At 37.1% G+C, this 144179-nt stretch overlaps 7 protein-coding genes, 3 long non-coding RNA genes and 1 pseudogene across 10 annotated transcripts; 4 read left to right on the forward strand and 7 right to left on the reverse strand.

Annotated features, from left to right (window-relative positions):
* Positions 1-4573: 4573 nt before the first annotated feature.
* LOC141590178 (uncharacterized) lies at positions 4574-6558 on the reverse strand. The gene is made up of 4 exons (XM_074410784.1): positions 6457-6558; positions 6126-6361; positions 4958-5031; positions 4574-4596 (listed from the first exon to the last, which is right to left on the reverse strand). The coding sequence occupies exons 1-4, from the start codon at positions 6541-6543 to the stop codon at positions 4574-4576; spliced, it is 420 nt and encodes a 139-aa protein (XP_074266885.1). The 5' UTR covers positions 6544-6558.
* Positions 6559-8609: 2051 nt separating this feature from the next.
* On the forward strand, positions 8610-14167 carry LOC141592268 (uncharacterized). The gene is made up of 4 exons (XM_074412868.1): positions 8610-8998; positions 10684-10798; positions 12379-12497; positions 13817-14167. The coding sequence occupies exons 1-4, from the start codon at positions 8775-8777 to the stop codon at positions 13866-13868; spliced, it is 510 nt and encodes a 169-aa protein (XP_074268969.1). The 5' UTR covers positions 8610-8774; the 3' UTR covers positions 13869-14167.
* An 11008-nt stretch (positions 14168-25175) lies between these two features.
* Positions 25176-30339, forward strand: LOC141592270 (uncharacterized). Its single transcript, XM_074412869.1, has 4 exons — positions 25176-25190; positions 26874-26988; positions 28567-28685; positions 30002-30339. Exons 1-4 carry the CDS (start codon positions 25177-25179, stop codon positions 30051-30053), a joined length of 300 nt encoding a protein of 99 aa, XP_074268970.1. The 5' UTR covers position 25176; the 3' UTR covers positions 30054-30339.
* Positions 30340-31310: 971 nt separating this feature from the next.
* On the reverse strand, positions 31311-32045 carry LOC141592273 (uncharacterized). The gene is made up of 3 exons (XR_012521099.1): positions 31923-32045; positions 31677-31761; positions 31311-31517 (listed from the first exon to the last, which is right to left on the reverse strand). It is a non-coding gene; the product is annotated as an uncharacterized LOC141592273 (long non-coding RNA).
* Positions 32046-33626: 1581 nt separating this feature from the next.
* On the reverse strand, positions 33627-36705 carry LOC141592274 (uncharacterized). The gene is made up of 3 exons (XR_012521100.1): positions 36661-36705; positions 35005-35098; positions 33627-33684 (listed from the first exon to the last, which is right to left on the reverse strand). It is a non-coding gene; the product is annotated as an uncharacterized LOC141592274 (long non-coding RNA).
* A 790-nt stretch (positions 36706-37495) lies between these two features.
* Positions 37496-39038, reverse strand: LOC141592272 (uncharacterized). The gene is made up of 3 exons (XR_012521098.1): positions 38991-39038; positions 38660-38895; positions 37496-37565 (listed from the first exon to the last, which is right to left on the reverse strand). It is a non-coding gene; the product is annotated as an uncharacterized LOC141592272 (long non-coding RNA).
* A 2070-nt stretch (positions 39039-41108) lies between these two features.
* LOC141592269 (uncharacterized) lies at positions 41109-46473 on the forward strand (annotated as a pseudogene).
* An 842-nt stretch (positions 46474-47315) lies between these two features.
* Positions 47316-58226, reverse strand: LOC141590179 (uncharacterized). The gene is made up of 12 exons (XM_074410785.1): positions 58143-58226; positions 57771-58045; positions 56431-56560; positions 56185-56295; positions 56037-56097; positions 54386-54479; positions 52980-53082; positions 52552-52647; positions 52427-52459; positions 48055-48151; positions 47809-47893; positions 47316-47649 (listed from the first exon to the last, which is right to left on the reverse strand). Exons 1-12 carry the CDS (start codon positions 58224-58226, stop codon positions 47520-47522), a joined length of 1299 nt encoding a protein of 432 aa, XP_074266886.1. The 3' UTR covers positions 47316-47519.
* Positions 58227-66175: 7949 nt separating this feature from the next.
* Positions 66176-68283, forward strand: LOC141590180 (homeobox-leucine zipper protein ATHB-4-like). The gene is made up of 3 exons (XM_074410786.1): positions 66176-66611; positions 67776-67855; positions 67965-68283. Exons 1-3 carry the CDS (start codon positions 66306-66308, stop codon positions 68281-68283), a joined length of 705 nt encoding a protein of 234 aa, XP_074266887.1. The 5' UTR covers positions 66176-66305.
* A 350-nt stretch (positions 68284-68633) lies between these two features.
* LOC141592275 (actin-related protein 2/3 complex subunit 5A-like) lies at positions 68634-72091 on the reverse strand. Its single transcript, XM_074412870.1, has 4 exons — positions 71909-72091; positions 71734-71806; positions 71425-71525; positions 68634-69124 (listed from the first exon to the last, which is right to left on the reverse strand). Exons 1-4 carry the CDS (start codon positions 72004-72006, stop codon positions 68989-68991), a joined length of 408 nt encoding a protein of 135 aa, XP_074268971.1. The 5' UTR covers positions 72007-72091; the 3' UTR covers positions 68634-68988.
* A 7080-nt stretch (positions 72092-79171) lies between these two features.
* Positions 79172-84824, reverse strand: LOC141592276 (cationic amino acid transporter 9, chloroplastic-like). The gene is made up of 8 exons (XM_074412872.1): positions 84297-84824; positions 82773-83182; positions 82405-82581; positions 82062-82286; positions 81799-81975; positions 81235-81471; positions 79829-79924; positions 79172-79709 (listed from the first exon to the last, which is right to left on the reverse strand). Exons 1-8 carry the CDS (start codon positions 84550-84552, stop codon positions 79560-79562), a joined length of 1728 nt encoding a protein of 575 aa, XP_074268973.1. The 5' UTR covers positions 84553-84824; the 3' UTR covers positions 79172-79559.
* Between the last annotated feature and the right edge of the window lie 59355 nt (positions 84825-144179).

Below are 144179 nucleotides of genomic sequence, written 5' to 3' on the forward strand. Positions count from 1 at the left end.
TAAACGGAGATAATGTTCTTTCTTTGGTTAGCAAAATAGATTGTTGAGGGTTGGAGGGGAGGGAAAATAGATCCATCCCTTTTCCATCCTACCAGGCAAATGCTTCCAAAGGAGGAAATATTTGGAGGGAAACTCACACCTTCCACCCCCTCCCTTTCCCTTCCATACCCCTCCTTTTTTGTACCTAAACACCCCCCAAATCACTTCCCCAAGTCTCTTACTACTTGATACATGCATTGACATATTCTAATAAAGAGGTTTATGCAAATACCAAGAAGTCGATGGCCAAAAAACTCTTGCAACTTAATTGGTGAGACCCTTTAACTTGGACTGTACATTCAGTTTAAGGACATGCAAAGACCTTTGCCCTAACAACGGCCAAGAGAGAAATTACAATAAAAAAAAAATAGTCTTTGTGAAAAAACAGTGTACCTCCTCGGTGGTGTTGTCAACTCTTTGTGCGACTGCGAGACAAAGAACACTAATCGATCCCAAAGGATGCAAATTCGTTTTTGAAGATTGATGATATTTAGGAGAAATAAAGTGAAAACTTACAGAGCCAAATACATCGGCAGTCTCTCTTCTCATTTGCATGCCCCTAATCATTTTACTTGGATCCCTCATGTATGTTTCCACTTGGTCACTTATATTCTACAAAGGAAGTTTCAAAAAGAAATTAGAGAAAACGCAATCCAAATTGAACTGTTTCTATTTCCATTTCAGCTGAAGCCAATGATTCACTTTCTTCGTAATAGGAACAAATATAATAGTTGGGCCTCAACCATCACCTTAAGGTTTTGGTTGAGATGGTTCATCTATCACTTCGGCTTTGGAATCTCATGGAATAAGCAAACTGACTTATTGATATGTTTGCCCTTCTTATATTGTGAAGTAATATATATGTGTGATGCAAAGTCTCTCTGTGTTCAAGCAAAGGGGTAAGGTGCACATCCAAACCTCTTTCCCTCTCCATATGGGGCACTGGGGTAATGATGTTGCAATTGGATATCAAATCACTTTCACTGTCAAAATGCAGACATGCAGTACCTGGTTAAACGCCAGTAATTTTGCTTTCTTTGCAGCAGCACCACTGTGCACATCAGCTTTTCTCTGCCATTTATCAACCGACTTGTTTCTGAAGGATGCTAACTGCAATGTAAAGCGCGAAAAAGCACTACATAAATTTCATGACTAACTTAGATTATGAAAATAAATCAATGCTTGCAAAAGCAAGCTGCACACACACATACCACATAGCCCCAAGAGTTCAGCAAAATCTATCAAATGAAAAGATAACCGATCACCTACGTTGCTCGGACTTGATTAGAAGTATCCGACAAGGGTCGGATTTGGCTATTTTATGGAAAAAAAATCATTTTTGGTCTAAAATGAAATGTCCGCGTGTCCGACATAGGTACACAAGGGAATGATAGGGTTTAGGGAATGAGAGTCCAGGCCACAGTGCTGATCACTAGTAAGGGAATGATAGGGTAGCAGCAGGTAAGAGATTGTAGAGGAGGCTGGATAATGGGTCATGGCTTCATGGGGGCACTCTTTGCTTCCATGTGGAGGTAACTCGTTACCCTAGGGAGGAGATAGGCACCTTTGACCCTCTTTTCCTCATTTCACCCTTCATTAGCAACACTTTCCTCCATTGTCTTCTTGGTTTTGAAATTATTATCTCATAACGATCACAACAATGCAAAAGCCTTAAACATGAAACTTCTCACGGGTACTCTAGGAGGAATGTTTTTTATGCGGTTCTAGCCGTCAAATATGTGACTAGATATCATGCGTTGAGGTTCGAATAAGAGATGTGGACTTCCAACTTGATGAAAGGGGTGTGGAGACAATTCACCATTATGCTAGAATTTTCCAAAAGAACCAGCTTCAGTTCGTCTCAAACCTCCTATTTTGCAAACAGCAGGTGAAAATTAAGCTAAAATAAAGACGAAATCCAAAGGCTATTAGCTGGCACGCACGTCATCTCATCCAAACAGAATCCCAAGTGTAACTTAAATCCTTCTCAAATGCATAGGCAAGATCACGATATCAAATTTGCCATGACAACGTATTGGAACCGCTTTGTAAAGGGTTTCAAGGTCACCACGATTGCATTTTAAGGGCATTATCAGCCACGTTTTTGTAACAAAGATTGAGTTAAGAATGTAAAGAGTATCTGAGGTGTTTGTGATCATTAAGAACACAAGTAAAAAACAAAATGACTATCTGAGGGGTTTGAGATCAGCACCAACCAGTCACCTTGTGCACAACACGTCAAAAATCAAGTCTGCAACTACAATCCACAGATTGCACACATGCAGATCTAATACCAACCCAGTTATTTTCTGTGTGAAATTGAATGACGATTTCCGTAACAAACAACTACTACATATAATTATGCGAAAGAAATTTATAAATGACAACCAAAAGCAAACAGATAAAACTCTTTGATGGGACTCGTATATCACCTTGATTGAATTTGGGAAATTTGTAACCACTCCTGATCAACATCGATTTTCTCTAACTCGCCGTTAGAAACGAGAGATGACTGAGGGCCACCTTCTAAAAACATTCATTCAAAACAGAAAAATGAACAAAAGTTCGAGATTTAAAAGAATCCAGGAACATTATCTAAAAAGCTAGAACAATGTATTAAACTGTTAATATGTAAGACTGTATATATTCGTAGAAACTAGAAAGTAAAGCATACACCGCCCAGCATGGCAAGAACAATATTACATAATGGGCAACAGCTAGATCTTTATAGGTCTTGCGTTCATTATCCCAAATCTACTCAAGCAGAGATGAACTATGACAGAGAGAATTCCGCTATCAAAACTACAAGAAAAAGAAAAAAAGGAAACTCAATGATGCACCCCCCAAGTTTTCCGGTTTTCTACGTTGTACCCCTACTTTTTATTAAACATACCATATTCCCCTGAACTCGCTTTCTTAGTCCCCAAGTTAACTAAACCGTGAAATCGGTCTGCTAATTTACTTTGACCCATAAAAAAAAAGTAAAGTATCCATTACCCCACTCAATCACCCTTGAAAACCACCTACTAAGTGACGTAACACCAGTTTCCATTGGTCAATGGAGGAGCAAGATGGGTCGTCATCCTCACATGACTATCATCTTCCTTCCCCTGTCAAACTCCTTCACTTTTCTGGCCAAGCACCAACCTAAATACCACCATGAGCACATGTCCATAAACAGGTAACAACTGCTCCTCTCATATCCACCACAACGCCAAGCCCCTCGTCCTCTACTCATCTCCCCCAATTTGCAGGGGTTTTTGGTTCTAGGCAGATCTTGTGGTGGATGATATAGGCTGTTTGGTTGTTAAGAGTGGTTTCTAATGGCTCTTATGGAGGATGGTGAGGTATTGTTGGTGGTTAAGAATATAGGTTAAAGAAAGGTTGTGGAAAATGATGGACTTAATGGAAACATTAACGAAATTAATCATTAAGGTTACATTCCAGACTAAGTATGAGAGTATAGGGGTACCACCTAAATTTTAGAAAAAACAGGGGTACAAGGTAGAAAACCGAAAAACTCAATGATATACTGTAGAATTTCCCTAAAAAATAAAATCAATATCACCGCACTAGCCAAAGGGAACATGGCACAGCACAACCATCCACCTTCTAATCTACCATCATGAGGACGATGGTTGAAAGAGCTAATATGTAATACAAAATTGAAAGAACCAGGAAGAGGGTGCAATGACACATATACATCAACGCGGCTAAAGATTAAATCAATAGAAACAAGGAAATCGCATGCTCTCCTGAAAGATAGAATGTAAAGAATCGCATGCTATGGAACAACTCCTGACACCCTATATGAATCATTTATAGATAAGATAGCACTTGATAAGCGTATACGGATCATTACATCTATACTATTCCATGCATTTCAGCAACTGACTACTTCAAAGTGAACCACAGAAAACAAATGCTAAGCATGCAGTCATGCACTATCACCAAATTTTCCTTGCTTCCTCGGTAGTGTAACAGTTCGTCAGAGTCTACATGTGACTACTAACTACAGAATAAAGGGATAAGTGTTGTCATTAAATGGGTATTATCACAAAAAAACACAAGCAATCTGAAACTCACCTTCAAAGGCTCGAGCAATTGAGGGATTATTGTCAAGCGAGCCTCGCATTGTAGATATGGCCAACTATCAATATACAACACCAATTTGACAGCTCAAGAGTAAAGAAGTTAAAATTTAATAACAAAACAATAAGATGTTTCAATAACATGCCTCTTGCAATTGCACTAGTGAATCTATCGCGTTCTTCGAAGATGCAATTAGATCCGAATATCCACGGAAACCGCTTTGTCGGACTCAAGAACAATGATCTAATTGGTTCCTAGGATGAACAATGACAGGTTTAAACAAAACCATCTAAAGCCGGATATCAATTAGAAAAGGAAGTGTTTTTCAAGGACAGACATGGGCAGAGAAAACTGGAAGGCGCGAGAATTATAAAGAAACAAACAATCACTGTGTGGTAGTTTATTTGACTTAGTATATGGATTTTGCAATACAATTCTGATCTCAAGGGCCTTGTCCCAAAGAGCCTGAAAAGATGGGCAGAATAAAGTAAGCCTCAAACTACTAGCATGACAATAGAGCTTTGAAAAATCAGCAGAAAAAAGAATTCACATATATGCAGTGACTTGATAAGTAGTAACTTCGTCGACCGTCCAAAGTAATTACAAAAATCGATTCATTGATTCCAAACTAAACGAAAAGTTGCAAATAAGCCACAAGGGCACAAATCGGCAAGAAACGGTGACAAAGAGCACACAGATTTCGAGAGCGTCATAATAGATGAGCTCATTATGGAAATTATTCATAAGATACAAGCAAAGACGACACAAAGTATAGAGCAAAGTGCACGTTTGGGAAAATAGCTCGAGATAAATAAATGCAAACTACCTTTCGGCTCTTGATAGCTTTGTCCCTTGACAACGTCTTCATCCTTGTGCCGCTTGAGAGTATGTACCAGTTTCCTAATGATGCATTAAAATCACGAAAAGTTAAAATGGAAGACCGATAAGGATCGCAAACCCTAAGTTTCAAAAAAACTAAAAAAAGATCAAATAGCTAGCCAAAGGTTGTTGCTCATGCAAATTAGCTAACAAAGTTTGATAGCCCAAAAACCGTCAAAAACCTCTAGTTACCCCGTGGAAATGGGTAAATATCAATCTCTCTTGAATCATGCGACCAAAGTGAAATTTAGCAAAACTTCAAGATACCAAAACAGAAATTTTCCAACTTTTCATTGTGCAACCAAATAAGTCCTTTTGCTATTCATTAACTTACAGAGCACCAAATAACTTTTGCATCTCTACACACAACTTCAACCAAGTGTCATTCGACGCAAAGGCTATCTAGAATGACCCACACACATCTTCAACCAAGTGTTAGTCTACGCAAAGGCTACCTAGAACAAGTGAACAACCTTCACACAACTTCAGCCAAGTGGCATTCTACGCAAAGGCTATCTAGAACGAACCACACACATCTTCAACCAAGTGTTAGTCTACGCAAAGGCTACCTAGAACAAGTGAACAACCCTCACACAACTTCAACCAAGTGGCATTCTATGCAAAGGCTACCTAGAACGACCCACACACATCTTCAACCAAGTGGCATTCTACGCGAAGGCTACTGATACACAGCAAACTAGTCATATAAGTTAATTTGCATTTTTGTTATTTTCTTACTTTCTTATAGTACCCTTCTATCCCTAGCTTTCATTTATAAGCTTACTTGCACCATTTCATGTAGCTATCCAAAAAATATTTGGTCAATAAAAACAAAACACTTCCACCATCTTCCTTCAACACTTCTATTTCCATTTCTATTATTCTCTACTAGAATCGTAGGTGATATTCTATTATTCTCCACCCCAAATCAACTCAGTTTCTAGTCTTTTACAGTCTATCAATCTCGGGGTTGAACAATCATAACTAAAACAAACACACACGAAATAGTACGAACAATGAAATTTTTCTATCAACAATTTCCTCATATATATCTAATAATCAAAACAAATTAATTTCCACACTAAAAATCAAAACTTGAACAAAACAAAACATACTCCTCCCTATTTTGAAGATCCCGATACTCTTTCTCAAGTTCCTCCATCTCATCGTCTTTCGGTATCACAAATTCCCTACCCTCGCCATCCTCATCCTCGTCCTCGTCCCCGTCCCCATCCTCATCATCTTCTTCTTCTTCGTCTTCCCCACTACTTTCACCCTCACCGCTTTCGCTACCGCTCCCGTCCTCGTAACTACCATCATCGGCACCTAATTCCTCATCTTCTTCACTAACCTACAAAATCAAAAATCAATCAAAATATCAAATAACAACTCACTCAACCATCCAAAACTGTCATAATTACAATAATAATTCCTTAAAATTAGTACCTCATTCAAAAACTCGTTTTCTTCAGAACTCATCTCCCTATCGCTTTCGCTTTCGCTTTCGCTTACCCGAGCTCGCTTCAGTACCATATCGCAATCCTGCTAATTGTAATTAATTAAAAAAAAACCTAATTTATAGCAAACAAAAATTAATTAAAATCAAATAGAAAGTAGAATGATTACTGATTAGGGTTGAACTTAGAATATTAGGTGAGAGAAAGAAAAGAGAAAATGGCGGAAGTTGCTGCTTAAAACCTCTGATAAACCTCCTTTTAATAACAAAACAATGGATGCTACTTCGACTCTTTTGAGTTGTTAGATGTTCAGAACGTTTAATATGATGATTGTGAACTCGAAAGTGAAGCCCTTGTTTTTTTTAGGGGCCAATTTAGACCTATCAAACGGGTTAATCGGATTGGGGTTGGGTTGGGTTGGGTCGAGTCGGATTAATTTCGGTGTTACAGACTTCGGCTTGAATTCGGGGTTGGGGCAGGTTCATTTCGGATTCGGGTTATTTTTGGGTTAACTATTATCAAATTATTTATAGATAATAATCAGTGTGCAACAGTAAATATTCGAGTCAGGTTGATTTAGATTCGAGTCAATCTCGGGTCTTGAGGTCAGGTATCAGGCCGAGTTATTCAGGTCGGGTTATTTGGAGCGGGTCAATTTTTCCATGTCTACTTGCTATTATATTCTTACCTCTTTCCTCTTTCCACTTTAGAAAGTTTAATTCTTACCTCTTTCCACTCACCAAATTGTATTAGATGGTTTAGAAAGTTTTTATTAATATTATATTCTTACCTCTTTCCACTCACCAAACCCCACTATATACTTTATTAATATTTAATTCTAATTATTCATACCTCTCTCCAATAACCAAACCCCACCCATCACCTTTATTAATATTTAATCATAATTATTCATACCTCTCTCCAATTACCAAACTTCACTCATATATTTATCAATATTATACTCCCACCCTTAATCCCCGTGCCCACTTCAAAGGGGAAAAAAACCATGGATAGGAGGGAGTATAACATTAACAATATTGATTGCTCGAAAATCTTTCATTATAGATATTGATTCCGTATTAATTAATTGATGGTTCCATATCGTATTTTAATAATTACTTCCTCCATTCAACTCCACTCTACCTATTTCTATTTTTTACACTATTCACAAATGCACATTCAATCTCGATTTTCTCTCAATATATAAGTGAAAATATATTCATGTGGGATCTTGTTTGATCCGTCTTTACGAGTACATTAAAAATATCTAATTTTTATAATTTTTGCAAATACGTAGCTAACGATATTTACCGCGTAAAACACGCGTTGGCGAACGTGAAAAAGCAAAGTGGTAGAGTGGAGTTGAATGGAGGAAGTATTAATTTAGATATTATCTTTTATTTCATTGGTCGAAAGTCGTTCAGGGAACCTGGACTCTCTATAAACGATCGAAAAAAACTTCCTTTATTAATATAGATAGATAGATAGATAGATAGATAGATTAATATAGATAGATAGATTAATATAGATAGATAGATAGATAGATAGATAGATAGATAGATAGATAGATAGATAGATAGATAGATAGATAGATGATTGATGATTGATTGATTGTTAAAAATATTTGACAAATTAGTGGACATTTGATAGGTATGATACAAAGATATAATCATAATATAATATTTTTATACAACATGAACAATATCTTATCTAATCACATAGTTCGAAACTTGTGAGCTTTTCGAGTCGAGCGGGCTTTTGAGCTTTCGAGCCGATCTTGAGCAAACTGTCTCGTCTCATTATCACTCCGAGTCCTAAATATATCTTGGCAAGCCGATTGACTTGACCGTTAAGCTTTTGAGCCGATCTTGAGTTGTCGCACACGTCGAAACTGTCGGACACCTCTCGTCTCATTATCACTCCGAGTCCTAAATATATCTCTGACATTTGGACAATTTGGGGTGAATGATGTTCTTTAAGCGTGAAATGAGTTGTCGAAAGAGATTGATTAGAAAAAAAGTTATAATCAAGGGGTTAGTTTTAGCTTCACTTATTTAAATTTAATATCAAATACTTTTATAAAAAAAAATCCGTATATAATTATACCTTATTTTAGAAACTAGAAAGCTAAATTTCAAGGGATGAGAGTCTCCTAAATCCGTCCGAAATTCTAAATCATCACCTCATCTGAATTCTGATTTCGATTATAAAAACTACAAATTGGGTTATAAATAGTGATCAAAGTGCAACAATAATTTCTTGTTTTAGTTTGATTATTATTATTATTATTAGAAGTAAGGTTGAAAGATGCAGTTTTTTGGAGGAACAGAGATAAACCCATCACCACCAGCAGTAACAGCATCAGGAAACAATGCACATATGATTTATATCTTCAATAGAAATGGTGTTTGTTTGCTTTACAGGGAATGGAATCGTCATCTTCATACTTTAGATCCTCAACAAGATCACAAACTTATGTTTGGTTTGCTCTTTTCCCTCAAATCTCTTACTGCTAAGATGGACCCCACTTGGTAATAATCAACTTTTTTAACGTTTTCCTGATTTTGGATTTGTTAATTTGTTTGAGTTTATTGGTTTCGGAAACAGTCTCTTTGTGTACATCCGACTCCCCTTATCCTGTAATTTGCGGGAGCCATTGAGGTACTCGGGTAATGTTGTTGTTGTGATTGATACGATTTGTCGCAAAATGTGGCTAGAATATGGTATATGTGGTTAGAATGAATCAATTAGGCAAAGTTTTGATCTTTTAGGGCGTGTTTGGATTGAGAGATTTGAAGGGAAAAGAAAGGGAAGGAGAGTAGGGTATTTAAAATTCCTTATTTGGATAGCAAATAAGGGTGGAGGAAAATGAAGGGGAAAGATTTTAAGGGATCCATTTTCCCTCCTTCAAGGCAAATCAAAATCTCTCCATAGTAGGCAAGATTTGGAGGGAAATTGTATCCAAACACCCACTTCCCATTCCCCCTCCCCTTCTCTTCTCTCCCTTTCTCTTCTCTCTTTCCTCCTCCCCTCCCTTTCCCTCCACTTTTGCTATCCAAACACACCCTTAGGGTGTGTTTGGATAGCAAAAGTGGAGGGAAAGGGAGGGGAGGGGGAAGGAGGGAATTGAAAGGGAGAGAATGGGAGGGGAGGGGGGAATGGAATGTGGTTGTTTGGATACAATTTCCCTCAAAATCTTGCCTATTAAGAAAAGATTTTGATTAGGCTTGGAGGGGGGAAATTGGATCCCTCCAAATCTCTTCCCCTCCATTTCCCTCCACCCTCATTTGTTATCTAAACAAGGGATTTTAAATCCCCTATTCTCCCTCCCTTTCTTTTCCCTCCAAATTCCTCAATCCAAACACACCCTTATGATTTTTGTATGGTGGGTGTATGATTTGGTAGGTTGCAGGAATTCATTGGTGATTGATGGACTAATGTGATGTGTCATAAGATGTGCCTAGGATATTGTATATATGGGTTAGCACGAATCGAATAGATCAAACTTGTTGAAGTTTTGATCTTTTTGGGTTTTTGGACGGTGGGTTATTTGTTGAGCTTTTGATGGTGGAGGTGTGATTTGTTTGACTATAGAAGTGTCCAGAGCTGTATAATGGAAACTTGATGGATGAAGATGAATTCCAATTCAGAAAGTGTAATCTTCTTCTGGTGTTGTGTAGAAACTAGAAAGTGTAAATTTGATGACTAGTCTTTGATTCCACTGGAATTTGGAGAGCAGATAGTTTGTCCACATTCACTTATATTGTATCAGCTCTGACAATGCCTAAAGTTTTATTAGCATAACCTACACTGGAATTTTTGTTACCCAACCTTGGTTAGAAAGCGTCCGACTCATATTTTATAAAAACTCATATTTTTGGCTTGAAGTGAAGTGTCCAAGTATCATAACCATGTTCGTGTGTCCAGTGTTGGTTATGTGAGGTAATTTTGAAGAGATAGAGTAATATAGCTGAAACTTGGGGAAAGGATAAATCCCAGTACCAGAACCTGTGCAATTTAAAGAAACACGATCAAATTAAGCTACAAGATTGCAAATAATATGTTCTTTCTGTATTGATATTTTGACCAATTTCGTGCAACTTGAATATCATCTAGATCACCAATCCTTGACCAAATTGCATAAGTTGCATTTTGTTGAATGTAAGGTGGAATAAATAGAACATTGCTGATGTTTACATTTCTGATGTCGAGGCAGTGCGGAAAAGGTCAACCTTGGGGTGCCGCAATTGCCAGGCCAGGGGTGCTCGTTTCATAGTTTCCGCACCAATACTTATAAGCTTAGTTTCATGGAGACGCCATCTGGAATAAAGGTATGTTGCATTCACTTATATTCTAGACCTTTTGGTTCTCACAATCCAATTGCTGTTTTTGTTTGGTTGTAATTTGAGTTTCTTTTTTCTAATAATTTTGTGATTTTGTTTTGTACTTGATCAACTTTGTTCTCTAGTCATTTGTGCTCCTATGGTTGCATCCTTTCGTGTCTTAGGAGTTCAAAAGTAGTCAGATTTTTTTTCTTGCATTAGGAATCCAACTGTGAGGGATCTCTTGTTGAATGCTTTCCGTGTTTCTGAAACTAGGCTTGTAAGCTTACGACAACCATTAACCCTCAATGTTTTTCCAGCTACTTTGTTCAAGTATTTCCAAATTGCCAGCCGTAACCCTGGTATTTATGATTTTGCAACCAGTGTCTTTGGAAATCTTACATTTACTTTTAGATTAGCTTGACTCCTGATTTACTTTTAGATTACCAGATTATCTCTCACATTACCAAATCCAATGGTAAAGGAACGGACTACTCTCAATTCTAAGCCAGAGATAAGGGAAGGGGGAGAGGACAGATTCATAATGGACAACACTTAAAATAAAAAGAAGAGAAATTTGACAACTTTCCTTTTTCTTAGCGATTTTTCAAAACTCGCCACCTACTCGAATTTTTTTTTCACCACTCCCACCTTTTTCGAACATTTGTCTAAAAGTCCCACCAAAAGCCGAGTTGTTGCCAAAATAAGAGACATTTTTTTGTCCATATCAATCATAAATGTTTTTTTTTATTCTAGCAAACATTAGTTTTCGACAAAAAGATATATCGTGATGATTTTTGCTAAAAGAATGACATTTATTTGGGTGAAAATGGGTTTTTGGTATGAGTTTTAGAGGAAATGTTCGAAAAAAGGTGGGAGTTTTGAAATCCTCTTAGAAAAGGTGGAAGTTCTAACAAAATGATATAGAAAAGGTGGGAGCTATCAATTTCCTCTAAATTGAAAGGAGTTTTCCTTTCATGTATCTCCAACTTAGGATTATTGAGGGATCGATTACCCTCTTTTTTTGTTATTTTTTCTTCCGATCCCACTCCTTCCTCATTGCTACAAACGCAAAGATCTCCCATTCTCTCCTTTTTTTTTCTTTTGTCTCAAACCAAAGACTTAATGGCTGACCTTGGAGCATATTGCGAAGTAGCACATGGTGGTTTTCAAGTCTCGAAGCATTTTATTATTGATCATCCAGAAATAGCATATCGTTTCCAACACGGGGTTAGAATCTGTACACACGGCCTTCTTACCCTGACATAGGAGGTATAGTTGAGGCAATTGGACTATGTTCTTAGCTCGAGGTATAGTTGAGGCCATTGGACTATGTTCTTACCTAACTTTCCTTACCTTATCTGTCCATCTAACCAAAGGGATTATCTCTACCTCAAATTTGGACCAGCTTTTGGACAAACCTTCGTTGATCAATATCTTGTTTTTCTGTGTTTGCATGTATAACATGGACATTGTATCTTGATCTCGGGAGCTGTCTAGCATAACAATTTCGTGTAACATTTCTCTATATGCAAGCTATTTTCTTTCATCGACTCTGATATATATCCTATCTGTCTCTGTATTTGCAGCTTATTCTGGTCACTAATCCTAGAACTGGCGATCTACGTGAATCACTGAAGTATATTTACAACATGTATGTTGAATACGTAGTCAAGAATCCTCTTTACTCACCTGGAACTCCTATCCGGTAAGTGATTGACTTCACAGATTTAGTACTTTGTTACTTTGAACACCTGGATCCATACTTTTCCAAGTTTTCTACCAATCCTACAAGAAAAAGGTGTTCTTTTTTATCTTTCACGATTAACTTGGTGCGATTAGTAGGAACGATGTGATCTCTTATCTCGCCAAATGCTTAGGAATGCATATTTTGTAGCCATCCTTCTTCCTGCTAATAAAGTTGTGTTATGCCTTCTCAGAACTCTTGCTATTCTTTCCCCTGAATAAGGCCAACAATCTTGTTCTATCCTTCAATTGCTCGTGTTTCATCTATTAAATGCCCATGAACAATTAGATTCCCAAGTAATGGGATTATTTTCATATAATGCAAGACCAACCCATTTGATTAAAAACTCTACCGGAAAACAACAAAGAAAACAGCTGAGAAGGAATGACTGTCCTTAAGGGCTCGCTTGGAATGGGAGTAATTATTAAGGGAGTAATAGAGCTTAAATGAACTAGAAAATGGAGGAAAGTGATGGAGGGTGGAGATAGAAATGGAGGAAGATAGCGTGTTAGTCTATTCATTAAGGAGTAATAATTACCCACCTCCCCCCTCAAGTAATGCATTACCTCCATACGGAGGTAATAATTCCTCCCTCACCACCTCTTTCCATCCTCCACAACCACCACTAACCACCAATCTCCTTCCATCCTCTTATTTTAGCCTCTATTACTCCCTTAATAATTACTCCATTCCAAGCGAGCCCTAAATAGTTCAATCCCAAGATATAATTATCATGATACCGTCTCATATGAGATTTTGGGGACTAAGAGATACTAACATTATGCATGTGTTAACCTCATTTAGAGCTTTCTTGGATCATACTGAAAATTATGTCGAGAATTGCGCTCAAGGACTACTACGTCACAATAAAAAGAAGTATAACTAATTTAGTGAATCACTTTTCGTCATTTTCATTGTAATCTAGAGCCAAAGAATATAGAGTAAATCTTTATTACCAAAACTTCTCTCCCAAAATTATGTACCCCCACTATTTTCATAGAACAGTGTAAACCTTTGTCACAGAATCACATAATCACATGTGTAATAATTAGTAAGATTTTGCTTTAGTGCTCTCAGATTTCTGTGCAGCGAATCATACATGGAAGTTCCGACTTAGAAAAAGAAAAGCTATTTTCCCATAATATGGAGTTGATTTCTAACTCTTCTAACGCTTTCATTATCAGATATAGTTCATTTTCATTAAGAGAATCTCATTTTTAAAGTATGTATTTTGATTTTGGGTATTTACTAATTATGCAAATGTGTATGCAATCTTGTAGGACTGAGCTGTTCAACACTACCCTCGACCAATATGTTAGAGGCCTCGGGTAATTTTCGGAGATGGTGGAAGTCGTTGTCACTGCCTTGCGTGGACCCAATTGAATCATATACGTACTTGTTTGGGGGCGTCTGCTCTCTTGGCCATTGGCATTATGTTTAGCTGAAAGCGATCAAGTTATGTTGATTCAATCTTCTGTGATTCTGTATCAAAAAAATTTCAATGTAGTCGAGTTCAAGTGAAGAAATGTAATGCTCTCTGCTTATGAAGTACTGTAGCATGACCAATATTTACTAACCGATTGAATTCTTTTTCTCGGTAATTTTCAAGTTCTAACAAGTCGATATTTGCAGGAACCGTGAATCATTTAATGCCTTGCGTCATTTTTGTACTATTAGCTATGGATAAAATCATGATTTTTTTCCCCTCGAAAAAAAAAGAGCGATTTTTTCTTTTACTTTCGCTGTGTCAATACTACGAGACTCTCAGACAAATATTAAGCCGAGTTTTGAGCATTTCAAAGGCTACATTTGAAAGAAGTATTACATTACATGTATGGGATCCAATAAACTTTCGTATAATTGAATTGGCGATGCTCGGTTTGTGATCATTCCTACAAGGCAAATTAAAATTTAGCACGAACCAAAAGCATTTATTCGACTGCGATGATGATGATTTCCGAGTTCTCGGTCAAAGAAATTGAAATAACTTTGATATCCATCGATTGAGGTGCGTTAAATTGACAATCTTCTCATGAACGTTACACCTGATGCATGAAACGGAAAATATAAGATTGACACGTGGTTAGGTTGGGGTGGGAGGGATGGCATGGCTCAAGCCTGGCCCTAGATTGACTTGTGGTTAGGTTGGACCAAGCCGAAGCAAAATTTTATTTTCCTTTTTGTTTTTCTTGGCGGGTCGGGGGCGGTCGAACTTAGAAAGTGGGGCCGAACCAGCGTTGGTTTACAACCAAGATGCGTACAAGACGAGTACACTTGAACCAAAACACTAGTATACCGATGAGTTTTGAACTTTGAACTGGTCAGAACTCAAGAGCACAACATACTACCCTCAATTATTTTACCAGCTACACTAGTCATTGGTAAAATCATGATTTTTCAAGAGTTCGACACTCATTTGTGTACCTACGAGGCCGAGACGAAATCTTGAGCGAGTTTTGGGCATTTCAAAGTCAACATTTATGAAACAGAAGGTGATTATATTTTGGACCTCCAGCACAATCAAGTGTATGGTACTGTCCAACTCAAAATAAATTGAATTTCATTACATGTACGGGATCCCAAAAAAAAATTCCTATAATTGAATCGGTGATCGGTATCATTACTACAATGCAGATTAAAATTAGCGAGAACAGCATTCATTCTATGCGGTGATGACGATTTCTGAGTTCTCAGCCCAAACAAATTCTGAAATAACTTGGGGGCCATCTCAGGCATATCCACTGGTCGAGGAGCCATAAAATTGACAATCTTCTCGTGAACGTTATACCTGACACATTGAATAGAAAATGTAAGATTTCACTAAATATATAGAATTACGAGACAGTAGCATAAAGAAACTACTGAGACTGCTCTGAGTGCTCTCATATAGATCTTTGTGATACCATGTTACCATCATGAACTAGGAAAGATTGCATAAGAAATCAACCTTATCTTGCGGCTCTTGGAGGCTCGCCTATCAACAACTTTCCTTTTCTTTGGTTGTTTATTCTTCAGAGCGTAAAATGTTGCCTTTGTAGATGAAATGACGCAATGTCGGTTCATATGTGAGATCATGGAAGTTAACTATATAGACTTGTATGAATAAGTGAATTATTTATCAATTAGAGAAAGTTAACCCAGATCTCGAGAGACCAAAACGAAAAATCTATTGACTAAATGAAAAATAATTTACCGGAGGATGTGTTGTTAACCGATTCAAGAAACTCATTAAGCATTTGATGGTACAATTTAGAGTCGTCCAGGAGCTCAGGATCACCTTCAGGGTTTGCCTAAAGTTTGAAAGAAATCAAGAGCATAGTCAGTTGGAAGCACCGTTTGTATAGGAACAGTGTACCAGTTAAAGAAGTTCAGGCTAGGTGAAAGCAAGATATTCAGTATCCATATCAAACTCAGATCATATAAACAGACGAATACAAACACCAGGGGGGCAAAAAGGAGGTCTTAATTTAAAGACGTTTTTGCATAAGACAAACCTATAATCATGCATTAACATAAAACTGGCAACGGTTATAGTAGGAAATGTAGTCACGGGGAGTATCACGGACAAACAAAAGCTGTTGTGAGCCACGCCTCGACAAGAAACATAGTCTCACACAATACTCAACACTTCACCCTAGTGCGCAAAAATGACTCTTCACCAAATAGCAGACACTTTACAATGCACTAAGTGCACAGCCACACAGCCACACAGGTTCCATTGTTCCAATGTTAATTCCTTTACTATTACACATGGTCTTGAGGGTATGTTTGAATAGGAGAAGTTGGAGGGAAAGGGAAATAAACGGAGATAATGTTCTTTCTTTGGTTAGCAAAATAGATTGTTGAGGGTTGGAGGGGAGGGAAAATAGATCCATCCCTTTTCCATCCTACCAGGCAAATGCTTCCAAAGGAGGAAATATTTGGAGGGAAACTCACACCTTCCACCCCCTCCCTTTCCCTTCCATACCCCTCCTTTTTTGTACCTAAACACCCCCCAAATCACTTCCCCAAGTCTCTTACTACTTGATACATGCATTGACATATTCTAATAAAGAGGTTTATGCAAATACCAAGAAGTCGATGGCCAAAAAACTCTTGCAACTTAATTGGTGAGACCCTTTAACTTGGATTTGTACATTCGGTTTAAGGACATGCAAAGACTTTCGCCCTAACAACGGCCAAGAGAGAAATTACAATAAAAAAAAATAGTCTGCTTTGTGAAAAAAAAGCAGTGTACCTCCTCGGTGGTCTTTGTCAACTGCTTTGTGCGGCTGCCAGACAAAGAACACTAATCAGATCCCAAAGGATGCAAATTCGTTTTTGAAGATTGATGATATTTAGGAGAAATAAAGTGAAAACTTACAGAGCCAAATACATCGGCAGTCTCTCTTCTCATTTGCATGCCCCTAATCATTTTACTTGGATCCCTCATGTATGTTTCCACTTGGTCACTTATATTCTACAAAGGAAGTTTCAAAAAGAAATTAGAGAAAACGCAATCCAAATTGAACTGTTTCTATTTCCATTTCAGCTGAAGCCAATGATTCACTTTCTTCGTAATAGGAACAAATATAATAGTTGGGCCTCAACCATCACCTTAAGGTTTTGGTTGAGATGGTTCATCTATCACTTCGGCTTTGGAATCTCATGGAATAAGCAAACTGACTTATTGATATGTTTGCCCTTCTTATATTGTGAAGTAATATATATGTGTGATGCAAAGTCTCTCTGTGTTCAAGCAAAGGGGTAAGGTGCACATCCAAACCTCTTTCCCTCTCCATATGGGGCACTGGGGTAATGATGTTGCAATTGGATATCAAATCACTTTCCTTTGTCAAAATGCGGACATGCGACACGGTTAAACGCCGTAATTTTGCTTTCTTTTTGCAGCAGCACCACTTTGTGCACATCAGCTTTTCTCTGCCATTTATCAACCGACTTGTTTTTCGAAGGATGCTAATCAGAATGAGAAGGAGAAAAAGCACTACATAAATTTCATGACTAACTTAGATTATGAAAATAAATCAATGCTTGCAAAAGCAAGCTGCACACACACATACCACATAGCCCCAAGAGTTCAGCAAAATCTATCAAATGAAAAGATAACCGATCACCTACGTTGCTCGGACTTGATTAGAAGTATCCGACAAGGGTCGGATTCGGCTATTTTATGGAAAAAAAATCATTTTTGGTCTAAAATGAAATGTCCGCGTGTCCGACATAGGTACACAAGGGAATGATAGGGTTTAGGGAATGAGAGTCCAGGCCACAGTGCTGATCACTAGTAAGGGAATGATAGGGTAGCAGCAGGTAAGAGATTGTAGAGGAGGCTGGATAATGGGTCATGGCTTCATGGGGGCACTACTGCTTCCATGTGGAGGTAACTCGTTACCCTAGGGAGGAGATAGGCACCTTCGACCCTCTTTTCCTCATTTCACCCTTCATTAGCAACACTTTCCTCCATTGTCTTCTTGGTTTTGAAATTATTATCTCATAACGATCACAACAATGCAAAAGCCTTAAACATGAAACTTCTCACGGGTACTCTAGGAGGAATGTTTTTTATGCGGTTCTAGCCGTCAAATATGTGACTAGATATCATGCGTTGAGGTTCGAATAAGAGCTGTGGACTTCCAACTTGATGAAAGGGGTGTGGAGACAATTCACCATTATGCTAGAATTTTCCAAAAGAACCAGCTTCAGTTCGTCTCAAACCTCCTATTTTGCAAACAAGCGGTGAAAATTAAGCTAAAATAAAGACGAAATCCAAAGGCTATTAGCTGGCACGCACGTCATCTCATCCAAACAGAATCCCAAGTGTAACTTAAATCCTTCTCAAATGCATAGGCAAGATCACGATATCAAATTTGCCATGACAACGTATTGGAACCGCTTTGTAAAGGGTTTCAAGGTCACCACGATTGCATTTTAAGGGCATTATCAGCCACGTTTTTGTAACAAAGATTGAGTTAAGAATGTAAAGAGTATCTGAGGTGTTTGTGATCATTAAGAACACAAGTAAAAAACAAAATGACTATCTGAGGGGTTTGAGATCAGCACCAACCAGTCACCTTGTGCACAACACGTCAAAAATCAAGTCTGCAACTACAATCCACAGATTGCACACATGCAGATCTAATACCAACCCAGTTATTTTCTGTGTGAAATTGAATGACGATTTCCGTAACAAACAACTACTACATATAATTATGCGAAAGAAATTTATAAATGACAACCAAAAGCAAACAGATAAAACTCTTTGATGGGACTCGTATATCACCTTGATTGAATTTGGGAAATTTGTAACCACTCCTGATCAACATCGATTTTCTCTAACTCGCCGTTAGAAACGAGAGATGACTGAGGGCCACCTTCTAAAAACATTCATTCAAAACAGAAAAATGAACAAAAGTTCAGACGAAAAGAATCCAGGAACATTATCTAAAAAGCTAGAACAATGTATTAAACTGTTAATATGTAAGACTGTATATATTCGTAGAAACTAGAAAGTAAAGCATACACCGCCCAGCATGGCAAGAACAATATTACATAATGGGCAACAGCTAGATCTTTATAGGTCTTGCGTTCATTATCCCAAATCTACTCAAGCAGAGATGAACTATGACAGAGAGAATTCCGCTATCAAAACTACAAGAAAAAGAAAAAAAGGAAACTCAATGATGCACCCCCCAAGTTTTCCGGTTTTCTACGTTGTACCCCTACTTTTTATTAAACATACCATATTCCCCTGAACTCGCTTTCTTAGTCCCCAAGTTAACTAAACCGTGAAATCGGTCTGCTAATTTACTTTGACCCATAAAAAAAAAGTAAAGTATCCATTACCCCACTCAATCACCCTTGAAAACCACCTACTAAGTGACGTAACACCAGTTTCCATTGGTCAATGGAGGAGCAAGATGGGTCGTCATCCTCACATGACTATCATCTTCCTTCCCCTGTCAAACTCCTTCACTTTTCTGGCCAAGCACCAACCTAAATACCACCATGAGCACATGTCCATAAACAGGTAACAACTGCTCCTCTCATATCCACCACAACGCCAAGCCCCTCGTCCTCTACTCATCTCCCCCAATTTGCAGGGGTTTTTGGTTCTAGGCAGATCTTGTGGTGGATGATATAGGCTGTTTGGTTGTTAAGAGTGGTTTCTAATGGCTCTTATGGAGGATGGTGAGGTATTGTTGGTGGTTAAGAATATAGGTTAAAGAAAGGTTGTGGAAAATGATGGACTTAATGGAAACATTAACGAAATTAATCATTAAGGTTACATTCCAGACTAAGTATGAGAGTATAGGGGTACCACCTAAATTTTAGAAAAAACAGGGGTACAAGGTAGAAAACCGAAAAACTCAATGATATACTGTAGAATTTCCCTAAAAAATAAAATCAATATCACCGCACTAGCCAAAGGGAACATGGCACAGCACAACCATCCACCTTCTAATCTACCATCATGAGGACGATGGTTGAAAGAGCTAATATGTAATACAAAATTGAAAGAACCAGGAAGAGGGTGCAATGACACATATACATCAACGCGGCTAAAGATTAAATCAATAGAAACAAGGAAATCGCATGCTCTCCTGAAAGATAGAATGTAAAGAATCGCATGCTATGGAACAACTCCTGACACCCTATATGAATCATTTATAGATAAGATAGCACTTGATAAGCGTATACGGATCATTACATCTATACTATTCCATGCATTTCAGCAACTGACTACTTCAAAGTGAACCACAGAAAACAAATGCTAAGCATGCAGTCATGCACTATCACCAAATTTTCCTTGCTTCCTCGGTAGTGTAACAGTTCGTCAGAGTCTACATGTGACTACTAACTACAGAATAAAGGGATAAGTGTTGTCATTAAATGGGTATTATCACAAAAAAACACAAGCAATCTGAAACTCACCTTCAAAGGCTCGAGCAATTGAGGGATTATTGTCAAGCAGAGCCTGCATTGTAGATATGGCCAACTATCAATATACAACACCAATTTGACAGCTCAAGAGTAAAGAAGTTAAAATTTAATAACAAAACAATAAGATGTTTCAATAACATGCCTCTTGCAATTGCACTAGTGAATCTATCGCGTTCTTCGAAGATGCAATTAGATCCGAATATCCACTGGAAACTGCTTTGTCGGACTCCAAGAACAATGATCTAATTGGTTCCTAGGATGAACAATGACAGGTTTAAACAAAACCATCTAAAGCCGGATATCAATTAGAAAAGGAAGTGTTTTTCAAGGATGAGACATGGGCGGAGAGAAAACTGGAAGGCGCGAGAATTATAAAGAAACAAACAATCACCTGTGGTAGTTTATTTGACTTAGTATATGGATTTTGCAATACAATTCTGATCTCAAGGGCCTTGTCCCAAAGAGCCTGAAAAGATGGGCAGAATAAAGTAAGCCTCAAACTACTAGCATGACAATAGAGCTTTGAAAAATCAGCAGAAAAAAGAATTCACATATATGCAAAGTGACTTGATGTAAGTAGTAACTTCGTCGACCGTCCAAAGTAATTACAAAAATCGATTCATTGATTCCAAACTAAACGAAAAGTTGCAAATAAGCCACAAGGGCACAAATCAGGCAAGAACGGTGACAAAGAGCACACAGATTTCGAGAGCGTCATAATAGATGAGCTCATTATGGAAATTATTCATAAGATACAAGCAAAGACGACACAAAGTATAGAGCAGTGCACGTTTGGGAAAATAGCTCAGATAAATAAATGCAAACTACCTTCTGGCTCTTGATAGCCTGTCCCTTGACAACGTCTTCATCCTTGTGCCGCTTGAGAGTATGTACCAGTTTCCTAATGATGCATTAAAATCACGAAAAGTTAAAATGGAAGACCAGTAAGGATCGCAAACCCTAAGTTTCAAAAAAACTAAAAAAAGATCAAATAGCTAGCCAAAGGTTGTTGCTCATGCAAATTAGCTAACAAAGTTTGATAGCCTGTAAAACCGTCAAAAACCTCTAGTTACCCTGTGGAAATGGGTAAATATCAATCTCTCTTGAATCATGCGACCAAAGTGAAATTTAGCAAAACTTCAAGATACCAAAACAGAAATTTTCCAACTTTTCATTGTGCAACCAAATAAGTCCTTTTGCTATTCATTAACTTACAGAGCACCAAATAACTTTTGCATCTCTACACACAACTTCAACCAAGTGTCATTCGACGCAAAGGCTATCTAGAATGACCCACACACATCTTCAACCAAGTGTTAGTCTACGCAAAGGCTACCTAGAACAAGTGAACAACCTTCACACAACTTCAGCCAAGTGGCATTCTACGCAAAGGCTATCTAGAACGAACCACACACATCTTCAACCAAGTGTTAGTCTACGCAAAGGCTACCTAGAACAAGTGAACAGCCCTCACACAACTTCAACCAAGTGGCATTCTATGCAAAGGCTACCTAGAACGACCCACACACATCTTCAACCAAGTGGCATTCTACGCGAAGGCTACTGATACACAGCAAACTAGTCATATAAGTTAATTTGCATTTTTGTTATTTTCTTACTTTCTTATAGTACCCTTCTATCCCTAGCTTTCATTTATAAGCTTACTTGCACCATTTCATGTAGCTATCCAAAAAATATTTGGTCAATAAAAACAAAACACTTCCACCATCTTCCTTCAACACTTCTATTTCCATTTCTATTATTCTCTACTAGAATCGTAGGTGATATTCTATTATTCTCCACCCCAAATCAACTCAGTTTCTAGTCTTTTACAGTCTATCAATCTCGGGGTTGAACAATCATAACTAAAACAAACACACACGAAATAGTACGAACAATGAAATTTTTCTATCAACAATTTCCTCATATATATCTAATAATCAAAACAAATTAATTTCCACACTAAAAATCAAAACTTGAACAAAACAAAACATACTCCTCCCTATTTTGAAGATCCCGATACTCTTTCTCAAGTTCCTCCATCTCATCGTCTTTCGGTATCACAAATTCCCTACCCTCGCCATCCTCATCCTCGTCCTCGTCCCCGTCCCCATCCTCATCATCTTCTTCTTCTTCGTCTTCCCCACTACTTTCACCCTCACCGCTTTCGCTACCGCTCCCGTCCTCGTAACTACCATCATCGGCACCTAATTCCTCATCTTCTTCACTAACCTACAAAATCAAAAATCAATCAAAATATCAAATAACAACTCACTCAACCATCCAAAACTGTCATAATTACAATAATAATTCCTTAAAATTAGTACCTCATTCAAAAACTCGTTTTCTTCAGAACTCATCTCCCTATCGCTTTCGCTTTCGCTTTCGCTTACCCGAGCTCGCTTCAGTACCATATCGCAATCCTGCTAATTGTAATTAATTAAAAAAAAACCTAATTTATAGCAAACAAAAATTAATTAAAATCAAATAGAAAGTAGAATGATTGCGATTAGGGTTGAACTTAGAATATTAGGTGAGAGAAAGAAAAGAGAAAATGGCGGAATTCTTTGCTTAAAACCTCTAATAAACCTCCTTTTAATAACAAAACAATGGATGCTACTTCGACTCTTTTGAGTTGTTAGATGTTTAACGTTTAATATGATGATTGTGAACTCGAAAGTGAAGCCCTTGTTTTTTTTAGGGGCCAATTTAGACCTATCAAACGGGTTAATCGGATTGGGGTTGGGTTGGGTTGGGTCGAGTCGGATTAATTTCGGTGTTACAGACTTCGGCTTGAATTCGGGGTTGGGGCAGGTTCATTTCGGATTCGGGTTATTTTTGGGTTAACTATTATCAAATTATTTATAGATAATAATCAGTGTGCAACAGTAAATATTCGAGTCAGGTTGATTTAGATTCGAGTCAATCTCGGGTCTTGAGGTCAGGTATCAGGCCGAGTTATTGGTCGGGTTATTTGGAGCGGGTCAATTTTTCCATGTCTACTTGCTATTATATTCTTACCTCTTTCCTCTTTCCACTTTAGAAAGTTTAATTCTTACCTCTTTCCACTCACCAAATTGTATTAGATGGTTTAGAAAGTTTTTATTAATATTATATTCTTACCTCTTTCCACTCACCAAACCCCACTATATACTTTATTAATATTTAATTCTAATTATTCATACCTCTCTCCAATAACCAAACCCCACCCATCACCTTTATTAATATTTAATCATAATTATTCATACCTCTCTCCAATTACCAAACTTCACTCATATATTTATCAATATTATACTCCCACCCTTAATCCCCGTGCCCACTTCAAAGGGGAAAAAAACCATGGATAGGAGGGAGTATAACATTAACAATATTGATTGCTCGAAAATCTTTCATTATAGATATTGATTCCGTATTAATTAATTGATGGTTCCATATCGTATTTTAATAATTACTTCCTCCATTCAACTCCACTCTACCTATTTCTATTTTTTACACTATTCACAAATGCACATTCAATCTCGATTTTCTCTCAATATATAAGTGAAAATATATTCATGTGGGATCTTGTTTGATCCGTCTTTACGAGTACATTAAAAATATCTAATTTTTATAATTTTTGCAAATACGTAGCTAACGATATTTACCGCGTAAAACACGCGTTGGCGAACGTGAAAAAGCAAAGTGGTAGAGTGGAGTTGAATGGAGGAAGTATTAATTTAGATATTATCTTTTATTTCATTGGTCGAAAGTCGTTCAGGGAACCTGGACTCTCTATAAACGATCGAAAAAAACTTCCTTTATTAATATAGATAGATAGATAGATAGATAGATAGATAGATAGATTAATATAGATAGATAGATAGATAGATAGATAGATAGATAGATAGATAGATAGATAGATAGATAGATAGATAGATAGATGATTGATGATTGATTGATTGTTAAAAATATTTGACAAATTAGTGGACATTTGATAGGTATGATACAAAGATATAATCATAATATAATATTTTTATACAACATGAACAATATCTTATCTAATCACATAGTTCGAACCGCTTGCGGCTTGTGAGCTTTTCGAGTCGAGCCCGGGCTTGCTTGGCTTGACTCGTTAAGCTTTTGAGCCGATCTTGAGTTGTCGCAAACTGTCTCGTCTCATTATCACTCCGAGTCCTAAATATATCTCGAAATAATTCGACCCGAAGCCAAGCCGATTGTAGAAAAAAAAAATCTCCGACCTTATTGTAGAAACTAGAAAGCCAGTGAGAGTCTCCTAAATCCGTCCGAAATTCTAAATCATCACCTCATCTGAATTCTGATTTCGATTATAAAAACTACAAATTGGGTTATAAATAGTGATCAAAGTGCAACAATAATTTCTTGTTTTAGTTTGATTATTATTATTATTATTAGAAGTAAGGTTGAAAGATGCGCGTCCGTTTTTGGAGGAACAGAGATAAACCCATCACCACAAATTGGGTTATAAATAGTGATCAAAGCAACAATAGATTATTATCGTAAGGTTGAAAGACAGACATCAGGAAACAATGCACATATGATTTATATCTTCAATAGAAATGGTGTTTGTTTGCTTTACGAGGAATGGAATGGAATCGTCATCTTCATACTTTAGATCCTCAACAAGATCACAAACTTATGTTTGGTTTGCTCTTTTCCCTCAAATCTCTTCTTTGCTAAGATGGACCCCACTTGGTAATAATCAACTTTTTAACGTTTTCCGATTTTGGATTTGTTAATTTGTTTGAGTTTATTGGTTTGAAGCTTGATCTCTTTGTGTACATCCGACTCCCCTTATCCTGTAATTTGCGGGAGCCATTGAGGTACTCGGGTAATGTTGTTGTTGTGATTGATACGATTTGTCGCAAAATGTGGCTAGAATATGGTATATGTGGTTAGAATGAATCAATTAGGCAAAGTTTTGATCTTTTAGGGCGTGTTTGGATTGAGAGATTTGAAGGGAAAAGAAAGGGAAGGAGAGTAGGGTATTTAAAATTCCTTATTTGGATAGCAAATAAGGGTGGAGGAAAATGAAGGGGGAAAGATTTTAAGGGATCCATTTTCCCTCCTTCAAGGCAAATCAAAATCTCTCCATAGTAGGCAAGATTTGGAGGGAAATTGTATCCAAACACCCACTTCCCATTCCCCCTCCCCTTCTCTTCTCTCCCTTTCTCTTCTCTCTTTCCTCCTCCCCTCCCTTTCCCTCCACTTTTGCTATCCAAACACACCCTTAGGGTGTGTTTGGATAGCAAAAAAAGTGGAGGGAAAGGGAGGGGAGGGGGAAGGAGGGAATTGAAAGGGAGAGAATGGGAGGGGAGGGGGGAATGGAATGTGGTTGTTTGGATACAATTTCCCTCAAAATCTTGCCTATTAAGAAAAGATTTTGATTAGGCTTGGAGGGGGGAAATTGGATCCCTCCAAATCTCTTCCCCTCCATTTCCCTCCACCCTCATTTGTTATCTAAACAAGGGATTTTAAATCCCCTATTCTCCCTCCCTTTCTTTTCCCTCCAAATTCCTCAATCCAAACACACCCTTATGATTTTTGTATGGTGGGTGTATGATTTGGTAGGTTGCAGGAATTCATTGGTGATTGATGGACTAATGTGATGTGTCATAAGATGTGCCTAGGATATTGTATATATGGGTTAGCACGAATCGAATAGATCAAACTTGTTGAAGTTTTGATCTTTTTGGGTTTTTGGACGGTGGGTTATTTGTTGAGCTTTTGATGGTGGAGGTGTGATTTGTTTGACTATAGAAGTGTCCAGAGCTGTATAATGGAAACTTGATGGATGAAGATGAATTCCAATTCAGAAAGTGTAATCTTTTCGGTGTTGTGTAGAAACTAGAAAGTGTAAATTTGATGACTAGTCTTTGATTCCACTGGAATTTGGAGAGCAGATAGTTTGTCCACATTCACTTATATTGTATCGCTCGACAATGCCTAAAGTTTTATTAGCATAACCTACACTGGAATTTTTGTTACCCAACCTTGGTTAGAAAGCGTCCGACTCATATTTTATAAAAACTCATATTTTTGGCTTGAAGTGAAGTGTCCAAGTATCATAACCATGTTCGTGTGTCCAGTGTTGGTTATGTGAGGTAATTTTGAAGAGATAGAGTAATATAGCTGAAACTTGGGGAAAGGATAAATCCCAGTACCAGAACCTGTGCAATTTAAAGAAACACGATCAAATTAAGCTACAAGATTGCAAATAATATGTTCTTTCTGTATTGATATTTTGACCAATTTCGTGCAACTTGAATATCATCTAGATCACCAATCCTTGACCAAATTGCATAAGTTGCATTTTGTTGAATGTAAGGTGGAATAAATAGAACATTGCTGATGTTTACATTTCTGATGTCGAGGCAGTGCGGAAAAGGTCAACCTTGGGGTGCCGCAATTGCCAGGCCAGGGGTGCTCGTTTCATAGTTTCCGCACCAATACTTATAAGCTTAGTTTCATGGAGACGCCATCTGGAATAAAGGTATGTTGCATTCACTTATATTCTAGACCTTTTGGTTCTCACAATCCAATTGCTGTTTTTGTTTGGTTGTAATTTGAGTTTCTTTTTTCTAATAATTTTGTGATTTTGTTTTGTACTTGATCAACTTTGTTCTCTAGTCATTTGTGCTCCTATGGTTGCATCCTTTCGTGTCTTAGGAGTTCAAAAGTAGTCAGATTTTTTTTCTTGCATTAGGAATCCAACTGTGAGGGATCTCTTGTTGAATGCTTTCCGTGTTTCTGAAACTAGGCTTGTAAGCTTACGACAACCATTAACCCTCAATGTTTTTCCAGCTACTTTGTTCAAGTATTTCCAAATTGCCAGCCGTAACCCTGGTATTTATGATTTTGCAACAGTGTCTTTGGAAATCTTACATTTACTTTTAGATTAGCTTGACTCCTGATTTACTTTTAGATTACCAGATTATCTCTCACATTACCAAATCCAATGGTAAAGGAACGGACTACTCTCAATTCTAAGCCAGAGATAAGGGAAGGGGGAGAGGACAGATTCATAATGGACAACACTTAAAATAAAAAGAAGAGAAATTTGACAACTTTCCTTTTTCTTAGCGATTTTTCAAAACTCGCCACCTACTCGAATTTTTTTTTCACCACTCCCACCTTTTCTGAACATTTCGTCTAAAAGTCCCACCAAAAGCCAGTTGTTGCCAAAATAAGAGACATTTTTTTGTCCATATCAATCATAAATGTTTTTTTTTATTCTAGCAAACATTAGTTTTCGACAAAAAGATATATCGTGATGATTTTTGCTAAAAGAATGACATTTATTTGGGTGAAAATGGGTTTTTGGTATGAGTTTTAGAGGAAATGTTCAGAAAAGGTGGGAGTTTTGAAATCCTCTTAGAAAAGGTGGAAGTTCTAACAAAATGATATAGAAAAGGTGGGAGCTATCAATTTCCTCTAAATTGAAAGGAGTTTTCCTTTCATGTATCTCCAACTTAGGATTATTGAGGGATCGATTACCCTCTTTTTTTGTTATTTTTTCTTCCGATCCCACTCCTTCCTCATTGCTACAAACGCAAAGATCTCCCATTCTCTCCTTTTTTTTTCTTTTGTCTCAAACCAAAGACTTAATGGCTGACCTTGGAGCATATTGCGAAGTAGCACATGGCTGGTTCAAGTCTCGAAGCATTTTATTATTGATCATCCAGAAATAGCATATCGTTTCCAACACAGGGGTTAGAATCTGTACACACGGCCTTCTTACCCTGACATAGGAGGTATAGTTGAGGCAATTGGACTATGTTCTTAGCTCGAGGTATAGTTGAGGCCATTGGACTATGTTCTTACCTAACTTTCCTTACCTTATCTGTCCATCTAACCAAAGGGATTATCTCTACCTCAAATTTGGACCAGCTTTTGGACAAACCTTCGTTGATCAATATCTTGTTTTTCTGTGTTTGCATGTATAACATGGACATTGTATCTTGATCTCGGGAGCTGTCTAGCATAACAATTTCGTGTAACATTTCTCTATATGCAAGCTATTTTCTTTCATCGACTCTGATATATATCCTATCTGTCTCTGTATTTGCAGCTTATTCTGGTCACTAATCCTAGAACTGGCGATCTACGTGAATCACTGAAGTATATTTACAACATGTATGTTGAATACGTAGTCAAGAATCCTCTTTACTCACCTGGAACTCCTATCCGGTAAGTGATTGACTTCACAGATTTAGTACTTTGTTACTTTGAACACCTGGATCCATACTTTTCCAAGTTTTCTACCAATCCTACAAGAAAAAGGTGTTCTTTTTTATCTTTCACGATTAACTTGGTGCGATTAGTAGGAACGATGTGATCTCTTATCTCGCCAAATGCTTAGGAATGCATATTTTGTAGCCATCCTTCTTCCTGCTAATAAAGTTGTGTTATGCCTTCTCAGAACTCTTGCTATTCTTTCCCCTGAATAAGGCCAACAATCTTGTTCTATCCTTCAATTGCTCGTGTTTCATCTATTAAATGCCCATGAACAATTAGATTCCCAAGTAATGGGATTATTTTCATATAATGCAAGACCAACCCATTTGATTAAAAACTCTACCGGAAAACAACAAAGAAAACAGCTGAGAAGGAATGACTGTCCTTAAGGGCTCGCTTGGAATGGGAGTAATTATTAAGGGAGTAATAGAGCTTAAATGAACTAGAAAATGGAGGAAAGTGATGGAGGGTGGAGATAGAAATGGAGGAAGATAGCGTGTTAGTCTATTCATTAAGGAGTAATAATTACCCACCTCCCCCCTCAAGTAATGCATTACCTCCATACGGAGGTAATAATTCCTCCCTCACCACCTCTTTCCATCCTCCACAACCACCACTAACCACCAATCTCCTTCCATCCTCTTATTTTAGCCTCTATTACTCCCTTAATAATTACTCCATTCCAAGCGAGCCCTAAATAGTTCAATCCCAAGATATAATTATCATGATACCGTCTCATATGAGATTTTGGGGACTAAGAGATACTAACATTATGCATGTGTTAACCTCATTTAGAGCTTTCTTGGATCATACTGAAAATTATGTCGAGAATTGCGCTCAAGGACTACTACGTCACAATAAAAAGAAGTATAACTAATTTAGTGAATCACTTTTCGTCATTTTCATTGTAATCTAGAGCCAAAGAATATAGAGTAAATCTTTATTACCAAAACTTCTCTCCCAAAATTATGTACCCCCACTATTTTCATAGAACAGTGTAAACCTTTGTCACAGAATCACATAATCACATGTGTAATAATTAGTAAGATTTTGCTTTAGTGCTCTCAGATTTTACGTGGCGAATCATACATGGAAGTTCCGACTTAGAAAAAGAAAAGCTATTTTCCCATAATATGGAGTTGATTTCTAACTCTTCTAACGCTTTCATTATCAGATATAGTTCATTTTCATTAAGAGAATCTCATTTTCAGTATGTATTTTGATTTTGGGTATTTACTAATTATGCAAATGTGTATGCAATCTTGTAGGACTGAGCTGTTCAACACTACCCTCGACCAATATGTTAGAGGCCTCGGGTAATTTTCGGAGATGGTGGAAGTCGTTGTCACTGCCTTGCGTGGACCCAATTGAATCATATACGTACTTGTTTGGGGGCGTCTGCTCTCTTGGCCATTGGCATTATGTTTAGCTGAAAGCGATCAAGTTATGTTGATTCAATCTTCTGTGATTCTGTATCAAAAAAATTTCAATGTAGTCGAGTTCAAGTGAAGAAATGTAATGCTCTCTGCTTATGAAGTACTGTAGCATGACCAATATTTACTAACCGATTGAATTCTTTTTCTCGGTAATTTTCAAGTTCTAACAAGTCGATATTTGCAGGAACCGTGAATCATTTAATGCCTTGCGTCATTTTTGTACTATTAGCTATGGATAAAATCATGATTTTTTTCCCCTCGAAAAAAAAAGAGCGATTTTTTCTTTTACTTTCGCTGTGTCAATACTACGAGACTCTCAGACAAATATTAAGCCGAGTTTTGAGCATTTCAAAGGCTACATTTGAAAGAAGTATTACATTACATGTATGGGATCCAATAAACTTTCGTATAATTGAATTGGCGATGCTCGGTTTGTGATCATTCCTACAAGGCAAATTAAAATTTAGCACGAACCAAAAGCATTTATTCGACGCTGCTGATGATGATGATTTCCGAGTTCTCAGTCCAAAGAAATTCTAAAATAACTTTGATATCCATCGATTGAGGTGCGTTAAATTGACAATCTTCTCATGAACGTTACACCTGATGCATGAAACGGAAAATATAAGATTGACACGTGGTTAGGTTGGGGTGGGAGGGATGGCATGGCTCAAGCCTGGCCCTAGATTGACTTGTGGTTAGGTTGGACCAAGCCGAAGCAAAATTTTATTTTCCTTTTTGTTTTTCTTGGCGGGTCAGGGCAGGTCGAACTTAGAAAGTGGGACGCTGAACCAGCGTTGGTTTACAACCAAGATGCGTACAAGACGAGTACACTTGAACCAAAACACTAGTATACCGATGAGTTTTGAACTTTGAACTGGTCAGAACTCAAGAGCACAACATACTACCCTCAATTATTTTACCAGCTACACTAGTCATTGGTAAAATCATGATTTTTCAAGAGTTCGACACTCGCTGTGTACCTACGAGGCCGAGACGAAATCTTGAGCGAGTTTTGGGCATTTCAAAGTCAACATTTATGAAACAGAAGGTGATTATATTTTGGACCTCCAGCACAATCAAGTGTATGGTACTGTCCAACTCAAAATAAATTGAATTTCATTACATGTACGGGATCCCAAAAAAAAATTCCTATAATTGAATCGGTGATCGGTATCATTACTACAATGCAAATTAAAATTAGCAGGAACAGCATTCATTCTATGCGGCTGATGACGATTTCTGAGTTCTCAGCCCAAACAAATTCTGAAATAACTTGGGGGCCATCTCAGGCATATCCACTGGTCGAGGAGCCATAAAATTGACAATCTTCTCGTGAACGTTATACCTGACACATTGAATAGAAAATGTAAGATTTCACTAAATATATAGAATTACGAGACAGTAGCATAAAGAAACTACTGAGACTGCTCTGAGTGCTCTCATATAGATCTTTGTGATACCATGTTACCATCATGAACTAGGAAAGATTGCATAAGAAATCAACCTTATCTTGCGGCTCTTGGAGGCTCGCCTATCAACAACTTTCCTTTTCTTTGGTTGTTTATTCTTCAGAGCGTAAAATGTTGCCTCTGTAGATGAAATGACGCAATGTCGGTTCATATGTGAGATCATGGAAGTTAACTATATAGACTTGTATGAATAAGTGAATTATTTATCAATTAGAGAAAGTTAACCCAGATCTCGAGAGACCAAAACGAAAAATCTATTGACTAAATGAAAAATAATTTACCGGAGGATGTGTTGTTAACCGATTCAAGAAACTCATTAAGCATTTGATGGTACAATTTAGAGTCGTCCAGGAGCTCAGGATCACCTTCAGGGTTTGCCTAAAGTTTGAAAGAAATCAAGAGCATAGTCAGTTGGAAGCACCGTTTGTATAGGAACAGTGTACCAGTTAAAGAAGTTCGAGCTAGGTGAAAGCAAGATATTCAAGTATCCATATCAAACTCGGATCATATAAACAGACGAATACAAACACCAGGGGGCAAAAAGGAGGTCTTAATTTAAAGACGTTTTTGCATAAGACAAACCTATAATCATGCATTAACATAAAACTGGCAACGGTTATAGTAGGAAATGTAGTCACGGGGAGTATCACGGACAAACAAAAGCTGTTGTGAGCCACGCCTCGACAAGAAACATAGTCTCACACAATACTCAACACTTCACCCTAGTGCGCAAAAATGACTCTTCACCAAATAGCAGACACTTTACAATGCACTAAGTGCACAGCCACACAGCCACACAGGTTCCATTGTTCCAATGTTAATTCCTTTACTATTACACATGGTCTTGAGGGTATGTTTGAATAGGAGAAGTTGGAGGAAAGGGAAATAAACGGAGATAATGTTCTTTCTTTGGTTAGCAAAATAGATTGTTGAGGGTTGGAGGGGAGGGAAAATAGATCCATCCCTTTTCCATCCTACCAGGCAAATGCTTCCAAAGGAGGAAATATTTGGAGGAAAACTCACACCTTCCACCCCCTCCCTTTCCCTTCCATACCCCTCCTTTTTTGTACCTAAACACCCCCCAAATCACTTCCCCAAGTCTCTTACTACTTGATACATGCATTGACATATTCTAATAAAGAGGTTTATGCAAATACCAAGAAGTCGATGGCCAAAAAACTCTTGCAACTTAATTGGTGAGACCCTTTAACTTGGACTGTACATTCAGTTTAAGGACATGCAAAGACTTTGCCCTAACAACGGCCAAGAGAGAAATTACAATAAAAAAAAATAGTCTGCTGTGAAAAAACAGTGTACCTCCTCGGTGGTCTTTGTCAACTCTTTGTGCGCCTGCAGGACAAAGAACACTAATCAGATCCCAAAGGATGCAAATTCGTTTTTGAAGATTGATGATATTTAGGAGAAATAAAGTGAAAACTTACAGAGCCAAATACATCGGCAGTCTCTCTTCTCATTTGCATGCCCCTAATCATTTTACTTGGATCCCTCATGTATGTTTCCACTTGGTCACTTATATTCTACAAAGGAAGTTTCAAAAAGAAATTAGAGAAAACGCAATCCAAATTGAACTGTTTCTATTTCCATTTCAGCTGAAGCCAATGATTCACTTTCTTCGTAATAGGAACAAATATAATAGTTGGGCCTCAACCATCACCTTAAGGTTTTGGTTGAGATGGTTCATCTATCACTTCGGCTTTGGAATCTCATGGAATAAGCAAACTGACTTATTGATATGTTTGCCCTTCTTATATTGTGAAGTAATATATATGTGTGATGCAAAGTCTCTCTGTGTTCAAGCAAAGGGGTAAGGTGCACATCCAAACCTCTTTCCCTCTCCATATGGGGCACTGGGGTAATGATGTTGCAATTGGATATCAAATCACTTTCACTTTGTCAAAATGCGGACATGCGATGCACAGTTAAACGCCTTGATAATTTTGCTTTCTTTGCGGCAGCACCCATGCGTGCACATCAGCTTTTCTCTGCCATTTATCAACCGACTTGTTTCTGAAGGATGCTAATCTGTAACAGAAAGGCAGAAAAAGCACTACATAAATTTCATGACTAACTTAGATTATGAAAATAAATCAATGCTTGCAAAAGCAAGCTGCACACACACATACCACATAGCCCCAAGAGTTCAGCAAAATCTATCAAATGAAAAGATAACCGATCACCTACGTTGCTCGGACTTGATTAGAAGTATCCGACAAGGGTCGGATTCGGCTATTTTATGGAAAAAAATCATTTTTGGTCTAAAATTAAATGTCCGCGTGTCCGACATAGGTACACAAGGGAATGATAGGGTTTAGGGAATGAGAGTCCAGGCCACAGTGCTGATCACTAGTAAGGGAATGATAGGGTAGCAGCAGGTAAGAGATTGTAGAGGAGGCTGGATAATGGGTCATGGCTTCATGGGGGCACTACTGCTTCCATGTGGAGGTAACTCGTTACCCTAGGGAGGAGATAGGCACCTTCGACCCTCTTTTCCTCATTTCACCCTTCATTAGCAACACTTTCCTCCATTGTCTTCTTGGTTTTGAAATTATTATCTCATAACGATCACAACAATGCAAAAGCCTTAAACATGAAACTTCTCACGGGTACTCTAGGAGGAATGTTTTTTATGCGGTTCTAGCCGTCAAATATGTGACTAGATATCATGCGTTGAGGTTCGAATAAGAGATGTGGACTTCCAACTTGATGAAAGGGGTGTGGAGACAATTCACCATTATGCTAGAATTTTCCAAAAGAACCAGCTTCAGTTCGTCTCAAACCTCCTATTTTGCAAACAGCAGGTGAAAATTAAGCTAAAATAAAGACGAAATCCAAAGGCTATTAGCTGGCACGCACGTCATCTCATCCAAACAGAATCCCAAGTGTAACTTAAATCCTTCTCAAATGCATAGGCAAGATCACGATATCAAATTTGCCATGACAACGTATTGGAACCGCTTTGTAAAGGGTTTCAAGGTCACCACGATTGCATTTTAAGGGCATTATCAGCCACGTTTTTGTAACAAAGATTGAGTTAAGAATGTAAAGAGTATCTGAGGTGTTTGTGATCATTAAGAACACAAGTAAAAAACAAAATGACTATCTGAGGGGTTTGAGATCAGCACCAACCAGTCACCTTGTGCACAACACGTCAAAAATCAAGTCTGCAACTACAATCCACAGATTGCACACATGCAGATCTAATACCAACCCAGTTATTTTCTGTGTGAAATTGAATGACGATTTCCGTAACAAACAACTACTACATATAATTATGCGAAAGAAATTTATAAATGACAACCAAAAGCAAACAGATAAAACTCTTTGATGGGACTCGTATATCACCTTGATTGAATTTGGGAAATTTGTAACCACTCCTGATCAACATCGATTTTCTCTAACTCGCCGTTAGAAACGAGAGATGACTGAGGGCCACCTTCTAAAAACATTCATTCAAAACAGAAAAATGAACAAAAGTTCGATTTAAAAGAATCCGGGAACATTATCTAAAAAGCTAGAACAATGTATTAAATGTTAATATGTAAGATCGTATATATTCGTAGAAACTAGAAAGTAAAGCATACACCTTGACAAAGATGGCAAGAACAATATTACATAATGGGCAACAAGCTAGATCTTTATAGGTCTTGCGTTCATTATCCCAAATCTACTCAAGCAGAGATGAACTATGACAGAGAGAATTCCGCTATCAAAACTACAAGAAAAAGAAAAAAAGGAAACTCAATGATGCACCCCCCAAGTTTTCCGGTTTTCTACGTTGTACCCCTACTTTTTATTAAACATACCATATTCCCCTGAACTCGCTTTCTTAGTCCCCAAGTTAACTAAACCGTGAAATCGGTCTGCTAATTTACTTTGACCCATAAAAAAAAAGTAAAGTATCCATTACCCCACTCAATCACCCTTGAAAACCACCTACTAAGTGACGTAACACCAGTTTCCATTGGTCAATGGAGGAGCAAGATGGGTCGTCATCCTCACATGACTATCATCTTCCTTCCCCTGTCAAACTCCTTCACTTTTCTGGCCAAGCACCAACCTAAATACCACCATGAGCACATGTCCATAAACAGGTAACAACTGCTCCTCTCATATCCACCACAACGCCAAGCCCCTCGTCCTCTACTCATCTCCCCCAATTTGCAGGGGTTTTTGGTTCTAGGCAGATCTTGTGGTGGATGATATAGGCTGTTTGGTTGTTAAGAGTGGTTTCTAATGGCTCTTATGGAGGATGGTGAGGTATTGTTGGTGGTTAAGAATATAGGTTAAAGAAAGGTTGTGGAAAATGATGGACTTAATGGAAACATTAACGAAATTAATCATTAAGGTTACATTCCAGACTAAGTATGAGAGTATAGGGGTACCACCTAAATTTTAGAAAAAACAGGGGTACAAGGTAGAAAACCGAAAAACTCAATGATATACTGTAGAATTTCCCTAAAAAATAAAATCAATATCACCGCACTAGCCAAAGGGAACATGGCACAGCACAACCATCCACCTTCTAATCTACCATCATGAGGACGATGGTTGAAAGAGCTAATATGTAATACAAAATTGAAAGAACCAGGAAGAGGGTGCAATGACACATATACATCAACGCGGCTAAAGATTAAATCAATAGAAACAAGGAAATCGCATGCTCTCCTGAAAGATAGAATGTAAAGAATCGCATGCTATGGAACAACTCCTGACACCCTATATGAATCATTTATAGATAAGATAGCACTTGATAAGCGTATACGGATCATTACATCTATACTATTCCATGCATTTCAAAGCAACTGACTACTTCAAAGTGAACCACGAGAAAACAAATGCTAAGCATGCGGTCATGCACTATCACCAAATTTTCCTTGCTTCCTCGGTAGTGTAATGATTCGTCGAGTCTACATGTGACTACTAACTACAGAATAAAGGGATAAGTGTTGTCATTAAATGGGTATTATCACAAAAAAACACAAGCAATCTGAAACTCACCTTCAAAGGCTCGAGCAATTGAGGGATTATTGTCAAGTAGAGCCTGCATTGTAGATATGGCCAACTATCAATATACAACACCAATTTGACAGCTCAAGAGTAAAGAAGTTAAAATTTAATAACAAAACAATAAGATGTTTCAATAACATGCCTCTTGCAATTGCACTAGTGAATCTATCGCGTTCTTCGAAGATGCAATTAGATCCGAATATCCACTGGAAACTGCTTTGTCGGACTCCAAGAACAATGATCTAATTGGTTCCTAGGATGAACAATGACAGGTTTAAACAAAACCATCTAAAGCCGGATATCAATTAGAAAAGGAAGTGTTTTTCAAGGACAGACATGGGCAGAGAAAACTGGAAGGCGCGAGAATTATAAAGAAACAAACAATCACCTGTGGTAGTTTATTTGACTTAGTATATGGATTTTGCAATACAATTCTGATCTCAAGGGCCTTGTCCCAAAGAGCCTGAAAAGATGGGCAGAATAAAGTAAGCCTCAAACTACTAGCATGACAATAGAGCTTTGAAAAATCAGCAGAAAAAAGAATTCACATATATGCAAAGTGACTTGATAAGTAGTAACTTCGTCGACCGTCCAAAGTAATTACAAAAAATCGATTCATTGATTCCAAACTAAACGAAAAGTTGCAAATAAGCCACAAGGGCACAAATCGGCAAGAACAAACGGTGACAAAGAGCACACAGATTTGAGCGTCATAATAGATGAGCTCATTATGGAAATTATTCATAAGATACAAGCAAGATCGACAAGATAGAGCAAAGTGCACGTTTGGAAAATAGCTCGAGATAAATAAATGCAAACTACCTTACGGCTCTTGATAGCTTTGTCCCTTGACAACGTCTTCATCCTTGTGCCGCTTGAGAGTATGTACCAGTTTCCTAATGATGCATTAAAATCACGAAAAGTTAAAATGGAAGACGATAAGGATCGCAAACCCTAAGTTTCAAAAAAACTAAAAAAAGATCAAATAGCTAGCCAAAGGTTGTTGCTCATGCAAATTAGCTAACAAAGTTTGATAGCCTGTAAAACCGTCAAAAACCTCTAGTTACCCTGTGGAAATGGGTAAATATCAATCTCTCTTGAATCATGCGACCAAAGTGAAATTTAGCAAAACTTCAAGATACCAAAACAGAAATTTTCCAACTTTTCATTGTGCAACCAAATAAGTCCTTTTGCTATTCATTAACTTACAGAGCACCAAATAACTTTTGCATCTCTACACACAACTTCAACCAAGTGTCATTCGACGCAAAGGCTATCTAGAATGACCCACACACATCTTCAACCAAGTGTTAGTCTACGCAAAGGCTACCTAGAACAAGTGAACAACCTTCACACAACTTCAGCCAAGTGGCATTCTACGCAAAGGCTATCTAGAACGAACCACACACATCTTCAACCAAGTGTTAGTCTACGCAAAGGCTACCTAGAACAAGTGAACAACCCTCACACAACTTCAACCAAGTGGCATTCTATGCAAAGGCTACCTAGAACGACCCACACACATCTTCAACCAAGTGGCATTCTACGCGAAGGCTACTGATACACAGCAAACTAGTCATATAAGTTAATTTGCATTTTTGTTATTTTCTTACTTTCTTATAGTACCCTTCTATCCCTAGCTTTCATTTATAAGCTTACTTGCACCATTTCATGTAGCTATCCAAAAAATATTTGGTCAATAAAAACAAAACACTTCCACCATCTTCCTTCAACACTTCTATTTCCATTTCTATTATTCTCTACTAGAATCGTAGGTGATATTCTATTATTCTCCACCCCAAATCAACTCAGTTTCTAGTCTTTTACAGTCTATCAATCTCGGGGTTGAACAATCATAACTAAAACAAACACACACGAAATAGTACGAACAATGAAATTTTTCTATCAACAATTTCCTCATATATATCTAATAATCAAAACAAATTAATTTCCACACTAAAAATCAAAACTTGAACAAAACAAAACATACTCCTCCCTATTTTGAAGATCCCGATACTCTTTCTCAAGTTCCTCCATCTCATCGTCTTTCGGTATCACAAATTCCCTACCCTCGCCATCCTCATCCTCGTCCTCGTCCCCGTCCCCATCCTCATCATCTTCTTCTTCTTCGTCTTCCCCACTACTTTCACCCTCACCGCTTTCGCTACCGCTCCCGTCCTCGTAACTACCATCATCGGCACCTAATTCCTCATCTTCTTCACTAACCTACAAAATCAAAAATCAATCAAAATATCAAATAACAACTCACTCAACCATCCAAAACTGTCATAATTACAATAATAATTCCTTAAAATTAGTACCTCATTCAAAAACTCGTTTTCTTGTAACTCATCTCCCTATCGCTTTCGCTTTCGCTTTCGCTTACCCGAGCTCGCTTCAGTACCATATCGCAATCCTGCTAATTGTAATTAATTAAAAAAAAACCTAATTTATAGCAAACAAAAATTAATTAAAATCAAATAGAAAGTAGAATGATTACTGATTAGGGTTGAACTTAGAATATTAGGTGAGAGAAAGAAAAGAGAAAATGGCGGAAGTTGCTGCTTAAAACCTCTGATAAACCTCCTTTTAATAACAAAACAATGGATGCTACTTCGACTCTTTTGAGTTGTTAGATGTTCATAACGTTTAATATGATGATTGTGAACTCGAAAGTGAAGCCCTTGTTTTTTTTAGGGGCCAATTTAGACCTATCAAACGGGTTAATCGGATTGGGGTTGGGTTGGGTTGGGTCGAGTCGGATTAATTTCGGTGTTACAGACTTCGGCTTGAATTCGGGGTTGGGGCAGGTTCATTTCGGATTCGGGTTATTTTTGGGTTAACTATTATCAAATTATTTATAGATAATAATCAGTGTGCAACAGTAAATATTCGAGTCAGGTTGATTTAGATTCGAGTCAATCTCGGGTCTTGAGGTCAGGTATCAGGCCGAGTTATTCAGGTCGGGTTATTTGGAGCGGGTCAATTTTTCCATGTCTACTTGCTATTATATTCTTACCTCTTTCCTCTTTCCACTTTAGAAAGTTTAATTCTTACCTCTTTCCACTCACCAAATTGTATTAGATGGTTTAGAAAGTTTTTATTAATATTATATTCTTACCTCTTTCCACTCACCAAACCCCACTATATACTTTATTAATATTTAATTCTAATTATTCATACCTCTCTCCAATAACCAAACCCCACCCATCACCTTTATTAATATTTAATCATAATTATTCATACCTCTCTCCAATTACCAAACTTCACTCATATATTTATCAATATTATACTCCCACCCTTAATCCCCGTGCCCACTTCAAAGGGGAAAAAAACCATGGATAGGAGGGAGTATAACATTAACAATATTGATTGCTCGAAAATCTTTCATTATAGATATTGATTCCGTATTAATTAATTGATGGTTCCATATCGTATTTTAATAATTACTTCCTCCATTCAACTCCACTCTACCTATTTCTATTTTTTACACTATTCACAAATGCACATTCAATCTCGATTTTCTCTCAATATATAAGTGAAAATATATTCATGTGGGATCTTGTTTGATCCGTCTTTACGAGTACATTAAAAATATCTAATTTTTATAATTTTTGCAAATACGTAGCTAACGATATTTACCGCGTAAAACACGCGTTGGCGAACGTGAAAAAGCAAAGTGGTAGAGTGGAGTTGAATGGAGGAAGTATTAATTTAGATATTATCTTTTATTTCATTGGTCGAAAGTCGTTCAGGGAACCTGGACTCTCTATAAACGATCGAAAAAAACTTCCTTTATTAATATAGATAGATAGATAGATAGATAGATAGATTAATATAGATAGATAGATTAATATAGATAGATAGATAGATAGATAGATAGATAGATAGATAGATAGATAGATAGATAGATAGATAGATAGATAGATAGATGATTGATGATTGATTGATTGTTAAAAATATTTGACAAATTAGTGGACATTTGATAGGTATGATACAAAGATATAATCATAATATAATATTTTTATACAACATGAACAATATCTTATCTAATCACATAGTTCGAACCGCTTCATTTTGTGAGCTTTTCGAGTCGAGCCCGGGCTTGCTTGGCTTGACTCGTTAAGCTTTTGAGCCGATCTTGAGTTGTCGCAAACTGTCTCGTCTCATTATCACTCCGAGTCCTAAATATATCTCGAAATAATTCGACCCGAAGCCAAGCCGATTGTAGAAAAAAAAAATCTCCGACCTTATTGTAGAAACTAGAAAGCCAGTGAGAGTCTCCTAAATCCGTCCGAAATTCTAAATCATCACCTCATCTGAATTCTGATTTCGATTATAAAAACTACAAATTGGGTTATAAATAGTGATCAAAGTGCAACAATAATTTCTTGTTTTAGTTTGATTATTATTATTATTATTAGAAGTAAGGTTGAAAGATGCAGTTTTTTGGAGGAACAGAGATAAACCCATCACCACCAAAGTGAATAAAGACATCGTGAAACAATGCACATATGATTTATATCTTCAATAGAAATGGTGTTTGTTTGCTTTACGAGGAATGGAATCGTCATCTTCATACTTTAGATCCTCAACAAGATCACAAACTTATGTTTGGTTTGCTCTTTTCCTCAAATCTCTTCTTGCTAAGATGGACCCCACTTGGTAATAATCAACTTTTTTAACGTTTTCCTGATTTTGGATTTGTTAATTTGTTTGAGTTTATTGGTTTCGGAAACAGTCTCTTTGTGTACATCCGACTCCCCTTATCCTGTAATTTGCGGGAGCCATTGAGGTACTCGGGTAATGTTGTTGTTGTGATTGATACGATTTGTCGCAAAATGTGGCTAGAATATGGTATATGTGGTTAGAATGAATCAATTAGGCAAAGTTTTGATCTTTTAGGGCGTGTTTGGATTGAGAGATTTGAAGGGAAAAGAAAGGGAAGGAGAGTAGGGTATTTAAAATTCCTTATTTGGATAGCAAATAAGGGTGGAGGAAAATGAAGGGGGAAAGATTTTAAGGGATCCATTTTCCCTCCTTCAAGGCAAATCAAAATCTCTCCATAGTAGGCAAGATTTGGAGGGAAATTGTATCCAAACACCCACTTCCCATTCCCCCTCCCCTTTCTCTTCTCTCTTTCCTCCTCCCCTCCCTTTCCCTCCACTTTTGCTATCCAAACACACCCTTAGGGTGTGTTTGGATAGCAAAAGTGGAGGGAAAGGGAGGGGAGGGGGAAGGAGGGAATTGAAAGGGAGAGAATGGGAGGGGAGGGGAGAATGGAATGTGGTTGTTTGGATACAATTTCCCTCAAAATCTTGCCTATTAAGAAAAGATTTTGATTAGGCTTGGAGGGGGGAAATTGGATCCCTCCAAATCTCTTCCCCTCCATTTCCCTCCACCCTCATTTGTTATCTAAACAAGGGATTTTAAATCCCCTATTCTCCCTCCCTTTCTTTTCCCTCCAAATTCCTCAATCCAAACACACCCTTATGATTTTTGTATGGTGGGTGTATGATTTGGTAGGTTGCAGGAATTCATTGGTGATTGATGGACTAATGTGATGTGTCATAAGATGTGCCTAGGATATTGTATATATGGGTTAGCACGAATCGAATAGATCAAACTTGTTGAAGTTTTGATCTTTTTGGTTTTTTGACGGTGGGTTATTTGTTGAGCTTTTGATGGTGGAGGTGTGATTTGTTTGACTATAGAAGTGTCCAGAGCTGTATAATGGAAACTTGATGGATGAAGATGAATTCCAATTCAGAAAGTGTAATCTTCTTTCGGTGTTGTGTAGAAACTAGAAAGTGTAAATTTGATGACTAGTCTTTGATTCCACTGGAATTTGGAGAGGAGATAGTTTGTCCACATTCACTTATATTGTATCGCTCTCCGACAATGCCTAAAGTTTTATTAGCATAACCTACACTGGAATTTTTGTTACCCAACCTTGGTTAGAAAGCGTCCGACTCATATTTTATAAAAACTCATATTTTTGGCTTGAAGTGAAGTGTCCAAGTATCATAACCATGTTCGTGTGTCCAGTGTTGGTTATGTGAGGTAATTTTGAAGAGATAGAGTAATATAGCTGAAACTTGGGAAAGGATAAATCAGTGCAACACGTAACTCCGTGCAATTTAAAGAAACACGATCAAATTAAGCTACAAGATTGCAAATAATATGTTCTTTTCGTATTGATATTTTGACCAATTTCGTGCAACTTGAATATCATCTAGATCACCAATCCTTGACCAAATTGCATAAGTTGCATTTTGTTGAATGTAAGGTGGAATAAATAGAACATTCGATGTTTACATTTCTGATGTCGAGGCAGTGCGGAAAAGGTCAACCTTGGGGTGCCGCAATTGCCAGGCCAGGGGTGCTCGTTTCATAGTTTCCGCACCAATACTTATAAGCTTAGTTTCATGGAGACGCCATCTGGAATAAAGGTATGTTGCATTCACTTATATTCTAGACCTTTTGGTTCTCACAATCCAATTGCTGTTTTTGTTTGGTTGTAATTTGAGTTTCTTTTTTCTAATAATTTTGTGATTTTGTTTTGTACTTGATCAACTTTGTTCTCTAGTCATTTGTGCTCCTATGGTTGCATCCTTTCGTGTCTTAGGAGTTCAAAAGTAGTCAGATTTTTTTTCTTGCATTAGGAATCCAACTGTGAGGGATCTCTTGTTGAATGCTTTCCGTGTTTCTGAAACTAGGCTTGTAAGCTTACGACAACCATTAACCCTCAATGTTTTTCCAGCTACTTTGTTCAAGTATTTCCAAATTGCCAGCCGTAACCCTGGTATTTATGATTTTGCAACAGTGTCTTTGGAAATCTTACATTTACTTTTAGATTAGCTTGACTCCTGATTTACTTTTAGATTACCAGATTATCTCTCACATTACCAAATCCAATGGTAAAGGAACGGACTACTCTCAATTCTAAGCCAGAGATAAGGGAAGGGGGAGAGGACAGATTCATAATGGACAACACTTAAAATAAAAAGAAGAGAAATTTGACAACTTTCCTTTTTCTTAGCGATTTTTCAAAACTCGCCACCTACTCGAATTTTTTTTTCACCACTCCCACCTTTTCTGAACATTTCGTCTAAAAGTCCCACCAAAAGCCAGTTGTTGCCAAAATAAGAGACATTTTTTTGTCCATATCAATCATAAATGTTTTTTTTTATTCTAGCAAACATTAGTTTTCGACAAAAAGATATATCGTGATGATTTTTGCTAAAAGAATGACATTTATTTGGGTGAAAATGGGTTTTTGGTATGAGTTTTAGAGGAAATGTTCAGAAAAGGTGGGAGTTTTGAAATCCTCTTAGAAAAGGTGGAAGTTCTAACAAAATGATATAGAAAAGGTGGGAGCTATCAATTTCCTCTAAATTGAAAGGAGTTTTCCTTTCATGTATCTCCAACTTAGGATTATTGAGGGATCGATTACCCTCTTTTTTTGTTATTTTTTCTTCCGATCCCACTCCTTCCTCATTGCTACAAACGCAAAGATCTCCCATTCTCTCCTTTTTTTTTCTTTTGTCTCAAACCAAAGACTTAATGGCTGACCTTGGAGCATATTGCGAAGTAGCACATGGCTGGTTCAAGTCTCGAAGCATTTTATTATTGATCATCCAGAAATAGCATATCGTTTCCAACACAGGGGTTAGAATCATGACACACGGCCTTCTTACCCTGACATAGGAGGTATAGTTGAGGCAATTGGACTATGTTCTTAGCTCGAGGTATAGTTGAGGCCATTGGACTATGTTCTTACCTAACTTTCCTTACCTTATCTGTCCATCTAACCAAAGGGATTATCTCTACCTCAAATTTGGACCAGCTTTTGGACAAACCTTCGTTGATCAATATCTTGTTTTTCTGTGTTTGCATGTATAACATGGACATTGTATCTTGATCTCGGGAGCTGTCTAGCATAACAATTTCGTGTAACATTTCTCTATATGCAAGCTATTTTCTTTCATCGACTCTGATATATATCCTATCTGTCTGTATTTGCGGCTTATTCTGGTCACTAATCCTAGAACTGGCGATCTACGTGAATCACTGAAGTATATTTACAACATGTATGTTGAATACGTAGTCAAGAATCCTCTTTACTCACCTGGAACTCCTATCCGGTAAGTGATTGACTTCACAGATTTAGTACTTTGTTACTTTGAACACCTGGATCCATACTTTTCCAAGTTTTCTACCAATCCTACAAGAAAAAGGTGTTCTTTTTTATCTTTCACGATTAACTTGGTGCGATTAGTAGGAACGATGTGATCTCTTATCTCGCCAAATGCTTAGGAATGCATATTTTGTAGCCATCCTTCTTCCTGCTAATAAAGTTGTGTTATGCCTTCTCAGAACTCTTGCTATTCTTTCCCCTGAATAAGGCCAACAATCTTGTTCTATCCTTCAATTGCTCGTGTTTCATCTATTAAATGCCCATGAACAATTAGATTCCCAAGTAATGGGATTATTTTCATATAATGCAAGACCAACCCATTTGATTAAAAACTCTACCGGAAAACAACAAAGAAAAAAAGTGAGAAGGAATGACTGTCCTTAAGGGCTCGCTTGGAATGGGAGTAATTATTAAGGGAGTAATAGAGCTTAAATGAACTAGAAAATGGAGGAAAGTGATGGAGGGTGGAGATAGAAATGGAGGAAGATAGCGTGTTAGTCTATTCATTAAGGAGTAATAATTACCCACCTCCCCCCTCAAGTAATGCATTACCTCCATACGGAGGTAATAATTCCTCCCTCACCACCTCTTTCCATCCTCCACAACCACCACTAACCACCAATCTCCTTCCATCCTCTTATTTTAGCCTCTATTACTCCCTTAATAATTACTCCATTCCAAGCGAGCCCTAAATAGTTCAATCCCAAGATATAATTATCATGATACCGTCTCATATGAGATTTTGGGGACTAAGAGATACTAACATTATGCATGTGTTAACCTCATTTAGAGCTTTCTTGGATCATCTTTTGAAAATTATGTCGAGAATTGCGCTCAAGGACTACTACGTCACAATAAAAAGAAGTATAACTAATTTAGTGAATCACTTTTCGTCATTTTCATTGTAATCTAGAGCCAAAGAATATAGAGTAAATCTTTATTACCAAAACTTCTCTCCCAAAATTATGTACCCCCACTATTTTCATAGAACAGTGTAAACCTTTGTCACAGAATCACATAATCACATGTGTAATAATTAGTAAGATTTTGCTTTAGTGCTCTCAGATTTCTGTGCAGCGAATCATACATGGAAGTTCCGACTTAGAAAAAGAAAAGCTATTTTCCCATAATATGGAGTTGATTTCTAACTCTTCTAACGCTTTCATTATCAGATATAGTTCATTTTCATTAAGAGAATCTCATTTTCAGTATGTATTTTGATTTTGGGTATTTACTAATTATGCAAATGTGTATGCAATCTTGTAGGACTGAGCTGTTCAACACTACCCTCGACCAATATGTTAGAGGCCTCGGGTAATTTTCGGAGATGGTGGAAGTCGTTGTCACTGCCTTGCGTGGACCCAATTGAATCATATACGTACTTGTTTGGGGGCGTCTGCTCTCTTGGCCATTGGCATTATGTTTAGCTGAAAGCGATCAAGTTATGTTGATTCAATCTTCTGTGATTCTGTATCAAAAAAATTTCAATGTAGTCGAGTTCAAGTGAAGAAATGTAATGCTCTCTGCTTATGAAGTACTGTAGCATGACCAATATTTACTAACCGATTGAATTCTTTTTCTCGGTAATTTTCAAGTTCTAACAAGTCGATATTTGCAGGAACCGTGAATCATTTAATGCCTTGCGTCATTTTTGTACTATTAGCTATGGATAAAATCATGATTTTTTTCCCCTCGAAAAAAAAAGAGCGATTTTTTCTTTTACTTTCGCTGTGTCAATACTACGAGACTCTCAGACAAATATTAAGCCGAGTTTTGAGCATTTCAAAGGCTACATTTGAAAGAAGTATTACATTACATGTATGGGATCCAATAAACTTTCGTATAATTGAATTGGCGATGCTCGGTTTGTGATCATTCCTACAAGGCAAATTAAAATTTAGCACGAACCAAAAGCATTTATTCGACGCTGCTGATGATGATGATTTCGAGTTCTCGGTCAAAGAAATTCTGAAATAACTTTGATATCCATCGATTGAGGTGCGTTAAATTGACAATCTTCTCATGAACGTTACACCTGATGCATGAAACGGAAAATATAAGATTGACACGTGGTTAGGTTGGGGTGGGAGGGATGGCATGGCTCAAGCCTGGCCCTAGATTGACTTGTGGTTAGGTTGGACCAAGCCGAAGCAAAATTTTATTTTCCTTTTTGTTTTTCTTGGCGGGTCAGGGCAGGTCGAACTTAGAAAGTGGGGATTTGAACAGGCGTTGGTTTACAACCAAGATGCGTACAAGACGAGTACACTTGAACCAAAACACTAGTATACCGATGAGTTTTGAACTTTGAACTGGTCAGAACTCAAGAGCACAACATACTACCCTCAATTATTTTACCAGCTACACTAGTCATTGGTAAAATCATGATTTTTCAAGAGTTCGACACTTTTTTGTGTACCTACGAGGCCGAGACGAAATCTTGAGCGAGTTTTGGGCATTTCAAAGTCAACATTTATGAAACAGAAGGTGATTATATTTTGGACCTCCAAAGACAATCAAGTGTATGGTCTTGTCCAACTCAAAATAAATTGAATTTCATTACATGTACGGGATCCCAAAAAAAAATTCCTATAATTGAATCGGTGATCGGTATCATTACTACAATGCAGATTAAAATTAGCAGAAGAAGCATTCATTCTATGCGGTGATGACGATTTCGAGTTCTCAGCCCAAACAAATTCTGAAATAACTTGGGGGCCATCTCGGGCATATCCTTTGGTCGAGGAGCCATAAAATTGACAATCTTCTCGTGAACGTTATACCTGACACATTGAATAGAAAATGTAAGATTTCACTAAATATATAGAATTACGAGACAGTAGCATAAAGAAACTACTGAGACTGCTCTGAGTGCTCTCATATAGATCTTTGTGATACCATGTTACCATCATGAACTAGGAAAGATTGCATAAGAAATCAACCTTATCTTGCGGCTCTTGGAGGCTCGCCTATCAACAACTTTCCTTTTCTTTGGTTGTTTATTCTTCAGAGCGTAAAATGTTGCCTCTGTAGATGAAATGACGCAATGTCGGTTCATATGTGAGATCGTGGAAGTTAACTATATAGACTTGTATGAATAAGTGAATTATTTATCAATTAGAGAAAGTTAACCCAGATCTCGAGAGACCAAAACGAAAAATCTATTGACTAAATGAAAAATAATTTACCGGAGGATGTGTTGTTAACCGATTCAAGAAACTCATTAAGCATTTGATGGTACAATTCAGAGTCGTCCAGGAGCTCAGGATCACCTTCAGGGTTTGCCTAAAGTTTGAAAGAAATCAAGAGCATAGTCAGTTGGAAGCACCGTTTGTATAGGAACAAAGTGTACCGATTAAAGAAGTTCGAGGCTAGGTGAAAGCAAGATATTCGGTATCCATATCAAACTCGGATCATATAAAGCAGGCGAATACAAACACCAGGGGGGCAAAAAGGAGGTCTTAATTTAAAGACGTTTTTGCATAAGACAAACCTATAATCATGCATTAACATAAAACTGGCAACGGTTATAGTAGGAAATGTAGTCACGGGGAGTATCACGGACAAACAAAAGCTGTTGTGAGCCACGCCTCGACAAGAAACATAGTCTGACACAATACTCAACACTTCACCCTAGTGCGCAAAAATGACTCTTCACCAAATAGCAGACACTTTACAATGCACTAAGTGCACAGCCACACAGGTTCCATTGTTCCAATGTTAATTCCTTTACTATTACACATGGTCTTGAGGGTATGTTTGAATAGGAGAAGTTGGAGGGAAAGGGAAATAAACGGAGATAATGTTCTTTCTTTGGTTAGCAAAATAGATTGTTGAGGGTTGGAGGGGAGGGAAAATAGATCCATCCCTTTTCCATCCTACCAGGCAAATGCTTCCAAAGTAGGAAATATTTGGAGGGAAACTCACACCTTCCACCTAGAGCTGATCATCTCCGGGCCAACCCGTCCAGCCCGGCCCGTCCAGCCCGCTATTGAAGCGGGCTTGGACTCGTAAAATATTTTAAAAAATGGTTAACGGACAAGTTCAAGTTGGCCCGCTATTTTAACGGACGGGTACGGACTAAACAAATTTGTCCATGGGCAGCCCGTCAAGCCCGCTTATACACTACATCAATATAATATAATTAACAACACTAAAAAAAAGTCAAAACCCTTCAAGTATCCTTCATTCTTCATACGACTCAACTGCCTAACAGAGTAACAGCCCAATACCTTCATTTTCTCTTAATCCCTAATTCCTTATTTACTAAACTGTCAAACCCTTCCTTTTCCAACTTTTGGTTCATCAATTCAATTCCCAATCTATCTTTCAATTAATTATCCCAATCTTTCTTTAGATATAGTATTGCATCTTGTCAAACTACACAGTTCGTCGGATCTATCAGGTATGTATTCTAATTTCTATGCATCAAATTGATTTTTATTTTTAGTTTTGTGATTCGATTTTACTGTGTGTTGTCTTAAATTCAATCAAAATTTGGAAATCAGATATAATTGTTGTCAAATACATGCGATGTGTATGAAATTTCTACTATTATATATAGTCTCATAATAATTAATAACAGAGGTAATAATTTGGGGGTTAACAATCTTTACAGTTTACTTCACCATGTACTGCAAATGTTACAGTGTTGTGTATATTTGTTTAGTTTTTGAAATATTGTTTTGTATTATAATATTATAATGTAATTCAATGTTGTTTATGTTTTCTTTTATCTGTTGTCTCTGTTTGTAGTATAATGGCGCCGGGGAACGTAAAATCACCAATAGTCGTGGTGGATGAGGAAGAGGAACTTCCTTGTAATGCTAAGGGGCCACCAGTGAATGATAAGGGAAGGAAATTGAAGTCAGAGGTGTGGCAACATATGGCCAGAGAAGAACTACCTGATAAATCGGTAAAAGCCACTTGCTATTATTGTTCTACTGTTTTAACTGCTAATAAAAACAGTGGGACATCTCATCTTAAAAGGCATATCCGAACTTGTCCTAAACGATTTAATCAAGACATTAGGAACTATTGCTTAGCTGGTACTGAAACTGGTAGTGGCACATTGTTGTCTATGAAAAATCCGTCTGTTAATTTAGAAGAGGTTCGTAGAGCTATATGCATATATGTTGTAGCTGGTGCGCATCCTTTTACTACTTGTGAGGAACCCGGGTTCAAATACATGATTAGGACAATGTGTCCTCAGTTTAATATAATAAGTAGGCATACTTTGAAAAGAGATGCTATGAAATATTTTAAGGACGAAAAACATGATGTAGCTGAACTACTTCAAAACACTTGTGGCAGAATTAGTTTTACCACAGATAATTGGAGAAGTGAGCACACTGATGATGAATATATGTGTATTACTGCCCATTGGATTGACAGTAGTTGGGAATTGCAGAAGAGAATAATTAAATTTGGAGCTTTGACACCACCATTTGATGGTCAATCTCTAGCTGATGAGATTGCCTTGTGTTTGGGACAATGGAAAATTGATAGTAAAGTCTTAGGCTTCACAGTAGATAATGCATCCTATAATGATACAATGATTGATTATCTCAAATCTGATCTATCAAGAAAGAAAGTTTTGTTCTTTGGTGGTGAATTTTTTCACATTCGATGTGCTTGTCATATAATTAATCTTGTTGTACAAGCTGGACTACGCTTGATTGATGATGTGGTGTTAAAAATTAGAAGTATAGTCAAGCATTTGAAACATTCAATCCCTAAGAAGAAACATTTTTTTGGTGTAGCCGAAACAATGTTTCGTTTGAATACAAAAAAAAAGTTGCGTGGGGATAATCTTATCAGGTGGAATTCCACTTTCTTGATGCTTGATCGCTTTCTTTACTACAAAGAGGTAGTTGATCATGTAGTTGGTCGGGATAGGGATATTAAAGGCTTTGCTCTCACAGAGGAAGAGTGGAAACGAGTTTCAGAGCTCCATGATTTTTTAAAAATTTTCTATGACGTCACTAACATGTTTTCAGCCTCTAAGAGTCCGACTTCAAATCTTTATTTTAATGGGGTATGGAAGATTCACAAAAAATTGACTGAGGTTTCAAAAAACCCCTTAAATTCTTTGTATACTATGGTAGAGGAGATGGAAACGAAATTTGAGAAATATTGGTCAGATTACAGTCTATTGCTTTCTTGTGCTGCCGTCTTGGACCCTCGTTATAAATTGGACAAGGTTGAGTATTGTTATGAACAGTTGTTTGGCGATACATACGCTAAGGAAATTGCTCAGCATATTAAGGGGACTTTGATTGAATTGTTTGATTATTATAAAGGGCCATCTGATCATATTTCCACTTCTTACTTTACAACTAGTAGCACTAATACTGCCACTACTAGTGCTGGTATGGATCAAGACGAGATAGGTTTTATAGCCTTTATGAATAGGAAAAGGAAGTCTGATTACCAAAAGTCAGAACTAGAGTTGTACTTAGAGGAGAGGGTTGAAGATATTGATGTTTTGCCATATTGGAAAAATAATTCTATCCGATTTCCAAACCTCTCATGTATGGCTCGTGATATTTTGGCGATTCCCGTCTCTACTGTCCCTTCAGAATCTGCATTTAGTATGGGTAAGAAATTGATCAACCCATGGAGAGCGTCTCTAGGAAAGTCCTCTATTGAAGCCCTTGCTTGTTATGAGGATTGGCTACGAGCTAAAAAATTGTCATCGGGTAAATTACTTTCTTATATTTGTTTTTCAACAAGCGCTAAATATAATACGATTTCTTATTCTACGTTGTTCATTATTTCTTTTTTCTTTGAAGGTCCTTCACTTTTGGTTGGATATGGTGATACATTTGGCTTAGATGACGATGAAGGCGAAGATATGGACGAGGAAGATGTTTCTGCCTTCATGTGACATTGAATCTTTTTATTTATAAAACTTGAGACATTATGTATGAGAAATAATTTAAGTTTATACTCTCAAATTGGCATACAGTGATAATTTGATGAAAGTTTACATTTTGGCCTATTTTATGTTTTTGTAACAGCCTTTTTTTTATGTATTATAGCAGCTTCGTTTATGTTTAAGACTTTCAGCTCTTTATGTTTTAAATTCCGTAAGCCCGCGGGCAAGCCCGCCAATTAGTAATGGGCGGATATGGACAACTATAATAGGCCCGCCATAGCGGGCACGGACATGAAAATTAAGCCCGCCGGACACATTTTTATAGGTTAGGCCCGGCCCGTGTCCGGCCCAAGCCCGCAAACGATCAGCTCTACTTCCACCCCCTCCTTTTCCCTTCCATCCTTCCTCCTCCCCTCCATACCCCTCCTTTTTTGTACTTAAACACCCCCCAAATCAGTTCCCCAAGTCTCTTACTACTTGATACATGCATTGACATATTCTAATAAAGAGGTTTATGCGAATATAAAGAAGTCGATGGCCAAAAAACTCTTGCAACTTAATTGGCGAGACCCTTTAACTTGGACTGTACATTCAGTTTAAGGACATGCAGCACTGCACCTAACAACGATCAAGAGAGAATTACAATAAAAATAATAGTCCGCTGTGAAAAAACAGTGTACCTCCTCAATGGCGCTGTCAACCTGTTGTGCAGCCTGCCATACAAAGAACACTAATCAGACCCCAAAGGATGCAAATTCATTTTCGAAGATTGATGATATTTAGGAGATATGAAGTTAAAACTTACAGAGCCAAATACATCGGCAGTCTCTCTTCTCATTTGCATGCCCCTAATCATTTTACTTGGATCCCTCATGTATGTTTCCACTTGGTCACTTATATTCTACAAGGAAGTTTCAAAAAGAAATTAGAGAAAACGCAATCCAAATTGAACCGTTTCTATTTCCATCTCAGCTGAAGCCAATAATTCACTTTCTTCGGCTTTGGAATCTCATGGAATAAAGCAAACTGACTTATTGATATGTTTGCCCTTCTTATATTGTGAAGTGTGAAGTAATATATGTGTGATGCAAAGTCTCTCTGTGTTCAAGCAAAGGGGTAAGGTGCACATCCAAACCTCTTTACCTCTCCATATAGAGAACTGGGGTAATGAACTAATGATGTTGCAATCGGATATCAAATCACTTTCACTGTCAAAATCCAGACATGCAGTACCTGGTTAAACGCCAGTAATTTTGCTTTCTTTGCAGCAGCACCACTGTGCACATCAGCTTTTCTCTGCCATTTATCGACCGACTTGTTTCTGAAGGATGCTAATCTGTAACAGAAAGGCAGAAAAAGCACTACATAAATTTCATGACTAACTTAGATGATGAAAATAAATCAATGCTTGCAAAAGCAAGCTGCACACACACATACCACATAGCCCCAAGAATTCAGCAAAATCTATCAAATGAAAAGATAACCGATCACCTATGTTGCTCGGAATCAATTAGAAGTATCCGACAAGGTTCGGATTCGGCTATTTTATGGGAAAAAATCATTTTTGGTCTAAAATGAAATGTCCGCGTGTCCGACATGGGTACACAAGGTAGTATTGGAGAGTCCAGGCCACAGTGCTGATCACTAGTAAGGGAATGATAGGGTAGCAGCAGGTAAGAGATCGTAGAGGAAGGTGGATAATGGGTCATGGCTTCATGGGGGCACTACTGCTTCCATGTGGAGGTAACGCGTTACTCTAGGGAGGAGATAGGCACCTTCGACCCTCTTTTCCTCATTTCACCCTTCATTAGCAACACTTTCCTCCATTGTCTTCTTGGTTTTGAAATTATTATCTCATAACGATCACAACAATACAAAAGCCTTAAACATGAAACTTTTCACGGGTACTCCAGGAGGAAAGTTTTTTACGCGGTTCTAGCCGTCAAATATGTGACCTAGATATCATGCGTTGAGGTTCGAATAAGAGCTGTGGACTTCCAACTTGATGAAAGGGGTGTGGAGACAATTCTCCATTATGCCAGGATTTTCCAAAAGAACCAGCTTGATTCGTCTCAAACCTCCTATTTTGCAAACAGCAGGTGAAAATTAAGCTAAAATAAAGACAAAATCCAAAGGCTATTAGCTGGCACGCACGTCATCTCATCCAAACAGAATCCCAAGTGTAATTTAAATCCTTCTCAAATGCATAGGCAAGATCACAATATCAAATTTGCCATGACAACGCATTAGAACCGCTTTGTAAAGGGTTTCAAGGTCACCACGATTGCATTTTAAGGGCATTATCAGCCACGTTTTTGTAACAAAGATTGAGTTTAGAATGTAAAGAGTATCTGAGGTGTTTATGATCATTAAGAACACAAGAAAAAAACAAAATGACTATCTGAGGGGTTTGAGATCAGCATCAACCAGTCACCTTGTGCACAACACGTCAAAAATCAATTCCGCAACTACAATCCACAGATTGCACACATGCAGATCTAATACCAACCCAGTTATTTTCTGCGTGAAATTGACGATTTCCGTAACAAACAACTACTAGATATAATTATGCGAAAGAAATTTATAAATGACAACCAAAAGCAAACAGATAAAACTCTTTGATGGGACTCGTATATCACCTTGATTGAATTTGGGAAATTTGTAACCACTCCTGATCAACATCCATTTTCTCTAACTCGCCGTTAGAAACGAGAGATGACTGAGGGCCACCTTCTAAAAACATTCATTCAAAACAGAAAAATGAACAAAAGTTTAGACGAAAAGAATCCAGAACATTATCTAAAAAGCTAGAACAATGTGTTAAACTGTTAATATGTAAGACTATATATTCGTAGAAACTAGAAAGTAAAGCATACACCCTTGACATGGCAAGAACAATATTACATAATGGGCAACAGCTAGATCTTTATAGGTCTTGCGTTCATTATCCCAAATCTACTCAAGCAGAGATGAACAACGACAGAGAGAATTCCGCTATCAAAACTACAAGAAAAAAAAAGGAAATTCAATGATGCACCTCCCAAGTTTTCCGGTTTTCTACGTTGTACCCCTACTTTTTATTAAACATACCATATTCCCCTGAACTCGCTTTCTTACTCCCCAAGTTAACTAAACCGTGAAATCGGTCTGCTAATTTACTTTGACCCATAAAAAAAGCAAAGTATCCATTACCCCACTCAATCACCCTTGAAACCACCTACCAAGTAACCTAACACCAATTTCCATTGGTCAATGGAGGAGCAAGATGGGTCGTCATCCTCACATGACCATCAACTTCCTTCCCCTGTCAAACTCCTTCACTCTTCTGGCCAAGCACCAACCTAAATACCACCATGAGCACATCTGCACATGTCCATAAACAGGTAACAACTGCTCCTCTCATATCCACCACAACGCCAAGCCCCTCATCCTCTACTCATCTCCCCCAATTTGCAGGGGTTTTTGGTTCTAGGCAGATCTTGTGGTGGACGATATAGGCTGTTTGGTTGTTAAGAGTGGTTTCTAATGGCTCTTATGGAGGATGGTGAGGTATTGTTGGTGGTTAAGAATATAGGTTAAAGAAAGGTTGTGGAAAATGATGGACTTAATGGAAATATTAACAAAATTAATCATTAAGGTTACATTCCAGACTAAGTATGAGAGTACAGGGGTACCACCTAAATTTTAGAAAAAACAGGGATACAAGGTAGAAAACCGAAAAATTCAATGATATACTGTAGAATTTCCCTAAAAAATAAAATCAACATCACCCCACTAGCCAAAGGGAACATGTCACAGCACAACCATCCATCTTCTCATCTACCATCATGAGGACGATGGTTGAAAGAGCTAATATGTAAAACAAAATCGAAAGAACCAGGAAGAGGGTGCAAAGACACATATATATCAACGCGGCTAAAGATTAAATCAATAGAAGCAAGGAAATCACATGTTCTCCTGAAAGATAGAATTTAAAGAATCACATGCTATGGAACAACTCCTGACACCCTATATGAATCATTTATAGATAAGATAGCACTTGATAAGCGTATAAGGATCATTACATCTATACCATTCCTTGCATTGCAAAGAATCGACTACTTCAAAGTGAAACACGAGAAAACAAATGCTAAGCATGCGGTCATGCACTATCACCAAATTTTCCTTGCTTCCTCGAGTAGTATAGTGATTCGTCGAGTCTACATGTGACTACCGATTACAGAATAAAGGGATAAGTGTTGTCATTAAATGGGTATTATCACAAAAAAACACAACCAATCTGAAACTCACCTTCAAAGGCTCGAGCAATTGAGGGATTATTGTCAATGAGCTGCATTGTAGATATGGCCAACTATCAATATACAACACCAATTTGACAGCTCAAGAGTAAAGAAGTTAAAATTTAATAGCAAAACAATAAGATGTTTCAATAACATGCCTCTTGCAATTGCACTAGTGAATCTATCGCGTTCTTCGAAGATGCAATTAGATCCGAATATCCACTGGAAACTGCTTTGTTGGACTCCAAGAACAATGATCTAATTGGTTCCTAGGATGAACAATGACAGGTTTAAACAAAACCATCTAAAGCCGGATATCAATTAGAAAAGGAAGTGTTTTTCAAGGACAGACATGGGCAGAGAAAACTGGAAGGCATGGGAATTATAAAGCAACAAACAATCACCTGTGGTAACTTATTTGACTTAGTATATGGATTTTGCAATACAATTCTGATCTCAAGGGCCTTGTCCCAAAGAGCACGAAAAGATGGGCGAGAATAAAGTAAGCCTCCAACTATTTGCATGACAATAGAGCTTTGAAAAATCAGCAGAAAAAAGAACTCAAATACAGTGACATCAGTAAGTAGTAACTTCATCGACCGTCCAGAGCGTCATAATAGATGAGCTCATTATGGAAATTATTCATAAGATACAAGCAGCACTGACACAGTATAGAACAGTGCACGTTTGTGAAAATAGCTCAGATAAATAAATGCAAACTACCTTCTGGCTCTTGATAGCTTTGTCCCTTGACAACGTCTTCATCCTTGTGCCGCTTTAGAGTATGTACCAGTTTCCTAATGATGCGTTAAATTCACGAAAAGTTAACATGGAAGACCGATGAAGGATCGCAAACCCTCATTAAAAGTTTCAAAAAAAAAAACTAAAGAAGAGCAAATAGCCTGAGAAAAGGTTGTTGCCGATGCAAATTAGCTAACAAAGCTTGATAGATCAGTAAAACCCTCAAAAACCTCTAGTTACCCCGTGGAAATGGGTAAATATCAATCTCTCTTGAATCATGCCGCCAAAATGAAGTTTAGCCAAACTTCTAGACACCAAAAAAGAAATTTTCCAATTTTTCATTGTGCAACCAAGTAAATCCTTTTGCTATTCATCAACTTACAGAACACCCAAAAACTTTTGCATCCCTACACACAACTTCGACCAAGTGTCATTCGACGCAAAGGCTACCTAGAACGACTCACACACAACCACAACCAAGTGTTATTCTACGCAAAGGCTACCTAGAACAAGTGAATGCCCTCACACAACTTCAACCAAGTGTCATTCTACGCAAAGGCTACTGATACACACCAAACTGGTCATATAAGTTAATTTGAATTTTTGTTATTTTCTTACTTTCTGATAGTACCCTTCTATCCCTAGCTTTCATTTATAAGCTTACTTGCACCATTTCAGGTAGCTATCCATAAAATATTGTTGAATTAAAAGAAAACTCAACAGTCAACACCATCTTCCTTCAACACTTCTATTTTCATTTCTATTGTTCTCTACTAGAATCGTAGGTGATATTCTATTATTCTCCACCCCAAATCAACTCAGTTTCTAGTCTTTTACAGTCTATCAATCTCGGGGTAAAACAGTCACGAGTCACGACTAAAACAAACACACACGAAATAGTACGAACAATGAAATATTTCTATCAACAATTTCCACATATCTAATAATCAAATCAAATTAATTTCCACACCAAAAATCAGAACTTGAACAAAATAAAACATACTCCTCCCTATTTTGAAGATCCCGATACTCTTTCTCAAGTTCCTCCATCTCATCGTCTTTCGGTATGACAAATTCCCTACCCTCACCATCCTCATCCTCATCCTCATCCTCATCCCCGTCCCCGTCCCCGTCCCCGTCCCCGTCCTCGTCCTCGTCATTACCATCATCATCTTCTTCTTCGTCTTCCCCACTACTTTCACCCTCACCGCTTTCGCTCCCGCTCCCTTCCCCATAACTACCATCAGAAGCACCTAATTCTTCATCTTCTTCACTCACCTACGAAATTAAATATCAATTAAAAGATCAAATAACAACTCAACCATCTACAACTATCATAATCATAATAATAATTATTATTCCTAAAAATTAATACCGCATCCAAAAACTCGTTCTCTTCTTCAGAACTCATTTCCCTATCGCTTTCGCTTTCGACTACCGGAGCTCGCTTCAATACCATATTGCAATCCTGCTGATTGTAATTAATTAAAAAGAACACCTAATTTATAGCAAACTTGCATAATACCAAAAGAAAATTAATTAAAATCAAATAGAAAGTAGAGTGATTAATGATTAGGGTTGAACTTACAAGATTAGGTTAGAGAAAGAAAAGAGAAAATGGCGGAAGTTGCTGCTTAAAACCTCAGATAAACCTCCTTAATAACAAAACAATGGATGCTGCTACTTCGACTCTTCTGAGTTGTTAGAAGTTTAGAACGTTTAATATGATTGTGAACTCGAAAGTCGGAAGTGAAGCCCTTGTTTTTTTAGGGGCCAATATTAGAATTGTCAGACGGGTTAATTAGATTGGGTTTGGGTTGAGTCGGGTTAATTTTGGGTTTATAGACTTGATTCGAATCGGGGTTTTATGTTCATTTCGGATTCAAGTTATTTTTGGGTTACCTATTAACAAGTTATTCATGGATAATAATCAGTGTGCAACAGTAAATATTCGAGTCGGGTCGATTTAAATTCGAGTCAATCTCGGGTCTTGAGGTCAGGTGTCAGGTCGAGTTTTGGTCGGGTCATTTGGAGCGGGTCAATTTTGCCATGTCTACTTGCTATTATAACATGAAGGAAACCCTTGATAATAATGTTTGATACGAAGGACTTCATAAATTCTCGAGATAAGATTTTCCTCAACGGAGTACTTTTTGTGCGTTATGATTCATTTACATGTGTTTGAACTATTAAAGAGGTCTTAGTTTAGTGGTGAAAACTAAGGTGGTGTCTGGTTTTTGAGCATATACTTGCGTTTACTTGTTTAATTCATACATACAGAGTATACAACACATTTTTATGGCATTTTTGAAATTTTGATTAACATAAAATTTATGGATAATTCCTACAAAGTATCCCGGAATTTATACTTTTTCCCAAATACCCATACTTTTCTTTTCAACAAAAAAAATACCCATACTTTTCTCAAAAAGATTTTAATGCTCATATCTCTTAGTTACGAGTTCATAAAGGTGCGAATAAATGGAAAACCCCGGAAATAAAGAATCGAAAAACGATTCTCACCAAAAAAGGAGACCTTTTATTGACTAAAAGATAGATATTCATACTACTGATTGAAAGATGAAAAAAGATTGAGGCTTACCATCGATCGATTATCGATGGATGTGTAACACCATCTTCTTACCGGCCAAGGTAATAGAGGATGTTACCATCTCGGTTTCCCGAGGCGGTGAATCGAATTTGCAGTTAAGAAACATTTAATATAAATAAAGTATTTAATGAATTATATAACCATGAATAAATAATAAAGAATAAGCGTCTTACTAATACGACTCTCTAAAGAAGGCTATGTCAACTATCTCATGGCGACTCGACTCCAAGTCTGAAGCTCGTCCCATCTCCAGCGTGATGTCAAATCAACATGTACTCAACTTGCTCCCCATATGATCGGAATTATCATATGGATCGTCTGAGGCACCCGGAAATAAGTGACAATTTACACACAACCCAAACACGTCAGTTTCAATAAATAAACATAGGACACGGTGCAATATGTAAATATGCAATATGCCAATGAATAACCCATGACTAAGCAACACCACACCGGTACCGGGACACGCTCAGCCGTACCCACAACAACACCAGTGTCAGGGACACGCCCACGATACCATACCTCACAAATAGGTACTCGGGACACGCCTGTGGTACCGGGTCCGGAAGCCAACCGTATCTCCTACCAGACGTCGTGCCTCAACCACGCGAGTCCCTCCATAACTCAAACCATTAATGTGCACATCCCCCTTAGAGTGGAAAGATCCAAGAGGCGACTCAAGCGTAAGACGACGGTCTCCCAACCGCCTTACGTCCCCACAACAACCATAAATCATCACCGCAACTCCCCCACAACCTCCAACCACCACATATACCACTAAATGCATCACAATGTACCAATATGCCCATTTCACAACGAATATGCATAACTCTTACCAATTGTGCCTCTTTTACATATATCATGAATGTCAATCATGCCACATACTCGTGTATATCAACAACCACATGTGATAATGCAAATCTAATGACATTATAAAACCAACACTAATGACTCATTATCATGTTATGAAGAAATCCCAACAATACTATGAGACTAATAACAATTATCCACAACAATCATGTTATAATGTAATAACAACACAATAATGACACATGCAACCATTATACTTATTGAAACCGAGTAGGATTAACCTACCTTTTAGCATACTCCAAAAGCTACTCGAAATCACCAAGAATCAGTCTCATAAGACCGTCTTATCCCACATAAATTACATAATAACTATCACAATACATCCTATACCCTTATGTAACACCAAAATCCCTTATTATTACCCTTTAATTACTCATAATACTAATTAAAAAACCAATTAACATTACCCATGAAAACCCCCAAATTCTAGGGTTTGGGTCAACATAAAAATGAAAGGAAAATGATGAGTATCAACTTACTAGTGGAAAGGAATGAGAAACAATCAAACTTGGTGAATAATCCTTCCAAATCTAGGCTTGGTCTTCTAGTTAGTGTTCATGGGAAGTTTCTAGAGAGTTGTGGGTGTTAAAGGGAGTTTGAGGATAAGGTAGGAAATTACTCATACGCTACTCATATACATACCACGCTCGTTTTCTTTCTTTAAATTCCTAATTGTTACAGGAAGCCCAAGTATAATTGATCGAGGTTAGGGTTTTTAGATTCGCGTTTTTTAAAGAGGGTTTTTTTAGAGGAGCTTCTGTATATTTATTTTTTTGGGGAAACCCATACGGGTTCACAATAGCCGCAATATATCTCGGGAAAGGCGACCAATAATGCGTCCAAAGTTTGAACTGACGAGCATGGGCAAGTTCTTGCGCGACTCAATTAGACTTCCTACTAGCAAAAAACTAAATAACGGAACTACAATACGATAAAATTTCAGCTATTATAAGATGTATCTTTTTTAGAGGAGCTTATATGTATTTTTTTTAGTTATATAATAGGTTTTTGAGCTCAATATTTTTATAAAGGATCTCATAAACTTTATAATAACGGTTTTTCTAAAATGTGTCATAAAGGCACATGTTAAGAAAACTTAAATGAAATGTTTTATGATAAATATCATGGTAAATTGAAATAAGAAAACACATTTTCAGATTTCAATGTCATATCTATTGTCAAATTTTCCATTTCAATACTTTTAGAAAAACCGTATAATAAAGCACACAAACTATATACTTAAGCTCAAAAACTCTATTATAAAGCTCATAATTCATACCATCAATTGTAGTATAATGATATAATTTACCTACTATTTTTGGTCACAAATAACATTATATCTCCAGACTCCAGTGATACGCTAGCATTGTACAACCAACTTATATCTAACTGAGCTTATATGTAATTTTTCTGAGCTTTCTTAAAGTTATTTTATTTTTTTTATGTTTAAATGGGTGAGTTCAGAAAATTTATGATATAATTCGGATTCTTTAAAACAAAATTCGAAAACTTTATTATAAAACTCGGATTCTACACCATATAACTGGTTGTAACTTGTAAGATCTATTAACTGCTTTTTGGTTGTCGCTTTAGCAAATAAAAGATATTTTTATTTCATCCTTTAGGCTAAAACTCGTTGTAGAAAAGGTCATGTGAATAAAGAGATTACTACTCCCTCCATTCAACTCCGCACTACATGTTTCTATTTTATACACTATTCATAAGTTAGCATTTAATTTCCATTTTCTCTCAATACATAAGTGAAAATATATTGATGTGATATTGTTTGATTCGTCTTAAGGAGTACATTTAAAATATATAACTTTTATAATTTTTGCAAATACGTAACTAAAGATATTTATCACGTAAAACACGCGTTGACAAACGTGAAAAAATAAATGTGTAGTGTGGAATTGAATGAAGGGAGTATTATCTAGCCTCTCATTCGTACAAAATAAATAAATAAAGAGATTATTATATGATATCATTTCTCATAAACTAATCTCTTTGGAACCACACCAATTATAGATTGCAATTGCACAAATTCTTAAGATAGTAGTTAATTTATTGTGTATGATCATAGTCCGATCATTGTATTATGTGTCGGATAAAAAGTGACTATTTTATGAGAATTAGTGACCATTTTATGTTAAATAGCGACCACTTTCAAAAAATTGTCATTTTATGAGAATTAGTGACCATTTTATGTTAAATAGTGACCACTTTTAATATAAAATGGTCACTTTTTAAGCAATTTTACCATATACGGAGTAATAGTCTTCAAGGTATAATTTGTTTTATCACGATTTCAAAGCAATGGAATTTATTGATTTTGAATCAAGATACCACTCGTTAACTTTGCTTCTTGGCATGAAACTGCCTTACACAAACCTAAATACTTGTGCTTGTATGCCACCGTAACTTACAACTTTGACAATTATTATTAACTCTGTTTGACTCTTTTAATCTCCCCATTTACATCCCATAATTATACAACTAATTAATTGTTGTGGAGAAACAATTAATGAAATGGGGAAAAAGAATCACCAAGAAGGGCAGGTGGTGTATCAAATCTAGCGCGATATGATCCCATTTTTATTCAATAATTTGTACTATATGATACTGTAGTAATATTTTTAAGGCACGTGGTGCCCTTGAAGTTTCGATTTTTGCCCAAAATACCCAATTTTATGTTCCGGAAATCTTTAAGAGGTTATAATTCGTGTCTACGAGTTCAGAAAATGATAATTTTTTTTCAAATCGATTATCTTTTCGAGAATTACGATTTGAAAAAAAAAATTATCGTATTTGGATCCCGTGGCTAGGAGTTTTTGTACGTCAAAGTTTTTTTTAATGAACAAACTTTGAGTGACCATATCTCTCGCTCACGAATTCCAAACTCGACAATTTTTTTTTTCAAGTCGTAGTTCTCGAAATGATAATCAATTTGAAAAAAATTAATCGTCACTTTCTGAGTTCGTAAACACGAGTTATAATCTCTTAAAGTTCTCTAGATCAAAAAATTGGGTATTTCGGGCAAAACGTCAAAGTTGAAGGGCACCGCGTGCATTTTCCCTATTTTTAAACGTATCTTCTAAGAGCACACGTTTAAAATCTAACTAATAAAAGATTTATACTCCCTCCGTCCAGGTTATTTGTTATCCTTTTCCATTTTGGGGTGTCTCAGTCATTTGTTGTCCTTTCTATTTGATGGGGCATATTCTGCACCGCTGACCAAGTCAACATATTGAGCAATGTCAAGGATATCCACAACAAGTCAACGACTCAGACAGTCTAGCCGATGCAACCCATCGGCCTGTCACCTGGGTCTCGGCCCAGAATCGATCACGGGACACATATCCGCGTACTCATATCCAAGACCTCCTACTGGCCGACATGGGTCCATCGGCCGAGGGTAGAACGGTCTTTCCACCTGCTAGCCACTTGGCCACTTGGCCACTACGTGACAAAAGGTGAAAGTCTATAAATACTCCTCAACCTTCATTGAGGAAATGATCCATAAATTAACCTAAGAATCACTATTCATCTGGTAATATCTTCCTTATCTCTCTACAATATATCCTTAGCCAAGTAATAACAACTTATCCCACTAAGTTCACTGACTTGAGCGTCGGAGTGAGTACGCTTGGCACAAAGCCAAGCCCTCAGTTCGTTCATTGTTGCAGGTCAAGCCGAGAGGAACGATAGAGACGTGAGGAATCCAACTCGAGACATCATTCTACAAGCCACGGGTGGTAACTATACTTGCTCTGGAATTACACCCGGAACACTATTTTAAGATTGAATTTGATGAGTAATTTGATTATTCACACCCAATTTATTCCACTTGTCATTTAGTCATTGGGCCCCTCCCCTTTCCTTGGTCTTTGTGCCAAAACCAAAGGACAACAAATGACCGGGACGGAGGGAGTATTATTTTGCTAAAATGACAAAGTGAGAATAACAACAATAAACATTGGTAATTATGTAAGTCATTTTTCGATTTGTAAAGTGACAATGCGAATTAAATAATGTAACAAGAAAATAACATTGAGAAAATTTATATACAGGATGATACTATTGTGAGACCAGCTCAATTACTCAATTATCAATATGATATTTTAATTTATTTTACTTTGAGTTAACGGGAGTCACAAGGGTGATGTAATATCGATGGTATACGAACCAAGGTCATAACTCATGAATACCATTTCTTATGACTTTATTACCAATTAAGCTAGCTGACATTTGCAATTGTCGGTATAATAAAACCGTCTTATACTCCCTCTGTCCCGGCGGTCATTTGTTGTCCTTTTTCATTTTGGGTGTCTCAGTCAATTGTTGTCCTTTCTATTTTAGAATTGCATTTGATGAGCAATTCAATCCTTCACACTCAATTTGGTCCACTTGTCATCTTATAATTAATCCCCTCCTTTTTCCTTATTGTTTGTGCCAAAACCAAAGGACAATAATTGACTGAGACGAAGGAGTAACTCATTATTTACAGACAGATGAGTAATACTACTAGTAGTAAGTCAGCATTCTTTGGTAAACGGTATAGTAATAGCAACATTATAATGAGTAGTTACATATGATTTCATTAAATTGAACTTATAACACCTTACTATAACTATTTGAGTTAATTATTACTATTAGGTGGAGTTACAAACATAATTATAGTCAAAGAGATAGGAGAAATGGGAACATAAAATAAATGTTAAGGAAGAAATTAATTAAATTACTTTGACCATAATATGTTTAAAAATAATTGTGCAACAAATTACACATTTTCCATTATGATTAATCCTCCAATTAACAAAATCCTCAAAATATACCCTTTAACTCATGATTGAATGCACCCCCTAATCACTTCTTTCACCTTATATAAATATATATACACATCTCATTTTTGTCTACTAAATAAACAAATTCTTAGTAGTAAAAAGAGAGACATAACAAATTATATAATTAGTGTGCAAAAAAAAAAAAAAATGGGTGAGGAAAATAAGAAAAATGATGCATGGGGTTTAAGTTTGAGTTTGAGACCACCAAGTTTTAATGGTGTTAATAATGAAAACCCTACACGCAAGAGAGTCTCTCATTTCTCAATAGGTACCTTTTTAATCAATACTCTTTTTGTCTCAATCGTTTATTTACGTTTTATATTCTTTGTAATGATATTTTAATCAAAAGTAAATAAATAATTGAGAGGATAGAGTAATTTATGATCATGTTTTTGTGGTATGAATTGTTTAATGATCTTATAAATAAATTATAAAATTGTCTTAAAAATATTTTGCTTTACGAAAAGGGTGGTATGATATGATTATAATAATCATTTGTTTGTAAGAACATACGTGTCCATGAATTTTGTCTAACCCATACGATCGATTGCCCTTTTTGTATAACTAAATAAGTGTCTTGTTTGTAATGAAAAACAACATGATTCTTTGTTAAACTCGTTTTTTGATATGGCCTGACCCGTTTTCATGATTCCACATTCTTCCTTTGTCTATACGGAGTATAAGAATAAATTTAAGTAGATTCATGTTAATACTTTTTTTTTTCAAAATGAATCTAATAATAATAGTGATAGATATCTGTATCAATTAGATTTTAGAAAATTTTAGTCAAAATGTCTACTATAAAGGGTTGATTTTTCATAATCAATTCAGTTTCAGTCCTTTAGATTATATTTTTCGTGTTCTGTAGATTTATGTGTTTTTTTTCCCCAATTGATAATAAACATTGCTTGTTGGACTTGTTGGTATCACACATTATTTTTGTTACATCTCATGTTCGACATATCATCCTTAATCATAAAAAAGTCTGGTAAAACATATTAATTGAATGATGTGTTATAATTTAAAAGAATGAGACGTAAAAATGAGACAGAAAACTCACTCCTATTTTTCCAGCATTTTGCCTTGAAAATCTTGTAAAAAAAAATACAAGTAACACAAATGACTAATGTGTAATTTTGTATAATAATTTATTGTTGGATTAAATGCAGAAGAAAAAAGCTCAAAAATTCATAAACCAAATGAAAGATTAACGATGACGATGCCGAAGACGATGGAGATGGACGTAAAACCAGCACCATTGGTAATAGATTTGGAGGAAATGGAGAAAACCAAAGTTGGTTCCCCAAATAGCACCTTATCAAGCAATGCTGATGCTGGCAAGAATTTTGGTGGATTTCAAGGAGATAGAGATGTTATTAGCGACGACGAAGAAGGTGGTAGCGGTGGCGGTAGTGACGGTGGCCGCAGTAGACGTGGAGAGAGGAAGAAACTCAGGCTTTCTAAGGAGCAGATCATGGTGTTGGAACGGGCTTTTGGGGAACACACCACTCTTAATACGGTCAGTCATCTCGTTATTTTATTTTACTCGTAATAATTTTAATTATGAGTGATAGAACCGGTTTTTGTTTAAGTTCGTAAATAAATAAGTACGAGTTAAATTAATGGGAAAATGCACGTGGTGCCCTTGAAGTTTCGATTTTTGCCCGAAATACCCAATTTTATGTTCCGGAAATCTTTAAGAGGCTATAATTCGTGTCTACGAGTTCAGAAAATGATAATTTTTTTTTTTTCAAATCGATTATCTTTTCGAGAATTACGATTTGAAAAAAAAAATTATCGTATTTGGATCCCGTGGCTAGGAGTTTTTGTACGTCAAAGTTTTTTTTAATGAACAAACTTTGAGTGACCATATCTCTCGCTCACGAATTCCAAACTCGACAATTTTTTTTTTCAAGTCATAGTTCTCGAAATGATAATAAATTTGAAAAAAAAAATCGTCACTTTCTGAGTTCGTAAACACGAGTTATAGTCTCTTAAAGTTCTCTAGATTAAAAAATTGGATATTTCGGGCAAAATATCAAAGTTGAAGGGCACCGCGTGCATTTTCCCTAAATTAATTGCTAAAGGTGGCATAATTGTCGTTTGTAGTTTATTTTTATTAGTTTTTGAAATAATGTAATTGAATTTAGTTCTTGTTTTTATAGGCCGGAAGGTTATTTTATTCATCAGCAAGACTGTTACAAACCGAATCTAAAATCTTGCAAATAAATTGAATGAACATGTTTAAAACGTGAATTTGGAACGATATGTATAGTATAATGTTGAATGTGTTTTTATGAAATAATTATAAATATACAAACAAGAATATGATCGATTCGTATCTAACTAAAAAGATTTTACCATGAGATTCGAATCGTATCTATCCATTCTAGATCGTGATTCGCATCGTATCCTAGTAATTACTTTCACAACATACGTACAAAATACAAATGTATTATTGATTTCTTGATATAAATAGAAATTTCACAATCTACCCAATTTTCATTGAAAAAAGAATGAAATACATGTTTAATTAATGCCCTCATTAAATTTCTAAATTTCTTATTTTTGTACTTACCATGTAAACCGGCACAAATACTATTATACCTCAAGCTGTATAATAAGCATTGTACAACCATTATACGTTTGACTGGTGACACATGTACTTGTTATCCATTTCCAGAAGCAAAAGTTGACCTTAGCAAGAGAAGTAAAGTTAAAGCCAAGGCAAGTAGAGGTCTGGTTTCAAAACAGAAGGGCAAGGTATGTGAATTTACATTTCCGGCTTTCCGCCCTTGTAATTTATTGTAAGACCGTCTTGCATGAGTTTTTGATATCTAATAATGAAACCGGTGTGATTTCGTGTTATTAGGACAAAGCTAAAGCAAACAGAAGTGGACTGTGAATATCTGAGGAGGTTCTCTGAGACCTTGAAAGAACAAAACATGAAGCTACAGAAGGAGGTGCAGGAATTAAGGGCGGCGCTGAAGATGGGGCTCCCTGATCAGTCAACGATGCATGGGCAGATCATGTGCTCGTCATGCAAGAGTGTTTCTCTTTCTCCTTCCTTCGCTAGCAGCAGTAAAACTCCGACTGCTGGTGTCTTACACCGCCCTGCCCCTTTGAATCTAAAGAAGTTGTCTCTGACGATAAATAATAACATGTTCGTATCTAACCTTCCCCGTGTATAATGTGGATAAACTGTAGGTTTATTCATGGTTGCAGTTTAGTTTAATGCTGATAAACTATGAACTTGTTTTAATTTCTTGTAAAAAGTATGAACTACAGAGTAGATTTAAATGCAGAATATCAATTTCGGTATTTCAGATCGATTGAGCTTAGAAATCATATGAAGAGAATCCTAATCTGAACAAAATTTCCCTTCAGGAGTTCAGTCTCTATTTGCGTTCTCTAACACTGAGGGGGTGAACGAGTAATGACATAGTAAACTTAGAGCAAATTTCAGAAATTATAAAACTTTCGAACTTTTTCATTGGCCAGCGGGGGATTTTGAACAATGAAGCGTAATGAGAGGGTACAATCGGGAAAATTTCAGTAATATTAAGAGCCGCAGTTTTCAGATAAAGGTTGCCTTTCATATACTGTAAGTCTGTAACAAGCAGATAGTAAATATGACCCACATTTTACAAGGATGACAAGAGAAGTGATCACAGGAAGTGTATACCAGTAAGCTTCTGTACAAAATCGTCGAGAAATACTCCTACAAATTTTTCCTCACTCCAACCGTGTATCCCATGTCCGACACTCCATAACGACACTTTAGCACTTCATTTTAGACACAGCGTGAACCTTATCACAAATTTGCTTTGCTGACATTTGACATTGAGCCACGCTTGATGCTTGCAGTAGAATCGGAGTAAAAACATAGGATTGAATTATACCATGTTCTCTTTATCAGCAAGACAGCGCAGGATGCATCCTAAACCAGCTTTCTGTGTGAGTTTTTCATGTATTCTGAGGCATTGATCGCATGTAGGCCGATCTCCAGTAGATAGACCTTTATACAAATACCTGAAAATCCGAATATACAATATCAAGGACGAGTTACTTTTAGTAAATGGAACTCAATAGCTGATGACTGTCAGAAATCACGGAACTGGTGTTACTGTTCCTTTAATTCTCCATCAAAAGGGTTACAATATAAGCATGTTAGCTGTTATCTCTCGAAAATCTGAAATATTTGTTACATATTCTCAGCTGATGAATCGACAAAGATGATGACTTACGTTCATAGCATCCCCAAACTTTCATTTTCCCAATTGGTACCCCTCTCATGTTCCCAATCATCCATCTCAATCATTACGCCTCATTGTTCAAAATTCCCTCTCACCAAAATAATGCCAAGTGGGGATTACTGGCGAAAATGGAACTCCAACAAGTACATAGTAGTACAGTACCAACTACCAAGTCTAATATTGTTCATAAAAATTTATCAGGAACAGCCCACAATGGATGCCATTATTTACTCCCACTTGAAGAGTCAATATCCTCTCCTGTCAGGTTTCGTTGTTATTACTATATAGTATGGAGTATTATACGATCTAGTACACATTTTAACTTTCAGCTATCGCAGGCACCAGGATCGCTATCAAGTAGGTTTGTCACTACGTGTCGAGCAACACTGAAGCGAGACTTACCAAACAACTTATCTCTAAGTGCTATAACAGAACTTAGCTTTGTAAATTCCTCAGGGATATTAAAAATACTACTCAATTGACAACTGGCTATGCTCAGGCCTTGACGAAATGAACAAAGGTTAACACGTTATATGTTCCTCAGCAACACATATAACCATATTCCTTGCAGGATCCTACCCATGGCAATGTAAGGAAGGGTTGGAAGTAGGCAGACTTATCATAATGTTTAAAACACAGACAGGTTCTGGATGACTGATAATGAAAACTGCAGTGCGAACAGTGACTGATTACTATTTCACAATATTTAGCAAGTAATTTGGCTTAATCCCATCATATTTCATACCAAAGAATAACATGTCTTTCACTCAACTAAAATGGAATCCGACAAATGGTACTTGAGACCTAATTACACTGCGTTGTTAGTAGTCTGAACTCTGAAGGACAATAAGAATACTGCTAATATGTTAACCACCTAAAACTCTCTTGAATAAAGTGTGGCTTAGCTACCATACATAGATCTTTCCAAAGCCACACAATTACTAGAGAATTGTTGCATTGTAAGTGATTTGGGTCACCAATTCAGCCTCGTAAGAATGCCTAGACCTACAAATTCTAGACCACCTAAATTCTAATATGTCCAAATATCGTTTTCTTCTCCCCTTTGCTAAAAACGCATCTTCAAAAGTTCAAAAGTATAAGTCTTATCGACTTAACTCTACATTCTACTGATATCATTGTTTGCCCACAAATAGGTCTGGTGAGTCGTGCTCGTGAGTAAGACTTTCAGATTCGCATTCGCAGACTAAAGCAAATGACAACATCTTGATGTTGTTCAAAGAAAGCCTCGTGATGACTAGAGGAATGACATATGGTTAGTCGAAAATGTGCAACTATTAGCTACATTCAAGGAAAATATTTCATCATTTAGCAGAGGTTCATTCTATGGTACCAACACAAAGAAGCAACTAACATTCGAATGGCATGGAACAAAGGAAGAATGAGGAGAAAAAGCGGACTAGGCTTAGAAGGGAAGTTGTGATCCACAACGAGTGGTACAGTTCAAGTGGAGACGTGGTATGCAAGTGTAAAAAGGCATCTGATTGCTTGAAGGACACAACTCCATCCCTCAGGAAGCACTCATATAACCTCAAGCAATCTAGCATCCTAAAACATCCTAGTTTTTTTAGTCAGAGATCCTCCAAGTCCAAAGCAATTCACTTGTGCATAAAGTCATCGTCGAGAAGCTTGTAGTGACAAAGTCCTTAGAGGATAAAAGTGGATTGGCACAGACAGATCTACCCCAGGGTTTTACCCAATTAAAGGGTTTCCGAGTCACCACAATCTTGTGCCATTTACATTTCCACACCTATAGTTTTACTTACTAACATTTTCATTAACACCGTCATCATTTAGTTAGACAAACAACATCACAATCATCTCATCCTAACCAAATAACTGCCACTGATGACAATTGGCATAAACAATAACTCATCTTCAAAGCACCCAAAACTTTAATCTTGATGGTAAGCACCAAAAACTCATTAAATTCAAAGTCAAACCCACCCTCCCCAATTGTGTTTACAACAATGTACTGATCGTTTACGCCTAATTGCTAATCACAAACCCGAAAACAAATGAAATAATATGAGAAACATCAAAGAAAAAAGTGCATACTTCATAAGAATGTCATAGTACTCAGCATCTAAAGAAGAGAGCATTCCATCAACATCTTTAATTGCCATGATTGCCCGATGCACAGCTATCCAATTCGCCGACTACCCACAAAAATTAACCAATCAATGATCATAACCCAATACCAAAAACCCAGAAAATTGCATAATTAGTCTTCTGTAAGGCGGTTTTACAAACATGAAACAGAACCCCACAAATTTTAAAAGGCAGTAATTACTAAAAGGATCTGTATCACAATACACATATATAAAACCGCCTTACTCAAGTATTTATAAATCGTAAATAGAGTACCTTGCAACGGTCGTCTTTGGTGATTGTAGCAGACCCTTCTAAAGCAGTTTTAAGAGCTTCAACAGGTTTATACCTAAGTTAATTATATTGAGGAATTAATTAGAGAAATGAAAGATGAAAACTTTGATGAAGAAAAAGAAAGATTAATGAAGAATGAAAAAAGGGTAGGAATTACTGTTTAAGAAGACTTTCGATCTTGCGAGATTTATGCTCAATTCTTGTGATAATTGCTTCTGCATTTTCTGCTTCGATGAAATCTTCATGTCCTGCCATCTCTCTTTCAATATTCAACAGTTACTTTGATCTTTACTGTCTTTCACAATCACTAATTCGTTTGGTCACTTGGGTTAGTTGGGTGCTTAGGGTGTGTGCTTTAAGTTTACCCCCGACTCGTCATGATCTTTACTTTTTTTTTCTCATCCCCATGTTTTAATAGATTCTTTACATTTTGTTTTGATTGGATTTTTTTTATTTTTTCAATTTTTAATTTACCCTTATTAACCCTGAACACTTAAATAGACTGACAATAGGTTATTCTACTTTAACAGAGGTCTCGTGTTCAAACCCTGGGGATGCAATAGTTTTAAAAAAATAACTTATTCTTATCAACAATTCACATTATATAACAAAAACAGTTTCTAATTCTAGGGTCATTAGACAGATAAATGATACTCCCTCATATTCCAGATAACCGTCCCATTGTCCATTTTCGTCTATTCACAATAATGTCCCATTGTTCATTTTTGATAAGTGTTGTGTGGTCCAAATTTAATTTCATTTTCGTCTATTCATATAACTGTCTCATTATCCATTTAGTGTGGTCTAAACTCACTTTTTTTAATTCTTGTGCCATAATCACAATGGGACGGTTATCTGAAATAGGAGGGAGTAATATGTATATGATCGTCGGCGTCTAGTGATAACTTTTTCAAAATATTTTTGGAAAAATAGACAAAATAATCTTAAATGATCTATCAACCAAAACTACTCATAAATCCCTAAATGAATTCGACTTTTTATTGTAAGTTCATTTCATTATTTTTATTTTGCATCATTTCTTATGTCGAAAACAGTATTTCGAGATGAATGACTCCCTTGCACTTTCTTCCTAACATTTCCCAGGATTGCAAGGATTGGGGTGCAAATTCTGATTAGAAGAATCAAATTTAATAAGACCCGACCAAAGTTAATGTATTGCCGAGCAGTTGCCAGTTGGATAACGAAGTTACCAAACAACTTCGTGGTCTTGTAGTATAACTTTTTGCGAGAGTGCGAGACACTGATTTTAATCTGATCCCACATTAATCATTTTCGACGATACAAATTAAATAATGACACTACTAAACATATGATTATTAATTCTTAGGGTTTTTTGATAACTGCTACTACAAGTAATCCACTTTTTAAGAACTGCTACCAAGATAAAAAAAGTTTAAAAACTGCTACCATAATGCTTGGTTCGTTAAAAAATCAGTACCAATAAATCCCGAAGCCCAATTCAAATGAATCTCAGCCATTCATTTCAAATCCTTATATTAAGTCATAATTTCTATTCCTATTTTACCCTTCCCCCTTCCCCCTTCCTTATAAGATTACATTCATCCTTACACATTACACTCTTCTACTCAATTAATCCTTCTTCAACCTCTACTTTGTTTTTCCATATTTTTGATTTCTTCAATTGAATCGATTCATTCATTCTTTCTTTTTGAATCTATACTATCGGGTAAAATTACCCTTCAATTCATTCATTCTCTCTCTTTCTAGTCCATTAACCCCTCTTTAATCTCTCCTTTGTTTTCAAATTAGGGTTTATATTTGATGTTTTATATGTATAAAATCTGGGTTTTTTTATATTTGATTCAAAGGGAGGGGTCTCTAATCTGGGCAAGAATATCATCAATGCTATCTATAACTCCGCCGTTTATCACATATGGAATCAACGCAATATCGCCAAATATGAGGCTACCCTTTTAACTCCGAGAACGGTGATGCGAATCATGAAGAAGGATCTACGACTTGAATTAAGGGCGTCCAACCACAAACTCAAGGGGCGCAGGATAGATTTCTTATTTGCGGTTTTTGAACCGAGATGAGAGATGATTCATGATGATGAAGGTAATGTGATGGAGATGAATTGATTGAATCAAGGGGAGAGGATGAAGAGAATGAAGAACTGGGTTTGTTGCTCGCGATTTTGATGTCGGTTTTGGGTGCCCATCTTATTGATTGGGTACCATTTTTGACCGTAATTTAAGTTTGATCTACGAGTAATTGGGATCACATTTGTTTGTATCCGATTGTGGGATTTTATCCCATAATAATGGTGGATGTATGAAGTATGTATGGTTACGTTTCTTTTTCAATATACTACATTTTATCTAAAAAAAATAAATAAAGGGAGGGGTAAATTTGTCTTTTCAACTGAAAAATTGGGCTTCGGGGTTTATTGGTATTGATTTTTTAACGAACCAAGGATTATGGTAGCAGTTTTTAAACTTTTTTTATCTTGGTAGCAGTTCTTAAAAAGTGGATTACTTGTGGTAGCAGTTATCAAAAAACCCTAATTCTTACTATATTAATGGACAATTTTCAAAAAGTTTAACATGAAAAAGAAAGTTGGAATTCCAACTTCACCAGTTCACCTAAACCGAAAAATAAGTTGGAGCTCCAATAGTACAATGTCACTCTATTCACTTGACCTTTTCCTCTTGTGAGTTGTGTGAACATGCTTACTTTCCTTAGACCAAAATTCTTGTGACTACCATCCCAATGCATAAACGGTCCCTCAATTTTCTTCTCAATAGAATAAGCCAAAAAAAAAAAAAAAAAAAAAAAAAAAAAAATCTTCTCAATTGCAGCAGAATTCAGGATTCCCCACCACAACACTAGGATATTCATTATTCAATAAAGTACTGTCTCAAATCTCATCACATTAATACTATTATACTCATAAAGTGATCTTCAATAATCAACCTACACCAAAAGCATAAATCACTTACAAATTTATCACCTTTTTCAACCTTCCCTCCCTCTTTCTTTTGATTTCTTCTGTTTTCCTGTTTTTCCGGCATCTTTTACTCCAATCAAATTATTTTCCATACGACCTGTTTACACAAATTCTTGTTTAAGACGTCAATATCCGTTTCAATGGTAAAACGGATCTAAATAAATATACACAAATTTGTCTTATTATCATCAATATACTAAAACAATATTGACGTCTTAAGCAAAACTAGCTACCTGGTGAATACAATGGCATTGTATACTCAAACCAATCAAAATCCTGTCTTTTTATTACATGTAGATTCTTACTAATTCTTTCATAACACACCAAAGTATGAATACCACCCACTTTTTGTGAGGAGAAAAGTGGGTCAAGTATTTCAACTGGTATTTATGGAAAATTTATTTAGAAAAATACTTTCAAATTCAATATTGTCATTAATTTGGTGTAGGATGACATGGTACACCGATACACCAAAAATTTCTCTTTTTTGCATCACTCTTTCACACTTTAATCAACCTAAAAAACCCAACAAAGGAAAATCATAAAACTGAAAAAAAAAAAAGAACTGAAAATTTTTAGCTTTATTTCCATCAATGGAGGATAATGCATACCTTTATCTTAAACCTCAATCTGTTAGACAACAGTTTGATCCAAAGTTTGAAGCAAATCCCAGAAATAAAAGTATGTCTTGTTCAAGTTTTCTACTGAAAATTTTGGTGATTGCTCTGTTTCTTTGTGTTATACCATTGTTTCCTTCTGAACCACCTGAGTTTATCAGTGAGACTGTTTTTGCTAAAAGTTGGGAGCTTATTCATCTTCTTGTTATTGGCATTGCTTTATCTTATGGCTTATTTTGTCGTCGAAAAAACCCGGAACAAGTTTCTCCCAAATCAGTTAATTATCAGCAGTATAAACAGAATGCTGTTCAGCATTCATCAATTTTTGACTGTGTGGATGAAAACCCATCAGTGAAATTTGATAAAAAATTGGTGGAAGATAAAAGAAGTGATTTTTCAGGGTTTAGGACAGAGCCATATGTTGTGGTTAGACAGAGGAGTGGTGAAAATGTTGAGGAGAGATTTTTGGGTTTGCCTGTTAGAAGTTTAAGGTCAAGAGTTGTGGATAGCGATAGCGAGGATGAGTGTGTTAGTGAGGGTGAAAGTGATTGTAGTGGTGAGAGTTCATGTAGTGAATCTAGTAGTTGTACAATAAGTGAGAAAGGTGAGATCTTGGAGGGGAATGTAGAGAGTAATGGTTTCGGAAATGGGTGGAATTCGCGGTCTGTCAGGGAGGGTTTCATTGCAGGAAATGGTGTTTTTGAGGTAAATGATGGAAAAGGTGAGAACTTTGAGGGGAATTTGGGGAGTAATGGGTTTGGAAATGGAGTGAAGTCGCGGTCCATGAGGGCGAGTTCCATGGCAGGAAAGAGTGATTTTGAGATGTATGGCGAAAAAGGCGAGAACTTTGAGGGGAAGATGGGGAATAATGGTTTTTCAAATGGAGTGAAGTCGCGGTCCATGAGAGCGAGTTCCATGGCAGGAAATATTGATTTTGAGATGTATGGTGAAAAAGGTGAAAACTTTGAGGGGAACATTGGGAATAATTCATTTCCATATGGATTGAAATCACAGTCCATGAGGGCAGGATTCATGGCAGGGAATGGTGATTTTGAGTTGCATTGTGGGAAAGGTGAGAACTTTGAGGGAAATGTAGGTAGTAATGTTTTTCCAAATGAGTGGAATTCTCGGTCCTTTATGGCCGGTTTCATGCCCGGATTTGGTCAGAACTTGGAAGGAAATGTAAATGTAGAGGTTAGTGCTCCTCCAAATGGATGTGAATCCCGGTTCATGGCAGGGAATGGTGATAACTTTGTAGGAAATGTGGGCAGTAATGCTTTCCCATATGGATGGGATTCACGGTCCAGTGCAAAAGGCGAGAACTTGGAGGAAAATTTGGGGAATTCTTCCCAAGTTTCGTGGAAATCACGGTCCATGAGATCGAATTTCATGGTAAATAATGGTACAGTTGAATCAGAACTATTGAAGTCGCGGTCTTTTAGGTCTCCAGTTCAAGGAGGAGCATCATGTGGGATAAATGCTGGTGTTTGTTCCTGGTTGCCAGAGTCACCAAACATGGTGGAAGGATATCCTTGGAATGGAGTTAACAACATGCCCTTTCCGAATTTCCATACTCAAGTTGATAGTTCCGATTTGGTGGGTTCAGCTCCAACCTCGGAAAAATGTAATACTACCTCAAACTTCTACATGCCTTCCACTGCAACCCCACCTTCAGTGCCGGTTTCTACTAGCGACTTTGCTTCAGGATCTAGGATGCATGATTATGAGAATGGCAGTTGGGGTACTCCGACAATCTTAGAAAATGCAAATACCTTTGTCGGAAATTCTGCCACTTTAATGCCTTCAGAGAAAGATCTTGCTCAACCAATCTTTAGCTCTTCACCAAAGAAGAATGAGGAATACTTCATGCCCCGAACACCAGAAATTCCGCCTTCAATACTACGTGCACCAGGTGAATTAGCATCATCAGTTGGAGAACCAAGGCGTTCAAAATCAAAACTCAAGCTTTCTGGCAAGAAACACGAGAAACAGTTGGAAAAAGATATCGGTGTTGAACCTTTGGTGCCAATCAATGGTACTTCTGTTGCATCTCGCATTATCCCTCCGGTTGAGAATGTTTCTTTGCCAATCAATGTTACTTTCCCAAAGAACAATGAAGACTTCTTCCTGCCCGTAGGTCCAAACAATAAGAACACTTCAGTAAACAGTGACTCTCTTCTAAGAGAAGCTCCTAATAATGGGATTGCTTCAACTGTTAAAGCACCAACTTGGGCTAATTTAAGTCGGAGAACTTTGCTCAAGAAGGATACTGAGGTAAGGTCAGAAAGCAACTATAAAACTCCTAAAGACGATGTGATTTTTTCTTCCAAGGGTTCTTTCTTGAATGAGAATGAGAAAAAAGCAACTCCTGTGAAGTGGGATGAGAACTGTTTTGTGATACCCTTATCGGAAAACAATGACACAGAAGATCTGGTGGAACAACCAGCTTATTTTTCAGAAGTGGCTTCATCAAGAAGTAGACTGTCTAGTGATGAGCAAGAATTGGAACAGAATGGAGTGGACGACGAAGATGTCATATTGAAAGAATCAGCTCATTTGTCTGAAGTTGCTTCGTCAAGAAGTAGAACGTCTAGTGATGAGCAAGAATCGGAACAGAATGGAGTGCAAGAAGATGTTTTATTGAAAGAACCGGCTTATTTGTCAGGAGTAGCTTCATCAAGAAGTAGATTGTCTTGTGATGAGCAAGAATCAGAGCATAATGGAGCGGAAGAAGATGTTCAATTGAAAGACACAATTGATTACTCCGAAATAGAAGTTCTAAGCAGAGAAATTGAAGCCTACAAACCATCACCACCTGGCACACCTCCTGTTGAATCCAGCTCTAAGGCACTTTCTGATAGTTTCTTGCTTGTGGAGAGCCCTAAAAATGTAAAATCTTTGTCGAAAGCACCACATTCTCGTGGGTTTAGCTGTACATCCTTCTTTGATAGAGATCTAAGGAAGAGCATCAAGAATGAGGCTAGGGAAGAAAACAGGATGAGTGAGGGAGACCAGTACGTTGGAAAAGCAGGAAAGTGTGGTTGTTTGAGTTTGGATGTAAGACCAACTTTGAGTAAAGCTGCATTGAAAGGGAAATCTGTAAGAACAATCAGACCGCGAGAAGTTGCTCCGATGATAACTAATCAGAATGCTCAGTCTGATCAGAAAAAAGAAGAGAATTCCGGGATGGTGGTTATAAAAATTGGAATAAGTGAGAAGAGATCGAGCTCCAATGGTCGTAAAAGAGAGAAGCAAGGGGGAGGAGGAACTTCTATTATCGTTGGGGTGAGCTCGAAAGAAGGGTCAAGTAGTAAAGCTGGTGTTTTGTGCGATGTTAAAGAAGAAGACCCTGATAGTGAGATTGACAAGAAGGCTGATGAGTTCATTGCTAAGTTCAAGGAACAAATTCGGATTGAGAAAGTAACTACAAGAGGCGACTCAAGTAGGCGTCAAGTTCCACAAAAGAAGTCCTTGTATCAAACTTGAAGATAAATAGGTGATACTGCAAATGCTCAATTATGCAGGAATGTACTAATGCTGGTTGTTGACTGGTTTCATGTTTCAGTATAAATGCTTGTAAAAATGATGGTGTGTTCATGATTTTTAATCGATTTTGTGAGCATTTTCAGCTAAATGTTTGCGGGATCCCTTGAGGCACTGGGGGTAATGTTGCTGTCGTTGCTAAGAAATGTAAATATTGTCAGACTTCTACTGCAATTGACACTATGTAGGTACATTTTGTTTTCCTGTTCAGCCCAAGGCAAAACAGAAACACAACATTCCATTTTCGATTTCTCATACACTGAGAACACAAAAATATCGATTAAAATGTAATCTTATAAAAGTAATTTTCAATACGAATACAATGTTAAAAGAACTAGTATATCTTGTCTAAATACAGAGCATCGATTCCTTGCTCGCAAATCCCCAATGCCGGATCCATAAACTTGGGATTTCTAGGCCCGGGAAAAGAATAAATACTTAAATCAAAGATAGACTGTTTCATTACAAGGATCTACAACTACGTACTGACGACAAGCGCCTTCTCCACATTTGGTGCAGGCTTTGCAACAGCAATGAGTCTTTTCTGAGACGTGCGACCAACCAGAATCCTTATACAGTCTTCATTTAATTACAGGCTTATATGCTTGGTCTCACATATAAGACCGTCTCACTCGAGTTTAGCAGTTTCACGACGATTACCTTGCGTGTGGACTGTCTGGCAGTGTCCTATGGTAGATAATGGTTTCCTCCGAATTAGGTTTCGCATGATACTGACCGTAGAAAGCATATATTCCGAGTGTGAGGATGCTAACTACCACAAATCTCACCCATGCTTCATAATGTAGCTACAAACCAATGGAATAATATCAATACAGCACATATTACAAGGTTATTGAACCTGTAGTCCGTAAAAAGCCGAAAATGATTTGTTCAGGATAACATAATGGAGAAGCATGGAACAGACCTGAGCAAACAAGAACATGTTGAAGAATATGCATATGGCCGGCAAGAACGGGACTCCTGGACAAGAAAACCCTTGGGGAGCAGTACCTGTATATGTCTGAAGTGTATAATTCAGACAAAGGAAACATTTTGTTAAAACTATTAATACGAATTGTAAATTCAAATTATACTCTTCTCTGAAATCGTTTCATGCAATTTGCTCTTTTAGTTGTGAAAAACTTGGAACTACAAACAACCAAAACGCTGCTATTTGAAGCAATAAGACCCCATATCTGAAACTTGTCGGTAGCATGTGGAGGTGATCAAGATGTACAAAGCTTCATCACTGATTGGTTTCAGCAATAATTTTTTTTTTCCGGATTAGGCAAAAGAAAATGTTTCCATGATGCCAAAGACCCATTGTTCTTCAGCTTTGGAAAATGATCGAACAAAGCAGAAGTCGAATCTCTATGCTTCTTGCATAGTGCAGTACCCAACTGTCGATGCAATTTACGATACAATTTTCATTATGGGTCTTGCGAAAGAGTCTCTTTGTGTTTTTCACGCAGGACTACACTACAGAACTACAGAAGGGAGCTATTGAGGCACTGTGGTAATGTTGTGGCTGATCTGATATGCAAAAAAGAAGTGTCCCCTCACTAGGGTTTAGGGGCGTGTTCTAGGAAACGTACCATAGAAAGGCATACATTGGTTGAAGGTAAAGGGTAACAGTGTCTTTTTACAATGATAGCAATAAGGCAAAAAATAATAATGGGCAAGGTTATACCCAATGTTGTCAGGATCGGGATTCTACTTTGGATCGATGGGGAGGGTAGGATCGAATCGGTAGAATCGGATCGTAGAATCGTAAGATTCTATAAACTCACTAAATATAATTTTTTATTTGGTAAAAACATATAATTGAAAATCAAAACACTTATTTATTAATATTTATTCATAAAATATTGGTAATTAATGAATTTAGTATCATTGTATGAACAACTTACATGAAATTTGAGTTTTACGGTGTCATTATATAAAAATATATATTATTTTTTTTTTATTATGGAGTCGGATCATAGGATCGTAAAATCGTAGGATCGTATTATGATCCCATCTCTAAAAATTTTCAAATTAATAGGATCGTAAGATTCTACAACTATGATAGAATCGTAGGATCCAGGATCGGTCAAACATTTTTGGATCGTAAAATCGTACAATCGTCGGATCGAATCGCGATTCTGACAGCAATGGTTATACCCCCTCCCAGAGGAGAGAGAGGGCTTTGTTACACTTGAAATCAAATTGGAGAACGTAAGAGAGTTCGATAATAAGGAATATGAGAGCTATGTTGACCGCAACTGCTGAAAGTGGAAACAATCTTATTGATGCAAGACGAAAGAAATAAGAACAGTTGAAAAAGCTTACTTGACGTGAATAAAGAGCCGCTAATCCAATTAGAGCTATGACCAGTGGTATGATCAGGAATAAGTAGGAATCATCAAAACGATACACTGCACCAGCAGTAAAACCACAGCAAGCCAATACAACCAGCCAAATAATACCTTCTGCCCATCGCGACAGTCGTCTACCTGAAGCTTGATTTTCAGATTTCTCCTTAAAACGGAGGGATAATACACATGCTGACACAACAGAATAACCTGTCTGAAACACAAGGATAAAATTCAGAGCCTGATAAAGTCCTGATATCATAATCATCAAACATTGTCTCTCCTTTGAAAAGGTCCTATCATACGGCACCGGCGTAGAAAGGAAGTAGCTCAAAAAAAAAAAACTTGTATACAGTATTAAGTAACATCCGATTTAGTTTTCACAGTTGATAGGAGTATTATGTAATGATGAAAGTTAAGTTGTCAAGAATAAAAGTGCAGATTATATATTCAATTGTTGATTGGCTGTTTAGTGATGAAACCGTCCTACAGCATTTTGATCATCAAATATAATAAGATTTGAGATTGGATTCTCACATACCAGTGTACCAACTGAAAGAATATGAGACAACACATGTACATTAAGTAGCCCTGCCATGACCGCAGCAACAAAGCCCACCCAGATCTGAGAATTCATTGGAGTGTGTCTCTTCAAGTTTACTTTAGCAAATATTTGAGGTAATAAGCCATCTCGTCCAAGACCCAAGTATAACCGAGACTGTCCATGAGAACCATAACCGAGTTAACAAAACATGCAAACCAGAAAGAAAGAAACATAGATCATTCAACAAGGCGTCTAGTCACCTGAACATAGAGTCCAACCAACAAGGTTGTTGTAAGCCCGGCAACAGCACCAACGCTAATCAACACAGATACAAATTTCAGGCCTTTTGATGTGAAAGCTGTAGCCAGTGGAGCGTCTTCACCAAGAAGATTGTAGGGAACCATTCCCGTAATCACCAAGCAAACCCCAATATATAGCGCTATGCAGATGAGAAGGCTTCCTATTATCCCCAAGGGTAAATCCCTCTAAGAACAAAGAAAAATGAATTAAGTAATAATCAATGTTGTATGTGTATTATGTGCAATATTTGAGCAAAATCGGAAATATTTAAAGGGTACGTGTAAGATCTTGAACGTGTTTTACCTGTGGTCTTTTAGATTCTTCAGCCGAATTTGCAACAGCATCAAATCCAACATAAGCAAAGAAAACTACAGTTGCTCCAGTCAAAACTGAGTCAAAACCATTGGGGACAAAAGGTTTCCAATTTGATACCTCGACTTTAAAGGAACCAGCAATTATTACAACAAGGACAATGACTACCTGCAACGATAATGGAGCATGGAATGATGTCATTAAAACCTCTGCGTTCAGGATATCCAAATATTTTGTCAAAAAAATAATACACACGGTGCAGATGTTACTTAGTTTAGTAGTGGGTTAGGTCGTTAAATGGTGGCAGTCATGGTCAGGTTTCGAAATTTAACCACTCGGTCCAGTTTTTGCCGTTATACCTTTGTCACAGTCATAAAGGAGTTTACAGCTGAAGATTCTCCAACACCCCAACATAAGACTAGTGTGAGTATGCATAAGAGGATCGGTGCTAACACGTTGATAGAGAAAACTCCTAGAAAATTTTCGCCACCATGTCCTATCCAGCTAGGAATATGTCCCTTGATAGCGGGGAATAGTTCCAGTAGAGCGACTACATAACCAGCCAAACTCCGTGCAATGCTGGCTGCTCCGATATGGTAGTCGAGCATCAGTTGAGCAAATACCAAAAACGCAGTCAACTCGTTGAAGGCTGAGTAAGTGTACAAGTACGCTCCTCCCACAACAGCAGGAAAACGAGATGCCAGCTCAGCATAGCAGAGAGCATTGAGTATGCATGATAATCCCGCAAGTATGAAGCAAAGTGTGACAGCTGCGCATTTGAAGTGAAATTTATATAAGCTTCTGGTTTTGAATAAAAATAACTCTCAACAATTACAAACTCCTGTTCATCCTTTTCCTCGTGTAATACGTAGTAAAAGCTTCAGTGAAGCCATCTATTAAAAATTTATGATACTGTTATGCACGTCCTCTTTCCCGCAACTCATAAACACAAAATGCTTATTTAAAAGCTCTGTGAAAGAGTAATGGAGCTTCATCTAGACTTACATTTTCATTCAGAGTAGCATAACCCGAATGACCATATTGCTAACATAACGTAGTTCACGCTAAGGAACACAAACAATGTTTCAGATTTACCTTATCAACATGGTAAACAGCATACCATCTACTCCATATGAAGAACATCACTCCTTTAGTCGTTTTAGTTCCGCAATGTGCATAATTTTGGGTCACACTCACTTCACCATTTAAGTATTTAACACATCAACAACTCCATATAATTCACTATGACATTTTAATTTTACGAGATGATGTGCCAAAATGGAAAACCAGTAGAGGAACGAAGTGGGGGGCTAGTATCGGCGATGGCCCCATAAACCTTGAAATTTTTAGTACACTTCTTCGATTTTTTTTTCTAATTTACCTTATTGCATTATTAATTCGCCCCCATTTGACATTTTTCGACCCACAAACTTCAAACAATAAGTCTTGCTTGACTGTCACACACGCTTGTGACCTCTCACAAGCCCTCTCCTACATGCTTCTCCACTTGCTCTCCCACTTGCAGGTTTCGAAAGGTCACAGCTTCTGACGAAAAATTTCCGTCACAAATGAGAATTTGTGAACTTCAAATACGGTTATAACCACTCACTAACACATTTGCAAGTTTCAGCTCAATTTCGACAGCAAATTAAAACACATATCAAATTTATCTAATGAACAACCACACTCCAGAATTTATAAAACGAACATTAATCCACTAACAGAATTAACTAAAATTCAAACATAATAATTTCTTAAAAAAAACACACACTTGTAAGGTCTTTTTACAATAAAAACTTCCAGAGTATATTATAAAACACGCATTTATAAGGGTATTTATGTAAAACCGTCTCACACAAGATCTGAAGAAAAAAACAAAATACCTGGGCCAGCATCACGAGCAACAGTACCAGTAACAACAAAAATTCCAGCACCAATAGACGCTCCAATTCCAATAAGAACCAGCTCAAATAAACCCAACCGCCTAACCAAACCGTCACCGGAATCCGTAGAAGTGCCGGCCGAACCGGGTTGAAGAGGTTTACTCCGGCGAGCCGATGCATAAAAATGTGAAAACCATGATTGTGAAGATGGTGATGTTGATGATGCAATGTTACTCTTTCTTCCACTTAAATTCATCGTAAATCATAAAATTATTGAAAACCCAGATTAATTACTGAATAAAGATTGAAACTTTTGGGATTAATTAGCTTAATGACGGATTAATATGAATGGGTTTTTTTAGTAATTATTATTACAGTGATTATGTAGTGGGATTTTGAAGGGGAAATTAAGAGTTTTGTGTCAATTATGATGTAGAATTTGTTGAGTTATATATGTACTTAATTAGTAAATTAGTAATGTTTGTTGAATTTGGACGGAATTATATTATTAGGGAGTATTTATTAATTAGCAAGAATATCTTATGAATTTTCTATATTCGGCATATTAATATGCAATAACTTTTGTATACGAGTCTAGACTCTAGACTTGGCAAATTGACCCTATTTGTACCGACCTCCGAATTCAAGATCTGAGTTTGGCTCGAAACACGAATTGACCCGATCAAGTATAACCCAACCCGAATATTTATTGTTACAAACAGATTATTAACCAATACTGTAATAGTTAACTTAAAAATGACCCGACTTTGAAATAACCCGACTTGAGCCCGGTAAACCCGAAATTGTCCCGACTTGAATCCGGCCCGAACCCGACTCGGTTGACCCGTTTGACATGTCTACATACAACCATTATTCCCGTCTTTTTGGTAAAATATGACTATTTTTTGATAAATAATGATCACTTTTTATGATTAATAATAATGACCACTTTGAAAATTGACTATTTTTTCATAAAAATAGCTAAAAGATTTAACAAAAAGTAATCACATTTTTTTTATTATCGCACATATATTGTATTGTTGTATTAGTATAATAACCTTTATAATTAATGTGTACTCTAAGAACACTTGTTACAAAAATCGTATTATTATGATTATTAGGTGTTGAATGTACAAGTGAGATTTAATTTCAATTGTTAATAATAATGGTAATGTGAGGTGTACAGTCTCTGATGAGCGTAGAAAGGATACGGTCCATACGGAGAATAAAGTAGGACTTTCCAAATCCAACTTTCAGATTTTATACACACATTGAACGTGTAATGTTGTTGTGTGGACTGGAACCAGGACTCACGTGTGGAACCATTTTGTACCCGTTAAATTGACTAATAATAAGCACAAAATCTTATTATAGACGGCACATATCCGTCTATAATTAAAGACGGGTCAAATACAATACCACATTCCTAATAGGACAAGCAACAAGTGGGGTGGTGGGGGCCAAAAATGTCACCACTTTCAAGCTATTTGATCCGTCTTTAGCTATAGACGGATATATCCGTCTATACCAAGACTAGCTGAATAATAAGTTCAACACAAATTCTCATAATAATAATAATAATAATAATAATAAGGTGATAAGATTATAATACAAAATCTCATTTGTGACGGGACGTATCCGTCACTTTGGAGTGACGGATACCATTTTCCCTCACAAATGACCCAAATAGAGGAGAGAGGGTAGCACATGGGAGTGCCCCCCCACCTTATCCCCCTATCCGTTTTGTGAGTGGCATTATCCGTCACTTGCTCCGACCCGTCTTCAGCAAGACTAATTGAGATTATACATGGGAGAGAATTGCATAAACGGTAATTGTATTATTGAGTTGTGTCCAAAACAATTACAAGAGACCATATATATAGCACTCTAATGATCTTAATAGAAACTCTAGAATCTCTATAATATGGTAACCAAATATATTTCAAGACACAATATCACTATAATATTCTATAGTGTATATTCTAATATACCGTGCTGGGTTCCTTTGATTGATGATAACATGCCCATTTAGGCCCTGTTCTTTTGGACTTAAAGTTGCTGAACTTAACTTAATTTTTCCGAACTTAACTTAATTTTGCTGAACTTAACTTATTTTTGTTGAATTTTTCGAACTTAATTTTTCCGAACTTAATTTTTTGAACTTTTTCGAACTTAATTTTCTTTGAACTTAATTTTCTTTGAATTTTCTTGAACTTTGTTGAACTTAACTTATAATAGTTTAACTTTTCTAAATTAAAATAATCTTACTTAAATTAACTTAATTTAATTTCACTTAATACTACTACTACTACTACTACTACTACTACTACTACTACTACTAATAATAATAATAATAATAATGATAATAATAATAATAATAATAATAATAATTCCCTTCAAAAATAATAATAATAATATTTAATAAAAATAATAATAATAATAATAAAGAAATATAACTAAAAACACAAATAAAGATTATAAAATACTTTATTTATATAAGTTAATATTTTCGTACACATTACCTAATACATAAAAATAAAAAGGTAATCACATTACTTTTTTTTTTCTTTCTAATCATCTAGTTCCATATTATCATCTTCCTCGTCACTTTCTTCATCTTCATTTGAGCTCACCCCGTCAAATCCATTGCCTCGCCAAATGTTCTTGACTATGTTATTTCGCATCTTGTACATAGCTTTTTTCCGCTTCTTATCAAACATGTCTAAATCTTTTGTCCGTAGAACGTTCTCATGTTGTATAACAGGTATCCCATGAGTGTGCATCCGTATAAAATTATGAAGTGTGAAATTAGAAACAATAATGGACATTTGATCCTTAGGTGACATTTGAGGCATAACTTTCAACACCTTCCACCTTTTTTTCAATTGACCAAATGTCATTTCAACTTTCATTCTCAATGACGAATGTCGGTAATTAAAATACTCTAACATACCTTCGGGGGATAGGTAAGAATTCGGCTTTAAATTTTTTTTTTTTTTTTGAAAAAATTATATAGAATAATAATTAATCTCGGATTGTTTATACAACGGATTTGAACGAAAATTGTATCTATTTTTTAGAACTCGACAATATTATGAAACTTATTATTCTGCTGAACTTTTCTGAACTTAATTTTGCTGAACATTTCTGAACTTAATTTTGCTGAACTTAATTTTACTGAACTTTTCTGAACTTAATTTTGCTGAACTTAACTTAACTTAATTTTGCTGAACTTTTCTGAACTTAACCAAATTTTGCTGAACTTAACTTATAGAAAGTGACTTTAAGTCCAAAAGAACAGGGCCTTAATGTGTGTTTTCTTAGTTTACCTTTTCAGGATTTATGATCAAATCAAGCTTAGATTAAGATGTGTTGAATTGTTGATCACCCAAAGTATAGAGTCATTTGTGTTATCTAATGTACAAGTTAGGGATAGAGTGTTTAAAAGCAATAGAAACAGTTAAGACTACTGTTACTCTCACAAAGTAACAATAGCCTGGACTGTCGCCTTGATCCGTAACACTTGAAATTCTTTTTACTTCTCAAAAATCCTTTTGCTTCTCTAAAGTGACTTGAACTTAAAAGATAACTTTCAGATTTTTTAAAGGATTTGGTTTTCTAAAAAAAAAAAGGTTTAGCTAATTATCAATTCAAATTGTTTCCTCTTTGTGCCAATTTGACTCCTTCGTCTTTTGTAAAAGAAGGAATGCTTTTTTGCCATTTTGGTGAAAACTTGTCACCTTGTGACTTGTTTTCCACCCTTTGTTTTCTGAAAAATCAAAAGCCTCTTTTGGATAATTACAAACCTTCTTTTCTCCTTTTACCTTTTGAATAAGTACACTAGTTTTGGAGCCCGTGAAAATCACGGGATCGTTAATAATTGATTGTGTTTAAGTGTTTAATTTGTGAATAACTTATATGGAGTAGTCCCCCTCTCAATCATTTGTTTAATTTTAATTAAAAAACCACTCACAAATAATTTAAAAAAAAGTAAATAAATAAACACGACTGGGGGACCTTACCTACCAATTTTTTGAATAAAGTTGGAAATTCATTCTCCTGCAATATTAATATAAACACAAAAAAGTAACTAATAAGATTCTAATTAATTCAAAACATAATAAAAATAAAAAGCGAAATAATTAATTTAGTTCTTTAGCTATACCTTACCTACCAATTTTTTGAATAAAGTTGGAAATTCATTCTCCTGCAATATTAATACAAACACAAAAAAATAATAACAAATTAATACAAAACATAAGAAAAATGAAAAATGAAACAATTAGTTTACTTTTCTATGTATACTTTAGGTGCTATTTTTTGAATAAAATTGAAAATTAGGGTGAATATAATAGTTATATATATGAAAAATTCTATTACAAATTCTCTCAAAATTTTATGAATGAATGAAAAATAAAAAAAATATGGTACATAAATACGGAGTATATATAGTAATGATGAAGGGAAAGTTAAAAGGTCATTTCATTAAATAAAGGAAATAATGGTTATTAAATAAATAAGGTAAATAAATAAATAAAATTATGAGAGGAGATCAATGGTTTACAATTTTTTTTTTTTTTTTTTTTGTGTTTATCCCTTATATTTTTTTAACTTTTTTTACCTTATATTTTTTAATTTTCTTAAATTGGTAATCCATATCACTTTTTTTTACCATGTCACATTAAAAGTTGTCACATCACAATTAAACTTGCAATGTCACATTTTTTTGTTAGCCTTTTAATAAGATTTTATAGATAGAAACTATTATAGGTTTTATAGGTTTTATAGCCATTATACAACCATAAAATCCAATATTTTAATTTTATTTTTAATTTATTTTGTGGTATTATTTAATTAGATAATTGATTGCCGAGAAACTCAAGAGGTGAATTAAATAGGAAAGAATGTTAATGAAAATTATTGGTGTTAACTGTTAAGTAATATAGAGAGTTTTAATCAATTTATTAACATATTATATTATAAAAATTGATTAAATAGAAAAAAATTTTAATTAATTTGGTGGGTGTTAAGTATTATGAAGAGTTTTAATCAATTTATTTCCGTGTTTAATTAAAAAAAATGAATTAAATAGGAAAAAATGTTAATAAAAATTGTGGGTGGTAAGTAATATGAAGAGTTTTAATTAATAAGTTTTAATTAATTTATTAACATATTTTATTATAAAAATTTCAATTTTAATTATAAATTATAAATTTTATTAACATGTTTTAACAGTTTTATCACAAAAATTTCAATTAAAATGTCAATATTAACTATAAATTATGAAATTTTGATGTAATTTCTAAGGTTTACATAAATTTGGGAAAACAATATATTTAATATACAAAAATCATTTAAGAATATAGATAATATCTTTTAATATTATAGATAAGTGAACTAAATTAATTTATAGATAAATGAATTAAATTAATGTCATGTAATAATAAATTAATGCCGGTTAACAAAATGAGCGGAAAAAGGGGGACTATCGTTGTCGGTAGGAACAGTGATGATAAGAGACGGGGTAATTGGGTATGAATGTGTATGTGGCATTTGAGTTATGGGGCTGGGGTGGGCTTCAAATGTCTGCGTGACTTTTTTTATCCTACGTGGCATTGTCTACGTGGACTTAATTGAACATTTTAGGGTAGCCTTTTAATAGTATTTATAGATTCTTTTGTGCAAGTTTGGGGAAGAGTTGGTCTTCACCACATGTGATGACCATTGAATTTCTAAACCCTAAATCAACCACCTTGCTTGCTCTCTCTATAAAAGGTGTGCCTCATCTCATTATTTCTTTAAGACTTTTCCTGAGAATTTATTCAAGTTTTCAAAAATTGTTTTCAAAGTTTAAAAACCGTGTCATTGTTTTGCAAAGCTTTAAAAAGTCTTCAAATGTTACAATCATAGTCACTGTTGCTTTAAAGTACTAAACTCTCTCACTTATGAACCGTTTGATCTTGTAAAAGTTGTCCATATCAATTCTTGTCAAGAATAAGTCCGTGGAAACTTGATCCATAAAACGTTCTAAGTTAGTGTGTAGAGTTTAGGACGGAGTAGTTTTTAACTCTTTGGCAACCGGAGTAGGTTGCGAGTTACCTTGTTCTAGGACGGAGTAGTTCTTGAACTTGTGTCACAACCGGAGTAGGTTGTTGGTCTTTTTATTGTACGGATTTTTTAGTAGTCGGAGTAGATCACTAAAATTAATCAATAAAAAGTAGATTGGACGTAGGCACTTGAGTTCTTGCTGAACCAAATCAAAAATCTCGTGTTTGATCTTCATTTGTTCTTTATTCCGCTGCTTTTATATTGTTTAGTTTCTTTCTTTCCTTAACTCTTGAGTAACAGTTCCACAAACTGTCACATTCGGTCTGCAGCCTATACTTCATACGCTGAAATGAATAGCAACAGTCAGAACCATTGCTATCTTCAGACTTTAGCAAAATTATCTCTCTATACTCGTTTAATCTTTCAATATTAATCGATGTATTCACTTATCTTCCATATTATCAAACAACTTACTTTAATTCAATAAAGTTTAAGTTGAATTTTTTTAAAAAAGTACCTAATTCACCCCCTCCCCCTCTTAGGTACTTGAATCCATAAACTCAACAATTGGTATTAGAGCCTCGTGCTCTTGATCGAGGCTAATCGCCTTAGAGTTTGATTCGTGGGTAATGGATTCCGAGAAACACTCCAAGATCCCGGTCTTTACCGGTGCGAATTTTGGATGGTGGAAACTCAAAATGGAACATTACATCAAAAGTATAGACTATCAATGTTGGACCATCATCCAAAATGGACCTCTTGTTATTGAGGAAATCGATATATTAAACGGTTTCACCAAAACGATGGAGGGAAAAGATTACAACGAAAATGACTTCAAACTTGCTGAAATGAACTCCAAAGCAATGTCGATTCTTCAACGTTGTGTTGGTGACGGGGAAGTTAGCCGAATCTCTGGATGTCCTACGGCAAAATCTATTTGGGATTCTCTTGTACTTGCTTATGAGGGGACTTCCCAAGTTAGAAAACACCGTATTGACCTTCTCATGCAACAATATGAGATGTTTATTAGAATGTCAAAGGACGAGTCCATAAATAGCTTTTCTTCACGTTTTTCTTGTATTATTAATGAGCTAAAAAGTCTAGGAAGGAATTTCGAGTCCGAGGATATCATTCGAAAAATCCTTCGTAGTCTAACCTCTAAGTGGCAACCCAAAGTTACCGCCATAGAGGAAGCCAAAGATTTGTCAACCCTATCTCTTCATGAACTAATGGAATCACTAATGGCTCATGAGTTTAATATCGACAAGCATTCTAGTGAGTCCTCAAAGGGAAAGAGTCTCGCCCTCACATCCTCTCCAAGTGATGGAGAAGATGAGGAGGAAGACGAGTTTGCTATGTTCTCAAGGAATCTAGCCGGGTTAGTCAATGGTCAAGGAAACAAAAGGTTCACTAATAATTACTCGAAAAAACGCTTTCCTAAGAAACGACCTAATTCCACCGTGGTATGCTTTAAATGTGGTGATAAAACTCACCAAATTAAAGAATGTCCCAAGTGGGATGAAATCAAATCCAAGGAAAAATGAGATAAAGTTAAAAAGGACTATAAACATAGAGTCATGAGTGCTATTTGGGGAATGTCCGACTCCGAGGAAGATAAGGAACTCATCGAGGAGGAGCTAGAGGCTAAAATGTGTCTTACAAGTCATCTTAAGGACAAAGTCTCAAAAATTTCAAAAAACGAACACCTTAGATGCCTCATAGCTAATCCCGATGACTCCGAATCCGATTCCGACAATGAGGTAAATCATCTAAAGGTCAAGGCTAGAACTTACTCCAAAGAGAAAGTATGTAAGCTTCTTGACCAACTTTTTATGCAAAATGAGATTGAGGAAATTGCTCAAGAGAACTTTAACCTAAAGAATGAACTGAAAGCAACTGACAGCGTCACTGTCACTTCTGAGGCTTATGATGAAGTAAAGAGAGTCAACAAATTGAATAAACAATTGACTAAAGAATTAGAGCGTCTTAAGATGACCCCCACGGACGTCTCTGACCTTGAAAATGTCAACACTACCTTGGTGATGCAAGTCTCTTCGCTAACCAAGGAACGTGATGATCTTTTGAAGGACAAAGATGCTCTCGAAAATGAAGTGTATGACCTTGTGGTTGAGATTGTAGACTTAAGAGAAACAGTGTCTGGAACTGTTGCATCCAACAAAGAATTAGACAAGTCAAATGACAACGTTAAGTGTTTGGTCAAAGAAAACGAGTGTCTAAAAGGTGATGTAGTCAGTCTCAAGAAAGAAATAGAGGTCCTCCATGAAAGGCTTACCTTTCTTCAAAAGGGTATGCCCGAATGTAGCACTTCTAGATCTAATCTTCACCAAAGATCCGAGGAATTCGTTGATCTAAACAAACGTCTCGATGAAATGACACCTAAGTATGAGGAGTCTAAAGAGAAAATTGGATATCTTGTGTCTAAGCTCAATAATCACACCCATGACTTTATAATTGAGAAAAGGTTATCCATAGAAAATGAAAAAAATGAGGATCTCAAAAGGGAGAAAGAAAAGAACTTGCATCTCCTCACCAAAGTCAATGATTTGACTAAAGAACTTGTGAATGCTAAAAATATCACTGAGAAATGGGAAGGAAGTCAAACCGTGTTAAATTTCCTCACAAGTTAAACTGAAAGATGTAACAAAGTTGCCGGTTTGGGCTTTAAATGGAAATCAAATGATTGTTGTTACATCCGAAGCCTAAAACTGATTTTAGAAGAAGGAAATATGTTGGTCTTCCCGAATACATTATTTGCAACTATTGTGGTAAGAATGGTCATGTCTTCAATGCTTGTAGAAAAAGATTTAATGACATTAACAAGAACATCAAAGTTTTAAGGCAAATATGGATTAGGAAAGACACCGTAAGATATGTTGATCACAAAAGGGGACCCAAGTTTGTTTGGGTTCCTAAACTCAAAGTTTAATCTTGTGTAGAGCTTGGTGAGAGGCGGCCGCAACTGGTACTTGGATAGTGGATGCTCTCGTCACATGACGGGTGATAGAAGCCAATTCCTCTCACTTAAAGCATATAATGGTGGCACGGTAAGGTTTGGTGACAACAAAAGGGTGAAGTAATTGGCATTGGAAAGGTCGATAAGTCACCATTACTTTGTGTCGACAACGTGCGGCTTGTCAAAGGTTTGAAGCATAATCTTCTTAGCATTTTTCAACTTTGTGATAAGGGTAATATTGTAGAATTTAGTGCTAATTTGTGTCGAATAATTGATGCCACTACTCATGAACTAATTCTCGAAGGAAGACGTGTCAAAGACGTGTATTTAACTAATTTGAACACCCTATCCGGTCATACCATGTCTTGCATGAGTGTAATGAATAATGATCCTTGGTTGTGACATAAAAGGTTTGGACATGTTAGTACTAAAACTCTTAACACCCTTAAAAGACTCGACTTAGTTGAAGGTTTTCCCAATATGAAATTTGATTTTGATAGAGTGTGTGATGAATGTGCTAGAGGCAAACATGTTAGAAGTTCCCTTAAATCCAAAAGAATAGTGAGCACACTTCAACCCTTGCAACTTTTACATATCGACTTATGTGGACCAATGAGAACTAGAAGTAGAGGTGGTAGTCGTTATGTGTGTGTCATTATTGATGACTATTCTAGGTTCGTTTGGGCACTCTTCTTAAGCTCTAAGAATGAGGCATTTGATGAGTTTCTAATTTGGTTGAGAAAGATTCAAAATAAACTTAATTTAAAACATGTTTCCATAAGAACCGATCATGGAACCGAATTCGAAAACTCATCATTTGGTGCTTATTGTGATGACAATGATGTAGATCATAACTTCTCGGCTCCTAGTACCCCACAACAAAATGGTGTGGTTGAAAGGATGAATAGGACCCTTGAAAGTATGGCTAGAACAATGTTATTATGTAGTAAGTTGCCTAAGAACTTTTGGGCCGAAGCGGTAAATACCGCTTGCTATATTCATAATCGTGTCATGATAAGGAGTATCTTAAATAAAACTCCATATGAATTGCTACGTGGAAGAAAGCCCAACATTTCATATTTTAGATGTTTTGGAAGTAAATGTTTTGTTCACAACAATGGTAAAGACAACTTGGGTAAGTTTGATCCACGTAGTGATGAAGTGGTGTTTATTGGGTACTCCGACCATAGCAAGGCCTATAAAGTTTACAATAAACGAACCATGTTAATTGAAGAAAGCATCCATATCATTTTTGATGAATCTAGTATGCTTGGACAGGTACAAAACGTGGAAGAAGACGATGATGATGATGATGAGTTCGAGATTGGTCTTGTTCGAAAGGACTTTGTGTTTGAGGAAGTGGAAGCAATGAATAACGACGCTGATTAGCAACAGCCTCAGGGACTGTTACCTTCAAAGGAAAGCAACAATTCAGGGGGAACACGTGGTACACCTGCCACTGTTTCTTCTCAGGATGCAACAGACCGAACGACTGTTGCCTCCACCTTCAGAAATGAATTAACTCAAAACAGTGCTGATGAGGACCACTCTAAGCAAAAGGAAACAGCCGCTGAGACTGACACTGCTGAGGGGGAACAAGAAACCATTGTTCCAAAGAAGTGAAAACATCAAAGCTCTTATCCACTCTCAAATCTCACAAGCGATCTCAACTCTAGAATTCGAACAAGATCATCTCTCAACAATCTTGCTCATATTGACGAGTATTGTGCCCACAATGCCTTCCTTTCTAAAATCGAACCTGTCAATGTAACAGTCGCTCTAACTGATGCTGACTGGTTGCTTGCCATGCAAGAAGAACTCAATCAATTCAAGAGGAACGAGGTATGGCACTTAGTCCCTAGACCATCTAACCGTACCATCATTGGTACTAGATGGGTCTTTCGCAATAAGCTTGATGACTCGGGAGAAATCGTAAGGAACAAGGCTAGACTAGTGGTGCAAGGTTATAGCCAACAAGAGGATATAGATTACGATGAAACCTATGCACCGGTAGCTAGACTTGAAGCCATACGATTACTTATAGCTTTTGCGGCTCACAAAGGCATTAAACTTTTCCAAATGGATGTTAAAACCGCTTTCTTAAATGAATATTTGGAATAGGATGTATTTGTGGAGCAACCACCGGGCTTTAAAGACAGTGATTTGCTTAACCATGTTTTCAAATTAGACAAAGCTCTTTATGGTTTAAAACAAGCACCTAGGTGTTGGTATGATAGATTGTCTAAATTTCTTATTGAAAATGGTTTTAAAAGAGGCTCCGTTGACAAAACATTGTTCTTAAAGTCACAGTCAGCTGAACTGTTGGTTGTCCAAGTATATGTTAATGACATTATATTTGGTGCAACAAATGAACTCCTTTATGTGTATTTTTCGGAACTAATGAAATCGGAGTTTGAAATGAGCATGATGGGTGAGCTAGGATTTTTCCTTGGGCTCCAAATCAAACAATTAAAGGATGGAATCATGATCCATCAACAAAAGTACATTAAGGAAATACTTAAGAAATTTGGGATGAAAAATGGTAGGTCTCATGATACACCTATGGTAGCCGGGTCCCAATTGGACAAAGGTGAACTCGGTAAGAATGTTAGTGAAAAGGTGTATAGAGGTATGATAGGCCCACTTCTCTACTTGACCGCAAGTCGTCCCGACATTCTCTTTAGTGTTTGTTTATGTGCTATATTCCAAGCAAATCCGAAAGAATCTCACTTTAAAGCCGTCAAACGAATTCTTCGGTATTTGATTGGAACACAAGATCTCTACTTGTGGTACCCCTTACATTGTCCATTTAATCTCATAGTTTTTTCGGACGCGGACTATGCGGGTTGCACGGTAGATCGAAAGAGCACCTCCGGAATTGCAACGTACTTAGGTCCTTGCTTGATTTCATGGGGCTCAAAGAAACAAAATACGGTAGCTCTTTCAACGGTCGAAAGTGAGTATGTTAGTGTCGCACATTGTTGTTCTCAACTTCTTTGGGTAAGACAACAACTCCTTGATTTTGGTATTATTTTTGACTCGTTTCCCATAATGTGTGATAATACGAGTGCAATAAATATATCCAAAAATCATATTCAACATTCTAAAACCAAACATATTGATATCCGTCATCACTTCATTCGTGATCATGTGGAGAAAGGACATGTTAGACTTATTTTTTGTAAGACCAAAAATCAAATTGCCGACATTTTTACTAAGCCACTTGTTAGAGAACATTTTGAGAAATTTAGACTAGAAATTGGGTTAATTAATTGCTTGTGATTTTTAATGTGTGTCTTGCTAATTCCTCTAAATGATTAACTAAAATGGACATATGTTATTGCTTGTTCTAAGTGCACTCATGTCATTTTTTGACCAAAAATTGATATCATACTCGTGAGTCGATAATCACTCAACCTCATATCTAAATTTAAGCTTATTTTATGCTACCTTGCTTTCAATCTTGAGTGATCAACTTCATTTATTGGGCCAACCAATTACCACTTACCTCATTTATTATTGGGCCTTTATACCACCTAAAACCCCTCGTCCAAACTCCACAATCCACAAAAACCGTCCCACTTCAACTCTTCCTCTCCCCCACTTACCTTATAACCTCTTTTACCCAAGATGGTTAAAACTTCTTTCAACACATCCATCCCCATCAAAACCTCAAAAATGATCAATCCATCCACATCAACTGACCCACCACCTACCACCAAAAACACTCAACCTCAAAAAGACTCCTATTCCTTTCCTCGATATCAAAATCCACCCACAAATCCATCAACAACTCCTAACCTAGAACCTGTAAACCCTCACCCAACTCCTATCACCATCATTCCCCCAAGCACGGTCCCATTTGACGACGTTTCGATCTCCACCATGGTTGGGCGTCGAACCGAGGTGGTCGTAAAAAGGGTACCATCGTCTCAAGCTCTTCCACAGAAACAGTCACCGTGGTTGATGATGGAAACGAAGAAATCTCTCCGTCTGATAATAGTGTGAATCCTACTGAGTCTACTGAACCCACTCCAACTCGGGGAAAGAAAATCAACAAAAGAAAAGGCAAAGCCTCTTCATCGTCCTTACCCCCAATCTCCGAAAGCGTTGAACAAAGTGAAATTGAAACCGGATCTACTATCCCAATTCCTACCACCGACACTCCAATTGAACCGTCCCCTGAACCTCCTTCCAAAAAATCAAAAAACATCAAAGAAACAATTGGTGTACCTTTTACCAACTGATTCTGTGTCCCTCATTTCCAAATGGGATATGGCGCGGGTTTGGCAACAACTCGAAGATTTGGATCTCCCCACATCGATCTACAAAAATTGTGAGCGACTGATGAATCCCAAAGCAATTCACTCTCCTCGGGTTTACAATCAGTCTTGGTATGAGTCTCCCACATTTCACGATGTGCGAGACATGATTGATGCTCAAGGATGGGAGAGTTTACTGGAAATTCGTGAACCGGTGTTTGTCAGTGAAGTGGTTCAGTTTTTCACAACGGTTCGAGTGGATAAGACGGGTGATTTTCTCACGGCTAAGGTTAATGGTAAGCCACTAAAACTCTTTCAATCTGATTTTGCCACTGCCCTTAAAATCCCAACCGGAGGTTATGACGACCTCCCTGCTGAAACTTGGGTTGCCTTACCTTATGCCTCACCTTTAGCCATTGCAAAAGTAATCTACCCCAAAGCCGTGACATGCGGACCAGTTGCTAATACCTCCATGCCCCCTCCTCTTCGACTAATCTTCAACATGCTTTGTCGTTCCCTTTACCCCTCGGGTGAGCGGTCAAAATTGTCCATAGCCCAACAATATCTCATTTATCATATTGCCACTCACAAAAAGATTAACCTAATTGGCCTAATTTTCAAGCGTTTTGCCCTCATCTCGGCCAAACTCCGAAAACCCTCAACTAGTGTGCTTCATATCCCCTATGGAATGTGGTTGTCAGTGGTGCTTAAGGCACATGGGGTGCTTATTAGCTCTAGTGTGGGGTCCTTGGACATGTGTGATACAATGAGTGACGGTCAAATGGGAAAAATGTTGATTAAAGTGGAAAATGATGAATTAATTTATGTGAGAATCAAGTCGGATCCGAAGGGTGGGTCTTTTAGTCATGTTGGAATGGGTAGTATAAGGGAAAGTTGTCAAGCTATTGCGAATTTGAGTACTTGGGTGAAGCAAGATGCGCTTCAAAAGGATGCGGCTATCTCGGCTCTTGCCTCCACCGTGGATATGATTCGTGGAGAAGTGGATATCATCTCCACTCTTGTCTCAACCAAGGGGCATGGTGATGATGTCGTGGCTGACCCGTTGGATGAGGATCCCTTGGGTGATGAGTCGGATGGTGACCAAGCTTCCTCCCCTTAAAAACCCCACCCTGCATAATCTTTATCTATTTTGCCCTACCTATTTTGCCCTTTCACTGACGGTTTTTCACTCTTGATTTCTTGTTTGGTGGTGTACTTTAAACTCTATTTAGCTTTGGTGAACTTTGGTTAAACTTTGCTTAAACCAAATGTTTGTGTTGACCTTGTTATCTTGTCACGTTTATGCGTATCTTTTTGTGTTGTCTTATGCGTGTTTGCTCTTGAATGCCTTTGACATCCCTGCCCGTTTTGATGATGTCAAGAAGGGGAAAAGGTAAACTCATGTTATTAATTGCTTTGCAATTTGGTTAACTCATAACTAGGCCTAACCTTCACAATTTTTACTCTTGTTTCGGGGCAATGTAAACTTGTCTTGGTAAGTTTGACATAGGCTCTTGCTTCATAAGGTAATATAGTCCCTTCTCCTCTATGACTTTGCTTGATTGACCTTGAAATTGAACTCTCTCTTAAACATTCGTTTTTTAGGGCTTGTCATCATCACATGGGGAATTTGTTGGGTTCCTTTGATTGATGATAACATGCCCATTTAATGTGTGTTTTCTTAGTTTACCTTTTCAGGATTTATGATCAAATCAAGCTTGGATTAAGATGTGTTGAATTGTTGATCACCCAAAGTATAGAGTCATTTGTGTCATCTAATGTACAAGTTAGGGAGTAGAGTATTTAAAAGCAATAGAAACAGTTAAGACTACTGTTACTCTCACAAAGTAACAATAGCCTAGAATGTCGCCTTGATCCGTAACACTTGAAATTCTTTTTACTTCTCAAAAATCCTTTTGCTTCTCTAAAGTGACTTGGACTTAAAAGATAACTTTCAGATTTTTTAAACGATTTGGTTTTCTAAAAAAAAAAGGTTTAGCTAATTATCAATTCAAATTGTTTCCTCTTTGTGCCAATTTGACTCCTTGGTCTTTTATAAAAGAAGGAATGTTTTTTTGCCATTTTGGTGAAAACTTGTCACCTTGTGACTTGTTTTCCACCCTTTGTTTTCTGAAAAATCAAAAGCCTCTTTTGGATAATTACAAACCTTCTTTTCTCCTTTTGCCTTTTGAATAAGTACCTTCTTTTGTGCAAGTTTGGGGAAGAGTTGGTCTTCACCACACGTGATGACCATTGAATTTCTAAACCCTAAATCAACCACCTTGCTTGCTCTCTCTATAAAAGGCGTGCACTACTACAGATACAGCCTATAACAACGGGTAAAAACTGAAGGAAATGTAGATCTTTATACATAAACATATTCATATATGTTATAAAATTAATTTGTCATAAAATTAATAAAGGTCTTATGCATGCAAACAATAAATCAAAAAGGGAAGAAATAATATCCTTACAATAAAATTTCGGTTCAAATGGGCACAAAAGAGATCCCCTTCTCTTTTGTTCTTGAGCTCTCCAAATGGAAGAACAAGGATTCAAATGTAGAATCCCTCCCAAAAGCATATACCCAAGGAATACATCTTAATAACCAATATTATTTAGATCTAGTAATAATATTAGTTTTTGCTATAAAATTGATACAAAATAAATTGTATTTTTGCTCTTGAAAATTTCGGTCAAGAGATGGAGTAATTTTTGTGAGTTTATTTCTCTAGAATTATCATAAATTGTAGAGAGTTTTTGATGAATTTTCTTACACTAGAAAATTGGATGGGAAGAATGAATTATTGTATTTTAGAGAAAAGCTCTTCTCTCTTTTCTTGTGGAGTGGCCGAAAATTAGGCTTGGGTAGGATGCCCAATACCTTTTCATTTTGCTCTTCTCAAAAGCTTAGGTTTTGCATGCCTACTGAAGGAAATGTAGATTCATATACATTTTAACATACTCATATATGTCAAAACTAATTTGTCATAAAATTAAAACGGATCTTATGCATGCAAACAATAATATAAATAGAGGAGAAATCATGTCCTTACATAGTGAATTTCGGTTATTTGGGCACAAAAGAGATCACCTTTCTCTTTTGTTCTTGAGCTTATTCCAATGGAAGAATGAAGATCTAAGTGTAAGATCTCTCCCTATGTATTATACCCAAGACTCCTCTTAATTAAAATTAATATTACAAGTACTAGTTATAATATTAAATTTAGAAGAAAATTGAACCAAAAACTTTATAAAACCCTTATGTGTTTTCGGTTTTAGAGAGAAGAAGAGAGGATTTTATTTCTCTAGAAAATCTCTATATTTGATGATGGAATTAGAATGAATACACTACAAACATTTTTAGTGTTATTAGGTGAAAAAATAGGAAAAACAATGATGGCATTTTTCTTCCCAAAACCGTGTAAGAGGAGAAGGAAAAGGAAGCCAATGCATGGAGAAATTGTTCTTCACAAGGAACAATAGGTTTGCATGGCTAGGGATGCCTTTAATCATTGTGTTTTCCACTAATTATAAACAACATATAATTAGCTAAACACCTTCTAATTTTCGGCCCTTTGCATAATATGGTGTCCATATTATTTTTGTCAATTGTCTATATGTTACATGTCACATGTCACATGTCACATATATTTGTTTATGTATTTTTATCATATTAAAAATCAACGTATTAATAAAAATACGTCATATACAAAATCGACTTAGTAATTTCATAATTACTTGTGCCAAAAATTTTACCAATTTATAAATCACAACATATTGTATTTATATCAATTCATTCAATTTAATTGTTACATTAAACAATTTATTTCATCCGAGTAATTATACAATTTAATTACTCAGACCGTATCTTATTTAATCACATTTCAATATGATACGTAAATTTTACTTCCAAAATCGTCCGTCAATTTTCAAGTAATTTAATTAACTCGTAACATTATACGATTAATTAAATAATCAATTAAGAGTATTGCCCTTTAGGTATGACCTAGGGGTCAATCGATCACCACCGTCACACGACCAGTAATGTCAAACTCTAGTAAGCCAATCATTACCGATATATGTTGACCAGTTGACAGTAACAATATTACTTCCCAATTGTATTCATTTTAATGAGACTTAAACATGTGATCATCATGATCAACAGTCGTGATCGCATTATTGTCGGAGGACACATATTCCAACAATCTCCCACTTGTCCTCGACAAGTGTGCGTCACCAATTCTCTTGTCCTATTCTATCTCCCACTCAATGCAAGGTGTCTTTCGGTCGTACTTGCAAGTGATCATATCGAGAGTGGTTTCCTCGATCCGGAGAATAAGCGATTGACGGATTCATCCACTCGGATATCTTCCGAGCGTGGCCACGCATTTCCGATTCATTACTCCTCGAGTGGCCCCGAGATATTGTTATAACCCCGACTAGGGGTGGACAATTCCTATCGCACTCATTCCCTTCGACTAGCCACAGCCATCATAACCCAAAATATGCCCATTTGACCCCATTTACGAAGGTCGTAGTAACACAAATCAAAGTTAATTTGAAACTGTGCCATCTTAGGCGAATAGTCTTTAGTCAAAAGAATCGACTCATTTTGAATACTATAGTAGCTCTCGCCACGACCAGGCTATATAAATTTGCCAGAACTCTATAAGCGGTCATAAGGCCCGACAAAATGTTCTTAACAGTCTGCCTATGTGATCGACTAGTCATCTCACATGACTGTATGGCACTTGAACTTGCCATCAATCGCCTCACACTCTAGTCACTTCGAGACGTCACCTCATACAAGTAACTATGGGCAAAAACAATGTTAATCCATGTTCACTTTAACGGGGTTCAATTGTCTCTACAACCCGTTTGGATATAACAATGTACAAAGTGAGTTAATAATAACTCAAACGACAAATGTCGACATCACACTCGGGTAGTCAATATCATATTACAACCTTGTGATGTTTATCATAAGTGTAAACACTTATTGATTGTAAATAGAAGTTTAACATCCCATGTGTCCATGTGTTCAAACTTCTTACACTTGCAATTTCCTTCACATTCATGTTCTCACACCATGAATTTTACCAAGTACACATCAAGGTTCTCGACCTTGGTTTTGGTTCTTTAACTTGAAAGAACTTTCTTATCGATCATCTCATAACGAACGAATTTGCGATGAATAATACAACTTGCACCGATCAAGTATTTCATCCACACACAATGCACTAGGTATATGTTTTGCAGAATCTTGTAACAATTGACAAGATTTATAGCTTAGTACTTCTCACAAGTCCTAGCTTAACTAGGAAAGATTATCTTTGAATAACTTCTTATTCAACCAACCATCTTTCCAAAACTTCTCATTTCTCTTTCTAGGCTTGAAATATTTGGGATTCTCATAAATCCTCATATGTGTTTGGATTTTCTACAATATGTGCAACCTCTTGACACACAATAGAACATTCCGTCAAACACTGAAATCGCTCATCGGATTCTACTTGAGAATTCATGACGTTTCTATTTTGGCTTACCAAGTCTATCATCATGCTCTTATGCATATGATTTATAATTGGACATGTACATGATTATTCTAATGGCGGAAACATTAGTTACTAATAATCATGAGATCAACCGTTCTTAGGTTCAATGAACTACCATGACTGCTAATGGCAATCCCATTTTCATTCATATGAATAACCTACGCGTATGTTGATGTGATGTGTATCTCTTAGTACTAATCCAACATCCCATGATGTAATTGGATTCATCATTGTCCATTTTCATCCAGAATTGAAAACTCGAAAGATTCTTTATGAAAGAAGGTATTAGCTCGTCATTCTTTAATGAGTAATGAGTTTTATACATTCAAGGATGATAGCTCCCACTAAATCCCATGTCTTCACATGAGAATTTCCTAACTCCCACTCAATTCTACATATTTCGAAATTGACTTCTCAATCGAAATTTGTCAAAAATATAAATATAAATCGCTTTGCCAAGTTACTAGGATAAAACCATATATGTTCCCATCATATCCTTTCAAAATGCCTATTTTGAAGTGGTCTCATCTCAACCTTACGGAAAGAGATTTTAAATCTCTAACACACTCATGTCATAATGATGTGTAGCAATGTCATTATTCAAATACAAATAATATTTAGAATAGGTCCTTCGAAATACCCTTTCGGAAGGAGGTTTAACCATTTCATAGCGAGGTTAAACAATGACATTTGCGTGGTTAAAACGTTGGCTATTGAAGATATCGGAATATCAATCTTTGCAACTTGATCATAACTAGTATGTTACTATGATTCATTTAGGCTCTTAAGTAAAACTCATGATTGAAACTATTGGTCAAATGATTCATAACCTTAGTCAAAAGCTTGTTAAGACTTTACATTAGTCATTATTCTTCCAAAACTTCTTTTGGTCTCCTCGTGTAGTTATCTTGAGAATAAACTCTTATGATTACTTCACTTGGTCTCTTAAGTCATTTAGAACTAACTTGAGACTATAGATCTCATCTATTTGGTATACTATGTAAATAGATATACCTTCATTCAAATCATTCTCTCTTGCGTAGATCTTTATGTACTCAAGTACACAATTATAACTTGCCTTGTGTGTTGTGTCCTCATTTTTCTCCCACTCTATCTTTAGAATGAATACACTAAGCATTCAAAGATAGCATATGAGACACAAATTAATGATGTTGAATTATAAGGAGAACTACCTCATGGGTAGACTAATTGTTATTTGATTTTATATGTGTACTTGGTGATTGACATACCTTAAGAGAGTTCATAGACTCAAAATCGCTTTATAAATGATCATACACAAGCTTTAAGCATGTGGACATATAATGAAACCGGTCATTATATTTGTCTATTAGATCACTTTAAGTGAATAATCTTATGTTTCAAAACGCAAGCAATTTAAGATGAAATTTTAGAACATTAAAAGGATAAATGATAAAACGGGTGACTTGGGTTGCAAACCAAGTCACTATCATCCAAAATACAAACCATTATCCAAAATACCTTTCCATGTCGAACACGGAAACTTAAAGTTCTAAAAATTCAAAACATAACTTAAAATAAGACAATGAAAAACAAGGCTCCATAAAAGCTATCCTTAGCTTCTCCATGGTTTATCATGCTTGTTTTTCTTTTCCCTTGTCTTTGCTTGGTGGAGGCCCTATTTACAATAAAAAGGGAGATACATTATCACAACTTTGCATCACATTACCATAGTTGTATTAGAAACATAAAAGAAGGTTAGTCATTTACCTACTGGAGTGATCTTTCCAGCTTTGATATCACCAAGGTATTTGGAACAATTCCTCTTCCAATGTCCCATGCCATTACAATAATGGCACTTATCAAGAGGACCCTTCTTGACTTTGGATGTGCTAGCTTCACAAGACTTAGCTTTGGTGAATGTGGGAGCTTGCTTCTTGCCCTTTCTCCCATTATTCTTGAACTTCCCCTTACTCTTTGTGCTTATGTTAAGCACATCCTTGGGAGGGTTCACATTTAACCCCATGTCCCTCTCGGCTTGCACAAGTAACTTGTGCAACTCCTCAAGAGACACATCCTTGTCTTGCATGTTGAAATTCACCCGGAATTGCACATATGCCTTAACCTTAGACAAGGAGTGTAGAATCCTATCTATGATGAGTTCTTTGGGGATTTTAACCTTTTGAATTTTCAAGGTCTCGACAAGCTCCATGAGTTTGAGCACATGAGGGCTAACCTTTTGGCCCTCTTTGAAGTCGAGATTAAAGAATGCCGCGGCCGCCTCATATTGGACGATCCGCGGAGTTTGTGAAAACATGGTCACAAGTTTGGAGTAAATCTCATTAGCATTGCCCATTTTGAAGGCTCTCCTTTGGAGTTCCGCCTCCATCGCAAATATTAAGACATTTTTCATTGCGGCGGACTCCTTTTGGTAAGCCTCATAGGCTTCCCTAGTGGCCGCGGTGGACCTAGCGGAGGGTTCGGGTGGAGAGGCCTCGGTAAGGTAACGAAGCTTGTCGTCACCCTCAGCGGCTAATTTGAGTTGGGCATCCCACTCGGAGAAATTTGACCCATTCTTTTCAAGTTTACATCGATCCATAAAGGATCGGAGCCAAGATGAAGTAGCGAGTGGTGTAGCATTAGGAGTTGGTGTTGCCATTTGTTATGAATAAGAAGTGGTCTACAAAACAAAATATAAGGAATAAAACATTTGTCGTTTTAATTATACTCGTAAAAAAAAAAAAGTATGATTTAAACAAGTTTTATGCATTTTTCTAGTGACCTCTACCCAACTAGATAAATGATTCCAAGACCCAAATTCATATCGATTTAGGCACGGTATGGCCGATGAAACCTTTATCAATATAACTCGGTGGATTAACTTTTTAATCGATTCTACTTTTAGAACTCTTGGTCGATAAAATTACTCTAATAATTATCTATAGCCCGGAACACATGCAACTACGGTCGCGAATACTTCCGTTGAGCTCAATCCAAATTTCGAATAAATGTGTCCATTATCCAAATCCACATCAACTTGGGCACGGTATGGCCGATGAAACCCTCATTAACATGAACTCGGTGGATTAACACTCATCACCCACTTCCCCTACGTAACAAGGTTTGTACCCCGGTAGGGCCGAGTGCACTCCCTCGCGAAATAGGTTTTCATGGTTTCTACTATTTGGTAAGGCTATGTCTCAATTGTTTGTTTTAGCGAGAGGTCATGTCAATTTATTATCTATCACGTTTTAAGTGAACTAAAGCGGTGAACTACGATAATTCTAATTGACACGGTCGATAAACTCGATAAAAAGACAATGCATGTTTAATTATGGCGATTTAGCGATGCATGTGACATAAAATAAAATGCAAGCAAAAAAATAAATAAATCCTAGTATGGCCTTTCCTAAAATAGAAAAACTATTAATCTATTACATATTCGGAAACCAACTCCATTGGTCCCTTGAACTTCGGTTGTGGCACGCATCTCGAGGTAACACCGTCTTTATGTATCGTCATTCTTGAAGAAATCCGTCTTTTGGAACTCCGGAATGAATAAAATTACATAATAAATTACATAATTTCCTATTATACATTTGTAACTAAAATAAAATAAATCTATTAAATTACAAAACGGTGATACGAGATCACAATAAAAATTACAACCGAATCGATATTCCCATACATTTCGGGAAATACCAATTAAAATCTAAGGCCATACTAAGTAAAATTACATAATTCAAAATTACATAAATTAAAATTATGACAATCATAAAGGAAAAATGCAGCATTATTATATGTATGAACATGCTCAATGTTTTATGCTAAATCGCCTTTTAATTAGCCAATATCGTATATTACTCGGTTTTTACGGATTTGCGTGATTTCAACATTTTATAATCACAAAAATACATAAACTCATATTTATGCATAAGTTAATTACCCTAACCTCTTAGGACTCAAAATATAGTCTTCACTAATAATTTGACCATAATTAACTTTTATTTACTTAAATTGTTCATAAATGGACCAAAAAATTACAAAATAAGCTATTAAACTTCAAATAATTCACAAAATTTCAAATAAATTCAAAATTTGAAATTTAAATTCATGAACATTCTGGAAAAATTCCATGACACTCATAATGTTCAAAATCTTAGGTTAAAAAATTTCGAAAATTTTCCGGAAAAACAATGTTGCGGTTTATCGATATTTAATAAAATAATCATAAAAACATGGAAAAAAAAATTATTTTCATTAACTTTTCAATTTTAGATCTGAAAAATATAATAAAATGCAACATTTGACGTTTTTCCTAAGTCATAGGTTATGTTTTATTAATTTTCAACTAATAATGTCACTATTTATGCCATTTTTCTTCAAAAATTCATAAATCATGCTAAAAGACTTCTTTATAGCCAATTATTTTACACACATCTTGTAAAATTGCATGTGACAACATATTAATTTTCTATGACCAGATTCGAAATTTAACTCATATTAACCTATTTTTCTCTTAAATCCGAATTTAATAATGAAAAATTCATTTTTCGAGCATAACAAGTCCAAAAATTATGAAAATCTACAGGTTATCTCAAAATAATATATGTAACAACATATCCAAAAACCAAGTGAAAATTCGAAGTATAGCTAATTTTCGACCAAAAATGACATTTTTACTCATAAAATCACATTTAAATGTCATTATTATTAAATATGAACAATAAAAATCCGAAAAATTAACCAAAAAAATCCTAAAACACTTTAGGACCAGAAATATTAACATGCATGTAATTATTTCGTGATATATCATAATAACACAAATTTTACAAGTTTTATTTTGTTATTCATATAACTCGGAAAAACTTTTAACCAATTTGCATGCAAACAACCCTGGCTCTTGATACCGATTGAAGGAAATGTAGATTCATATACATTTTAACATACTCATATATGTCAAAACTAATTTGTCATAAAATTAAAACGGATCTTATGCATGCAAACAATAATATAAATAGAGGAGAAATCATGTCCTTACATAGTGAATTTCGGTTATTTGGGCACAAAAGAGATCACCTTTCTCTTTTGTTCTTGAGCTTATTCCAATGGAAGAATGAAGATCTAAGTGTAAGATCTCTCCCTATGTATTATACCCAAGGCTCCTCTTAATTAAAATTAATATTACAAGTACTAGTTATAATATTAAATTTAGAAGAAAATTGAACCAAAAACTTTATAAAACCCTTATGTGTTTTCGGTTTTAGAGAGAAGAAGAGAGGATTTTATTTCTCTAGAAAATCTCTATATTTGATGATGGAATTAGAATGAATACACTACAAACATTTTTAGTGTTATTAGGTGAAAAAATAGGAAAAACAATGATGGCATTTTTCTTCCCAAAACCGTGTAAGAGGAGAAGGAAAAGGAAGCCAATGCATGGAGAAATTGTTCTTCACAAGGAACAATAGGTTTGCATGGCTAGGGATGCCTTTAATCATTGTGTTTTCCACTAATTATAAACAACATATAATTAGCTAAACACCTTCTAATTTTCGGCCCTTTGCATAATATGGTGTCCATATTATTTTTGTCAATTGTCTATATGTTACATGTCACATGTCACATGTCACATATATTTGTTTATGTATTTTTATCATATTAAAAATCAACGTATTAATAAAAATACGTCATATACAAAATCGACTTAGTAATTTCATAATTACTTGTGCCAAAAATTTTACCAATTTATAATCACAACATATTGTATTTATATCAATTCATTCAATTTAATTGTTACATTAAACAATTTATTTCATCCGAGTAATTATACAATTTAATTACTCAGACCGTATCTTATTTAATCACATTTCAATATGATACGTAAATTTTACTTCCAAAATCGTCCGTCAATTTTCAAGTAATTTAATTAACTCGTAACATTATACGATTAATTAAATAATCAATTAAGAGTATTGCCCTTTAGGTATGACCTAGGGGGTCAACTGATCACCACCGTCACACGACAGTAATGTCAAACTCTAGTAAGCCAATCATTACCGATATATATGTTGACCGTTGTGAGTAACAATATTACTTCCCAATTGTATTCATTTTAATGAGACTTAAACATGTGATCATCATGATCAACAGTCGTGATCGCATTATTGTCGGAGGACACATATTCCAACACCTACTTGTTAGCTTTTATCATTGTGTTTATACTTAAACAATTAACACAATTTCCACTAACTCCCTCCATTTATTTCGGTACACTCACATAAAATGGATGAGTCCATTTTATTTGTGATTTTGTCAATATGTCACATGTGACACATTTCATGGCATCTTATTTATAAAATGTATTTTTAACCATTAAAAATCAACATATTAATAAAATATGTCACTTATAAAAATTATCATTGTAATTCATAATTACTTGTACCAAAAGTGTTTTCCGAATTATAAATTACAACATTCTGTATTTATAATATTTATTCATTCCGTTTCAATTGTTTCTGTAAACAATAATTTCATCCAAGTAATAAAATAATTTGATTACTTAGACCGTGTTTTATTTAATTATATTTACAATAAGATACGTAAATTATACTCACAAAATCATCCGTCAATTTTAAGCAATTTAATTAACTCGTATCGGTATACGATTAATTAAATAATCAATTAAGAGTATTTCCCTATAGGTATGACCTAAGGGGATCAACTGATCACCACCGTCGCACGACAGTAATGTCAAACTCTAGTCAGCCAATCATTACCGATATGTGTGGACCAGTTGACTGTAAAATATTACATCCCATATGTATTCTTAAAATGAGATTTAATAATGATATTTAAATCATGTGATCGCACTATTGTTGAGGACACATTTCCCAACAATCTCCCACTTGTCCTCGACAAGTGTGCGTCACCAATTCTCTTGTCCTATTACTATCTCCCACTCAATGCAAGGTGTCTTTCAGGTCGTACTTGCAAGTGATCATATCGAGAATGGTTTCCTCGATCCGGAGAATAAGCGATTGGCGGATTTATCCACTCGGATACCTTCCGAGCGTGGCCACGCATTTCGATTCATTACTCCTCGAGTGGCCCCGAGATATTGTTTTAACCCTGACAAGGGGGTGGACAATTCCTATCGCACTCATTCCCTTCGACTAGCCACAGCCATCATAACCCAAAATATGCCCATTTGACCCCATTTACGAAGGTCGTAGTAACACAAATCAAAGTTAATCTGAAACTGTGCCATCTTAGGTGAACAGTCTTTAGTAAAAAGAATTGACTCATTAGAATACTATAGTAGCTCTCGCCACGACCAGGCTATATAAATTTGCTAGAACTCTATAAGCGGTCACTGCCCGACAAAGTGTTCCTAACAGTCTGCCTATGTGATCGACTAGTCATCTCACATGACTCTATGGCACTTGAACTTGCCATCAATCGCATCACACTCTAGTCACTTCGAGACGTCACCTCATACAAATGACTATGGGCGAATACAATGCTAATCCGTGTTCACTTTAACGGGGTTCAATTGTCTTTACAACCCGTTTGGATGTAACAAAGTATAATAAAAGAGTTTTAAAGTAAAACTCGAACGACAAATGCGATTATCACATATGAATAGTCAATGCCTGATTACTATTTCATGTTCTATAATCTAATTTGATCTTGTACGTAGTTGTTCATTTCAATTCAATTGAAATGACATGACTCATCATATTTAGCCTTTGAGAAGGCTTTGGTTAGTAGGTTTTATCAATTTCTTGTACCTTACTCAACCTCACTACATACTCGTTTTCCTTTGTAATGTATACATTTGCATTACAAAACTTTCTGAGTACGTGTCGAGATCCAATCAAGACATAGGCCCTCTAGCCTAAGAATAGCTCCCACTTTGTTTTTCACGGTGTGCGGGACTCATCCTTCTTGCACATCTCATGATCGCAAGTGTACTCAATTTCCGTTATAAATATCTCTCATTGTTCTTTATTGCCTAGAACGATTCTAGAAAATCTACTTCTTAATTAACATTGCCACAATGGTATCTTAACCATCCTAATGTGTTTTGATTATGGTTTTGTCGGAAACCATGCGCAATCTCAATTGTCAATTGTCACTTTTGTAACACCCTTACACAAAATTGCATCATAAACACTTTGCATCATAGCCTTAATGCTTCTGCAAGCACTTAAGGGTAATCTTTATAGCTTACTTGGTAAAGATTACTTAAATTCGATTTTGAAAACAGTTCATCATACTCAAAGCATATGAAGTGTTATACATCATTTCTTTTTAATTGATTCGGCAGCGGAAGCAAATGAAATCAATCAAATATGTTCAATTTAATTGAACTAGTCATGAATCTTATCAACATAAGACTTCTTACTGACGCAAATATCATGTGGATTTATCTTCATAAATCCGGATATTCAAGATGTATTGTAATACTCCAAAAGTCTTAAATCATTCTCAATGATCAATATGTCATCCACATATAAGACTAATTAAAACTTCCGTAACTCCCACTAAACTCCATGTATAAACACAACTTCTCGACTTATCGAGAAAAGTTTTATCACATGATCAAAATGTTGACTCCAACTCATTGATGTCCTACTTAAGACCCTCTCTTAAGTTTCACATTATCTTAGGATTGCAAGAATCTACAAAACTCATGACATGTATTGAATAAATTCCTTCTTTTGAAGAAGCGGGTTTTAGATTCACTTGCTACGTATTTCATAACCTCATAATGAAACACAATCCTTAAGAAGATCCAAATAGACTTAAGCATTTCAATTAGTGTAAAACCCTTTGCAACCAATCTTGCTTTGAAATATCTCTTTATTAGTGCAAAACCCTTTGTCACTAATCAAGCCTTTTCGTTTCGGATTTTCATGGCTCTAAGCCTTGTATTGAGTTGTGACTTTAAACACTCTTATGTAAGTCATATGTTCATTACTTTCTAGAAGTAATCAACTTAAATCAAACAATTTCTTTTGTAAGTTATAAGCTCTTTACTTTCTTAAGAGTAGCATGAATTCATCATCTTTAACAAGTGACGAATTTAACCTCCTAGGTTTTAAAGAAACAATATTTTACACAAAACGTCTCATGTAGCCAAGAAAGACCAGTTTCTTGCGACATAACATTCTTTGTGGCATTCTTTGTGGCTCTTGAATAATTTCTCCCACTCTGTCTTCTAGAAATAAACTTGTATTTTAGTAAGACAGCTTCACGAGCCGCAAACCCGTCATACTCGTGATAATTGAAAAGGGAAAAATGAGCATTTGTTTCTTGTGAAAACTTACAAACATGGTACCCTTACCATTTCATATCTCATATGATTCGATTTAGTGGAAAAATAATTTAGACAAAAATGATAAAATCCCCAAAAGTATTAAGTAACTCAAAGTAACTTGATTGAAGTCCAAACCATATCAAATAGCGTTTGATTTCTTATCCATCCACACATTATTTCATAATGCGTGCTAAGAGAGATTAACTTGTGATACTATATCACATTTCCTTTGGCTTATATCAAAGTCTTCACTTTGATAATCCCATCACGACTAAATCGTGATTCCTTGAACTCTTGAACTTCTTCAAAGATTTCTCTATTTACCTTATTAAGTGAACACACTAGCGTCAACTTAAATCGTTGGTAAAAGAGAATTATCAACCTATTATGGATCAATGATTTATAACCTCGATCTCCTTTTCAACCAAAAGGCACGAGACATCTTGCTTTGAATACAAGTTACGCATATACCATTAACAATCTAATGGTTTCAAGAGTACTCGTTAACTCTTTGCGTTCATTATTCCAAAATTTTAAGGTTTAATCTTGGGTTACCAATTTGAGTCTTGCATCATCTTCATGATATATTATTCTAGTTTGGTTTAGAATATAATCACCTTGATGATGGGCTAGCCATACATCAAATCATGGTGTATAGGGTCACAAAAGTGAAACCTCTTTTGTATCTTTAACAAATTGTATTCTTATTTAGAGTTTATGTACTTAATAGTCACAATTAAGTACAACTCCAAACCCGAAAACTAGATTTAGTACACAATGACTCTATCTCTTGACTTCATAGTTGCTAGTCGTCATATTCTAATCATCCTATGTATCAAACATAATGATGAAAACCACCACCGGTTTCTAATATTGACGAAGTAATACTAGCAAAATTTATGTTTAATCAAATAAACATTTAACGAAGAAGGTCCCATTAGATGTCCCACAACTAACTTGTTGATTCTTCAATAATTTGGGGTAGTTTCCTTTCTCGTGTCTAACATTTAAGACAATGGAAACTTTATTGGTCGGGATTGATAGGTTTAGTATCGTCATTTCTTAATGACTTTACTTTTAACATTACCTTGTATCAATTCCATTATTATCTTTACTTCTTGAACCTCGTCCTCATCTTAACGGTTTAAGAGAATGCTCCTACTCATTTCAATGAGTCTTTGCTTTGAGAAGCAAAATTGAATTTCATGAAGATTACTCTTCATTTGTTCGTTTTAGTCTTAAAACTTTCATTGAAGTGGTTGCGTTATTTTGGTCAATTACGAATTCTGAAAATCTAATCACCAAAACAATTTATCGCTTCAAGGTACTTAATTCAATTAAGTATATGAAACATAATCCATTGTAAGTAGAAGTGTTAGTCAAGAATCAAAAACCTGTTTGATAATGAATAACTTTAATCTATACTCTTTACAAGAGATCCTTAGCAATGGTTCGTTTGAGGTTTTAGAAGCAAATTCAAATTTTGTCTTTTGTTACGATGTTTTAATGGAGATTCGTATCAAAATCGAAATGATATCGTATATGAATTGTGGTAAAGAAATAGAACAATATAAAAAAACGGAATAGTGGAAAACTTAACATTTATCGTTTTTATTAATACTTGAAAAACAAGTATAGCATTTACATAGTGACCTCTACCCAACTATGATAAATGATTCCAAGACCCAAATTCATATTGACTTAGGCACGGTGGGGCCGATACATCCTTTATCAATATAACTCGGTGGATTAACGTTTAATCGATTCTACTTTTAGAACTCTTGGTCGATAATATTACATTAACATTTATCTTTAGCCCAAAACACATTCGACAAGGGCACGGTGGGGCCGATACATCCCTTATCAAAAACTTTTGTTGAGTTCAATCCAAATTTCGAATAAATGTGTCCATGATCCAAACCCACATTAACTTGGGCACGGTGTGGCCGATACATCCCTTATCAACATGAATTCGGTGGATAGACATTTATCACCCACTTCCCCTACGTAGCAAGGTTTGTACCCCGGTGGGGCCGAGCGCACTCCCTCGCGAAATAGGTTTTCATGGTTTCTACTATTTGGTAAGGCTATGTCTCAATTAATTGTTTTAGCGAGAGGTCATGTCAATTTATTATCTATCACGTTTTAAGTGAACTAAAGCGGTGAACTACGATAATTCTAATTGACACGGTCGATAAACTCGATAAAAGAAGATGCATGTTTTAGTTATGGCGATTTAGCGATGCATGTGACATAAAATAAAATGCAAGCATAAAAATAAATAAATAAATCCTAGTATGGCCTTTCCTAAAATTGAAAAACTATTTAACTATTACATATTCGGAAACCAACTCCATTGGTCCCTTGAACTTCGGTTGTGGCATGCATCTCGAGGTAACACCGTCTTTATGTATCGTCATTCTTGAAGAAATCCGTCTTTGGGAACTCCGGAATGAATAAAATTACATAATAAATTACATAATTTCCTATTATACATTTGTAACTAAAATAAAATAAATCTATTAAATTACAAAATGGTGATACGAGATCACAATAAAATTACAACCGAATCGATATTCCCATACATTTCGGGAAATACCAATTAAAATCTAAGGCCATACTAAGTAAAATTACATAATTCAAAATTACATAAATTAAAATTATGACAATAATAAAGAAAATGCAGCATTATAATATGTATGAACATGCTCAATTTTATGCTAAATCGCCTTTAATTAGCCAATATCGTATATTACTCGGTTTTTACGGATTTGCGTGATTTCAACATTTTACAATCACAAAAATTACATAAATTCATATTTATGCATAAGTTAATTACCCTAACCTCTTAGGACTCAAAATTTAGTCTTCACTAATAATTTGACCATAATTAACTCATATTTATAAAATTGTTCATTAATGGACTAAAAAATTACAAAAATAAGCTATAAACTTCAAATAAATCACAAAATTTCAAATAAATTCAAAATTTGAAATTTAAACTCATGAACATTCTGGAAAAATACCATGACACTCATAATGTTCAAAATCTTAGGTTAAAAATTTCGAAATTTTTCCGGAAAAACAATGTTGCGGTTTATCGGTTTTAACTAAAATAATCATTAAGACATGGGAAAAAAAATATATACATTAACTTTTCAATTTTAGATCTGAAAAAGATAATAAAAAGCAACATTAGACATTTTTCCTAAGTCATAGATTATGTTTTATTAATTTTTCACTAATAATGTCACTATTTATGCTATTTTTTCTTCAAAAATCCATAAATCATGCAAAATGACTTCCTTATAGCCAATTATTTTACACACATCTTGTAAAATTGCATGTGACAACATATTAAATTTTTATGACCAGATTCGAAATTTAACTCATATTAACCTATTTTTCACTTAAATCCGAATTTAATAATGAAAAATCCATTTTTCGAGCATAACAAGTCCAAAAATTATGAAAATTTACAGGTTATCTCAAAATAATATATGTGACAACATATCCAAAAATCACTGGAAAATTCGAAGTATAGCTAATTTTAGACCGAAAATGACATTTTTACTCATAAAATCATATTTAAATTCCATTATTGTATAATATGAACAATAAAAATCCGTAAAATTAACCAAAATATCCTAAAACATTTTAGGACCAGAAATTTTAACATGCATGAATTAATTTCGTGATATATCATAAAAACACAAATTTTACAAGTTTTATATGTTATTCTTATAACTCGGAAAAACTTTTAACCGATTTGCATGCAAACAACCATGGCTCTTGATACCGATTGAAGGAAATGTAGATATTTATACATAAACATATTCATATATGTTATAAAATTAATTTGTCATAAAATTAATAAAGGTCTTATGCATGCAAACAATAAACCAAAAAGGGAAGAAATAGGCTTGGGTAGGATGCCCAATACCTTTTCATTTTGCTCTTCTCAAAAGCTTAGGTTTTCCATGCCTACTTGTTAGCTTTTATCATTGTGTTTATACTTAAACAATTAACACAATTTCCACTAACTCCCTCCATTTATTTCGGTACACTCACATAAAATGGATGAGTCCATTTTATTTGTGATTTTGTCAATATGTCACATGTGACACATTTCATGGCATCTTATTTATAAAATGTATTTTTAACCATTAAAAATCAACATATTAATAAAATATGTCACTTATAAAAATTATCATTGTAATTCATAATTACTTGTACCAAAAGTGTTTTCCGAATTATAAATTACAATATTCTGTATTTATAATATTTATTCATTCCGTTTCAATTGTTTCTGTAAACAATAATTTCATCCAAGTAATAAAATAATTTGATTACTTAGACCGTGTTTTATTTAATTATATTTACAATAAGATACGTAAATTATACTCACAAAATCATCCGTCAATTTTAAGCAATTTAATTAACTCGTATCGGTATACGATTAATTAAATAATCAATTAAGAGTATTTCCCTATAGGTATGACCTAAGGGGATCAACTGATCACCACCGTCGCACGACAGTAATGTCAAACTCTAGTCAGCCAATCATTACCGATATGTGTGGACCAGTTGACTGTAAAATATTACATCCCATATGTATTCTTAAAATGAGATTTAATAATGATATTTAAATCATGTGATCGCACTATTGTTGAGGACACATTTCCCAACAAAAACCGTTGTAAAAACAAAAAGCGGACGTTGTTAAAGCGGCCGTTGTAGAAGGTATTTACAACGGTTTGGTTATTTAATGAAACCGTTGTCTAAAGTATTCACCACGGTTAAAAGCCGTTGTTGTTGGGTGTTCTCCGTTGTGGAAAGTGTTTCAAAAATTTGCATTGTGCTCAACTCATCTTGCTCGCGGGTGTAAAAAGTATATCCATTAATGGCAAAACTGTTGTAAATTGTGACCCTGGCATTTGGACCTAAACCAAGACGTAGTAACCTAGGAGAGATGTCATCACCAGTTTGATCAGTACACTGTAAGACAATATTCCTAAACCACTCTTGAAACGTCTTCGTATGCTCGTTCGCAATCCACTTCTCGGTCTTGTTTTGGTGATCGTATTTGAGCTCATCTTTGTGTTGTTGAATATAAGGTTGCACCTCATCTTAGTTGTTTAGCACATACATGTATGCTAAATGCAACATTTCACGTGTCACAATTTTTTCAACCCGGCCCCTAATACCTTTTCCGGTCATCCAGTCACTATGACGATTCTTAGGAACGCCAATCAACTCCTCAGGGGAGAGATGAGCGTAACAATATGAAAGAGCTTCGTCTAAAATAGCGCGTTCAGCAATACAACCTTCCGGACGATACCGATTAGATGTATAGTCCTTGTAGACTTTCATCAATCTTTCGAAAGGATACTATCAAGTACACGGGCCCAAGGTACAAAATATCCCTAACCAAGTGAATGGTCAGATGAATCATGATAGTGAAGAAAGAGGGTGGAAAATACATTTCCAACGGACAAAGAGAGGTTACAACGAGGTCCTGCAATGAATCCGCGTCATCGGGATCGATGACTTTCTCGCATATGGACTGGAAGAAGAGACAGAATCTAGTTATAGCATATCTTACCTTTTCAGGTAAAATAGAACGAATAGCCACAGGTAGTAATTGTTGCATCAAAGTGTGACAATCATGTGACTTTAATCCGGTGAGTTTTAGGTCTTGCATCGACACTAGGCTTTTGATGTTCGACGAATAACCATGTGGCACTTTAATTCCATTCAAGCATGCACATAACTCTTTTCTCTCATTCCGTGAAAGGGTAAAAGCTGCTGGCGGTAAAAATGTACGATTACCTTTCTTCTGTGGTGCCAACTCTAGCCTAATACCCATCATTTTCATATCTTCCCTAGCTGCGGCGTTATCCTTTGTTTTACCAGGAACATTCAGAAGGGTATTGATAATATTATCACAGACATTTTTCTCAATGTGCATGAAATCGAGGCAATGCTCGACCTCCAGTCAGGCCAATATGGAAGTTTATCAAAAAATATGGATCTTTTCTTATACCCACGAGTAGACAATTTAGAGCCGCTCTTCTTCCCATAATCTATCTCAATATGCTTTACTTTCGATAAACTTCATGCCTACTCAAAATTCTAGGAGGTTGACGAAGTTCTTGTCTTCCATTGAATGCTTTCTGCATCTTGCGATAACAATGCTCATGATACAAGAACCTCCTATTTCCCAAATACACATACTTACGAGAAGACTTCAAGTATTCAGACTCGATATCCTCCCCACACAATGGACAAGCCTCTTTCCCATGAACTGTGTGCCCAGAAAGGTCGCCATAAGCCGGATAGTCAGTTATTGTACACAATAACATCGCTCTCAAATTGAAAGTTTCGTTCTTATATGCATCAAATACTTCTATCCCACTATCCCACAACAATCCCAAATCATCTAGAAGAGGTTCCAAATATACATCTATATCATTTCCAGGTTGTTTAGGGCCAGAAATTAACAACGACAACATCAAATACTTTCTTTTCATGCACACATATGGAGGTAAGTTATAAATAGCCAACACTACTGGCCAAGTACTATGTTGGCTACTCATGTTTCCGCGTGGGTTCATTCCATCAGTGGAGAGCGCTAGACGTAAGTTTCTAGGTTCATTGCCGAACTCGGGATACTTAGCGTCGAACGATTTCCATTGCTTACCATCTCTGTAGGGTGTCTTAGCTTTCCATCATTGATTCTTCCTGTTTCATGCCAAGTTAACATTTTTGCATCATCGGGATTCGCATAAATCCTTATGACTCTTGGTATCAATGGAAAATACCACAACACCTTAGCCGGGATCCCTTCCTTATCCTTATAACGTCACTCCAAACATTTAGGGCAATTGGTTACGTTTTGATATAATTTCCGATACAATATGCAATCATTTGGACATGCATGTATTTTCTCATATTTCATACCCACTCCTCTTATTAGTTTTTTCGCCTCATATGTCTTAACAGGTAGAACATTACCATCAGGAAGCAACTCCTTTATCAAGGCTAAAAAACTAGTGAAACACGTGTCACTCACCCCATTTGCCCCCTTGATATTATACAACTTCACCACAGCCGACATTTTTGTGAACTTACAACCAAGATACAGAGGTGCTTCAGACTCACACAACTTCTCATACATGTTGTTAAGGTCATCCCAATTACTAGTGTCATCACCTACATCTTCAAAAGCAATGGACTCATCATCATTCTCTTCATTATCTATAGACCCAACATTCAACTTCTCTACTTCCAACTCTTCCAACTCAAAAAACTCGGCAAACTCAGGATCATCAGTTAGCCTTTCGTGTACTTCAACATCATCTTCTTCAGAGTTATTCTCTTCCTCTAATGATTCCCCATGAAAAATCCAAAGTGTATAGGATCGACTAAATCTCCACTTTTCTAGGTGTATTTTAACGTCCGGAAAAGCCATATAGCTAATATTACCACATCTTTCACAAGGACATGCAATACTAGAAGAACCTTTCAAATTGTTTGAAACGAATTCATAAAATTCAGCTAAACCATCCTTGTAGGTGCGGTCACTCAACTTTGCATCAATCATCCAAGTTCGAGTCATTATTCTACATTCGTAATAATAGGCAACTAATTCAGAAAATACAATAATAGGCAAACAAATAAACGAAATTCAGGAAAGCAATTAAGCTAAATTATCAACAAATTAGATAATAACCCAAAAAATCCTATATCTATAAGCATTGCTAAGAAACATATATATACCTGATTGATAAACACGATGAGGGAGAGAAGACGTGACAACAGTGACGGAGATGAAGACAGAGAGACGATCAGGGAGGAATGGAGGATGATATAGTAGCGGTATTAGCTTGTGTTTGTGTTTGTAGCGTATAGCAGAATAAAGCAATATGTTATTCTTAAGATTTTCATAATATTAATAACAACGGTTATTGAGTCTACAACCGTTGTTAAAATGTATTAAAAACGGGTTCTAATATAACCGTTGTGATTACTTTTCACTAATTTGGCGCCAAACCATTAACAACGGTTAAAATTTAACCGTTGTTATTAGTTTTTTCATTAACAACGGTTGTTTAAGTATGACCCGTTGTTAAAACCAATAACAACGGTTAACAACACATAACCGTTGTAATTAAGTTTGGTAAAATTCGCGGAATCAATTCTACAACGTGTTTTGATGATTTTCGTGAATAAGCGTTGTTAAAAGGCCGTTGTGGTTGCCTGTATTTGTAGTAGTGGTGCCTCATCTCATTATTTGCTTAAGACTTTTCCTGAGAATTTATTCAAGTTTGCAAAAATTGTTTTCAAAGTTTAAAAACCGTGTCATTGTTTTGCAAAGCTTTACAAAGTCTTCAAGTGTTACAATCATAGCCACTGTTTCTTTAAAGTACTAAACTCTCTCACTTATGAACCGTTTGATCTTGTAAAAGTTGTCCATATCAATTCTTGTCAAGAATAAGTCCGTGGAAACTTGATCCATAAAACGTTTTAAGTTAGTGTGTAGAGTTTAGGATGAAGTAGTCTTTAACTCTTTGGCAACCGGAGTAGGTTGCGAGTTACCTTGTTCTAGGACGGAGTAGTTCTTGAACTTGTTGTAGACACCTCGTTTCTGCACCCCTCGCAAACCACCCGGTGATGATTGGGCCGCATGTTTGATACGCGGAACGATTTGGGACAGTTCGTAAGATTATCGTCAAGTGATTGCTCAAATATTAATGTCAACCTCTTAGTTGTCATCTACGTCCAGATACGGTCGTTTTGGCAGTAATTAGAGTACATTCGGAGTCCGGGTCAAAAACCGTCTCCATTTTCTGATAACTGTTAAATCCCGAGTCAGAATGTTCTGGAATGTTCCGGATATTTCTTTTCCATATTTCACAAATTTTATCTTTTGGCAAATAATATCCCGTAATATTTACATAAGATATTAAAGATAATCGAATTATTTCCGTCCTACCATAACTTAAACACGGAAATCTTTCTTAAGCAGGAGGAAACCTCCTGGGAACAGACGCAGCAGGTGCTGCGCCTCTTCCAAGGGACGCAGTGGCTGCTGCGCCTTTTCCCAGGCCCTTCTTTGCATGATTTACGTATCTTTTTTATATCTTTCCGAGATTCACTTCCAAAGAGTCTCCGAAACCCTATTCCTTCACGTGATTAGTATAAATAGGAGCTTTCGTTCCTCATATTTCTCACGCGAGTGTCCGCCCTTCTCTTCTCCCTTTGCATTCTAGACTTCGTTCTTACTAATTGGCGCCTACGTGCTTGGACTTCCGACCACGTAAGCTCGGATCCTTCCGGGTACCAGCCTCTCCGTTGCATGACCGACCAATTTGACCACTACACTCAATCAATCTAATTAATCAACTTGTTAAATCGTTTTCCACTTTCGAGGGCACTCTTTCCTTACGTTCGCGTCGAGCATCACTAATCGATCTTCTTAGTTCTTCTCGTTCCGTCAACATGTAAGTCTGAGGGTGTATTAATCTCTCTTTTATTTTTTATTATTGTATAACAATTGTAAGGTTTATGTCGAAAGTACCTCATTAAAACCGATTTCTAAAGCCGTCTTCAAAACCTTTTTTGCGGATTTCCAGTAGACAGACGTCGAGAAAAGACGCAGCAACCGTTGCGCCTCTTCGAAGGAGCGCAGCACCTGCTGCGCCTCTTCGTGAGGCTGCCGCAGTTCCTGCTTCTTTTCTTCTTCCTCCGTCCTCTGTAATTCGTATCAAATTTATTTCTTTTGTTTTGTTCGTCTGTTATTTCTTTATCATGATAGTTTAATAATTCATATGTATATTAACCATCATCGTTAACATGTTTTGATCGTCATAAATCCGACTTAAATCCCTTATAATTCATATTTGCGGGTTTTTCGTCATTAAATTCAATTCGAGTTTTAGAGATTCAATTCGTTCATGTTGAGTTTCTGGGATTCATTGTTGATATATTTTCACCTGTTTAGTCATTAATCCGTCGCCAATTCATCATGTTTAGTTAATAATTCGTTTAGTTAGTTAGTTTAATTAATCATTCATTAACATCGACCCTTCACATAATTAATCCGTTTATTTCCGTCTCACCCATGTTTTACTGTTTTATGACCTCAATCATATGTAAATAATCTGCTAATAACTTTCATCCGAGTCTAAAATCGCAATCAATCCATTAATTTACCAATTAACATTAACGGTTTTAGATTAAACTTCACGGAGAACTCACCCTTGGAACAGACGAAAGAATCGCGCTTGCGCCTCTTCCAAAGGGCGCAGTGCCTGCTGCGCCTGTTCCAGGATGAGTTCTGTCTCTGAACTCTTTTCTGCCTTGACTTAGTTTGTTTAGTCTACATATTAATTAACTAATATTCGTATTATCACGCTAGTTTCTGTTCGTCAATTTATTTATTTGTTTTATTCTTTTATTCCTTTTTCTCAAGTTATCCGTTTTAAAGGTATTTTCGACATAAATCGCCTATTCCGTTGTAATTAATGTAATTTTCATTATTGTAATTTTATAGTTATTGTATTTCTTTCATCATTTGTATGTTTTCACACGTAATTGAGCATTAAATCCAACTTCGACCCAATTGTGTGCTAACTTAATTGTTCACCGACTTAGTAAATTCTCACATGTTAGGATTAATCTATGGATGTTGCATTGCATGCATATAGCCGACAATATATCAAGTACGAATAACTTCCCAATCATTAGTAGAGGCCGCTATCGAGGCGGGCGGGATTAGGTGTTCGATCAAAAGAGCTTCCTAATACGTACCCTCACCCCTTACTCCAGATCTCCGTGAGCACCCGTGTTCATTGGCATCCACGAGAGTCATTCTAGACATAGAATGCTAAGGGTAACGATTGCTTAGTGTTCATGTCACTACTTTGTGTCTTGACATGACACGAGGTATTCGAACGGTTCCAATTTCCCATAAAAATTGGTGGCGACTCCATACAAAATGCAAACGCTTGTTTTCGAGCCCCTTCACCAAGCGCCCCGGTGGGGCCCGCTCGTCCACGTTTGGCGACTCACTGGGATATACACTTACTTGTAGCTAAGGGTGAAACTTGAACAAGGTTAGGGAATAAGTTTGTACAAGACAATTGTCGGTTTTCATAACTTGGTCTTCCTAGATCATTTTATTCGGCCTTCCTAGGCCCAACCCAACCTATTCGACCAATCGTCCCGTCTAAACGGTCCTAATTCTTATTTGGGCCTAAGGATGGATAGCGATTGACGTCATCCATACCATGATGCTTACTCTTGTTTGTATCAAGGGCCTTCACTACTTGAGGAAATGGACTAGGAATCGGCCTTACTCTTGTTTGGCACGAGCCTCTCCACAGACTTCGGGTTTGATGGTTCGGTATGGCAACCCACCCTTTAAACCAAAACCCTTCTAAATGCACTCAGCATCCCTTTATAATGCTTGTATAAATATGTAAACCTTACGTGATCACCATTTCAAAACAAACCATGACGAATTTTCAAAAATCAAAACCCAATTTCAATCAAGAATTTCGAAATGGGGCCTTTAATTAGCACAAAATCCGGTCAAAACTCTGTCCGTTTGTCGTGTCAAAATTCGGGCCACAAGCCCATTTCAAACCTCACCTCGAGTCCACTCCTACAACTACACTACAGTTGGCTAGGACACACACTTTCAAAGACCTTGTCTTTCTTCAAAACTCACTCAACACAAGTGGCACACACCCACTTCACGAGTCAAAACTTTTCCTCTTTTAGCAAGTGTGATAGAATGGTCGATCGTGTTTTGATTCGTCGCCGATCTCTTATCCAGTTCCCAAGATGCCTGGGTCAAGTGATGATACGAACCTCCAGCAAATTCAAGAAAGTAATGATCGAATCCTAGCCGCGATAGCCCAAATGCAAATTACCCAAGAACAAACCTATGACCGCCTTGAGCTTATCGAAGGCCGTATCTTTGATGTAGAGGGGAAGCTACCTCCCCCTAAAGGTGGAGTGCTACAATTTTCCGATGACGAATCTAAAGATGAGAATCCTGTCCTAGGAACAACCGCAGCTGAGAAAAGACTCCAATACCTAGAGGAGCAATTGATGTACCTTAAGGGGGATGACATTTACAGGGAGAACAATCGTAAGTATGAAGCCGTCAATTCCAAATTGCCCACTAACTTTAGCATGACGGATATCCCTAAGTTTAAAGGACATGAGAACCCTTTGAACCACATCCGCGCCTTCAAGGACTACATGTCTATCAAAGGCATCAAACCCGAGATGTTCTTAAGGATCTTTCCTTCATCTCTTGACACCATTCCAAAGCAATGGTTCTACACTTTAGATCACAAAAAGGTCGCTACTTGGGAGGACGCCGCCATCGAGTTCTCGAAACAATACGCGGATAATGCCGAGATCCAAGTCAACATGCGCACTCTAGAGGTTCTTACCCAAAATGACAAGGAAGGATTCACCGACTTTCTAAGTAGGTGGAGGAAGACTAGTACCCAACTAGTTGAACGCCCGGATGAGGCTACTCTTGTAGAAAAGTTTGTGGACAATCTCAAGCCCGTATATGCCAACCATTTGAGATATCAAAACATCAAGACCTTCAAGGACTTAACTGTACTAGGGACACGAATTGAAGACGACATCCGTAAAGGACTCTTGTCCAAAACGGTAGGTCGAGGATACCAAGGGTCCACAAGTCGTTCATACGGCTCTACTAGCAAGACCGACGAAGTTAACCTTCTCGAGCCATCCAGGAAGACTAGCCCACCAAGGAAATTCACGAACCTTGGAGATACGTACTCCAACGCTCTAAAAAGACTAATGAAGCAAGGTAAACTCCAACCCATTGGGCCTACTCCCGAACCTGAAAGGAAGTCCAAATTCTGGGATGAAAATTCCCTCTTGTGAATACCATAGGGGCAAGGGGCATGACACAGAAAAATGCTACAAGTTGAAACACGTGCTTCAGGATATGATTGAAGATGGTCGACTTCCAATTCCACCGGGAGGTAAGCCCAACAACACTCAGAATCCTCTTGGAGTTCTAGTGATTACAAGTGACGAATCTACCTTAGATTGCTCACATCTCATTTCTCCCACCGAAAATGAAATTCATGCAGTTGAGAAAGAAAGACTCTACTCTACCATCTCCCCTACCATTTCCGACTTCATCGCATGGGCAAGGAGTGTAGATAGACAAGTGTGGGAACTAGAAAACATGGTAACGACCTTACGCGATCCCAAGGCAACGCCTAAAGAACGCGTACCATTGACCTTCTCTCAAAATGCCACTATGCAAGAAGTAGTCGCCGTGGTCGACAAGCTAGTCGATCAAATCATACAACTAGAAAGTGACATCATGAGGATGAAGGAACTAGCTGTAGTTAATGGGGTTTGGGCCGATGACGACGAGGACGAGTATCTCATCGAAAACTCTTTAGTCAAAGAAATAGTCCAAAATGGCGAAGACCAAGATGTGGATCACCTAACTCGCTCGGGTCGTCCATACCAAAGCACCACTCAAAACGGTCCAACCAATGTCATCACACCAAATGACAACGAAGACGACCCCACTGATCATTTGCTCAAGCAATTACAGAAAACCAAGGCTGATCTTTCAGTCTGGCAACTAGTGGCAAGCTCATTTCCGCATCGCCAAGCTTTACTGCAAGCTTTGGCCAAATTGAATGTAGCGCATAACTCTACTCCCGAAGATGTAGTCAACTTGGTCTTCCAAGAATCACCGAAGCTAAGTAATCCTATTACTTTCTCAGATGAAGACCTGCCACCTTTTGGCGCTAGTCACAACCTTGCTCTATACATCACCGTCATTTGTCTAAAGAAGAATGTGCCAATGACTTTGGTAGATGATGGCTCCGCGGTCAACGTCATACCCCTCAAAACGGCATACAAACTAGGCATGAAAGAGTCGGATTGGACTCCCACCAATCAAGGTGTACGTGCATACGACGGTACACGACGAAAGGTGGTTGGACTTGCTAGCCTAACCATAGCCACGGGACCAATCGAGCGAAAAGTCAACTTCCAAATAGTAGACATCGAAGCTTCATTCAACATACTTCTGGGAAGGCTTTGGATTCATGCTTCCAAAGCGGTAACATCCACCCTTCACCAAAAGATCAAGATCCCACTCAATGGCAAAGTTGTGACGATCACTTCGTCGCCTATCAAGGCAATAATTGAGAAGCAATCAAACAATCAAGTCCTTGCGGATCCCATATACGAACTTGGGGGCTTCCAAAGTGTAAATGTCATAGAAAGTGAGTTGGCACCCTTATACTATAATCCCTACTCTAACTTGGTGGTCAACCACATACTCAAAAATCAGGGATACTTCCCTGGAATGCCTTTGAACCCGATTCGGAAGAACACCTTCGCGCCATACAAGAAAGGCAACTCATCGAGAATACCACTTGGACTAGGGTACAAACCCACAACGAAAGAAGTTCTCGAAATGCTCGCCCAAGTCCAAAATCGCAAGTATGTAGGAGTCCAAATGAGGCCATATCTCCCCACCTTAAATGGATACTTCGTTCAAGAAGGAAGTTCAGAACTCTTTCACGGGTTTCCCGAACCTTGGCATTACCTTGAGAGGAAGTTAGCCGGAATCGAGATCTTTCACGATTGCTACTTCATCCCTCCAGAAACGGTTCCTACCGTCAAAACCCGTCAAGCACCTTGCTTAGACGAGCAAGCTGTGAGCCTCCTGTTTGGAGAGGACCGATTTGTTAAGGCCGCGCAGGATGAGATCATTACTACGATACTTCAAGACGATCGCTTCAACCCCACCGCATTGATCACAGAAATCGACACAAAGCAGCAGAAAGGATGGAGAAAATCAATCAAATGGACCAACAATCAAGGAAGACTCTTCAAGCTCACCCTTTGGAGAAGGAGAGATGTTCAAAGAAGAACCAGGAAGACGACGAGTTCGAATCGGAATCGAGTCGGAGTCGGAGTCAGAGTCAGAGTCTAGAGAAGTCATTAGAGAGTCTACTCCTGTCGTCATCCCCACTCCGTTCGTTTCTCCTAGCTCATTTTCAAGTAGTCACAATAGTTCGGGAAATGCCCCAACTACTGTTCCTTTACCGCCACTGACCATGGATCAGTTGGCTTCTTTGTTTCAACTTTACTCGAATCTTAATATGAATAAATCAGGTTCTGCTTACTCTTTGCGTTATCTTGAGTGCAATTCTGTTTATGATGATACTGAGGATGACCAAGACCCAGACTTGACCGAAATACCTCCCTACGTAGCCAAAGAAATACTACAGGAAGGGGAAGGGGGACCAGTAATTGAGGACACCGAACCCATCAATGTAGGAACTAAACTAGAACCCAAAGAACTTAGGATAGGGACTACCTTGAGCTCTACCGAAAGGGCCGATTTCATAGACCTCCTAAATGAATTCAAAGACGTCTTCGCTTGGTCCTACAAAGACATGCCAGGGATCGACAGGGATATTGCCGAACATAGAATTCCGATTAAGCCAGGTTTCAAACTGTGAAACGAAGCTTCGACGAATGAGAAAGAGTGGGCTCTAAAGATTAAGGAAGAAGTTGACAAACAATTCAAAGCCGGGTTCATCAAAGTTTCCGAGTATTCTGACTGGGTAGCTAACATAGTACCCGTACCCAAAAAGGATGGGAGAATCCGAGTTTGTGTTGACTTTAGGGATTTGAACAAAGCGAGTCCAAAAGATGACTTCCCTCTGCCTCACATCGACATATTAGTGGACAATACTGCAGACCACGCATTACTATCCTTCATGGATGGATATGCGGGTTATAACCAAATCAAGATGGCCATGGAAGATATGCATAAGACCGCGTTCGTCACCCAATGGGGAACCTATTGCTATACAGTAATGCCGTTCGGATTGATCAACGCCGGAGCTACATACCAACGCACCGCAACTACACTCCTACATGACATGATGCACAAAGAAGTTGAGGTATATGTAGATGACATGATCGTCAAATCCAAGGAGAGAGAGGGACATATTGCGAACCTTCGCAAGTTCTTCGCAAGGCTACGGAAGTACAACATGAGACTCAATCCTCAGAAATGCACATTTGGGGTAACGTCTGGCAAACTCCTAGGATACGTCGTTAGCCAACGAGGTATAGAAATAGATCCTTCCAAAATCAAAGCTCTGATTGAAATGCCACAACCTCAAACGAGAAAAAGAAGTCGGAGGATTCTGGCAAAAGTTCAATACATAAGTCGATTCATATCGAAACTTACGATGATTTGCGAGCCTATCTTCAAGAAACTCAAGAAAACAGACCACACCATGTGGGATGATGATTGTCAAAAGGCGTTCGACCGAATCAAGGAGATATTGGCTAAACCACCAGTGCTCATGCCACCACAACAAGATCAACCTCTTGGTTTGTATCTCACGGTAACCGAAACCGCCATGGGTGCCATGCTAGCTCAAACCGTAGGAAGTGAAGAAAGAGCTATTTACTATCGAAGTAAGAAGTTCTTGGAATACGAGTGCAAATACTCACAACTCGAAAAGACATGCCTCGCTCTTGTGTGGGCAACAAAGAAGCTACGTCACTACATGCTTAGCTACTCCGTCAAGATATTCTCCAAAATGGATCCAATCAAATACCTCTTCGAGAAACCTGTCCTCAACGGACGCTTGGCAAGATGGACCATGATGCTCTCGGAATTTGACCTCAAATACGTGCCACTGAAAGTAATAAAGGGTCGCGCCGTCGCCGAATTCTTCGCAGAAAATCCCATCAACGACGCACAAACCATAGATACTTGGTCATTTCCCGACGAGGATATACTTCAAGCAGATGTAGACTCCTGGGACCTATACTTTGATGGAGCATCAAACCTAAGAGGATTTGGGATAGGAGTGTTGCTCATTTCTCCCGAAGGTGAGCATACACCGATTCTTTGTCAAACTCGACTTCGAGGTGACAAACAACGCCGCAGAGTATGAGGCTTGTCTAATTGGACTACAAGCGGTAGTAAGCTTAGGCATCAAAAACCTCCGAGTGCATGGAGATTCGTCACTAATCATCAACCAAGTTACGGGATCCTGGAAAATCCGAAGTGAAAGCCTAGCACCCTCTCAGGCTAGGATAGACCAAGTCGCTCAATTCTTTGATCACGTAACCTACTTACACCTACCTCGAGAAGAAAATCAATTTGCAGACGCTCTTGCGAAACTTGCATCTTTGATAAACATGCCAGATTACATGGTGGAAATGCCTTTGTGTATCGAACGACGGTCGGAGCCGGCTTATGTCCATCAAATTACCGATGAAGAAGAAATCGCACAGGAACCCTGGTTCCAAGCAATCCTGAACTTCAAGCTTAATGGTACATATCCACCAGATATGGACAAGAGGGGACAACGAGCTATACGCCTATTGTCTTCACAATACGTTCTCATGCAAGGAGAATTATACAAAAGAACACCTCTTGGTGTAGTCCTACGTTGCCTTGATCATTCACAGGCACGAAAGGTGATGGAAGAAGTCCACGACGGAGAATGCGGTCCTCATATGAGTGGACCTATGATGGCAAAGAAAATCACACGTCTAGGGTACTATTGGACCACAATGGAATCCGATTGCATCAAATATGTGAGACATTGCCACAATTGCCAAATCTTCGGGAACGTACAACATGTCCCTCCTTCGTTGCTCTATACGATGACATCTCCTTGGCCATTCTCCGCATGGGGAATTGACATAATTGGGAAAATAACCCCAGCCGGAACAGGAGGTCACTGTTTCATCCTAGTAGCAATTGACTACTTCACCAAGTGGGTAGAAGCGGCTTCCTACACCGCTCTTACGGCCAAAAATGTAGCCAAATTCATACAGAATAACATCATCTGCCGATATGGTTGCCCGCATGAGATCATTAGCGATAATGGGTCCCACTTCCAAGCCGAAACCGAACAATTGCTAGCCAAATACAAGATCAAGCATCACCACTCTTCGCCCTACAGACCACAGACTAACGGCGCGGTAGAAGCGGCTAACAAGAATGTCGTCGCAATCCTCAAGAAAATGACTGACAATTATAGAGATTGGCCAAGCAAAATACCCTTCGCTTTGTGGGGGTATCGAACATCCGTCAGGACGCCCACTGGGGCTACTCCTTTCTATTTGACTTACGGCATGGAAGCCGTACAACCAGTCGAGCTAGAAATACCATCCTCGCGCATCCTACTAGAGAGTCAAATCCCGGAGGCCGATTGGAAGAAAGATAGATACGAAGAACTCATCCTCCTGGATGAACGTAGGCTTCGTGCCTTACATAATGTCCAAACATATCAAGCACGTATCAAACGAGCTTTCAACAAAAGGGTTAGGCCAAGAAACATCAAAGAAGGAGATTTAGTTCTCAAATCGGTCAGAGCTCTTTTACCTGTCGACCCAAGGGGAAAATTCAAACCTAACTGGGCCGGACCATATCTAGTCAAATCAATACTCCCAGGGGGTGCGGTTAGAATCACAGACCTAGACGGGAATGAGTTCTCAAACCCCACAAATCTCGACCAACTGAAACGATACTATGCCTAGAACAGGAACAAAAACGCGCCTCGCGTAAACCTACGTGTCGCTCTTGTGGCACTAAATAAACGGCCCCTGGCCCATTTGAATGTCACTATGCTCGTGCATCTTGGCAAACTTGTCATCCTCATATCATCAAACAAACTAAATTCGCACCTCCAGAGTAAGCAAAGGCTCATGCTTATTTTCTATGTTCATTACAAGCTCTTGCTTCGAACAATTATTCTTTTACATTTACTCGAACTACGCGCAAGGGTTTGATTTCGCTTTTTTAAGTGAATACGTAGGCAATCCTTCACGGGATTCAACCCACCATTATATTTAAAATGTAAATAGAAGGACATTTGCATTGCATTTGAAATTCGACAAGAATAATTAAAGAAAATCACAACGGTTTCATAACCACTTAACCTTTTTATTTCATTCAATTTCTAAATAATAATAATACGGCAAATAATAAAAATAGACTAGGCTAGGATTCTAAAAATCCCTCCTTTCTTATTACAACAATAATAATAATAATCAAATAATAAATAAGACTTGGGCTATTCCTCCATCTTTCCCTTGCCCTTGTCGTTCTTGTCATATTTCTGGTCACGACCTCGAGCCGGGCGCTCTTGCACCACTTCAGACCTAATCACCAACGGTCTTTCTCGAGGCCCGACTCTTCCATTCTTGCCAACCACCATCTCTGCGACGGGGAGTAGTCTTCGATTTCTTCGAAGGATGAATGACTTGGAACCCGGCTTCTTCTTCTCCTTCGTCGGATGCTTCTCCTTCTCTTTCTCTCCCTCGCGCACCTTGTAGTCAACGGGCTCGCGCTTCCTCAGTCTTTCGCGCTCTTCCGAAGTTGCGGCCTTCCTCCACCTCAGATAAGAGTCCGACACCCACAAGGCATTGGAGGAGAAGTTCAAGAACCACATGTTTCTTTGGGCCCACTTCATAGCCCACTCTCTTCGGCTCTCTGTAGTAAGCGCCATAGCGGTCTGCGGAACGGTGTCAAGCCTAGGGATCATCTGCTTCAACCCGACTTGCCTCATCAATCTCTCAGGAAAGATGCATACCATAAACTCCAATCCAGGAATGCGCACGGACCTAGTAGGATCCAAAGAAGACACTCCGTGGGACTTGAGATGCCACCACGGAACGACCCACCCGATCGGCGGGCCATCATCATTCTTGACTTGTTCTTCCAATAATCGCAGACCGGGTGAAGTCCACCATGTACACCCGTGTCCTCATCGCAATCATACGGAATGATAGGAAAGCGCCGAATCGGGGCTCGAGCAAATCGAAGCCGTTCCATTAGCCAAACCTACCAAAAAACAGGTATTAGACACCCGCAAAAAAAAAAAAAGAAAAAAAAACAAAAAAAAAAAGAAAAAAAAAAAAAAAAAAAAAAAAAAAAAAAAAAAAAGGAAAGAAAGAAGGGTGTCTTTTACCTGTAGGATAACGGGACTCCCCAAAAATGGAAGATCGCGGTTGGATTTCCTATTGTCCAAACCCAAGATAACCTCCCCTAAGCGTAGACAAGCTGGGCTCCTGCGCAGCTCCATTTGCTCAATAAGACCCAATAGACGGGGATCACCTCTCAAATCTTCATCAACATGTCCCTGAAAGACATAAACATGAAGCAAACAGAAGCCAAATGCTCTCCTCCTAGCAACATAAGAGACAGTAGGGTCGGCCCTGTTGATGAATCGGTCTATAAAATCCAAAGATCCTCACGCCCTTCGGAGTAACGAGACGATCTACCTCAAGTCTAGTAAGTCCAAGCAAATCTCTAAACTTGCTCTTATACCCTTGAGCCGTAGAAGGGATGGCAGGTAAATGTTCGGGGTCCCACCCGCCAATAGCAAAGACAATTTCCCAGGAAAAGGACAAATATCACCTCCCGGGAACGCAAAAACATGATAATTTGGGTCCCAATAATCAAGGCAAGCATCCAAGAACGGTTTTACAACCTTAATGAGTTTCAAACTCAACAAAGACCCAAGGTTGTAAGCACCCATGTCATGTTTCTCAATGTTCGAAAACTCATTAGTCCATTCCTTCAAGCGAATCTCTAAGGTATTCATGATGATAATTTTCTCTTGAAAATTTATTGGGAGTCTTTATGTGTGAATCGACGAAGAAGAGACGGGTGAATTATATGATTTAAAGCTTCGTCGACGCTTCTATTTATACTAATTGCTGTTTCCAAAAATCCGTCAGAACCAACACCGCAGGAACAGCGCGGCGCTGCTGCGCCTCTTCAAAGGGACGCAACTCATGCCGCGCCTCTTTGACCTCACTTCTGTGATTTCCGCGTTTGGATCTTTCCTAATTCTATAAACGAATAATTTCCTATTCCTACGGGATTTTATTTTGGTAAATCCGAGAACTTTACCATGCTTCAGGTTTCCTTAATCCGCAAACGCGCATTTCGAGGCGACATCGACATTTTCCGCCATTTTTCTCACACTTTTATATTTAGTTTTCATTTTAATTCTTTTTTATTTCAACATTTACTTAGTCATTTCATTTTCTTTATTTCTATTTTTTCCATTTTCTAACTTATAAATTTCTCTTTTTCTTTTTTTTTCGGGGGTAACCCTGCCTACCGTCCGGTCATTTCCGACAAAATTTTTGCATTTTTACGTCCTTTCGAGTCTCATTTTGCACTAATTAAAGGCCTTATGTGTATATAAAAATGTATGTGTTACGTGATTTTCTATGTAAATTTCGGCAGCATGACGGTGTAAACCGTTGTCTACCAAACTTGTTCAAAAGCTAACTGCGCAGTACAAATAACACAACCCAAAGAAAGAAAAGGCACTCAGGCCGTCGTATATACAAAAAAGCAAATGTACAAGCAAACTGGGGGCTTCGCCCCAAACAAGTCCAAATGTAATCGGGGCTTCGCCCCAAACAAGTCCAAATGCAAACGCGGGGCTTGCGCCCAAACAAATCCAAAAATGTCCAAAATCAAGTCTACAAAACCACGCAGACTCTGCTGGCACCCTCCAGCTCGGCAACCCTCGCCATAAGAGCGGCAATCTCGGCGTCCCGAAACTCGAGCTCCCTCGACAAACGAGCCGTCTCCTCCCGAGACTGGGTCAACTCTCGCTCCAGCTCACGATCGGCCTGTGGACAACAAGAAATTGGCTCATGTCAATCAATTCAAACAAAACTAAAAAACCAAAGATCAAGGAAAAACAAATGAGGTTCATACCTGACGACCTCGACCGCCGACGAGTGCCTCGATGGCCGTAGCTCGTAGCCGGTTGACCACCCTCCATAGTGCCACAAACCGAGATGGCGCGACCTGCGTTTCAAAAAGAATTCTCAGTAAACTGAACAAGTTCAATCAAATGTGTTCTTACACGAAAACTATGCAAAATAAGAACTCACCCTCCGAATCAGATGCTGCCAGTCATCTAGGCCAGCATCCGTCATAGCCACGTCAAAGTCACGCAGCTCGGAGATCGTCGTCCTCCCAGTAGCGTCAGTATACTCGAGGGTCTCGGGATACTCTGGGGGCTCGATGCCCGCCGCCTCAACCTCCTGCAAAGACAAATGGCTCTCGTTAATCGATGATCTTTCGTCGCGATTCTCGAAAATCAAAATCCAACAAGAAACAAAAGATACTCACCACTACCGGCCAATACGCCAATCTCCCGTAAAGGAACGCCGAGTAATCCTCGTCAGGGAGAAGAAGGTCGTCGCCACTAGCACCAGCCAAGTCCGCCTCCCTCTCAGCCTCAGAAGGCTCCCTAAACATCGTCCTAGGAGGATCGACGGGAACCGTCAACGCGCCCCGAAAACACTGACGAGCTAACCGCTCGCCCAGATACCACACAGGACCCATCGACGTCCACAACAAAGGCCGACTCGAGCTCCTAGGTCGAAGGACCTCAGCGACAAAAGGAGGCGCTCCAGCGTACTCCGCCCAAGGTCTAGGCACCCACCGCGACAATATTTTGCAGTATCGTCCAAGTTCATTTTATCCGCAGCAAAGATATTTTGCAGATTGCTCGAGTTCCTTTTATCCAGTAGCAAAGATATTTTGCGATATTGCTCATATCATTTTATCCGGTAGCGACAATATTTTGCAAAGATCGTCCAAGTTCATTTTATCCGGCGCAGCAAAGATATTTTGCAAAGTATTGCTCGAGTTCCTTTTATCCAAGGCAGTGATATTTTGCAGTATTGCTCATATCATTTTATCCAGTAGATAGTATTTTGCAAAGATCGCTCACTCGAAGTTTCTCCCATGACGATCAAGATGTTCCTAGTCGTCAATATAATCACCCAACGAGAGTTTGCTTGAGGACAGAGACAAGCAGATTCCCCAAAGTCGTCAATATATTCCCCAACGAGAGTTTGCTTGAGACCGACGCAAGCAGATTCAACCTCAAATTTTGCCAGAGTTCGCTTGAGACCGACGCAAGCGGATTCCCCAGCAGTTTCTACCAACGTCCTGCTGTTTTCAATATCTCTTGTTCCCCGCGAAGTTCGATTAAATCTCAGGTATGATCTCTTCTTGTGGCTGGCGAGCCTCCTTACGTAGTCTAATGGACTTTAAACGACCCTCCCCGATAGTCGACAGACTCTAAAATATTCCCGACGATAGGTCCTTGGTTCAGACCCCTTGAGCCGCCTCGCGTCGCCATAGTCGTCAGGTTGTAATCTTCGATTGACCTGATGGCTATACTTTGACTTTTGCCTTGTCCAAGCCTCAGTCAAAGTGGGGGCTCTGTAGACACCTCGTTTCTGCACCCCTCGCAAACCACCCGGTGATGATTGGGCCGCATGTTTGATACGCGGAACGATTTGGGACAGTTCGTAAGATTATTGTCAAGTGATTGCTCAAATATTAATGTCAACCTCTTAGTTGTCATCTACGTCCCGATCTGATCGTTTTGGCGTAATTAGAGTACATTGAGTCCGGTCAAAACCGTCTCCATTTTCTCGATAACGCGTTAAATCCCGAGTCGAATGTTGGAATGTTAGGATATTTCTTTTCCATATTTCACAAATTTTATCTTTTGGCAAATAATATCCCGTAATATTTACATAAGATATTAAAGATAATCGAATTATTTCCGTCCTACCATAACTTAAACACGGAAATCTTTCTTAAGCAGGAGGAAACCTCCTGGGAACAGACGCAGCAGGTGCTGCGCCTCTTCCAAGGGACGCAGATGGCTCGCCGCGCCTTTTCCCGTGCCCTTCTTTGCATGATTTACGTATCTTTTTTATATCTTTCCGAGATTCACTTCCAAAGAGTCTCCGAAACCCTATTCCTTCACGTGATTAGTATAAATAGGAGCTTTCGTTCCTCATATTTCTCACGCGAGTGTCCGCCCTTCTCTTCTCCCTTTGCATTCTAGACTTCGTTCTTACTAATTGGCGCCTACGTGCTTGGACTTCCGACCACGTAAGCTCGGATCCTTCCGGGTACCAGCCTCTCCGTTGCATGACCGACCAATTTGACCACTACACTCAATCAATCTAATTAATCAACTTAATAAATCGTTTTCCTCTTTCGAGGGCACTCTTTCCTTACGTTCGCGTCGAGCATCACTAATCGATCTTCTTAGTTCTTCTCGTTCCGTCAACATGTAAGTCTGAGGGTGTATTAATCTCTCTTTTATTTATTATTTTTTATTATTGTATAACAATTGTAAGGTTTATGTCGAAAGTACCTCATTAAAACCGATTTCTAAAGCCGTCTTCAAAACCTTTTTTGCGGATTTCCAGTAGACAGACGTCGAGAAAAGACGCAGCAGCCGCTGCGCCTCTTCGAAGGAGCGCAGCACCTGCTGCGCCTCTTCGTGAGGCTGCCGCAGTTCCTGCTTCTTTTCTTCTTCCTCCGTCCTCTGTAATTCGTATCAAATTTATTTCTTTTGTTTTGTTCGTCTGTTATTTCTTTATCATGATAGTTTAATAATTCATATGTATATTAACCATCATCGTTAACATGTTTTGATCGTCATAAATCCGACTTAAATCCCTTATAATTCATATTTGCGGGTTTTTCGTCATTAAATTCAATTCGAGTTTTAGAGATTCAATTCGTTCATGTTGAGTTTCTGGGATTCATTGTTGATATATTTTCACCTGTTTAGTCATTAATCCGTCGCCAATTCATCATGTTTAGTTAATAATTCGTTTAGTTAGTTAGTTTAATTAATCATTCATTAACATCGCCCCTTCACATAATTAATCCGTTTATTTCCGTCTCACCCATGTTTTACTGTTTTATGACCTCAATCATATGTAAATAATCTGCTAATAACTTTCATCCGAGTCTAAAATCGCAATCAATCCATTAATTTACCAATTAACATTAACGGTTTTGCGATTCGGCTCACAGCCAGAACTCACCCTTGGAACAGACGCAAAGAATCGCCGCGCCTCTTCCAAAGGGCGCGTTACTTGCGCTTTGTTCCAGATGAGTTCGTCTCGAACTCTTTTCGCCTTGACTTAGTTTGTTTAGTCTACGTATTAATTAACTAATATTCGTATTATCACGCTAGTTTCTGTTCGTCAATTTATTTATTTGTTTTATTCTTTTATTCCTTTTTCTCAAGTTATCCGTTTTAAAGGTATTTTCGACATAAATCGCCTATTCCGTTGTAATTAATGTAATTTTCATTATTGTAATTTTATAGTTATTGTATTTCTTTCATCATTTGTATGTTTTCACACGTAATTGAGCATTAAATCCAACTTCGACCCAATTGTGTGCTAACTTAATTGTTCACCGACTTAGTAAATTCTCACATGTTAGGATTAATCTATGGATGTTGCATTGCATGCATATAGCCGACAATATACCAAGTACGAATAACTTCCCTAATCATTAGTAGAGGCCGCTATCGAGGCGGGCGGGATTAGGTGTTCGATCAAAAGAGCTTCCTAATACGTACCCTCACCCCTTACTCCAGATCTCCGTGAGCACCCGTGTTCATTGGCATCCACGAGAGTCATTCTAGACATAGAATGCTAAGGGTAACGATTGCTTAGTGTTCATGTCACTACTTTGTGTCTTGACATGACACGAGGTATTCGAACGGTTCCAATTTCCCATAAAAATTGGTGGCGACTCCATACAAAATGCAAACGCTTGTTTTCGAGCCCCTTCACCAAGCGCCCCCGTGGGCGGCCCGCTGTCCACACTTGTGTCACAACCGGAGTAGGTTGTTGGTCTTTTTATTGTACGGGTTTTTTAGTAGTCGGAGTAGATCACTAAAATTAATCAATAAAAAGTAGATTGGACGTAGGCACTTGAGTTCTTGCCGAACCAATTCAAAAAGCTCGTGTTTGATCTTCATTTGTTCTTTATTCCGCTGCTTTTATATTGTTTAGTTTCTTTCTTTGCTTAACTCTTGAGTAATAGTTCCACAAACTGTCACATTCGGTCTGCAGCCTGTACTTCAGACACTGAGACGAATAGCAACAGTCAGAACCATTGTTATCTTTAGACTTTAGCAAACTTATCTCTCTATACTTGTTTAATCTTTCAATATTAATCGATGTATTCACTTATCTTCCATATTATCAAACAACTTACTTTAATTCAATTAAGTTTAAGTTTAATTTTTTTTTTTAAAAAGTACCTATTTCACCCCCTCCCCCTCTTAGGTACTTGAATCCATAAACTCAACATACCGTTTCCTTATCATAAGGGTTACTTCCCATGATTAATCCAGACTAAGGCTCCTCTTCTCATATTAATATAAACTACACTTTAACTGAAAATAATCCGAACTATTACCTCATTTAACTTTTACTAAACCCAAGCCAAAATTTACCTGTTATGAACGGTTTCCCATCAGGTCATCCTTGGGGTTCACTTTTTTTTTTTTTTTTTTTTTTTATTTTCTGGTTCCTTAACACAATAATGCCTATAATCTAGAAATTGAAATGATAAATTACAAATCCAAATATTATGTTTGGGAAACACAAAAATTCTCAATTCAAGATTTTGATTATCATAAAAGTGCATATTACAGACCTGTGATTCTTCTTCATTTAAATATAAATTAAAAATTTAGATATCATCGACAATCATTAGAGTGATCTTGACTTTAATTGGCATATAGTTGCAGACTGAATATGAGAGAGATAGAAATGGAATGCTTGTTCCCAAACAAGCTACCAGCACAAAATGAAAAAGATGAAGTTTGGTGTAAATTTGTTTCAAATACAGTAAGCTTAACCTTCCGTTGCTTATGCTTAATCTTCTTTGGCTTAGTTTAGGTCTTCTTCTTGCGCTTCTAAGCAGCACCACGAAGGCCTAGTTTGCCTTCTGGATGTCGTAGTCGGCTAAGGTGCGCCCGTCTTCAAGCTTCTTTCAAGCAAAGATCGGACGTTGTTGGTCCGGTGGGAGGCGTTCCTTGTCTTGGATCTTCATTTTTACATTTTCGATCGCTTCTGAGAAGTGAGGATTCTAGCTCTAAGGTTATCATTTGCCATGGCATATTTCTGATTGATTTGGGGGGGGGGGGGGGGGGAATTAATTTAGGGAAAGAGATTGATTTAGGCTTTTTGATTGATTTAGGTTTTGAAATGACTAAGGTTTGCAGGGAAAAACATGATGAATTGTTCACAGGTTAATTATTTTAATTTTTGAGGGAGACCGGTAGTATAGGGAAGACTCTACGGTTACACTTGGTGTATAGAATCTTCTATACAACACGAATTAAATTTTGACATGTGGCAGAATCTATTAGTAGTTATGGAGGAAATTTGGAATAAGTTTTTATGAAAAATTTTAGAAGTTTGTTAATTTTGGTATGTTGATTAATAATTATATATTTACTATAATTAAATATATTATATTTTAAAAAAAAATATTACATATCTTCTAAATTTTCTACATTAACAATCTATTATCAAAAATTTATATGGTTAATTTGATTTACAAAAAAAAAAATCTTAAAGTTATTCATTTACTTTGAATTAAAAAAAACAATTTGAATTAAAAGAAAAATCTGGAAAAGATTTGGGGGGAGTGCTGATTGCTGAATCCAAACGATCAAAAAATTCAGAATGGATTGTTGGACAACAATTGATTAGTAGTAATGATGATTGATGATGCACTAGCAGTGGATTAATATTCAACCCCTTTCACGAGAACTTCAATATCCCGTTGACCTCCATTTATTTGATGCTCGAGAACTGTAATAACAACGAACTGTCCGTGCGCCAAGGGCTTGATGACGGCATGTGCGGTGGTTGGCACGACAACGGTGGCTCATGGAGAGGACGAAGAGGTGATGCGCGGCGTGAATTGGTAGTGTACGTGGTCGAGTGAGGGGTCACGCCGGTAGAGGAGTCATCGTCGGCGCCGATTGGCGATTACTGGCGGGGAGTTGACAGGGTGGTAGTCATTGGTACTGATGTATAAAGAACTACTATTAATAATTATGGAAAAGTTTTAAATTATAAATTTAATTTTTACAATTTTGGCTTTAAAATAACAAAATCAAATTTAAAAAAGATTTCATTTTATGTCCACGTGTCATTATATTACTCACAGTGTACAGAAGATTCTATACACTACGTGTAACCGTAGCCTTTTCGATAGTGTTGGTATCCCTTCTATGGGTTTAGTAAAAGTTAAGTGAGGGGAAAGTTTGGTTTATTCTCAGTTAAAGTGTAGTTTGTATTAATATAAGAAGAGTATTTTTAGTTTGGATTAATCCCGTGAAATAACCCTAATATTAGTATTATAATTACTTTATTAATATTATGTATAGGTGAGACGGAAAATAAAGTGAAGCGAATCAAAAGCGAGTCAAGACGGAATTAAGACGGGTTGGTATAAGTCAAGATAGAGGAAGTCAACAAAGCCCAAAGGTCAAAGTTGACCTTATTCACTCACTCAACTCCCCTGCTCTTTCGCCTTCATCGTCTTCGTCCGTCATGTTCATCCACCTTCACCTCTGTAAACTCATCACCATCAACAATTGCACCATCTCCATTTCCACTACATACCACCATCATTTCGCCCATGTTCACCAATCACCAGAACTTCATCATTCCACACCAGCCAATTCAAATCTTCCTCGCGGAATCGAAACCGAGCCAGAGTGTAGATACCTCATTTCTGCACCTCCCACAAACCACCCGGTGATGATTGGGCCGCATGTTTGGTACGCGGAACGATTTGTGACAGTTCATAAATTTATCGTCAAGTGATCGCTCAAACACTTGTGTCTACCTCTTAATTGTCATCTACGTGCCGATACGGTCGTTTTGGCAGTAATTAGAGTACATTTGGAGTCCGGGCCTAAAAACCGTCTTCATTTTCTAAAATCGAGTCAGAATGTTCTGGAATGTTCCGGATATTTCTATTCCATATTTTCCAATCTTTTAATCTTTGGTAAAGAATTTCCCGTAATATTCACACAAAATATTAAGGAAAACAAGATTAATCCGTTATCCATAACCAAAACACGGAAATCTTTCTTCCGCAGAAGGAAACCACTTGGGAAAGGACGCAGCAAGTGCTGCGCCTCTTCTAAGAGACGCAGTGCCTGCTGCGCCTCTACCCAAGTCCTTTTCTGCGTATTTTTCGTATCTTTTCATATCTTTTCGAGATTCACTTCCAAAGTTTCTCCGAAAAACCCTACTTCCGTTGTGTGATTAGTATAAAAGAGACCTTCGGTCTCACATATTTCTCACGCGAGTGTCCGCCCTTCTCTTCTCCCTTTGCATTCTAGACCACGTTCTTACTTTTTGGCGCCTACATGCTTGAACATTCGACCATGTAAGCTCGGATCTTTCTGAGTACCAGCCTCGTTTTGCATGACCGACCAATTTGACCAACTCTACAATTAATCAACTTTAATCAATCTGTTCGTTTTCCTCCTAGAGGGCACTTTCGTTTACATTCGAGTCGAGCATCACTAAACGTTAACTTAGTTCATCTCGTTTCGTCAAACATGTAAGTCTGAGGGTGTAAATCCCTATTTTATTATTGTTCTTTATTATTGTAATCATAATGTAAGATTTATGTCGAAAATACTCTTAAAACCGATTTATAAAACCTTGTTTAAAAACCCTTTTTACGAATTATCAGAAAACAGTCGTCGAGAAAGGATGCAGTAACTGCTGCGCCTCTTCGAAGGGAGGCAGTACCTGCTGCGCCTCTTCGTGCGGCTGCCGCAGTTCCTGCTTCCTTTATTCTTCCTTCGTCTTTTATTAATTCGTTTGTTTTTTTATTTTGTTTTCATTCGTTCTTTGATGCTTTGATATAACGATTTGAACATAATAATTTGACATGTAAATTATTCATCATCATTAGTATTTAATTCATCTTTTAAATCCCGGCTTAAATCCCTTATAACCAATATCTGCGGGTTTTCGTCATTAAAATCAAATTCGGTTTTTAGAGGTTCGATTTACCCATATTGAGTCTCTAGAATTCGATCTTTGATATATTCCCATCTGTTATTTATCATATCCATCATTAATTCATCATTAATAGTTTATTTAACCTAATTAGTTTGTATTTGTAAATAATTCTTTTAATCTTGTATTAATTAGTCCTAATTAGTTTTGTCCATGTTTTATCGTTTTTATGAACTTAATCACATGTAAATAGTTTGATAATCACTTTCATCCGAGTAAAATATTCATAATCGATCATTAAAATCACCAACGAATATTAACAATTTGCAATTCCGGCTTCACAGCCAGAACTGAGCCAAGGAACGGACGCAACAACTGTTGCGCCTCTTCCAAGAGACGCAGCTCTGCTGCGCGTGTTCCTGGTTGATTTCTGTCTCTGAACTCCCGTTTTGCCTTGACCTAGTTTATTAATTACGTATTTAATTAACTATTAATCGTATTATCACCCTAATTCCTGTTCGTTAATTTATTCATTTATTCTTTCTCAAATTATCCGTTAATTTATTCATTTATTCATTGGATGTTACATTGCATGCATATAACCGTCAATATATCGAGTATAGATGATTTTCCCTAATCATTAGTAGAGGCCGCTATCGAGCCGGGCGGGATTAGGTGTTCGATCAAAAGAGCTTCCTAATACGTACCCTCACCCCTTACTCCAGATCTCTGTGAACATCCGTGTTCATTGGCATCGACGAGAGTCATTCTAGACATAGAATGCTAAGGGTAACGAGTGCTTAGTGTTCATGTCACTACTTTGTGTCTTGACATGACACGAGGTATTCGAACGGTTTCCAATTTTCCACAATAAATTGGTGGCGACTCCACAAATGCAAACGCTTGTTCCCAAGCGCCCCCGTGGGCCGGCGTCCACAGTTTGGCGACTCCGCTGGGGAATAATACACTTACGTGTAGTCAAAAGGGTGAAACTTTAACAAGGTTAGGGAATAGTTTGTACGAGACAATTGTCGGTTTTCATAACTCGGTCTTCTTAGATTGTTTCATTCGGCCTTCTTAGGCCCAACCCAACCCATATGACCTTCTTATTTGGGCCTAAGGATGGATAGCGATTGACGTCATCCATACCATGGTACTTACTCTTGTTTGTATCAAGGACTTTCACTAAGCTACTTGAGGAAATGAACTAGGAATCGGCCTTACTCTTGTTTGGTACGAGCCTCTCCACAGACTTCGGGTTTGATTGTTCGGTATGGCAACCCACCCTTTAAACCAAAACCCTTTTAAATGCACTCAGCATCCCGTTATAATGCTTGTATAATGTTTGCACCATACGTGATCACCATTTCTAAACAAAACCATGACGATTTTTGTAAAATCAAAATCCTTCTTTAAAATGTAAAAATTTCGAAACTTGGGCCTAATATTAGAGCAAAACCAGTCGAAACTCTGGCCAATTGTCGAGTCAAAATTCGGGCCTTAAAACCCATTTCAAAGCCCCACTTCGAGTCCACTTCTACAACTACACTAAAGTTGACTAGGACCAACATTTTCAAACTTCGTCATTTCCTCAAAATTCACTTGACACAAGTGGCACACTCCCACTTCTCGAGTCAAAACATTCCTTTTCAAGTAAGTGTGCTAGAATGGTCGATCGTGTTTTGATTCGTCGTCGATCTCTTATTCAGTTTCCAAGATGCCTGAAACAAGCGACGTGAACTTCAACCAACTCCAGAATGGTAATGATCAAATCCTAGC

This window comes from Silene latifolia, chromosome 7, assembly GCF_048544455.1.
Source record: "Silene latifolia isolate original U9 population chromosome 7, ASM4854445v1, whole genome shotgun sequence".
NCBI classification, from domain to species: domain Eukaryota; kingdom Viridiplantae; phylum Streptophyta; class Magnoliopsida; order Caryophyllales; family Caryophyllaceae; genus Silene; species Silene latifolia.

Excerpts from the sequence above, each read along its gene's own strand:
- LOC141590178 (XM_074410784.1), bottom strand. The coding sequence starts at position 6,543 with ATGGTACTGAAGCGAGCTCGGGTAAGCGAAAGCGAAAGCGAAAGCGAT. Across the intron at positions 6,362-6,456 it reads AAAACGAGTTTTTGAATGAG|GTTAGTGAAGAAGATGAGGA; the intron begins GTACTAATTTTA and ends TTGATTTTGTAG. Across the intron at positions 5,032-6,125 it reads GATCTTCAAAATAGGGAGGA|GAAACTGGTACATACTCTCA; the intron begins GTATGTTTTGTT and ends ATGCATCATTAG.
- LOC141592268 (XM_074412868.1), top strand. The coding sequence starts at position 8,775 with ATGCAGTTTTTTGGAGGAACAGAGATAAACCCATCACCACCAGCAGTA. Across the intron at positions 8,999-10,683 it reads GCTAAGATGGACCCCACTTG|TGCGGAAAAGGTCAACCTTG; the intron begins GTAATAATCAAC and ends ATGTCGAGGCAG. Across the intron at positions 12,498-13,816 it reads TCACCTGGAACTCCTATCCG|GACTGAGCTGTTCAACACTA; the intron begins GTAAGTGATTGA and ends GCAATCTTGTAG.
- LOC141592270 (XM_074412869.1), top strand. Across the intron at positions 26,989-28,566 it reads AGACGCCATCTGGAATAAAG|CTTATTCTGGTCACTAATCC; the intron begins GTATGTTGCATT and ends CTGTATTTGCAG. Across the intron at positions 28,686-30,001 it reads TCACCTGGAACTCCTATCCG|GACTGAGCTGTTCAACACTA; the intron begins GTAAGTGATTGA and ends GCAATCTTGTAG.
- LOC141590179 (XM_074410785.1), bottom strand. The coding sequence starts at position 58,226 with ATGGTATTGAAGCGAGCTCCGGTAGTCGAAAGCGAAAGCGATAGGGAA. Across the intron at positions 56,561-57,770 it reads GATCTTCAAAATAGGGAGGA|CTCTATTGTCATGCAAATAG; the intron begins GTATGTTTTATT and ends GATTTTTCAAAG. Across the intron at positions 47,650-47,808 it reads TCCAAGAGCCGCAAGATAAG|GTATAACGTTCACGAGAAGA; the intron begins GTTGATTTCTTA and ends TCAATGTGTCAG.
- LOC141590180 (XM_074410786.1), top strand. The coding sequence starts at position 66,306 with ATGACGATGCCGAAGACGATGGAGATGGACGTAAAACCAGCACCATTG. Across the intron at positions 66,612-67,775 it reads AACACACCACTCTTAATACG|AAGCAAAAGTTGACCTTAGC; the intron begins GTCAGTCATCTC and ends ATCCATTTCCAG. Across the intron at positions 67,856-67,964 it reads TTTCAAAACAGAAGGGCAAG|GACAAAGCTAAAGCAAACAG; the intron begins GTATGTGAATTT and ends TCGTGTTATTAG.
- LOC141592275 (XM_074412870.1), bottom strand. The coding sequence starts at position 72,006 with ATGGCAGGACATGAAGATTTCATCGAAGCAGAAAATGCAGAAGCAATT. Across the intron at positions 71,807-71,908 it reads ATCGAAAGTCTTCTTAAACA|GTATAAACCTGTTGAAGCTC; the intron begins GTAATTCCTACC and ends TAATTAACTTAG. Across the intron at positions 71,526-71,733 it reads CCAAAGACGACCGTTGCAAG|TCGGCGAATTGGATAGCTGT; the intron begins GTACTCTATTTA and ends TTTTGTGGGTAG.
- LOC141592276 (XM_074412872.1), bottom strand. The coding sequence starts at position 84,552 with ATGAATTTAAGTGGAAGAAAGAGTAACATTGCATCATCAACATCACCA. Across the intron at positions 83,183-84,296 it reads TGCTCGTGATGCTGGCCCAG|CTGTCACACTTTGCTTCATA; the intron begins GTATTTTGTTTT and ends TCAAATGCGCAG. Across the intron at positions 81,472-81,798 it reads TTCTTTCAGTTGGTACACTG|ACAGGTTATTCTGTTGTGTC; the intron begins GTATGTGAGAAT and ends CTTGTGTTTCAG.